Here is a 125263-nt window from a genome sequence, read left to right on the forward strand (position 1 = left end):
TGCTTCGGGCACGGTGCGTCGCTGCGCTCGGCACACTATTTTATTCTCCCACCATGCCCTAGTGGATGGTAGGGCATGAAATACCGCCTGTCGGCACATGTCGGCTCAAAAACAGTGAAAAACCCATGTCGACCTAACTATTGTCGAACTAAACCCATGTCGACCTTGTCCCATGTCAACCTAAACCCATGTCGACCTTGGCCCATGCCGACCTACAACCCTGTCGACCTTCCCCCCTGTCGACCCAACGTGGTCGACCTAATGACTGTCGACCTAAATGTGGTCTACAAAACGACCGTATACCGATAAAATAACTACCAAACAGCTCCTTATTGGTACCACTTTATCAATCTTCAAGGCTTAGATTTGCAATGTGATAATTGATTACAGTGCACTGATGAATCATTTATCGCATGCAGGCAGAGCCTGGAAGAAAGCTCTGTTTCTGAATTGGCTCTCTACAGCATTGGGGGTTATTCAGACTTGATTGCACGGCTGTTAAATTACAGAGCCCTGCGACTAGGTATATGCTGCCAGCCAGAGTGAAATTTCACCTCATGCAAGCCTGCAAATTGCTTAGCATGGCTGGCAAAAAAATAGCTGGAAGCTGACGGTAAAGCCGCTGTTACCACCACCAACAGCAAACCCTATCCCCTTTGCGGCAAACTCACATGCGCGGCAATACCCCACCACATTAATTATCATAATCACCTACCCTGGGGATTGCTGATTGGAGCTCCTGGGAGGGCTGATGCATACCTCCCAACTTTGCCTGGGCTGGAGGCGGGACGTAATAAAGTTTTACTGTCAGTGTGTATGTGTTTTTATTTAACTATTTGTACTGCTGGGGCACTACTAGTCCCAGCGGGCCCTTTATTGCCCCGCATGCTGGGACTTGTGGTTCTCCAAGTCCCTGCATGTGGTGCAGGCTTGCTGGGACTCATAGTTCCACAGCACTATACAATAGTTCTTCTTTCTTTTTACACCAATAATCAGCTCGATGCCCAGGGGCATCGAGGACAGCCCCGGGCTTCAGCATGGGCAGGTAAGGTCTGGAGGGGGGGGACCCCTTCTTTGGGGGGGTCCCCACTTCCCCAGGACCCCTGCTCATGCTGACTGGTCAGGGGGACAATGCTTTGGCCGGGAGGACTTGTATAAAAAGTCTCCCCCCGAATGTGGCATTACCCTGCTGGCTGGTTGGGCCCGGTGCTGGTTCTTGAAATACGGGGGACCCCTAGTCATTTTGTCCCCCGTATTTTGGGAACCAGGGCCGGCCCTTGAGCCTGGTGCTGGTTTGATAAAATCCAGGGAACCCCAACTTGTTTGTTCCTGTGATTTTATGAAACCAGGACCGGCTCTTTGAGCCCGGGGCTGGTTATGCTCAGGAGGGGGGACCCCACGGCGTTTTTGTTTCCACTTTTTTTTTACACAAAAATCACACATTTCAGAAAATGTGCCGATTTTCATGACTGAAAAACAAACATTTTCATGGCTAAAAATCGCACTATATCGCACTATTTTGCCGCCAATTCGCATCTCATTAAATATGCAAAAAACGGTGCGATTTTGTGCGATTTTCAAACATGCCTAAAAATCGGCCCCTATTAAATTTCGCCCTCTGTCTCTGAAACTTGGCAGCCTGCCAGAAGCTCTGTTTAACTGTGCGCGTGCCGCTCTAGCTGTAAGCTACGTATTGTCAGCTTACGTTATCAGCGTAGTGGCCGTGCAGCAGCAGCATTGCGCTGCCCAGGCGCTGACAGGTCACTGTGGTACTTGTAGTTCCACAGTGAAATAGGCAGCCCTGTGCACCGCTGACAACGGGGGCATGTAAAAGTGGACACCCCGGCACACCGCTATCAAAGGGGGAGTCCCCCATGCAGACGCTAAATTTAGACGCTTTAGCGTCAGAAAACTGGACTACCTGCTAGCCGCTAACAAGCCGGGGGTTTCTGGACTTAGACGCTAAAGCCTCTGAATTTAGCAGGGACTAGGGGTACATCGAAATTTAGACGCTAGAGCATCTAAATTTAGTTGGGTCTAGGGGTACACTATTGAAACCTGTCCACAGTGCCACTAGTCGACGCAATAGCTGTCGACCATGTAAATCCCACTATCCACGCCAACCCGAAGCGTGGCGAGCAGCGGCGGTACGCGTCCTACAACCTTTTCATACCCCCACTATCCACGTCGGTGTGGAGTTGAGAATAGAAAGTGTGGCGAGCGCAGCGAGCCACCGTGCCCGAAGCGTGGCGAGCGCAGCGAGCCCCGCGAGGGGCCGCGGATACCTTCACAGGTATCCGCGTCCCCTCGCGGGCTTCACAGGTGTCTGCATCCCCTCGCGGGGCTCGCTGCGCTCACCACGCTTCGGGCTCGGTGGCTCGCTGCGCTCGCCACACTTTCTGTTCTCAACTCCACGCCGACGTGGATAGTGGGGGTATGAAAAGGTTGTAGGACGCGTACCGCCGCCGCTCGCCACTCTTCGGGTTGGCGTGGATAGTGGGATTTACACGGTCGACAGCTGTTGCGTCGACTAGTGGCACTGTGGACAGGTTTCAATAGTGTACCCCTAGTCCCAACTAAATTCAGAGGCTTTAGCGTCTAAGTCCAGAAACCCCCGGCTTTTTAGCGGCTAGCAAGTAGTCCGATTTCAGATGCTTTAGCGCCTAAGTCCAGAAACCCCGGCTTGTTAGCGGCTAGCAGGTAGTCCGGTTTTCTGATGCTTTTGCGTCTAAATTTAGTGTCTGCATGGGGGACTCCCCCTTTGATCACGGTGTGCCGGGGTGTGCCCGGGGTGTCCACTTTTACATGCCACCGTTGTCAGCGGTGCGCAGGGCTGCCTATTTCACTGTGGAACTACAAGTACCACAGTGACCTGTCAGCGCCTGGGCAGCGAAATGCTGCTGCTGCTGCCCGGCACTACGCTGATAACGTAAGCTGACTATACGTAGCTTACAGCTAGAGCGGCACGCGCACAGTTAAACAGAGCTAGAGCGGCACGCGCACAGTTAAACAGAGCTTCTTGCAAGCTGCCAAGTTTCAGAGACAGAGTGTGCACGCGGCGGCGCCATGAAACTACACAAGTACCTTTTTTTAGTTTGTTGCAGTTTTTTTTTCTCTTCAAAATCCCTTTAATGCATTCATCGAATACTAAAATAGTAGGAAGAGGGCATAGAAGCACCCCTTTTCACATTATTTTAGTCAAAAATATTTTAATAAATCGTCCCTACATTTGGAATATTACAGATGCTGATTGGTAGTTTTTCTCCTTCCACATTTATGCCGCTTTTAGATCACAAATACAGGGTCCCACCGGGACTTTTAACCGGTTCAGTCCCTGCATGTGCGGTCTGTTCACACTGCAACAGCAAACCAGCATTATTGTCGGTTTGCTGACATCATCAGGGGGCGCGGCAGAGCATCAGCGCGTCATCGGAGGTGGGGGAGGAGGCAATGCTTAGAGCTGGCGCTGTTCCAAGCGCTGCCTGCTCCATAGTGTGAATAGAAAACGTGTCGCTCGACCCGTTTAACCCGTTCACACTGCACAGCATACTGTTAAGAACCCTTCTTTTTACCAGTTCGTATTGTCGTATTGCTACCCGTTTGCGGGACCCGGTAATCCCTTTCACATCGCACTAATTACTGGGTCGAACCGGCAAGAAATCGGCTTGTACCTGGTAATTAGGTGTGATGTGAAAGGGATGAAACCAGGGCTATTTTTGAGCCAGAACGGTCCGGAACGCCGTTCCTGAAGTTCAGATGAAAAATTACCTCATCAGGAACGGCATTCCGGAACCTGCTCCAGGCTGCCTGGTGCCCACAATATGTATCCACAGTCTCCTGCCACCACCAGCCTAGGAAACACAGGCTGGCGCTGGTGCGCGGGTGATGTTACCACGCACCGCTAGTGAGGAGCTCATCTGTATCGCCATTCGGTGACAGTGAGGCTCAGCAGTGGCGGCGGGTGGAAGGCTGAGCGCCAGTAGCAGCACTATGACAGCTGAGTAGTAGCTGCAGCAAGCCAGTGGGGATCGACACATCTTCCTGTCAGATTTAATTTGTTAAATGGCTGATATGTGGTGGGAAGGAGAGGGGGGGGGGGGGTCTCTTTACAGGAGTTAGCTCAAAAGTGTAAAGTTTAGCATTACTACTGTACCTCACAGCACTGAGGTCATGGGTTTGATTTCCCAAAATGGCCCTAACTGTGCAGAGTTTGTATATTCTCCCTGTGCTTGCGTGGGTTTCCTCCGGGTGCTCCGGTTTCCTCCCACAATCCAAAACTTTACTGGTAGGTTAATTGGCTCCCAACAAAACTAACCCTAGGATGAATGGGGCAGGGACTTTTGAATGTTCAGCCATCCACTAGTGTTATATGACCACCTTTTATGCGATTCCGATGCATTGCTGCAATGGATCGCAAAGAAAGTGGCACATCCAAGGCTATTTTTGGGCCGGAATGACGTTCCTGAAGCTTTTTTGAAAAATTACATCACAAGGAATGGCATTCTGGGACCTCTGTGGGACCCTTTGGAGTGGACGAGTGCGCATCTCACATCTCTCCTTCCCCTCACTGTGTCCCTGTGACTGGGCTGTCAGCCAATCAGAGCTCGTGGGACATCAGCCAATCAGAGCTTGCCCGCAGGAGCCGGCCCGCGAGATATAATTGGCTGTCCCAGTCACAGGGACAGAGTGAGGAGAAGGAGAGACACGTGATGCGGAGGAGGAGACAGACAGCAGGGGGACACCAGACTGGGGTGAGTGCAGGAGAGGAGCATGCTGCGCTCCCCACCCCACCCCCAACAGCAGCAGCAGATGGTGGTAGCAGCAGCAACAATGGTGAGTTGCCCTGCTGTTGCGAAATTCTGGCAATTTGGGGGCACACTGTATTTGTTTATGGCACTGTGGGGGTGTACCTGGTGGCACTGTGGGGGCATATCTGGTGGCACTGTGGTGGCATACCTGGGGGGATTGTGGGGGCATACCTGGTGGCACTGTGGGGGCATACCCGGTGGCACTGTGGGGGCATACCTGTATCTGGCACTGTGGGACCATATACTGTATGTATCTGGCACTATTGGGACATATGTGTATCTGGCACTGCACTATTTGGGGCATATGTATATAACACCCATTGTTTGGGCGCGCATCTTTATTTTAGACTTGTGCCACCTTAATAGGTGCTTACAATGTTAAATGCACCCCCACGCCACTGCCACTATCAACGCCAAACCGAAGCGTGGCGAGCGCAGTGACACTGCGAGGGGCGGCGGTACGCGTCCTCCTACCTATTCATACCCCCACTATCCACGTCGGCGTGGAGTTGATTTTATATTGATTTTACGGAGCCCGAAGCGTGGCGAGCCCCGCGCATTACTTCACATGTATTCCGCGTCCCCTCGCGTGGCGCGCTGCGCTCGCCACGCTTCGGGCTCGGTGGCTCGCTACGCTCGCCACACTATAGACAACGGTTCAATCCCATTAATCTAGATCCAATTCCAACCAATTGGATGTAGATTGTGTGGTGATTGGGCCCTTTTCTGTCCTGGTGTGGACCGATACCGATCCGATGCGCGGTCCCGCGGGTCGGTCGTTCTTCAGATCCTACGTGCTGCAGGTAGGATCTGAAGAGCAACCATACTCCCGGGTGCGGGTCGCCATCGGATTGGACCCGCTAACGGTGCACATCGTAAGCGGGTCATGCCCCCCACATCATCATGAGCGGGTCGGAAGAAACACTGATGACCCGTTCATGATGTGCTCATGATGTGCATCGTGAGCGGGTGGTCCTGGTGTGTACCCCGCATTAGGCAGTTTTTTACTATTTTCTACAGATGCAGATTTGACTAAACAAAGGGCCTTATTCTGGTTCACTCTCAGAGGCAAATTCCTTCTCAAATGGACAAAACTATGTGCACTGCAGGTGGGGCAGATGTAACGTGTAGAGAGAGTTAGATTTGGGTGGTGTTTTTTTTTTCAAAGTGAGATCTATATTGCAGTGTAGAAATAAAGCAGTCAGTATTTTCCCAGAAACAAAATAATTCACCCAAATATAATTCTCTCTGCACATGTTACAACTGCCCCCCCCCCCCCTGCAGTGCACATGGTTTTGTCCATTTGAGAAGGAATTTTCCTATGAGAGTGGACCAGTATAAGGCCCAAGTCTGAAAAAATCCAACACTGAATAACCCCATGGCCTCTTGGTTTAAAACCTAGAAATACATAAAAACCCGTAAGGGAGGTCACGTACATACATATGACCCGCTTGCAATTTCTTTTGACCAACAAGGATTTGGGCAGAAATCGGGTTATACAATGGGCATGGGTTTCAGATCTCATCACTTTGAATAAGTAGCTGGTGTCCTGCAAGGGTTAAACAGCATTGGTCAAACAGCATGAGACTTGAAACCTGCACAGGGGGATCACGTACCTATGAACCACTTGCAATTTCTTTTGACCAACAAGGATTTGGGCAGAAATAGGGCAACAAAGCATAGTTTCCAAATGTCATTTTGAATAAGTAGCTGGTGTCTGCATAGCTCTTATCATTATTGCAAGTTGAAGGAAACCTTTTTCTGAGGTTCCCAAGTGTCTTACCAGAGGAAATTGTCCTTTTTCTCTTAAGAATCGTGTAAAAGCTCAGGAAAAATTCTTAGAAGCAGAATATTTGATCTCACCTACAATATAACACTATAACCTACAATATTACACTCGTATTTCCCATAATGTTTTATATGTTTAACAATGCTTAGATTCGGCCATTCAGCGTGTATAGTAAGAACAGATAAGGCTAATGAATATTCAAGTGAGTATAACATGATACAGTACCTCAAGACTAAACAGTCCTCCTGTTCTTCATGCCAGTAAAGTACAGTATATAAAAGTTGTCACCGTAGTAATGAGCCAACAGATAGCAACCTAATAATATGGACACACTAATAACCAGAAACAGACTACAACTGTATGCGCATAAAAACAAATCCAGAGTAATACCAGAACAATATAATAACAATAACAATATGATAATGTGTAATATGCAGCAAACTAAATATTGGAGAGGCAGTTAAAATAATTGTATTACAAGGTACAAAAGAAAACAGATCCAAGGTCAAGTAAGGCAGCAAATCACTGAGTAAAAAGCTCCCATCAATCCAATTCAGACCCTTTTTATCCATAAGGCTGACGAGGCTGAAGCCTAGGGGCCCTACAGAGACTAGGGGCCCATCATTTATTTATTTTTTACACTCGTAGTCAGCTGCAGTTTGTTTTGAGACAGCGGGGGGTGGGGAGTCCTCATTGCCTTTCTATGAGAGACTTCTCACATAGGAGTGTGTAATGAAAAACAGTGTACATCCATAGGACCTGAAGCACATACAGATGAGACTTCCAATCGCTAGGCAACCAGCCCAGACTCAGCAGTGATAAATGGTGGCTCACTATTCATATTCTAACACATTCTTTTGTTCTAGTAAATGTGATACTGTAGGTGCTACTGGTAAGGGATGGGGCCCTTACTGGTATAGTTCCTGGGGCTATCGCTGGATTGGATATTGATGCTACCTCACTCACAGGCCAGTAGGAACCATCTAGCTTGTTGAGTATTGGTGGGCCAGATGTGCTGGCATCAGAGTTTAACGGCCGTGCAGGATGCCGGCCGAACTCAAACATTTTTATAAAAGGGGCAATCATTTACGTTGCATTGTTTTGCCTTGTAAATGATTGCCCCTTTAAGAAAAATTCCGCATTTACCCGACATCTCGCACTGGCGTTGAACTCGGATGATCTGGCCCGTTATGTCCAAATGACTGGATATCCAATGTACACAAACAAAAACGGGTTAATCTTTTAGTTGCGCACTTTAAGTATCAACCTCTTGCAGCCTTTTCATATGTAAAGGAGAATAAACACCAACTCCTACTCCTAAAAAGGTATCAAATAAATGGAATAATATGAAAGATAGGCGCTGAGGTGATACACGATGTTCACAATAAGTTACATTTTTACACATAAAATTTCACATAAAAATTCACAAGAAAATTCGGAATACTTTACATAACATATAACGATTCCACACTTTTGATAGCTTTTGGCGCACTCAATTCAGAATTAATTCTGGCTCATTTAAATACAAAGGGACCTCACCCAATATTGGTGCTGCGGTGGACTTATGCCGCAAGGCAAAGAATGCAGGAGCCGAGCAGTGATGCCCGGCACCACCGCAGGAAGCTTAGGTTCCAAGAAAGTGCAGGTGCAGATAAAGTGTCCGTGCTTTCAGTGCGTGTGTCTCCAATCTTCCTCCAAATAGAAAAGCGTTTCGGAGATATTTTTTCCTTCATCAGGCTAGGATGAAAGATTACTGTCCAGGTATCCATATTTATACCACTTACTATGAGTGTCAAAATGGCGCATTTCACGCCAAATCGCAGGCGGAAGTGGCATCCGTTCCATCGCTTCCGGTTTTGCGTTCCACCGGGTCCCGAGTCACTTCCGGTTTGCGGTCCACCAGGTTCCGCGGCACTTCCGGTTTTTGATTTCCAGAAGTAATCTTTTATCCTAGCCTGATGAAGAAGAAATATATCTCCAAAACGCGTTGCTATTTGGAGGAAGATTGCGGCATAAGTCCACCGCAGCACCAATATTGGGTGAGGTCCCTTTGTATTTAAATGTGCCAGAATTAATTCTGAATTGAGTGCGCCAAAAGCTTTCAAAAGTGTGGAATCGTTATATGTTATGTAAAGTATTCCGAATTTTGTTGTGAATTTTTATGTGAATTTTTATGTGTAAAAATTAAACTTATTGTGAACATCGTGTATCACCTCAGCGCCTATCTTTCATATTATTCCATTTATTCAAATGACTGTATATGAAAGAAGCAATTTACAGAAAAGATGCTGTAGAAACAAGGGAATGATAACCAGGATTTTCTTTGCAAACCGAATGCTTCACAGAATACAATAATATTTTTGGGATAAAAGAGCTTGGAACTATTGAGCACTTGACATTTTTAATAATGTCTGTTTAATCATTTCTACTAGCGAGGCCAGATAGAGACACACAGTAGGAGGTGTGTTATTTGCAAAATGTTCTTCGCTGAATAAATCAAATGTTATATTAAAAAAAATGAAAGAAAAAAAAAAAAAAAGAAATCTAATGGTACTTACAGTGTACAGCACTGTGGTCCATCCCTCCATGGTTATACATTGGAAGACGGTCAGCACCGCAAATAGGATGTTATCAAACTGAGTAATTCCATCATTGGGTCCAATCCATTCCTTGCACTCATATCCATCTGGGCACCTTGGAACTCCGCAAGGATGAGGAGGGTCCATGGCTTCCCATGCTACAGATATAAAATAGTATACAGGTATTGGAGATAGAAATATATATAATTCCATATCAGTCTTCACTCGCCAACCATGATCCATGTCATGTACTGATTAGATCGAAAAAAGGTGAAAGCGACCATACATGACTTGAATGGATGGTTCCAAACTCCATCTCCAAAACAATGAGCTCCATCTCCAAAACCAATATTCAGGAGAAGCAGCCAACTGATTTTCTTGGAATAGTGGCATTGGTCCTCCTTCAGATGTGGGGAAAGAGTTTCTATAGCTGCTGCTGACATACATTAGAAGCAACATCGTTGTAGGATCATCTCAGACACCATCGGCTGAATGCTTGACTCATGGTGTCACACAAGCTGGCCACCCTAATTGCTACACAGGGACTATAAAATCTCCTGGCCTCTTCCCTCCCAGTCAATGCCGGCAAATTACCTCCATTTTCAGAAACAGAGGGACGGGGGTCATTGCCCCCACGGGATGGAATTTTTCAAAATCACTAACAGTCTGATCCCATCTTGCATCCACCGGCAAAGACCTGTACTGCACATGCGTAGTGCCGATTTGATGCAGGCGCAAAGGACCAAACATTGGTTCTTTGCAGCAAGCATCTGAATGAGGGCTAACATGCGCACATGATTTATCAATGGAACAAAATATCTGCTCCTTATTTTAGCATCACCAACACTGTATAAGTGACAGATATACAGTATAATAAGTAACGTGAAGGAAAAAGTGCATAGTAAATAATGCTCATAATGTTGCACGCCGTCCGGGTGTCCCTGCACCCGGACGGACGGCGAGCACAGCGTCATCTGACGCTGCAGACGCAGCGTCATCTGACACGGCGGGGGACGCTGCCGAGCAGCGTCCCAAGCCTCGCTCGGAGGCTAAGCGTCGGGGCGTTGCTAGGCAACGTCCCCGAGCTTCCGCCCGGCAGCCAGCAACGCGCGCGCCTGACGTCAGTCAGGCGGCGCGAGATTTGAATAAATAGCCGGCGTCTGCTGGGCACAGACGCCGGTTATAGCTTTATGCATTTTATGCTATTTGCTGTCACTCTCCGGTCCCCTGGGTCCTTGGTCCCAGTTTTCCCGGCTGCAGATCTCCATTGCAGCCTGCCTGGTCTCCCAGACTGTCAGCTGTGTTTGCCTGTGGATCCCTTGTTTCCAGTTCTTCGCCAGACTCCTCTGCTGTATTTCATCGTCAGCCTGTGAGCCTGCAGTGGACCCACTATCTCCATCTTCCGTGGGTCACGTAAGTGCTCCAGTGGAGCTCTGGTCTTTATCTCCTTCGGTTCTCTGGCCCTCCGTGGCTAAGCCCCTCCGCGGGCCTGTCCTTGGTTATCTTCTTTTATATTCTTGTCCCCGTCTTCCTGTATGTGTTCCCTGGCCCCCGCCTGTCATTAGTGTTCTGTTTAGGCAGGAGTGTCACCGTTGTTCCTGGTCCCTGCTTTGGGAGTCACGGTCCCTTTTGAGTATTCTTGGGGACTCCCTTCTATCCGCTGGTGTCTGCGACTAGGTCGCACTCCCCGTCTTGGCCTGGTGCCGGCAGTTAGGGGCCAGTTTCCAGTAAGGTCCAGTAGTCAGCTTGTCCTCTTGAGTGTTCCCCGTGACGATCGCTTACCCCTTGTCATCACATAAGACATGGCTGCATCGGGGTCGGAGCGGGCTTAACTCGCTCCTTCGAACGCGGCGGCCACAGGTGAAGCCTAGCTCCGCAGGGGTTTGCCATCTGCCTCGGGGACTCAACAGAGAGAGTGTAGGACCCGCTGTGGCCGTCCTAACCGGCGGTTCCGGCTGTGGCTCACGCCTTATCATCTCACCGTCTGGAACCCGTATTGTCCCTGGTACCCAGGCCAGGGCAACGTAACATTATAACCGGCCATAAAATTAAAAGACAGACTATATTTGGTCTTATCAGTCCTCCTGTTGTTTTTTGGGTGATTTCGGATTATGAGTACCACTCCCCAGACTTTCTCGGATCAGCTCCAGGGGCTTACCCAGATGGTGCGGGAATTGTCGTTAAAGGTGGCTTCACAAGAGCAAAGGATGAGGCCCCCAGAAACTGGAGGTTCAGACCCCAAGATGAACTTTCCTGATCGGTTCTCTGGGGATCGCAAAACTTTCTTTAACTTCAGGGAGAGCTGCAAATTGTATTTTAAGCTCAAACCGCGCTCTTTCTCGTCCGAGGCCCAGCGTATCGGTTTAGTAATATCTTTACTGCAGGGTGACCCCCAGACCTGGGCCTTTGGACTGCCTTCTGACAGCCCAGCTTTGTCTTCGCTTGACAGTTTTTTCAGTTCCCTTGGGTTGTTATATGATGACCCCGACCGGGAAGCCTCAGCAGAGACTCATCTCAGGGCCCTTAAACAAGGGAAAGACCCAGCTGAGGCTTATTGTACTGAGTTCCGCCGATGGGCAAATGACTGCGGATGGAATGATCCCGCGTTACGCAGCCAATTTCGTTGTGGTCTGGCTGACGAAATTAAGGATTGTCTCATTCAATACCCCGCTCCTAAAACTCTGGACAAATTAATGGAATTAGCCATTAAAATTGATCGTCGCCTCCGTGAGCGGAGGTCTGAACGGGGCTCTCTCACCCGGGTGGTTCCTTTTGTATCGGTAACCCCTGAGGAAAGTGAGGAGCCAATGCAACTTGGGGCAGCTCGCATTTCCCCGGAGGAAAGAGCTCGCCGACTGAGTTCAGGACTTTGCCTATACTGTGGGTGCAAGGGTCATATTCTAAAAAATTGTCCCAATAGGCCAGTAAAAGGCCGGGCCAAGTGAACGAAGAGAGGGTTCACTTCGGCCTTCAGCTATTTTCCTCTCTAGATTCGTTACTAGTTCCTGGCTACATATCCTTTCAAGGATGCAATTGGGCTGGGTCAGTTTTCATTGATAGTGGTGCGGCTGGTAACTTTCTGGATGCTGCCACCGCCCAGAGTTTGGGGATTCCCCAACTTCGGCTTCCTGTGCCCATTACCCTACGGGGTTTAGATGGGGGGGTGCTCTCCAATGGGGCTATTTTATTCCAGACTCCTCCTCTGCAGTTGACCATTGGTATTTTTCACCAGGAGGAGATTACTTTCCTGATAACTTCTTGTCCTTCTGTGCCCATCGTGTTGGGCTTTCCCTGGTTGAGAAAACACAATCCCACCATTGATTGGCATCTGGGGGAAATTACCCATTGGAGTCCCACTTGCCAGCAACAGTGCCTTCAGATTGCACTCCCTGTAAGATCCACCTCTTTAGCAGGGGTCCCTGTCCCTTACCAAGATTTTTTAGACGTTTTTTCTAAGGGCAAGGCCGACAGTTTGCCGCCACACCGTCCATACGACTGTGCCATCCAGTTGGTTCCCAACGCTTCATTACCCAAGTGCAGGCTTTATGCCTTATCAGTCCCGGAGACTAAGGCTATGGATGAGTACATCAGAGAGAGTCTTTTAAAGGGTTTTATTCGGCCCTCTAAATCACCTCTCAGTGCCGGTTTCTTTTTTGTAGAAAAAAAAGACGGTTCCCTGCGGCCATGCATAGATTTCCGTGCTCTCAACAAGATTACGGTGAAAAACACCTATCCCCTTCCTTTGATTACAGTCCTTTTTGACCAACTTCGATCTGCTACCATCTTTTCCAAAATCGATCTTAGGGGGGCTTATAACCTCATTAGAATCAAGGAAGGGGACGAGTGGAAAACGGCGTTCAGTACTCAGACGGGGCACTATGAGTACCTGGTAATGCCGTTCGGCCTCTCCAATGCCCCAGCCGTTTTTCAGGATTTTATCAACGACGTCCTTCGGGAATTCTTGGGGAAATTTGTAGTGGTCTATTTGGACGATATTTTAATTTTTTCCCGAGACTTGGACTCACATAAGACACAAGTACGCCAGGTTTTGCAGAAGTTTGCGGGAAAATCAGCTATTCGCTAAGCTTGAAAAATGCGAATTTGAGGTGACCCAGGTTTCTTTTTTGGGGTATATAATTTCTTCTCGTGGGTTCCAAATGGACCCCAAGAAATTACAAGCCATTGTGGATTGGGTTCGGCCCACTAATTTAAAAGCTATCCAGCGGTTCCTTGGGTTCGCAAATTATTATAGGCGTTTCATTCACGCCTTTTCGTCCATTGTGGCACCCTTGGTGGCTCTGACCAAAAAAGGGGCTGATCCATCATTGTGGAGTCCTCAAGTAGAACAGGCCTTTGAGACGTTGAAGCAGGCCTTCGTTTCTGCTCCAGTTCTTAAACACCCCAACCCCGATCTACCATTTGTGGTAGAAGTTGACGCCTCTGAAGTAGGGGACGGGGCGGTCCTCTCGCAGAGAGATCCAGAAACACTACAGTTCCACCCTTGTGCATATATGTCCAGAAAATTTTCTCAAGCTGAGTCCAATTATGATGTGGGCAACAGGGAGTTACTTGCCATCAAGTGGGCCTTTGATGAATGGCGTCAGTGGCTGGAAGGAGCTGTTCATCAGATTCTGGTCTTAACCGATCATAAGAATCTACAATACATTAAATCAGCCAAAAGACTGAATGCTCGCCAAGCCCGGTGGGCACTCTTCTTTATGAGATTTAAGTTCATTATTTCTTATGTCCCTGGATCAAAAAACATTAAGGCAGATGCCCTTTCCAGATGTTTTGTTCCTCAACAAGAAGGTGGGATCAAGTCTGGGTCCATCATTCCTTCATCCTGTATCCATGCCGGAGTTAGCCAGACCTTGGAGGGTCTTCTCGGGCAAGCTCAAGGGCAAGCTCCAGCCCAAACTCCGGAGAATAAACTGTTTGTTCCTCCTTCATTGAGACGCAGAGTGTTGGCAGAATGCCATGATACTAAGATTTCGGGTCACCCAGGAGTGTATAAAACCCTTGCTTTATTATCCCGAGTGGTCTGGTGGCCAGGGATGGCCAGGGACAGCAAGGACTTTGTCTTGTCTTGTCCTGAGTGTGCCCGACATAAAGTTCCACGTTCTCGACCATTAGGAGAGTTGTTGCCTTTGTCCGTCCCAGGCAGGCCTTGGTCCCATCTGGCCATGGATTTTATTGTGGGTCTTCCAGTCTCATCACACTGTCAAGTCATTTGGGTCGTCATCGATAGATTTTCTAAGATGGCGCACTTCGTGGCTTTAAGGCAGTTGCCCTCGGCTAAAGAGTTGGCCACGCTATTCCTTCAACACATTTTTCGCCTGCACGGATTTCCCAGTGATATTGTGTCCGACCGGGGTCCACAGTTTGTGGCTCAGTTTTGGAGAATGTTCTGTGCTGCCTTAAAGGTGAAGATCAGCCAAACTTCCGCATTCCATCCACAGGCCAATGGACAAACAGAACGCCTTAATCAGTCTCTTAAACAATATCTGAGGATTTTTGCTTCCAAACTTCAAAATGACTGGGTTAGTTTTTTGCCGTTGGCCGAATTTGCGTATAATAACGCACATCATTCGGCCTCTAAGACGTTGCCCTTTTTTGCAGTCTACGGATTCCATCCACGGGCTAATTCTCTGGGACCGAATGCCTCTGGCTCTTCTTCGTCAGCTGCCTCTCGCCTCAAAGTCGTATGGAGGAAAGTCCACTTGGCCCTTAAAGAAGCTGCTTTCAGAGAGAAGGTATTCTCTGACAAATCCAGACGGCCTTGCTCTTTCAAAGTTGGTGACTGGGTGTGGCTATCCACCCGTAATATAAAGCTTCACCAACCATCAGCAAGGTTAGGGCCTCGGTTCATTGGGCCTTTTCGGATTGTCAGGAGGGTTAATCCGGTAGCATTCCGTCTTGCTTTACCTAAGTCCCTCAGGATTTCGAGTACCTTTCATGCTTCGCTTCTTAAGCCGGTGGTGTTTTCACAGAGATTTCCTCGCAGACTGAGGAATGGCTCCGCCCCAGTGATGGTGCAGGGGCAACAGGAGTTCCGCGTGGAAAAGATCCTCGATTCTAGACTTGTGAGAGGTTCCTTGCAGTTTCTGGTACACTGGAGGGGATTTGGTCCCAAAGAGAGGTCCTGGGTTTCCGATGTAGATTTGCATTCACCCAATCTTAGGAGGGCCTTTTTTCGGCAATTCCCCGATAAACCTGGTGGGAAAGGGTTGTTAACCCTTCCTCAAGGGGGGGGTACTGTTGCACGCCGTCCGGGTGTCCCTGCACCCGGACGGACGGCGAGCACAGCGTCATCTGACGCTGCAGACGCAGCGTCATCTGACACGGCGGGGGACGCTGCCGAGCAGCGTCCCAAGCCTCGCTCGGAGGCTAAGCGTCGGGGCGTTGCTAGGCAACGTCCCCGAGCTTCCGCCCGGCAGCCAGCAACGCTTTGAATAAATAGCCGGCGTCTGCTGGGCACAGACGCCGGTTATAGCTTTATGCATTTTATGCTATTTGCTGTCACTCTCCGGTCCCCTGGGTCCTTGGTCCCAGTTTTCCCGGCTGCAGATCTCCATTGCAGCCTGCCTGGTCTCCCAGCCTGTCAGCTGTGTTTGCCTGTGGATCCCTTGTTTCCAGTTCTTCGCCAGACTCCTCTGCTGTATTTCATCGTCAGCCTGTGAGCCTGCAGTGGACCCACTATCTCCATCTTCCGTGGGTCACGTAAGTGCTCCAGTGGAGCTCTGGTCTTTATCTCCTTCGGTTCTCTGGCCCTCCGTGGCTAAGCCCCTCCGCGGGCCTGTCCTTGGTTATCTTCTTTTATATTCTTGTCCCCGTCTTCCTGTATGTGTTCCCTGGCCCCCGCCTGTCATTAGTGTTCTGTTTAGGCAGGAGTGTCACCGTTGTTCCTGGTCCCTGCTTTGGGAGTCACGGTCCCTTTTGAGTATTCTTGGGGACTCCCTTCTATCCGCTGGTGTCTGCGACTAGGTCGCACTCCCCGTCTTGGCCTGGTGCCGGCAGTTAGGGGCCAGTTTCCAGTTAGGTCCAGTAGTCAGCTTGTCCTCTTGAGTGTTCCCCGTGACGATCGCTTACCCCTTGTCATCACATAAGACCTGGCTGCATCGGGGTCGGAGCGGGCTTAACTCGCTCTTTCGAACGCGGCGGCCACAGGTGAAGCCTAGCTCCGCAGGGGTTTGCCATCTGCCTCGGGGACTCAACAGAGAGAGTGTAGGACCCGCTGTGGCCGTCCTAACCGGCGGTCCCGGCTGTGGCTCACGCCTTATCATCTCACCGTCTGGAACCCGTATTGTCCCTGGTACCCAGGCCAGGGCAACGTAACACATAATTCGTCAAATGACTCATTGTGAATTGATAAACAACAATGTAATGAGCATAGGAATGTTGGGTGGTGGATTGGTAAGTGTGTATGCAAATATTGGGGGTTATTCTTGTTGATTCGCAAGGCTGCTAATTCGTAGCCTTGCGAGTCTACCGAACCCCACCTTGCGAATGGTAGTACGCCAGCCCACCATTTGCCGGGTGTTCCCATATGTTAATGGTCCGCCCTGCCGCCCCACACCCCTCTTCGCCCCCCCGCCCGCTATCTTGGGTGCGTGCACATGTTGAACATTCTGTTCCCTGTGGTCACACACACCCGGCATATGCGCATGCGCAGAACATCGGACTTGAAAGAGTCCGAGCGAACGGACCACAATAGGGGCCATTGTGTGTGCAGCACACTTACCGAGTCCTTGCATCAGTCACCCATCAGGTTGCGATGGGATTGGTCACCCATCAGATGACCAGCTGATTGGTCATTCAGATGTGTATCCAACATTACTGTCTAAAGTCAAAGGGGTAAATTTACTAAAATGGAAGTTCTATTGAAGATGGGATGTGGCCCATAGCAACCAATCAGATTCTAATTCTTATTTCTTTATAACCTTCTAGAAGATAATTGATAGAATATGAATACTTGCTATGGGCAACATCCCGTCTTTAATAGAACTCCTATCTTAGTAAATTTACTCCATAGACACACAGAAGGCACCAGCGTCATGGGACACGGAGATGTTACCTGATTGATTCCTGTAACAGGCTTTGTGCAGTTTGCCGCTGTAAAACTCAAGTCCGATAATGGCAAACATGAGAATAGCAAAAAAAAGCAGCAATCCAATCTGAAGCAGGGGCACCATCGCCTTCATTATAGATTTCAGGACAATCTGTAAACCTGCAGGATGGAAGAAATGACATTGGTGAGTTACCCGGCAGAGATGCATCTGTCATTAGAACAGTCAGTCATCATGTTCTACTATCGGTATAACCTGCACACTTACCATGGGCAAAACATTGTTTTCTATCAAATTATTCCAGAGATCAAGCTAATATAATCTGCAATGCCATTATTATTATTATTATTATTATTATTATTATTATTAATAATGTATTTATAATAATAATTACGCATATATTTTATGAGTATGGGTCATTGGGTCAACAGAATTTAGGTCGACATTCATTGGGTCTACCACTGAAGGTTGACAGGCCTTAAGTCAACACCTGAAATAGGTCGACATGGGTAAGGTTGACAAGTCGTAAGGTCGACACAAGTAGTAGGTCAACAATGGGAAGGTTGACAGTCAAAAGGTCAACATAAGTTTTTCATGTTTTTTTAGTCCCGAATGTCAACACAGTCAACATGGACACGTCTAAGTGAACTGCGCCCCCTCGCATGGCTTACTGCACTCGCCATGGTTCGGGAATGGTAATTGATAATGGGAATTGTTTTCCCACCACGCTAAAGCGGATGATAGTGCATTAAATACTGCCTGTCGGCACATGTCGGCTAATAAAAAGTGAAACACTCATGTTGACCTTTTAACTATCGACATTCCAATTGTTGACCTGATGCAGGTGCCAACCTTTTAACCCTGTCAAATTTACCCATGTCGACCTATTTCAGGTGCTGACCTAAAGCCTGTATACCTTCAGTGGTCAACCCAATGCATGTCGACCTTAAAAGGGTCAACTTAATGGCCGAACATCTATTTGGTATCATTTTTTAGACTATACTTTAGTCAAATTAATTAATTAGTTGCTAGTTTCTGTTAAGTTATAATATTTATTATACAATTATTCTTGAATACTAAATTATGTCAGAAAAAAATATAATATCGGCGTAACGTACTTGGAATTCCGGAGACCAGCTTTAGTGGTCTGAGGACACGCACTGCCCGCAAGGTCCGCAGGTCCACATGAGTATTAAAGTGGGTCCCAGCTGTAGCCAGGATGCTGCAATAAAAACAGAATCAATCATCAACCAAGTTCCCAATATTGCGCAAATAATACCTTCAAATCAGCAATGAATATCTATACCAGGTTGAACTAGATGGACGCAAGTCTTTTTTCAGCCTTACCTACTATGTAACTATGTACAGTATATTTACTTCAACATGAAGCTACATTTGCAGAATCCTAGCACTAGGATTAAAATCTTGACAAGCAACGTTGGGAGGTACGCAGCATCAATGTTGTACACAATGGAAAATCCTTTGCCACTGTACATGGTGGGTTATTCTGGTTCACTCGCAAAGGCAAATTCCTTCTCAAATGGAAGAACCATGTGCACTGCAGGTGGGGCAGATGTAACTCGTGCAGAGAGATTTCTATTTTGGGTGAGTTATATTCTTTCTGTGCAGGGCAAATACTGGCTGCTTTATTTTTACACTGCAATACGATTTCATTTTGAAGTAAAACCCCACCCAAATCTAACTCTCTCTGCACATGTTACATCTGGACCCCTTGTAGGCATGGCACCCCCAGATCTTATTCCAGGACACCCAGCTGCACTGAACCAGACCCCCAGAAGTAGAATTTGATGGTTGCTATGGGCATCATGCCCTCTTCAATACAACTCCCACAATAGAAAATTGTCCCCTATGAATCTAATTTACATAATACAGTTCCAGAAAGTGAAAACTTGTCTGGGCATGGGGGGTCAAACTTGCCAACTGTCCCAGAACATCTGGGAAAGGCTCGACTTTAGGGGGCTCTCTCTGTTGGAGTTGGCTCACACCCAAATTCAGCCCTGTGGTTCAATGACACATTGTACAATGAATCTCACCAACTTAGTTGTGCCCGGTGGCAAAATACCAGGATTCATGGGTTTGAACAGTTTGGGTGTGAGCACTATGACAAGTAGCTCCTAATCCCACTGTAAAATGCTGCAAAAGGAACAAATGAGGGTGGAGCCACATTGATATATTAGCAGCACCACGTCCTCAAGCCCATTGGACATGGATTCCCCACTTCAAGCACACACAACTACTGTACACAGTAGCACAATTGTGTAGACAGTAATGCAAATTTACGTTTAGCCTGAGAACAGGCAATTTGATTTGTGTTGCAAAAATTCAGCAAAACCACCCTTGAGTATGATCTTAGGTCGCCTTCCCATGCAGTCACCACACGAAGGGCTGTGATCATGAGCGTTCTGCCTCTGTAATTGTAAGAGGATGCAGCTCATTACAAGAGTCCAGCGAGTGTGGCTCGGAGGAGATAGTAGAACAGGGTTCCGGATTAAAGGGACAACAGTGTCTAGATAGTCAATAGGCCGAGACCAAAAGGTCAAAATACACAAGGTCCACGGTGACAAACGGTTGACATGGACAAAAGGTTGGATTGCACAAGGTTGACAGTGACAACGGGTCGACACACGCAAAAGGCGAACATGGAGTAGTCAACACATGGATAAGCCAATATGAGTTTTCACTTTTTTTGTGTCAATGTCGATAGCTGAGCACGTGGACACCATTAAGTATTGCGTCTATTGTCACATGGATTGCATTGCTCGCCATGCTACGGACCACTGCGCTTCGTACACTTTTCCGTTTCCAGTCTACAGGAATTTAAAAGTACGAAAAAGTCCAAAAACTATTCAAAAGAAGAAAAATATCTCTGCCGTATTGGGATGTGCCATGAACAATTTGGTCTTACAGTTTTTCTATAATGTATTATTGAGCATTTTTTGGAAAACAAATTAGCATTTTAAAACATACATTGGGGTTTATTTACTAAGATGGGAGTTCTATTGAAGATAGGCTGTTGCCCATAGCAACCAATCAGAATCCACTTCTTATTTATTTAGATGATAATAGAATATGATTGGTCGCCTATAGCAACACCCCTTTGTTCTTAGCACATAGACCCCATTGTTCTTAGCACATAGACCCACATAAACCCCATTGTTCTTAGCACATAGACCCACATAAACCCCATTGTTCTTAGCACATAGAGTCTATTTTTCTGTAAAGCGCAGTAAGAAACCAGTAATATTATAAATCTAAGAACAGGATGTGCTATGAAATATCTATACAAATAGAATTATAAATTGTGCATATGAGAGATATTGAGCTTCAGAAAAACAAAAATAATTGGAGTGATCCCAGCAACTCAGAAAATGCAAAATTGGGCCTTTGTTCAACTCATTTATTTAATTACAGGCCAGAGTTTCACTCCCTACTGTGATTCCAACAAACTCTGCAATTAGCAATCTAAAATTCGGTTCTCAAGTCATCCCCTTACAATCAATCCATCTCCTTAACAATGGCCATTAGTAAATGTGTGTTATACCATCTGTACCTAATAATCTAGAGTGACTTTATTTTTTACTATGGTTACATTTGTTTTGAATATCAAGAATATTATCATTTCTGGCTACATCTTTCTAACTTAAAAAATGTGATATAGGAAAGCAATTTTGAAGATGATTCATATAAGCTTATATTGTTTTTTTTACTTGTGTTTGTATATTTTAATTGGCAAATCCTCCCCTTTTTGATTAAAAAATGATATTGTACGCTATTGCTTTATAGTGCTTTTATACAGTATGTTTAATAAGAAGCTGTACATACTACTTTGCAAGTGCATTTTCATCTTATTTTTAGAAATTGTTTATCTTTGATCTGGAGTTGGAACAGGTCATCGGAGGATTAACTAATATTATTTATATTTTAGACATTTTGACTTGATATTTCAGCTAGGGCCCAAGCTTGCCAGGCAAGCTTTAGAGTGAGAGGATTGGCCCCACTTAATGGAGTTTGCTGCCACTTTACGGCAGTGTGCACAGTATTTATAGAAATTCTGAGTGGGTGTGCTCATACCAACTTGCTTCGCCACACACCTTTGTTTGGCCATGCTCCCTACTAGCACCCAGGCCTGCAATGTGTTTTAGTAATGCCGGCAATAGGATTTTTTAGCAATTGATAAATCGACACTCAAGTCACTAATACCACTTTTACAACAAAATGCTTGGCGTTTGTCCCCTTTTACACTTGTAAAAGGGGTATGAATTAAAACAATAAGGACAGAACTGATTAGTATCCTTGGCAATTTGCAAGCTTCTTTACGAACAGCACTGTTGAGGACATGAGATGTAACTGGCACTAAATATGTGCAAGACAATGATTGCTTGGCATTTAAATTCAGTGCCTGAGATTGTACACAAACTTTGTTTCATGTTGGGAAACCTTGTTTCCGTTATCCAAAATTCTTCTGGTACCAATCATTTTGGAGAAGGGATACTCAACCTGTACCAAATCAGCTGACCAAAGGACTACTTGTAAAAATGTTTGTTAAACATAAAAGAAGATATAGGGGTAAACGGTCAAATCTGTCTATCATTTCTCTATTGTCTCCTAGAAAATGAAAGGCAGATTTGGATCAGTTGCTATGTGCAACCTCACCTATTTTCATTTATTTATTATTTATTTTCATTCATTAGAAGCATTAGTAAAGTTACTCCTTAGTGTGATCTGTACTCGGACGGATGCATATTTTCGGACGGCCACCGAGAGTTCTTAACCCCGCCTACCGTATGGATCGCTCACACTGTCCGAATGCGGAAGATGCCGAGTGAACAGACCACAAGTGGATGTTTCATGTGAACAATTCCCCCATCTGTGGGAACCTCCCCCATCCTCCGATGGTCACCAACCATCGAATGATGGACCGAGCGGTCAGACAGCTCCTAGTGTTCTAGACCACTCGGACATTTGTTTGTGCGAAAGCAGGGATATGGACGGGCAGCTGGCATCCGGCTATGTCAGCTGTCCGCCCCCCACACATTCGTCTCGGCCGGATTACCATACGTACGCCCAGTGTTTTCATGGGAACGCCTATGAAACGAGGGGCGTACGCATATGGTAATGAGCCCAAACAGCCCTTCACACCCCTCTCCACCCCCTGCTTGGATTGTTCCGACCGATCATTTTCTGTATGGAATTCACGCCATATTTGGACGTGCGCAGCGTTCACACATGTGCAAAAACGCCTCTGCACATGCGCAAACACAATACATCGGCCGTCCGACCGAACACGCAGCCATCTGACTCAATCAGAATAAGGGCCACGGTCCTAATGCTATGACATCAACCATACAATGCCATTTGGCAAACCACACTCTATAGTATCTTTGCCAAAATGTGCCTACATATCTAAACCATTTTACTTTATTCACAGGAGAGATGTTACGGAAATGTGCTCATCAAGAAAGTACACAACAGTAACAAGCCAACAATAGATATTTTAATAAATGCTTCATACTACAGTGAATTGCTGGCATTTACAAATGCTTACCCAGCTGTAGCACCAGGCACTTGGCCCCAGAATAACATTGAGTCTCCATGAAACCTCTGATGTTAACTATTTCCTAGCACATTGGGAACCTCTAAAATTTGGCTTCAGTGACAGATCCTGGCACGCGCCACTGTTTTAATGAACATGTATTTGCAATGGGACGGCTTGTCATATCATTTCATTTTAGCAGCAGAGTCCAAGCTGTGAACATGCTAAATATTTTTCTGGCTCTGTCAAAGAATTTGCAACTCACTCTGTAACATTTGTCCATAAAGTTATCAACTAATTTAAGGATTTCTAGTAAATCCACCTTACGACCCAAAGATAATTACTTAGCTTACAAATCAAGCCATTATTTTACATTTAGATATATCAAAGTCTATATTGCAGAGCTGGATAGCGTTCTCTAACTTCAATATTTCTTTTTATTTAAAGATGTCCATCATGCTTTCTATATCTCTACTGTAGTAGACTCTCATTCCAGGAGGGAAGTCATTCTCTAAAACATGACATACATTAGCTGATAAATGACAGACATTTGAACTTGTTCTGCAGAAATGTTTTGATTGAGGCACGCTCTATGTCACAGCAGCTCAAATGACTGCAATGTTATTCTTTTAGCCTTTAAAATATCTCATTAGGAGATCCTAAAAATGTGTCTGTCAGTAACATTTGAGGAAGTCATTTTTTATCAGTTTATAAATAGGCCTCCACATTTTAGTGGTTATGTATGGTCGTGTTCCTTTACACTGGAACATTTTTGTCCAACTAACTACATTTCAAAACTTCCACCCAATTGTCATTGTCAATATTTTGCGGGCACACCACGGGGGATTGTGACCTGGCGGTTGGGGCAACCTATAACTGTGCAGCTTAACTTTGCAAAATTACAACTCAAGTTGAATTAGGCCCATTATACCCCTTTCACATTGCAAACACTGGTTGAACCCGGGATCGCGATCCTGGAATGGACCCGGGTCCGGCGCAATCACATTAAACCTTTCACCTTTAACCCTTCTTAAAACCCGTCTCGAAATGTCTGTGGCCCTTATTCTGATCGGTGCGGCCCGATCAGAATATGCGGCCGCAACTGTGCAGGCGAATACCCGCCTTGCATACGGATCACCACCTGCCATCCGTACGCGGATATGTGGCGATCCGCATGAAATTGGACGGGGATACGCCTCCTCCGTCTTGGGAGCAGCCCCTGCATTCGATGGTCGCCGAACATCGAATGCAGGGCCGCACGCTCCACCAGGTCCCGCAACACAAGACCACACGGACACTTGTCCGTGTGAAATCATGTATGGGGGCGGGCAGCTGACATCCGGCGATGTCAGATGCCCGCCCCGTACCCACGCGTCACGGCCTCATTACCATGCATACGCCCCGCGTTTGCATGGGAACGCCCATGAAACGCGGGGCGTATGCATAGGGTAATGAGGCTAAGTAGCCCCTCACGCCCCTCTACGCCCCCTGTGCGGCGTATAAAGAATCCGTGCGGCGAAATCGCCTGCACATGCGCAGAGTGACCTCTGCACATGCGCAGACGATCAACATCGGCGGTCCGTCCGCATGCGGGAATATCCGCACCGATCAGAATAAGGCCCAGTGTTACAAGGTTTAGTGCTTTCACACCGCACCTCGACCCAACCTGGGTTTTTTGGCTATATGAAAAGGGTATAAGTTGCATACAAATTCACTGCTGTAAATACATTCATTGTGAATTCAGGTCCCTGTGTCCAAAGATGGGTATCCTTAAAACTAGGATTGTTAAAGGAATGTAAACATAGACGGGGGAATGTAATAGGATAAAAGAGATTAAGAAAGTGAGAGATTTGGTACGAAATCTCCAGTTTCTTTAAAGCGGCAATCATTTACATTGCAATGCCAGTTTGATTTTGAAGTGTAAATGATTGCCGCTTTAAAAAACTGGAAATTTCTTACCAAATCTCTCATCCTATTAAATTTCACCCATAGTCTGGGAAATGCTAAGCATTTAAATACCCATTATCCACACAATTTTTGACATAGAGGAATTTATTGATGCGACATTCGTTAAGTACCTGCTGCACGGAGACAAATATAAACTAGGGATGATGATTCATAATTTAAAAAGAACAGAAACGGTGATATTTCCAAAGCTGCAATATTCTTAATTAAGTTATTTTAAGGCTCATTGCAGCCATTTTCCTATTTCTCTAAATTGTTTGGCCGTACAGTAATATGCTCTAATGGCTAATCATCGCTGATCTATTTTGTCTGCAATCATCTCAGATCGCCCAAGTCCATTATCTATGACTTGGTGAACAATTGCATGGAAAACAAGAAACATGGCTGCTTGTCTGCTAAGCTGTGATCTGTGCAATGAGGCTGTAGCTAGGCAGAATACAAATCAAGCTGGGGATAAAAGTCAGTCATTCTTTATCCTCTCAACAGCACCTCACCTCTCATACCATTATCCCCTTGTATTCTTTGAATGAAGGTGGCTGGATGTTGCTCATACATCCTGTACTAGTGGCATATGGCACATAAATCATTAACAAAGAATATTAATTAATTATTCATTCAAACCAAAGACCAAACACTTTGCTAATTGTCCTGGAAAGAGAAAAGGAGAAATGTATGTGTTTGTATGGGAAGGGGGGTGGTTGATTGGGAAATTAAGTGGGGGAGATGAAAAGAAACTCTTGTTTAATTACGTGTGCTTCCTATTAGCTACCGCTAGTGCTCGGCTTTCATCTGCTTCAATACTGGATATTGAATTCAGTTCTGGAGGCCGTTCAGGGCGTTCAGGCATCAGAAGATTTGAGCTCATTAGCTTAGACACGCCTTCCTACACGTTTTATTTGATGTTCTGCTAAATACTTCCAGGCGGCTTCTGTGATGCAGGTGGAAATGTTTTGCAAATGGAGAGCGAAAGTCGTCCCTGGAGATAATAATGACTTTAATCCAGATTTATAAGGAAACATACATATTTCAATTTGAGGAATGCATAATTTGATTAATACTGGCTTATTGGAGAGCTACAGTATCTAATATTCATTAACTTTCTGAAGTCTTTATGGTTCACTGAACATGTCTATCATGCTCTCCACCTGGCACCAATGGGGTGGAAGTATTTATCAATGCACAAAAAAGTGCCACACCCCCTCAAAAGTCACGGCCCAAATTTAGGTCGACATGGGCATTGCCTAATTGTACCGCGTCCTCTTGCATGGCTCACTACACTCGGCACACTATTATGTTCTGCCTTCACACCGTAGTGGATGGTAGGGTATAAAATACCGCCTGGCGGCACATGTCGGCTAAAGAATTGATAAAACCATTCATGTCAACCTTTTCAAGTCGATCTTTTCCACATCGAACTTTTGACAATTACCCATTGAACTTTTGACAATGTTGACCTTTTCGCCCCGTCGACCTTTTGACCCCATCAACCTTTTGACTATCGACCTTTGGACCCTGTCAACCAATTGACTGTAGACCTTTTGTGCCTATCGACCTTTTGACCAATAGTGGTGGGTGGACTACAGATCAGTCCCGGGCCCCTCGCATTATAATCTCACTTGTAACATTTGTAGGCGGGCATCTATAAGTACGGGGACAGGCAGACTTTAACATAGATAACAATAATACATTATGGTAAATGAAGGTAATGCCACACGCACATTTAAAAATAAAAATCAGCTTTCAAGCGCAGCGTTTAATTGGTAAAGCACCAATACGTGGTATCCTCGCTGGTGACTACAGAGGGCATAGTCAGCAGGTTCAAGTCTATTGATTTCTATATGTCAGTGTTTGAGCAATTAAGCTGTCCTCTTAAAATGTAGCGTTTTAATTGCTAGTGTGACATTATCATTAATTCTAAGTTAATATTAAGCAGCCCAAATTACTTGTGTCCTACAAGATTTCAAAACACGTTTTGATCTCTTTCAAGTACAATTAACCCTTCACAGATTCCTCCTCATTGTTATATTTTATTTACACATTGCTGCCTCTTTCTAATTCCATTTTTATTTTCGAATTTGCATCACAAGAAGGATTACCTTATAATGCGTTATGTTAATTAATCTTTAGGCAGCACAGACGGTGTAGTGGTTGGCTTTAATGCCTCACAGCACTGAGGTCATGGGTTTGATTCCCACCATGGCTCTAACTCTGTGGAGTTTGGATATTCTCCCTGTGATTGCGTGGGGTTCACCGGTTCCCTCCCTCAACAAAACGACCGCCTCGGCAAATGTGATACTCGATGAAGGCATTTGCAAAGTGGGGTCTGCACCATCGGAAACAGGGCTGAATTTGGCCCTGCCTGATCAGGCCCATAGATTGCAAGCTCCACTGGAGCAGAGACTGATATGAATGTTCAAAATATTTTCTGTAAAGTGCTGAGGAATATGCACTTTATGCACTTCATTAGAGCAGCTCCTGGTGCGCCATGCACCATTCGTCGTCCTGCACCACCCCATTTTCTGCAATGGGACGTGCAAGCGCATGAGACGGTCGCGCGTACCCATCCGCGGGCCACGCACCCGCGCCAGCACTGGAGATATGTTGCGCTGGCGGGTGCAATGAGAGCGGCTCCACGCCATCTGTATAGAAATAACTGGTAATAAATAATACAAAAATTGCTCCCTCTTTTTCCATATATTTTTCTTTACAAGGAGGACTGCACTATAATGATTAATGAATGCCAAAAATTTAAATTTTAGGTTAATGAATCTATTGTTGCCACCATTTTTAACACTGCTGTTTTGATTTTTGTAGGTGAGATCGTTATATTCATAAAGAAAGGGGAAAATATTATGTATGAGTCTAGAGTGTATACAGCTTTTATAGGGGCAAGCTTTCTACCTTATTTAATTTATGTTTGGATGATTCATGATCTGTTTTATCCATATTTGGCTCTCTTATACTTTCGTGACTAGTTTCTCACAATTTGCTTTTATACCATCTTCACTCTGTTTGTGCTACCCCTTTACTCATATAGGGGGGTTATTCTAGTTCACTCTTTCTGACAAATTCCTTCTTAGATGGACATGTGCGCTGCAGGTGGGGCAGATGTTACTTCTGCAGAGAGAATTAGATTTGGGTGGGGTTTTACTTCAAAGTGAGATCTATATAGCAGTGTAAAAATAAAGCAGTCAGTATTTTCCCTGCACAGAAATAAAATAACTCACCCAAATCTAATTTTGTCTGCACATTTTATATCTGCCCCACCTGCAGTGCACATGGTTTTGTCCATGATCTAAGAAGGATTTTGTCAGAAAGAGTGAACTAGAATAAGGCCCATTTTCTCCTCTTATTATTAGTCCTACCCTGTGCAAACTTTTACCTAATTCTGATGGATTCAGATCTAATATTTTTCCCGAACATCTCCTCTTCTGTACTGCAACCTCCTCATTTTGTACATCACTGCAAAATATTTCCAATTCACGCATGATGAAATAAGAATTGTTTTAGTTTAACTCCTTCAGTGGCGGGTTAATGTTTTTTAAACCCACCTCCCAGGGCGTTTGTAAATGAGTGCCGGGGAGAGTGCAAGGGTGGGATTACTATTCTCAAAAATGCAGAGGATCACTAATGCTTATTCCCAGCCCCTTACGACACCCACGAATCAGCATAGACCATTACACAGTTAAGCCCGCCCCTGAGCAATAGGAGTCTGGAAAAGCGATTACTGGGCTTTCTAGTTGGCCACATTATAGTGCAATATATTCTGGTACAAACAAACTAATTAAAGATACTGTAGTGATATAATACACTCAGATACTTTTTAGTTTGTTAAAAAATCAAACCTGTTTTTAATTACAATAAAGCAAAAATTGCTATAGAGAGCACTACCTCTCCACAATAAAATAAAATATAGCAGCATCCACCAAATATGTAAAGTCAAACACCAAATCTCACGCAAGAGAGTTCATCTGCATCTGAGGTGTTGACTATATGTTACAGGTTTTGCACAGAACGTAAATTACCACCTAACAACAAGGGCCAACGAAGGTCCAGTACTGATACTAAAACTCCTATATTTTGATGTGCCAGTATAGGCAATATACAAATTATTGACACCCACAAGGGGTTACATCGCATTAGTGAGTGTATCAGGGGATAGAAATCCCAAGCTCAAAAAGACAGGCTCCACACCATACAGATCCGGTCTACCTATATTTTAATACTATACACTTATTCTGATCTTTTTCACCAAATGTTTGTATTTGTTGTATGTAAGCAATTTTAACCTCTTGTATTTCGCCTAACTACTGTGGGTATATCCTGAATCCAGCTCATAATAAAGATTAAAAGGATTCCCCACATAAGATACAAAAAGTTGTAATCAATACTCATCAAGACCCAATAATTACTAAATACATGTGGTGTGCATCCGCCATGACTACTTTTTCTTTCTCTTCTTTACTAAAACGCTGAGCTGATCACACAGCTGGTGATTCCCTGGGAGCACAGGCCAGAAATCTTCCGGGGTGGTCAGTGCCTTCCCCCCGTAAGCCCCCAAGCTACAACCGGTATTTCTGTTTACACCCTTCTGGGGGCCGATCAGATAGCCATGCATGGTAAATAGGGATTCCTGCCCTAACTGCAGCCCCAATGAGCTTGCTTAAGTCACAGCTCTAGGGCACTTGATCCAAAATCTATAGGTTAATAACACTGTGAACCATGGGCTTACAATTTAATTGCTCTTTGTGTTAAAGTCCGTGGCTACAAGAAAACGATAAGCATCATGGTTAATTGAATCCGGCCCTATATAAGACGTGGCACTTTAGGACATGTACAAAAACCATCTTAAACATGAATTAGATCTGCACATAACTGTACATTCCATTTGCCCTTTCGAAATGACTTTAAGTAAAAATTCACCACTGTCAAATTGAAACCAGTAAGGGCCAGATGTACTAAGCTTTAAACGTGATAAAATGAAGAGTGATAAACCACCAGCCAATCAGCTGCAAACTGCTATATCACAGGCTGTGTTTGAAAAATGACGGGTAGGAGCTGATTGGTTGGTGGCTTATCACTCTCCTTTTTATCACTTTTCAAGGCTTAGTACATCTGGCCTTAACTCTTTCTACTTGTTGTGCACATGACTCGTAGCGTACAGTACATCTACAGAGAAAGGCTTCTGGTTCATCTAGCACAGTGGTGGCCAACCTGTGGCTCTTGAGCCTCATGCGGCTCTCCCCCTTGTAAAGTGCGGCTCCTGCTCCCACTGCTGCCCGCCGCCCACCGTCTGTCCCAGTCCCCCCTGCTGCCGGTTCCCTGAATCCCTTCTCCTTCTGAGGGGAGGAGAGCGCGCATCGCGCATCTCTCCTACCCCTTACTGTAGGAGGACTGCAGGGGGACACCAGACTGTCCTCTCCCCACCTGGCAGCAGCAGCAACAATGGTGAGTGCTGCTGCTGGGAAATTTGCACTGTGGGGGCATTGCAGTTTGTAGCACTGTGGGGGCATAGCAGTTTGTGGCACTGTGGGGGCATACCAGCTTTTTGGGACTGTGGGGGCATACCCGGCACCATGTGGTGCATACCTGGCACCGTGGGGGCATATGTGTATCTGGCACTATTGGGGGCATATGTATATATGGCACTGCACTATTGGAAGCATATTTGTATCACACCCACCCAAGGGGTCAAAATAGACTACGGCCCTTTTTTTGGCGCATGCGCCTTCGGCGCGCGCATGATGTCGGCTCTTTAGCTTGACTACCGATATTTTTCGGCTCTTTACCTCTAACCGGTTGGCCACCCCTGATCTAGCACATGTCATGTCTACTGCAATATCATCCAGCAATGCTTCACTGTTGGAGAGAGGATCATCCCTTGCTCAGCCGGTAATGGATAAAACACTGCATTTATTGCTTCACTGCAACAGCCCGGGTCTAATGTATGACAGCGCTGTTACTATTCACTGAAGCGGCCACATTGTCTTCCAGCTTGCTTAAAGCAAATATACTTAAATATGTTTTATAGCCATCTATTTCTAAACGTGTGTTTCCTTCTAGCTGGCTTGTTCTAGATTTACATTTGACTTCCCAGTATTTATGCTCTTTTCTAATGCTGTCATTAGGATCTGCCTTCCATTCAGTGAATGACATTCCTGCACCACTAATTGCTTCCTTTTACATCTCTGTTCTGTAGAATGACATCTTCCTCTGCTCTCTGCCAGCTTTCCCTGAATTGAGATGAGCACCTTACATTAAGACAAGTGTATTTAAACAGTCTCTTTGCAAGCCATTTATCAATAGGTCCCAATTGCAGCACCAGCGGACATCTGATGCATGAACAGTCAGCGAGAGCAACTAAAACAGCCCTAATTGCAGATATTTCCAATATAAACACATGCGTTTGGTGACATTTAAAGCAATTACAAAGATGCTGCAATCGTTAGTTTGATCTATGCTTTATTAGTCCTGTTGTATGAAAAACCACATACACACACAGACACACAAACACACACAAGAGCCTTGAAAAAGATATCAGCACGCTATCGAAATGCGTTGGTGGAGAGGAATATGGCCATGGTCCGTTTTTTCAAGTGAATTCTTTTTGATAATATTCCAGTCCATGTGTTATGTACTACCCTATCCAAAGCAAAGCAGAGCTAGAATTATACCCCATGGGACCATAAAAGATACCTTTATATGAGGAGTCCAGCGTATGGCAGTGTGAGTGCGGTACGCATCTATTGGGTTCAGCTTTGATCTAGACCAGTGGTTCCCAACCTTTTTTCTCTCCCGTACCCCTTGATTAGGCTTTTCATTGATAAGTACCCCCTCCTCTCATTTTGAAATATGGACAGTACTTAGCGGTATGCGGATCCTTATGCATGTCCTTATATTAAGGAGGAGCGGAGGAGTAGTATAGAGCAAGGAATCATGCCCTTCTGTGTCTAGACACTGGTTGTGTATTATCTCCAGGATTCCCGCTAACACCGGTAGGATTAATGCCGCTGCTTCCTCCACCTTTGTCAGTGCTGGGCAGATGACTGCTGATGTCTGAGGGCAGCATGGGAAGCTCCCAGTGGATTGCTGGTCAGGCATATGACACAACATGGTTTGTCTCCATGGCAATGGGTCTTCTTCAGCCATCAAAAGACCTTTTCATCGTCCGCCATTACCAATATTATTTTCAAGTACCCCCAACTGGTCTGCAGATTACCCCCAGGGGTACTAGTACCCCAGGTTGGGAACCACTGATCTAGAGGTTCTAAGATGCAGGTCATCCTTATTTTTTTCACACGTGATGTTCCTGATTCAGCTAAAGAGACCTTTATGTGCATTTTGGCTCCTTACTGATTTAGGTGGTGTTCCTGATTCACCTAAAGATACCTTTATGTGCACATCAGCTCCTTATTGTTTTTGGTGGTGTTCCTGATTCACCTAAAGATACCTTTATGTGCACATCAGCTCCTTACTGCCAGCAGCTCCTTACTGCCAATCAGCTCCTTACTGCCATGTTACGGGCTGTGTTTGAAAAATGACAGGTAGGAACTGATTGGTTGGTGGTTTATTCACTCTCCATTTTATCACATTTTCACTTTTCAAGCTTAGTACATCTGGTCCAAGGTGTGTAAGGTGTGACAAAGGGAGCACAGATTTAGTAGATTCTGGATTAGTTACATACTGTATGTGACATGCCCAAGAAATCCTTTACAAAACAAAGTCACTTCTTCAAGGGGAAAATTTAATTGGATGAGAGATTCAGAAAGTGAGAGATTGAGCTTGAGCACTGTGTATTGGAAATTTAACAAGTCGGATACTTCTGCAAACAAACAGATGTGCTTTGTTGGACTGTTCCTTGCAATCTTAGACATTCATTTGTTAGTGGCACAAGATTTCAGAAAGAAGGGGTGAAATTTAAAAGGTTGAGAGATTCATAAAGTGAGAGATTTGGTAAGAAATTTCGGTGCTTGTGTAGTTTCACAGCGGCAGTTACGTAGTTAGCGTAGCGTCCCTTTCAGAATCAGTGTAGTGTTCCCACGGCCAGCGTAGTCAGCGTCTCTGTCAGAATCAGCGTAGTGTTCCCACGGCTCTCTTAAGTAGTTAGCATAGTCAATAAAGTGTGTTCCCGCAGCCACTTAAGTAGTTAGCGTAGTCAGTCAGGCGTCCCTGTCAGTATCAGCGTCGTCTTCCTGCCCGTTCGTGGCTAGAAGGAGCTTTCGTAGTTAGCGTACTCAGTTAGCGTTACGAAGTTAGCGTAGTCAGTCAACGCTTACTACATTGTGTGGGAACCATTGGCCATTTTAACCTGCCTGACATGACAGGTGTGAATGTGTTCCTGAAACACCCCCACTATTCACGCCAGCCCGAATTGTTGCGAATGTAGCAAGCCCCGCACAGGGACGCAGTACGCGTCCTCCTGACTTGTTCATACACCCACTATCCAAGTCAGCGTGGAGTTGATTTTATAAAGTGTGGCAAGCGCAGTGAGCTACTGAGCCCGAAGTTCGGTGAGGGGACGCGGAATACACGTCAAGTAATCCGCGTCCGCTCGCCACGCTTTGGACTCGGTTGCTCGCTGCGCTCGCCACACTTTAAAAAAATCAACTCCACGCCGATGTGGATAGTGGGGTAAGGGCAAGTCGGGAGGATGCGTACCCCGTCCCCTCGCTACGCTCGCCACGCTTCAGGCATAGTGGGGGTTTGAAAGGGATGCATTTGCCAGTATGTAACATGGAGCACTGGCAAAAGCGTCCTTTATTGTGCACGAGACGCACTTGCGCACTGCGCCCCCTGCTACCGAACCCCTAACCCTGTCTGCAGGGTTGCCGTACCCTGCCGCAATCGTTACTGAGACGCTCCTGCGCCTCAGACAGATGGAGCACTTCTCCGCCGGTGCTCGCATGATCCCCTCTCTGCCGGCGTCAGGGGATCTAGCAGATTTCGTACAGTATGGGACGTCACAGAAGTAGGAATCCCCAATGACAGGCAGCCCTACAGGAGCTCTGTTCAGCGATCCCTATGGAAGGTGAGTATGGTCAGTGGTGTTGGAGGATTGCGACATTACTGGCTGATATTTCAGCCATTAAATTGAACTTTCAATATACAATATTGTGGGCGTATTGGTTGGTGTGGTATCAACAATATGTGATTCACATTGGTCACAGATATATAGTATTGGCCTTACAGCACAGTCAATGACCAATATATCTGAGCAACGTGATTTGTGTACAGGCAGTCTGTCTACCTCACGTACACTTGCTGCAGGTGTTGCCATTGACTGACATAACATTGGGCTGATGATTGGTAAGTGTGTATACACTTACCAATCGTCAGATAGGTCACAGAGCAGTCAGACAGCCATTTCGCCATCCTGGTGTGTACCCAGAATTGGTATCCAGACTTTAGATCTACAGTACAGTAGGAGCAAGTTTCATCTTTGCTCCTTTGGTCATGGCTAGCCATGGCTAGCCATGGCTATTCTATTGTTCTCAGCTGCAATACAATACGTATTGCAGCTGAGAACAATAGAATAGCCATGGCTAGCCATCCAAAGGAGCAAAGATGAAACTTTCTCCTACTGTATCTAGGTCATCAATAAAAGGCCTAACCCACTGAATGGCACTGCTATTGCAGCTGGGCCGCCAGCTCAACCATGACCCACTGTCCCCCGGGTCACAGCGGTCTGGAAACCGGATGCAGATCGAGAGCCATGGATGGCGCTGCAAGCCTGACGGGAGATGATAAAGTAGAAATGGTGCTCTTTCCCAGTAACTTAATGACTCCGCCGCCAACTCCACTGGCTGAAAAATCTCTCAAAAGCCTAATAAAGCACATCCCAAACAGGCGCACTAAGGGCCCAGGTAAAACTGGCGGTGGGCATCACTACACATTTCCCGGGAAGATCCCCTGGGCTGTGAGGATACCACAAATGAATTATGCTTTTGGTGGTAAGCCCATGGTGGCCTTTACGCAGGGGGGCCTCACAGCCAGAGCCTCACTGCTGCCGGCCAGAACCATGCCACCGACCAGAGTCACTGCCACCAACCAGACCCTGCTCCGGACCATCACTACCACCAACCAGACCCTCCTCCAGGCAGTCACTGCCACCATCCAGGCTCTCTTACATACCACCACTGCAGCCCAACAGAGAATCCTCTGCACCACTGCTGTTGCCAACCAGTACCTCCTCCTTAGGTAATCTTCTGCCTGTCCCTGCTGTCACTCTCCCTGTCACTCTGTCCCTGCTTTCATTCTCTGTCTGCTGTCACTATCCCTGTCCCTTTGTCCCCACTGTCATTGTTATACCTGCTGTCACTATCCCTTTCCCTTTATCCCCACTGTCAAAGTTATACCTGCTGTCACTCTTTCTGTCCCTGCTGTCATTCTCCCTGTTGCTCTGTCCCTGCTGTCACTCTCCCTGTCCCTTTGTCCCGGCTGTTGCTCTCATTGTCCCTGCTGTCATTCTCCCTATGTCCCTGCTGTAGCTCTCTGTCCCTGCTGTCACTCTTTCTGTCCCTGAATTTTGACTCACACTGTGTGGCAAAATGTGATTTTTGGCTCATACTGTGTAGCATAACGTGATTTTTGGCTCATAATGTGTGGCATAATGCAAATTTTTGGCTCATTCTGTGTGGCATAACATGATTTTTAGCTCATTCCATAAGAATGTTTTGTGTCATTCTGTGTGGCATAATGTGATTTTTGGCTCACTCTGTGTGGCATGTGAATTTCGGCTCATTCCGTGTGGCATAATGTGACTTTTGGCTCAATCCGTGTGGAATAATGTGTAAGGTGCACTAGTACTAGATAGAATAAGGGATCCTACTATGGTGCATAATTTGTATAAGGTGTATATGGTGTGGTACACTACACTTAAGAACACCCCCCCCCCCCCTTTTGAGTGGCGACACCGCTTCTTCTGGAGCGCACATAATGTATTAATGGTATTTTTATGAAAAAAATTACAAATAATGTAAGGGGCATGAATCAGAATTCTTTTTTCCTGTGGTGGCCAATGTCTAGGAATGCAGAACAAAACTGGGGTGTAAAGTAGTCTTAATGTAGCATTTTTAATTGTTCGCACTGGGAGCCAAATAGTCTAGAAACAGCCCTGAGATGTAGTATAGGATGTACTGCTTCTCCTCATCATAGGTTATAGCATAAGAAGCAATACTGTATGTCTCATTCTTTATTAGAATGTGACCACTTACAATATCCATTCAAATGTTTCCATGGACGTAATATAATAAAACAAATGCAATTTCCCTCCATTATGTCTGTGGGATATAATGGGAAACATTCATTACATTTTTGTGTGGTAGAAAACATTTTACTGATATAACCTTTCCTAGAATGGAATAGATATGATTACATAAGTGATATATCTTACTAAAATTCCAACATCATACATTTCACTTTGGAGATCTGTGATGCCAACTTTTAATGATCTCCACTGATTATTTCAAATTAGAAATTATAAGTAATTACAAATAACAGAAAACACTCCTCCATTCTTTCATTTGTGCTTTCTTATGTATGGGGGAAATGTGTCAAAAAGACATAAGCCACGCCTAGTGCATTACACCATTCCACGGTTTCCCCAGCAGTCCTCTATGTGATTGGACATTAGACATGACACGCCTAGTGCATTACACAGTTCCATGGTTTCCCCAGCAGTCCTCTATGTGATTGGATATTAGACATAAGACACGCCTAGTGCATAACACAGTTCCATGGTTTCCGCAGCAGTCCTCTATGTGATTGGACATTAGACATGACACGCTTAGTGCATAACACAGTTCCATGGTTTCAGCAGCAGTCCTCTATGTGATTGGATATTAGACATAAGACACGCCTAGTGCATAACACAGTTCCATGGTTTCCGCAGCAGTCCTCTATTTGATTGGACTTTAAACATAAGACCCGCCTAGTGCATTACACCATTCTATGGTTTCCCCAGCAGTCCTCTATGTGATTGGATGTTAGACATAAGACCCGCCTAGTACATTACACCGTTCTGTGGTTTCCCCAGCAGTGCTCTATGGGATTGGATGTTAGACATAAGACCCGCCTAGTGCATTACACCGTTCCATGGTTTCCCCAGCAGTCCTCTCACTGCAGATTTACCTTTACAGTGATTTCTTGCTGTTTCTGTTTGTTGCCACTGACAATATTCAGTCTCCTAATCCACCTGGATCAACAAGTTTCATGGGATGAAAATAAATTCTACTTCAAAGTTCAAATCAACTTCAATGCTGGCCACAGGACATGCACATTCCAATTATGACATGGCCCCATCCAATAAGCTATGCCATTCAGTGGTCAGGGACTCTTATCAAATGCAAAAGGCAGGCAGGTATGCAGAAGGAGCAGACTAAGTGCCTTTTTTGTGCCAGTATTTAGCGGCAGTGAGTACCAGCATTTTTACTTAGCATGAAGGAAATGTGGTACATATACTTTGTAACTTACTGTAATTTTAAGTACAGTATATACTTATGTATAGCTGCCAATTCTCTTTCTCATTAAATACAGGTATGCTGATCTGCTGCTCTGTTTTATGCTGAGCTTCTCCAATGAGAACTCCAGACACCTATCAGAGGGTTCAGAATGATTTACCGAAAATTGAAATACCGACATAATCTTGGCTGACACTGTTATACCAACAGGGTGTAAATACAGATGGTCAATATCCCAAACATTACATAATACCAACACTCAGTATGCCAACATGGTCAATATACCGACATGATCATAATGCCGAACATGGTACAATGCCGACACGGTTCTTATTTCGGCATGGACCCTGTATTACCACTTCCCTCGCCATGTGAAAAAATCATGAATAACTGTATTCATTATTATTTGTGTCGGCTGTTGGCATTGTGGTTCGTGGGTATTTTGTACCTGCCGGTGTTTTAATTGATGGTATCTTGTTTGTCAGTGTTCTGTACCTGTTGGTATTTTGTCCATCGGCAATTGGCTGCGGGGGTTCTGCGAATCAGTATTTTGTAGGTAAATTAACTACATACTCCATCAGAAACACACAAATGTGTGGGATGCAAGAAGCTTAAATATACAGCCAAGCCTCTGAAAATGCAATAGGGCAGATGTACAGTATTAAGCCTTAACAAGAGATAAATGCAAGTGTTATAAGGAGAGATAATCGTCCAGCCAATCACCTGCTAACTGCCATGTTATAGGCTGTGTTTGAAAAAGTCAAAAAAGGAGCTGATTGGCTGGACGTTTATCTCTCCTTATCACCCTTGAATTTATCTCTTGTTAAGGCTTAATACATGTGCCCAGTATTTAAAAGGGTTTAGCTGCATATCACATATGCACCAAGATCCACAATGCTATTGGTGTTACCAAGTAGAGGAGTAGGGATAATATCACTACAGTAAAGAAATCACCACAGCCTACTGTACATACTGAGGCCCTGAATCAGGCCCAATGACAAATGGAAAAAATGATGCAATGCATTGCTGGCTGGTACATTGTGCTTATGCCAGACCCGAGCATTGGTGAACAAGGGCGTGGTCTCACATCCCTACCCCTGTTTTCACCACTCAGGAGGTCCCAGAGATGCTGGTCTATCTGCAGTACTGGCTCCTACAACGTTATAGGAGCCAAGTGCTGCTCGAAATGTTACAGTGCAGCACCCAGCTCCTGTCACTGAGCAGGAGCCGGCATTTTGGTGTCTTCCCTCAAAGGTTGACACCCAGGTTTGGCCCATAAACCCATCACTGAGTCATGTGTCGCCAGATGTGGAAAGGCTGCAGATGTCAGTTGATTGATAGTGTCCTGGCGCCAGGGTCTTGGTCTTCTGATGAAGATTTCCTTGCCTCAGCAACAGAGCTCTGCAACTACATGGTGTTGTGGGTGATCCAGTGCATTTAGAAATCACTTTGGGCCAAGATGTTATGCATGTCTTGTACCACTTCTTTCTGTACATCTGCTTTTTGTCTAAATAATGAATGTTATATACAACACATCTTTAGGGCACTTGTGTGTGTGGGTACGGAATATTTCAGAGATGTATTTCCCCTATTAAATTAATAGTTTATAGATTAGCAAAGCTAAAGAATATTTTCCAACACAGAAATAGAGCATGTATCAGGCCCACATTGAAGATGTTACTATATATTTATAGGGAATTGTTTATGCAGGTTTTGTCCTATTTGAGTGAGCTATAAATAGGAGCAGGGGATAAGGAAAGAGTCAGATCATGCAGAATTTACCTCGTGATCATTACTCACATATCATACTGCCTGACATTGTCAGCCACAGATACCAGAAAAAGGGCCTGATTCAGACACCTACATCCAGGGCTTAAAGTGGTCCTGGAGAGGAACTCATTTCCCTCTGCCACATAACTGCCAGTAGTAAGGTTATTTCACACAATCCGGCTCCTGCCGGACGGCGAAATCCCGCACGGCCAGGAAGCCACACCGCACTAAGAAGTTTAGAATGGAGGGGATGGCCACAGCCCGGCAGCCGTCCCTTCCAGTGGTGGAATACGGCTGCAACCGGATGGCCGGGCCGTGACCGTCCTGTGTGAATGGACACAATAGTGTCCATTGACAACTACTTTGCACGGCTTTTGGCCGTGCGGGATTTCAGCAGAAGCCTGAGTGTGTGAAATAGCCCTAAGAGGATGGTTAGCTTCCATCAGGGGTTCAAGTGGTGGGATGGGACAGGGAGGAACGGAGTTCCACTACCTGCAAAGGTAAAGTAGAATTAGTTCAACCTCCACCTCTGACCCTTACAGTTTGCAAGCGGTACCAAAATCCTTATCACTGAACCTGGCTTGGCCTAATGGATGAGGGAAAGTAATTAGTTTGCAGAGGGAAATGAACTCCCTCCCCTGTCCAGGACCACTTTAAACCCTGGCTACATCCATGTTTCTGATTCAAACTGCAATTATTCAATGTTGCCAGCCACAGTATGACACTTTCTGATGCCCATCTGATGGCAGACAGGTTCTATGCACCTGCTGAAACCTAGAAGTGGTGTCCACGGCTCAGCTAAGTAATGCATGTGTGTAGCACTGAATGCTTCTGCGCATGCCCACACCATAACTATCAGATACAATGGCTAGTAGCCACTGCATAGTTGGATTATATATTGGAAGCATGGCAACTCTTTGATGCCAGGCTTACGATGTCCACCCATAAGCCACATAAGCTTGTCTATAGGGAAGCAACATAACAAGGTTGCAAGACTCCACTTTTGCTCTTAGTTCATTTACAATACTATTTAAAAGCACATCAAAATTACAGCTTCTGCAATGTACATTCACTTTGAGCTGTGACAGTTTTTACATTCACTTTGAGCTATGACAATTTTTAGCCCACAAACTGTCCACCCCATCCCCAGTTCCTATCTGAAACTACCTCCAGTCTCGTTCTTCACCGCTCCCTCTCCCCGTATCCAGCAAGTTTGAAAAGATCAGTGTCCCTGCAAAAATCGCTTTTACTTTGGTCAGTCGAATGGACTATAGTGGTCAGTGGCAGTACTTTAACTCATAGAGGAGAGGAGAAGTTAGCCTTTTATATATAGATATTATCTAAATATTAATTAGATATGTGCTGTTTCGGATTAAGGGGTGTATTCAATCCGGGCCACTATTTACGACGGGGGAAATAGCGGTGAACGTCTATTCAATGCTGTCTTTCCCAAAAGCATTGAATAGGCAGATCGACAGAATGGGCCCGATTTTAAAAGCAGTCGGGCCCGTTTAGTCGATTTCGGCCGTGAATTGTTGCGTTCGCAGGCGAATATTGACAACCCAGGGCCATTTACGCAGACACGCCCCCTTTTCGCCGATCACAAATTGGGGCATTGAATCGCGCCTGGCGATCTGCGGTCGAACAAAATGAAAACTGGCCAGGGTCACGACTGTCGGGCCAGATCGACAGTCATGACCCGGAATTGAATACCCCCCTTACATGGTTATGATCTCAAAACTGCATCTTATTGGCTAGTCACCTCATTTGTTTTGGAGAACCAATAAGATAAATCTGAACTTGTGCTAATTTGGGTGAAATACATAGTAAATCTGAGATGCTCATCTAAAAGGTCTTATAATTGACATGTATTTATTGTAGGGCTCTGCATAATATTGCATATGTTTAAGCACCAAGATGCAATTTATGTGTACATAGGCAATGACACACTTCAACATGCACAGTTCTATCCTGGTTTAAGGTGTAGATGTATGAAGCAGTGATAAGGGAGGAGAAGTGATCCAGTGCCTGGTACTTTATCACCGGCCAATCAGCTCCTGAGTGTTAAGTTACAGGCTGGGTTTAAAAAGGGACAATTAGGAGCTGATTGGCCGGTAATAAAGTACCAGGCATTTTATCACCTCTCCTCCCTTATCACTGCTTCATAAAGTACATCTACCCCTAAATGCTCTGCTCCTGACAGTACCACTTCTAGGGCGGGATGTTACCACATTTTTTAGTTTAGAGCATCTCCTGCATTAAGAGCTATCCTTTGCGATGAGTCAGTGGGTCCCTGCGGGTCCTGGCGGCTCCCCCCTCCCTTCCTTACCCGGCGCTGGTGCTGCTGCTGCGACGTGGGGCTGGCTCTTCTCCTCCTCCCTGCACCCGGAAGAGGATTACAGTGCAGGGAGGAGGAGGTCACAGGTCTGGGCGGACACAGGTGAGGGGGGGTCAGTGCGGGGCGGCGGGAGTCAGCTTCTATGGGGCATCGCCAGCTTTTGCTGCGATTTCCCCCATCACGGTAACCAGGCGGGGGATGTTTAGAGCATCCCAAAATGCGTTAAAAACCCAGATAATGGGGTTTTTACCACATTTTTTAGTTTAGAGCATCTCCCCCCAATCCTATTGTGGTCACCGATGCTGAACTGCTCAGAATGGTGTTTATTACAATACAAGGAAGTGCTACCTGACATGTATTGCATGTACCTTTATCATTATTATTATTAATATTACCATCAGTTATTTATATAGCGCACACATATTCCGCAATGCTTTACAGAGAATATTTGAACAGCTGTGTTTGAAAAAGACAGTTGGGAGTTGATTGGCTGCTGCTTTATCTGCTTTTACTGTACCTTTTCTCCGCTTTATCTCCAGTTTATCTCTTCTCCAAGCTTAATAAATCTGCCCCATAGTATTCTTTACCACATGTAGCTTCACACAAAGACATTCTAGGGTGAATTTTGTTGGGAGCCAGTTAACCTACTGTATCAGTATATTTTTGGAAATGTGGCAGGAAACCAGAGTACCCAGAGGAAATCCACACAAGCACAGGGAGAATATCCAAAACTCTGCACAGTTAAGGTCCATACACACTGGGCGATTTTGCCAAGCATGTACTGTATGCTGACCGATGATGGGGAAAATCACTGGGCTGAAATATGCTTAGTGCATACACACTCAGCGTTTTAGCGATTTTCCCAGATGTGGATGACAGGATGATTCATAGCAGGATGCTCTGGAAAACCGGCCACAACGTCGCTCTTCTGCTGGTAATACCAGCAGATGAGCGGCCAGGCCAGCGATGAGGGAGAGCGCATCAGCACTCACTGAACCAATATTTTCACTGAACCAAGGCCCTTATTCTGGTTCACTCGCAAAGGCAAATTCTTTCTAAAATGGACAAAACCATGTGCAGCACTGCAGTTGGGGCAGATGTAACTTGTGCAGAGATAGTTCCATTACGGTGAGTTATTTTGTTACTGTGCAGGGTAAATACTGACTGCTTTATTTTTACACAGCAATATAGATCTCACACAGAAGTAAAACCCCACCCAAATCTAATTCTCTCTGCACAAGTTACATCTGCCCCACCTGCAGTGCACATGGTTTTGTCCATTTGAGAAGGAATTTGCCTTTGCGAGTGAACCATAATAAGGGTCCAAGACTCTACTACTGTATGCAACACACATATGGATCCTTACATAATATATCTGCGCTGTGTTCCCCGTGTTAGTTATTTCTGCATGGTTTTCTCTTATAAAATACATTATAGATGGATGAGTATAATTCATTGTGACTTAGCTATTTCATACTATTCTCAAAATAATAATCGTATCTATCAGCTGATTATGCCTGACATATTGTGGGACTCATTATTTTCAATAAACCCAAAATCCACTTCTGTAAAGTTTAACTCCGTCTGTCAGATATCGGTATTATTCCAACCTCCGACTTAGCAATACTCTAGCTTTTACTCATCCATTAATTTGGTATATTTATCAATTAGAGGCTGTTCATATAGATGCTAATTCTATTCTGTTATCTGAGTAAGGTTAAATGGATGATCCCACATAGAGTCCAGACGTCAGTAAGCAGAGCACACTGCCGTGTGTAAGGCTGATGGTGGACCAGGGATGGAGAATACTTTCTTGTCCCCCATCTATTATTATCTGCCTTGTGAAGGGAGCTGCACACACTGCTCTGTTTTCTCTGAAGCATTCTACTGTAGCTTCTGCCTTTCCTCCATTAACTTGTTAGAAGCAGGATGAAGAAGAGAAGGAAACTCATGTAAACATATTTATTAACATCTTACAAATACCAAATACAATGTTACCCCACCCACAAAAAAATCCCTAATAAGTGGCGTCTCTCGATGGTTCTTCTGTGATAATTAACCACAAGAAAAAAATGTGGCTAATTTGATATCGCCCTGAGTCGTTTAACTAGAGACTTATGGGGTATTGACAAAGATGAAATGTGATTCTTTAACATTAATACATTTGTATGACATCACATATTAGTTGCTCCTTATGTTTTGCTTAAAGCTGCTATTAATAATTTTCAATTTTGCTAAGGGTCATACAGTTGTTATGGCAACCACAGTCCCATGACTTTTGATGTATTTAGAATAGAGAATTGGAAAAAAGTGGCATAAAGTAATATACTGGGTTGGAGTGTATGCAGTGCACACAAGCTCATGGGTCAAAGAGGTCCATGCAACACACATTGCACTTATTATAGACTTTTTTGTGCTGTGCATTGGGCTCTTACTTATACTAACACCATTTCTCTGGAGATACTTCATAAAGATGACTTTGGCAGAGGATATAGCAAAGACTATGGCAATGTGCCAAAATCTTTACATACTTCTGAGAGACATCACTGGGACAACATTGAGCGGTATGAGGTGTGTATTTCTTACAATCCTGGTTTTGGAACATTCAAAAAATCCCCCTTCGCTCCCATACATACTCATGTCTCTAACATTATGCAACCACCAATAAACAGAAACACTTAGGCTAAGAGATCAGTTTTACTCTTCCAGGAACAAGTAGAAAACAAATGTTTCCCCTGGTTTATAGGTGTAGCCTTATAACCAGGTCACGTGCAAGGTTTTGTGGAACCCAAGGCAAAACTTCAGCTACTGCCACCAACTGCACCCACCAATACACACTTTACAGCCCCTTAGGTGAAAGTGTAGAAGTGGTGTCTTAGATGTTCCACAACTGTCACATGTTCAACAAGGAGGCCTCTCAGAAACCTCCTTCATTTTGTGAGTTACCAGCACCCTAGGCATCTGCCTAATTGTAGAGCTGGCCTTACATATAAATTTCCACTGGTTGCCGGTACCACCACTAGACAGCTTTAGGCATTGGGGGCGCCAGCCACTGGAGGGCAGAATTTGGGTGCAGGTTCCCCCCTGGATCCAGGTAAGCACCTGCAACTCTCCCCCCTCCCCCATGCAGTAACTTCCCCCACCCCACTGTGGAGTGACTCGGCCTGCCCTGCGGAGCTTGGGAGCAGGTTCCCTCCCTGGTTCCAGGAGAGCAGCGCCCGCAACTCCACCCCCTCCCCGTGTAGTAACCGGGCATCACCCCCTGTGGAGCGGGTGAGCGGCGGGGGACACCCCCTCCCCGCCTGGGGCGCTCCGAAGCCTTGCACCAGCCCTGTCTCCACCACCTAATGATTTAGCAAAAGTAACACAGAGGAAAAGGAGAACCTCTTGGAAAATGACCAAAATTCTAATGGAGATTGCAGATCTCATGTTGTAATTAAAATAAGTATCATTATCATTAGTTATACCTTTCACACCACACCTCGGGCCCTGGTTATTGCCAGGTTGGTGACAGGTTAACCCGGGTCGAGGTGCGCTGTGAATTGCACCGCAGCTTTAAACCCAGATCGACCAACCTGGCAATTATAAGTAGGGTAATCCCGGGTCGCTCTTTGTATAATGGGCAACCCAGTTTAATGTGAAAGCGCCAGACCCGGGTTAGACCCTGGATGTGAAAGGTGTACAATGTATTTATCAAATTGGTTTCAAAGATATAGTCACAATTAAAGAGGCTTAATAGAAGCCTGTGTAAGTACAGTAATTAATCCAATCTTCTTAGGTTGATTATTTTTAAAATACCCTAAAAATTTGAATTAATTTGTGGATAGATTCAGTACTTGTGTAGTTTCACAGCGCCCGATATATCGGATGTGATATCGGCCGATATATCAGATCCGATATCAGCCGATATATTGATGAGGTCTGAATCGATTTTTGACCTGTTCATAACCCTACTATCCACTACGCATGGAGTTGATTTTATATAGTGTGGCGAGCGCAGTAATCCGCGAACGCTCGCCACGCTTCGGGCTCGGTGGCTCCCTGCGCTCACCACACTATATAACATCAACTCCATGCGTAGTGGATAGTGGGGTTATGAACAGGTCAAAAATCGCTTTGGATCGCATCGATATATCGGCCGATATCGCATCCGATATATAGGGCACCGTGAAACGACACAAGTAACATAGATTCTTATTTTTTTTTAAATGTACTACTTACTGCAGCATCAAGCTGAATATTTAGCACACAGTATTGTAGTGTATAAATTATCCTGCAATCTTCTTTTGGTGCCTGGGGCTGGAAAAGACAATATGACTCGTTCAGGGTCACAAGGAGTTTTAGACTGTAACAAGTGAAACAAAACCTACTGCCATGCGTTACAGCACCTCCCATCATTGGGAGAATTGAAATTGGGATGGGGGTCCGGGGTGCTTTTTAAGGATATTTATACTTGGGTACAGATGGGATAAATCAAATTGACCGAGGTACTAATTAAGTCACCGGTGCTCAAGCATGAATATCCTTAAATCTTGGACTGTAATGGCAATGTTTGAGAAACTGCACTAGGATATACAATTCCCGTTCTATACAATAGATGGCACCAGTGGTGGATCTTATTTCTAGAGACAGCAGGACCCCCCCCCAGGTAAAAAACTGCCAATGAGGTTGCAACCCCAGGGAGCCCCGGTACAGATCCCAGCACTTGGCTCTATCCGCCAAAGTACAGCAGAGCGCCCGGGCCAGCAGCGGGGCATGCTGGGAGGGATCCCTCGCACAGCACTGCAGTAAGAAGCCCATAGGCTTCTGCAGTGCTGACACATTGCAGAGGGTGGTTAGAGCATACAGAAATGCAGTAAAAAACCCAGATAATGGGGTTTTTACCAAATTTCTGTTTTAGAGCATCCCACCCGATGTCACACATCTGCATATATACAGTATAAATATATAAACAGCCGAGGAAATCGCCCAAACTTCAAATAGAAATCTTCAATCGTGGTACCAGAATATTTTCAGCAGCGTTTGTATATGTAGCAACAGCAGCAGTGTATATATATATATATATATATATATATATATATACCTAGGTTGACCTGATGAAGAGGCATTTAATCCTCCAAATGTTGTTGCTAACCTGTGCCATGTAGCCGTTTATTTGGAGTGCCACCCGAACGTCTGTTTATTGGGGACCAGAATATGCTGGATCCAGGCTGCTCTAACCATTGGATAATTTTATATATATATATATATATATATATATATATATACACACTAAACCACCTGATACCTCACAAAGGTATGTATTTCAATATACTGTACATGGGGTATGGCTCCCTAAAGTAAGAAGAATAGCCCTAGTTGTATAAATATAGCAGCAACCGGTTTACAGGTAGGTATGGAAATTTATGAAGATTGAGAGGTCTCATTTACTAATTTCTCATCTAAATGAAAGACTATAAGTGACACTGTAAATAATAACCACATATACCGGTAAATCCATATGTCAATCTATATCAATAATATAAGTTTGCTAATTCCACTTATAACAGGCACATAAGGAGATCATTTCCCACCCAGTCGGTCCTTCCAACCAATTAATAGGAGAAAGAATTATAAAAACTCTCCCCGACACGACTCCGTGCAAACAAAGCATAGGATTGTTTGTAAAATATCCTATGTATTACTCTCCATTAGGCACATCAATTATATAAGGACCCAATAACCACCTTTTACGAATACCTTCTTATGAAAAGTTGTCTGAAATAAACCTTGTTATTCGGTATGTAATGTAATGTACAAATGAATGCTCCAATAAGTGACCACCTTTTCTTTTTTCGCCCTGTTTCTGTTCACCTGTTCCCACCTCCACTCCCTTAGTCTTTCTTTCATCATGTTAATAAATCATGACAATTAAGCCAAGCCAGTCACTGTTTCAACATGTAAATATGAAGTCTTTTGAGAATATGGGGGAAATTTACTAAAGGAAATTTGTAAAAAAATAGGTGTATTTGTATCCAGAAATACAGTTATTCTTGACATTTACTATCCCGAAAATACGGCAATTCATATTCGTATTGATAGCACAGTATTTTCGGGATAGTAAATGTCAAAAAGAAGTGTATTTCTGGATACAAATACACCTATTTTTTTAAGTAAATTTCCCCCATGTCTCAATATTGTCATAAAATGTACAATTCTTGTAAAGTAAATAATTTTTAATATATATGTTTTTATATGTTGTTAACCTTTAGCAAACCCCTGATGAAGTCCCAGTAAGGGACAAAATGCATTGGGTTTTCTCGTTTTGCAATTGTCCAAGTTTCTGAAATTTTTCAATGAACCTCATTATAATCTGGAGTAACTGCTACCATTGTTTGAAATAAGAGACTTTTTAATAAACTTTTGAAATGTATGGACTTTATTTTATATGCTTTGAAAAAACATGTTAAGGCTTCATTGGCCTAATTGTAGAGATCAACATAGGAGCTCCATCTTACATCTTCACTCTATATCTATATACACTATCTATATACACTGCTGCTGCAGTCTCTCCTTTTTTTTTTAAATGGAATGGCTGAGAAGGGGACTGTTTACCAGGGGCCTGGGGCACAGTCTTGAGGTCTCAGGATGTCAAGTGGAGCAGGATCATACCTCCCAACATGAGGGACACATTGCTCTGCTCTTGCACTTCCCTGTTAATGTATGATTTCCATCACCTGTGTTGAAGAACCTTTCTTAACAATTAACCTGTTCAACACAGATGAAGGTAATCATACATTAAGAAGAAAGTCCAGGAGCAGAGCATTGTGTCCCTCCTGGAGAGGGTCATGTTGGGAGGTATGTAGGACGGAGCCGGAGGCATTGACCTGCAGCAGGCTACAAATGGCAGCGACAGCGCATGCGCCGGCCACCGGGTCATTCCCTTATGCTTCGGCGACCACGTCCCGGCGGAGCAGCGACTGGGGAGGAGATCAGGGGGGGGGGGATACCTCTGAGCCACAGTTAAAGAACAGAAGAGCAACATGTGGCTCTAGAGCAGCGGGTTGGCCAACCCTGTACTAAGCTCTTGTAGGGCTTGATTCTGAGTCGCACGCAATGCCAATATTCATGTAAATGGTTGTCAATATATATTAGATTATCTGTACGTAGTGTACCGTGTGCTGCAGCAATAGCTAGGCAATTGCGTCCCCCTTAGGTTTATAGGTTGGAGCCGGCACAAGATTATATGGGTATTTTTTTTTCCAATCAACACAGACATTTGCAAGTACAGTACTGTAACTATTTCTATATAATCTACAACTTCATAACAAAAAAAGTAACAACATTCAATCATAATATGAGCAATAGAAGCCAATTCTCTTCTCTTACAACACAAAGCTGCTAATGGTGATTGCTCCAAATGTCCTAAAACGCCAGTCGAGGATTCTATCTATGCATTTAGGTCGCCTGGATTGTATCCAGATAACAGTGTTTTTTATGGCCAATTGAATCCCTGGCATCAAGCCCAGAACTTGAGACTGTGCGGGGAAAAAGGAATATGCTAGCTTGTGAGTTACAATTTAATTGGTGCCAGAATGACACAACACTTTACTTACACTATTTGTCCCCACTCCGGGGAAAACGAACACCTTTACATATTGTGGCATGTGACACTAAGGCTATACAGTAGCAGCTGATTCAGCGGTGGATGCTGTAGCATAGCTGCTGCTTTTTTGTATGTTATGGTGTGTACACACGGTACTTTTTGCCTTCCGATGTTGACGATATAGTCATCATCGGATCGGAATCGGATGCAGATCGCAAGGGTTTTAACCCTTGCGATCCCGATCCGATTCCGATGCACGTTCACGTATCGCAAAGCAGAAAGTCTTGTCTGCCATGACTATATAGTGCAGATCTGCACTATATAGTCAGACTTGTATGCAAATCGGATGTGCCTTAAGATACTATCCACGATCCGATCTGATCGGATCGTGGATAGTATCTTAAGGCACATCTGACCTTGTGTACACACCATAAAACAGCTACGCAAACTTAAGCTAAAGCCACAGTAGGTGTCTCAAATAAACAGACATCCATTGCACCCGCTTGAGTTTCTCAGGATGTCCAGTTACATTACGCTGCTGGGCCAGCTGTGTCTAGGTTCCAGGTGCCCTAGGCTAATACACATGTAGCTAATTAACATGTACCCTTGTAATGTATGGGCGCTCATGGACTCGCCATTCATAATGCCCATGTGCATGTAAGGAAGGTTATACAAACTGTCTAATGCTTGTGGCATGTGAAGGAGACTTTGGGGTATATTCATTGGCAAAGGGCGGGCTATGATGGAGAGCAGTGCCAATAGCTCGCCGTCATACTGTAGCTCGCAGGTTAGTATTCAGCTGAACCCTGTTCACTCGCCGTTCCCACCTCACAGGTTCTTTTCAGCTAGGTGGAAACGTTGAGTACAGCCGTCAAACCGGCGAGGCTCGCCGCTATATGCAGTGTGCTTGCTGCATTTGCATTGAACCTCGCCGTTTTGGGGAATCCTTGCTGTCCTCTGACGGCGAGGATTTCCCCGGAACATAGAATACGGCGAGCGGGTTTAGACGGCGACGATGGCTTGTATTCGGCGATATTCGCTGAAAATAAGCCATCCACGCTGTGCAAACCCCTCGCCGGCCGCAATGAATATACCCCTTTGTCTTTAGGCTGACCAGCTGACACTGTAGCACAATGTACATAAAGTAATGGGTTCATCTGTAAGTTACATTGGCACAGCTATCTGTTAGTGCCCTTAAGAACTTTACCCCCCACAGTACATCATGACGTGTGATAAATTAGAACTTCAATTCATTTCTTGGCTGTCACCTGCAAGGTGTGTCCCCCCCCCCCCAACAAACTCCCCCTCCCCCACACTAGCCTGCAGTCTAATCAGCCTATTAGTTAATCAGGCATTGGCTTTATCCAAGGATGCAGCCTCTGGCTTCAGTAAGGCAAGGAAGTTTGGCTGACACACACACACACAGGAAGGCCAATCCCAGGGCATTTTTTCAATCCTGGGGTTTGGTATTGAAAAATGTTCAATTCAAGGATTCCCGGGATTGGCTTCACTAAAATGCCCCGACCGTCCCTCATATTGACTGACATGGGCGGGTGCAGCTGGGCAACAGTGCATCTGGGTGGGGAGAATGACTGTGAGAAGGCGGGTGGTGCAGCTGGGGGGCAGAGGGCCCTGCGCAGCTTGACCTCTGACATGTCACGCTGCCCAGAGCCGCACAGTCATGGATGGGAGAACCCGGGCAGCATCTGAGTGGGTGAACAGAAGCTGCCCTGCATTAGACTGCGAGTGTGCAGTATATTCCCAAAATCCCGGGATTGGAAAATCCAAGCCCGGGATTAAAATCCAAGAAATTTTGGAGCCAAATGCTAGGATCCCGCCGATCCTGGATTTGACCACCCTACACACTACTAAGCAGGGTCCGACCAAGGATTTTGATCCCGGCTCTGTCCCAGGTGCGACAATTTCATTTCATTCCATTCCCGAGGTTGAATTGCCGGGTTTGGTGCTTTCACACTGCACCTCGACCCAGGTTGACCCAGCAACAATTTAGCAATATCCTGGGTTATAAATTTGATGTGAAAGGTATACCCCTTTCACATCGCAAATACCGGCTCGCACCCTGGATTTGCACATGGGTCCCTCCCGGTAGCAACCTGGAATATGCGCAGTGCAGTTTCCCACAGCAACCCAACTGAAGGTATCGGCAACGTGTCATCAGGGGTGGGCGAGGAGGCAGGGCCGAACGCAATCCAAGCGTTCGGCCCTGGTTTACCATTCACACTGTACAGTAACTTGGGTCCTTAATCCTTCTTTAAATCCGTGTCGGAATGCAAGGTGGCTGGACCCGGAAATCTGAAATTCGACCCTGGTTATTTTTGTGATGAAAAGGGTAATACTGAACAAATTGCTTCTGCATCAGGTTATAAGATTATGCCCATGGCTGGCTGAGTTAACGATATGAACATATTTAATCAGAGCAATCTGATGGGTCACACAGATTTTATATGCAATTCTCTCCAATATTCTGCATCCTGGAGAGAGGGTGTATATATATATATATATATATATATATATATGTGTGTGTGTGTGTGTGTGTGTGTGTGTATATATATATACCTGTATACATACATACACATACAGCATATTATTACTGTATATATGCAAGCACATACACTCTATGGGGGTGATTCAGTAACGACCGTCCAACGTTCTGATGGTGGGGGGTCTGCACAGCATCATAGCTCCAATCCAGGTGTGCAGCAACCCTGCACCCGCCACTCCCACAGCCCCGGTACTAATGCACCTACCCACAGCACCCCCACAACCCACAGTACCCCCACAACCAGCTGGACCAACCCCGCACCCGCCCATCACCCACCTGCAGTACCCCACCACACCACCATCGGTCCCACACCCACAGCACCCCCACAACTGCACCTCAATTAACCGATGCACCCCGCAACACACCAACCCACACGGGGCACCCCCACACCTGCAACTCCACCACCTGCAGTATCCTTGCACCCACCACTCCACCACCACCAATCGACCTCACCCACCAACAGCAGCCAAACCACACCCACCCAACACACCACCACACCCTCCACTCCTGCAACATCTGCACATCTATCTGTGAACACACCATACCCGCCCATCCCGCAATATTTCCCAACCTCCCGCACAAACCATATTTCACGCAATAAAGGCCTTCACAGATTAAAGGTCCAGAGCCTCTTATGACGGTGTGAAGAGCGCCCGTAGGACGCGATGAATCACCGAGTATATATATATTATACCTGAAAACCCCCTTTTACAAATCCTGTGTTTGCCCCTGCATACAATATATCTTAGAAATAATGATCTCATTTCAGCTGTATCTTTGTTTGCTTATTCCAGGGATGGGGAACCTTCGGCCATCCAGCTGTTGTGGAACTACGCATCCCAGCATGCCTTGTTACAGTTTTGCTATGTGGCCATGCTACAACAGTTGCAGGGCATGTTGGGATCAGGGCTGCCGAAAGGGGGGGAACGGGTACTAATTACCCGGGTCCGGGCTTGCTGGAGGGGCCCTGCGGGGGCCCTGGTCCAACTCCACTCCTTCCCCTCCATCCCTCCCAGGCAGCAGGAGCACACACCTCTACAGCATGTTCTGTGCTGACAGCAGGCTCAACATGAGCGTCTCGCTGACAGCGTGAGAGAGCTCATGTTGAGCCTCCTGTCAGCACAGCACATGCTGCAGGTGTGTGCTGCTGAGGGGGGAGGGGGGGGGCAATAACCTTTAGAGTATTTTTTTCACCCCCCCCTCTAAACATGTTGGGGGCGTGGCCTAAGCATGGGAAGTAACCACGCCTCCTGTGATTAGGCCACACCCCCAATGTTTTACCGGGCCCGGCATACCTCTCGGCAGCCCTGGTTGGGATGTGTAGTTCAACAACAGCTGGAGGGCCAAAGGTTCCCCAACCTAGATATGACACTGATGGGTCCAATCCAATGGATTTTATGTGCATGACATTCAATCTCTAGGGTCTGACCCGATGCGGACAGGAAAGCGCATCAGGTTAGATGGGACGTCAAACACATCCAATTTGGGCCAATTTCTCGTCCCGATCCGGGTGTATGGGCACCTTAACAGTTTATGGGGTGTTTCTGGGTACCACTGGGTGAGGGATGGGGAGATTTGTTATATTTGGTGGATTATGGTAATGAGTTGTTTATCTACTTAATGGAGTTTTTGGGGTCTGTGTTCAGTCTCAGTGGGGGAGATGGTGTATTATGTGAAATGTGGAGGTTTGTGGTTTGTCACAGCAACTTAAAGGTCTGTGGGACACTAGACTGACAGGTATATTGAAATGGGAGGACCAGGCAAGCACAGAAAAGACATTTGTCAGGAAGGAGACAAAAAGTATCTACAACTGCAGGAAGGGGACATACCATGTTGTGTTGCATGGAGTAAAATGATATAATAACTGCACAGGGTATGGCATGACTGAGCACCAATTATCATTCAGATGACCATGAGATATCCTTTACATGCCTGATACGGATTTAGCCAAACTTATCGTTGCTATGCAAAATGGCATGAGCAGTATTACAACAACAACATGTGTAGCTATTCCTGTACATGCGATAACTGGTGCTCAGATCTGACATCAGACAGTGGGGCAGAAGTATTAAGCCTTAAAAAGAGATAAACATGAGAGTGATAAACATCCAGCCAATCAGCTTCTAACTGTCATGTTATAGGCTGTGTTAGAAATATGGCAGTTACTGTAAGAGCTGATTGGCCATTTATCACTCTTTATCACCCTCCCATTTATCTCTTTTTAAATCTTAATACATCTGCCCCAGTGAGATCAATTATCTGATAGTGTATGACCATGGGCCTTATTCTAGTTCACTCTTTCTGACAAAATCCTTCTTAGATGGACAAAACCATGTGCACTGCAGGGGGGTAGATGTAAAATGTGCAGAGATAATTGGATTTGGGTAAGTTATTTTGTTTCTGTGCAGGGAATATACGGACTGCTTTATTTTTACACTGCAATATAGATCTCACTTTGAAGTAAAACCCCACCCAAATCTAATTCTCTCTGCACATGTTACATCTGCCCCACCTGCAGTGCACATGGTTTTGTCCATCTAAGAAGGATTTTGTCAGAAAGAGTGAACTAGAATAAGGCCCTATGTCAAATAATTGGTGTCTGTCACAGATTATAGTGGGAGGTACATGGAAATTGTTTCCAAAATAAGTAAAAATCTAAATTTGTTGTATCAAAGCCTTTTTTGATTTTGGTGGCACTCAAACAACGGCCACCTTTAAAATCTAAATTTTTCTTTTGAGTATAATTTCACGTGATTAAACATTTTTTATTATTTTCATTTTGAATTTTTTTTTACTTTAACAGAACATAGAACAAGTGAATAGCCGCTGTACTAATCTTCTATCTACCTAATTGCACATGAGCAAATAAGGCTAATGGTATGTTTTCACTTTCTGAGCACAAAGAAAAGTCTGAGAACACATCTGTGGTGTCGCTTTACTGGTTCTTCATATAAATTACTAATGCAAATTATTCACAGCGCTGTGTTGACAATTCACGTGTGATAGCTATTTTAATCTGTTTTAAAATTCACATAAGCACACAGCTTGTAAGACACATATGGTAAAACAATATACTGTCTTTCTTATTAAAGGGGACATAAATTACCATAAATCAAAATGCACAAGAGCTAACTACGGTACATACACATCTGAAGACAAATTCATAAGGGTTCTAACTATCATTTTTGACATCAGTTGTAATTACAAACAAATGCAAAAAATTATTTTACAAATAGATTTTTTTATTATTATTATTATTATTATTATTATTAGTAATAATATATTGGAAAGTGTAAGTGAAATATTGAGATTTCCCATGAACCATTTTAATTGTCGGTAACTACCCAGTTTGTGTTATCACTGTGTCCATTCTTAAAGCGCAATAGAATTTGCTGCGCTTTATAAAAACTTGTTAAAAAGTAATAAAACGGAGTGCTACAAGGTTACGATAATGCAGGCAACTCATTTTAATACAGCACATCAGGAATTCATATATCACTTGTTAGGTGTAGAGGTTTAATACAGTAAATGTATAAATAGCCATTTCAATGCCAGAGAAGACCTTAGGAAAAGAGGCCGGTCATACAAAAGAATAAAACATCTTCTATCACAAAAAACTGACAATTACATATTTCATATATGCAAAATACACATATAATATGCATATACCTGTAACCAGCAAGAATCCATACACACTGCATATTGCTTTATCACTAGTTATTGTATTCTGCAGTTCCGGAGCCTCTCCGAACATCCCAAACCCTATTTACATTTTAGAGAGGGCATTAACTTTATTTCATCATGAATTTTAGTATCTGTTGGGTTTTACACTCTATATGAATGAATAAATATGCATATATTATGTAGATCAAATGAATAATCCTTTAAATTAGTCTTACTATTAGGGCCAGAGATTTGTAATAATATCCTTATTCTACAAAGCTTAAGAACATTGATTCCCACAAAGGATTAATTACAATATTTAATTTAGCTTTGTTGTCTCATGAAAACAAGAAAACAGACAGAGGATGAACAAGACTCCTGGGCCCCAGGCAAGATACTAGTTTGGGTCCTCCTACCCCCTTCCTTTGTCAAAAACCACATACAGTAGAAACTGTCAGAAAACACAGTAGAGTCCAAACCTCCTTGCGGGGGTCCCGGGTGAAAACCGTCGGTGGTGTTAGACTCCGCCCCTATGATCAGAGTCATGTCAATTCCCCACCTGGCTGCGTCCGCAGTACCCGTGTCGTATGAACTCTCCATACCTCAAACCACCTGTATTCCAGTACCCAGCATCCTCCACTGACATAATTACCTAATTGGTGATCATGTATGTGATTCATACCAATACATTTGGAAACTTTTGTGTAATGATAAGAACATGGATGACCATTCCTTGCTAGTAAAGATTTTATTGGTGTGTGTATGTGTGTGCATGTGGTGAAGAGTGGTGGGGGGGGGAGGGGGTTCCATTATAAACATATATAGTCTCAACTGCTGGGGTGATCCTGAAGACATCAAAGAGGAATCCCATCCATTCAATGGCTTTTATCAAGGGCATTCACCAGTCTTTAAGCATGGTAGCAGCAATATAATTCTTAAAGTGACACCATGCATCAAAAAACTGCCAATGTTTCGGCCCTTCCCTGGACCTTAATCATGGCACATCAAATGTCAATCCATGCCATGTCACTTTATGGGAAAATCAACATAAGCTGGCTTGGCTCAGACGTATTATAATCAATCACATTCCCAAACTGACAAGGGTTGGATTTACGCGGCTAATGCTTCAGGTTGTATATAGGAGCGAGACCAGGCACTTGCCATAAGGCAACTTGTGGGTCTGTCTGGAGGTGGCATGGGTAAAATAACACACAGTAATTCTAATGGAATCCGACCATATTGGCTCTGTCCCTCACCAGAGACCCGCAAAAGGGGGCATATTGTTGAGAGGTGGCATACTTGCTTACTTCCAGGAAAGTTACGGGAGACAATTTTTTTGGGCAGTCTCCCTCATCCTCAGAAGAACAGGCTGATCCCCTCTGCATCCTGTCTGTCAAATACCGTCAATCACAGTCTCCAGGAGGTGGAGGAGCTAAAATGATGCAAATCGGGTAATTTAACACTATTTTGGAAAAGCCCCTTCTCCACAGACCAACAAATCCCAGCATTTTGCCAGAATGTTGCGGGGTTTGATGATGCAGAGTCTGCCCCAGCCCCAGAGTGCACACCAGCATCTGCTCTCAGCTTCTTCTGGAGAGGAATTAAGAAAAATAATTAAGTACAGTATGTGGTGGGGCCCATGATGGTGCCCAGTCTAGCAGCCGTTATCGAAATTAAAGTATTTTGGTGCGTTACTGCCCTGATCATTTACTAACAACTGGAGAGTATCTGTAAAGATATGCCACACAATTCTAGACACTTTGTTAGAGCCTGACCCACCAGCCTGAGCCTTGTTCTTTATTAACATAGTTAGAAACGAAACACTGAGCACTGAATACTCGGAGAAGGGAAAGTTCATTCTAATGGACTTGTCCTTCATTGTTATGTATTCATTTCTCTGTGCATTGTAACCAAGGTCATTTCGGTTGCAGCCCCAGATAATGGTCATATATTGCATTACAGGCACTTCCTAAATGCTAGTCTCTACTGACAGTGTGCGGCTACATTAAAAATAGTAATTACTTCTTTTTTTTAGCCAGAGACTACCATATATAGTATTTCTCTTTTAAATAAAAGTGTACATTAAAACTTAATCTTCTTCAGCTAAACTATAAAGACCTATTTAATAAACAAATCCACTTTTTCCATGTTTGCCTGGTTTAGTATTTCAAGAGCTTTCAGTTATTATATACAGTGAGGCAAAAAAAAGTATTTGGACAGCCACCGAATCTGTGTCTCCTCCACAGATTTTTGATTGGGTTGAGGTCTGGAGACTGGCTAGGCCACTCCAGGACCTTGAAATGCTTCTTACGGAGCCACTCCTTAGTAGCCCGGGTGGTGTGTTTGGGGTCATTGTCATGCTGGGAAGGAGGTTTGGTAATTATTTCCTAGCACGGCGCCCGAGATTTTGATTGTATTGATCGGGTCGGAAAAATCGCCAACCAAATCGCATGCGATGCGATCGACGCGATTTTTACATTGGAATCAATGTAAAATGGTCCCTGAGACCCAATTTTACATTGATTTCAATGTAAACAGCCCCCAAACCCCCCATTTTAATAGCAAACCCCCCCATATGGGTGAAATGGCCCTCCATTGTTAACGCCACCCCACTATTGACGCCAACCCGAAGCGTGGCGAGCGCAGTGAGCCCGCGAGGGGCGGCGGTACGCGTCCTCCGACCTTTTCATACCCCACAATCCACGTCGGCATGGAGTTGATTTTATAAAGTGTGGCGAGCCACCGAGTTCGAAGCGTGGCGAGCACAGCGAGCCCCGCGAGGGGACGCGCATAACTTCACAGGTATACGCGTCCCACAGGTATACGCGTTTCCAATTGTTCCCTATGTAAAATCGCGTTGATCGCATCGCGGGCCATTATTATGGGCCGCGGCCGACGCAATCAATGCGATTTTAACTGTAAAAATCATTTAACATTATTCTCTATGGGAAAATCGCGTTGATCGCATCGGTCGCATCGCGGCCCATTATAATGGGCCGCGATGGACATGATTAACGCGATTTTCTCTTTTACCGGCAAATAAACTGGTGATTGACAGAAAATCAGGTCCATCGCGTCGATTGCATGCCTTAAGTACCTTAAACTTAAGGCATGCGATCAACCCAACGGGCGCCGTGCTAGGAAATAAGTACTGGAGGTTTTTGGGCAAAATCTCACTACATGGCCCTATTCATCCTCTCCTTATTACGGATCAGTCGTCCTGTCCCCTATGCAGAAAAGCAGCCCCAAAGCATGATGTTTCCACCCCCATGCTTCACAGTGGGTATGGTGTTTTTGGGATGCCACTAATTATTCTTCTCCCTCCCAACACGGCGAGTGGAGTTTATACAAAAAAGTTAGATTTTGATCTCATCTGACCACATGACATTCTCCCAATCCTCCTCTGGATCATCTAGATGGTCACTGGCAAATTTACTGTGAGCATAGACATGTGCTGGCTTAAGCAGGGGGGCCTTTCGGGTGCTTCAGGATTGAATCCATAACAGCTTAGTGGGTTACTAATGGCAACCTTTGTGACTGTGGTCCCAGCTCTCTTGAGGGCATTGACCAGGTCCCCCTGTGTAGTTCTGGGCTGATTCCTCGCCGTTCTCAAGATCATTAATACCCCATGAGGTGAGATCTTGCATGGAGGAGCCCCAGGTCGAGGGAGTTTTTCAGTGATCTTGTATTTCTTCCATTTTTTTTTATTGCACCAACAGTTGATCTCATCTCACCAAATTGCCTGCATATTGGCGAGTACAGTAGCTCATCCCAGCCTTGTGCAGCTCTACAATTTTGTCCTGGTGTCCTTAGACAGATCTGTGGTCTTGGCCATGGTTTAGAGGTTGCAGTCTAACTGTGACAGTTGTCTTTTATACAGATAACTTCAAACAGGTGCCATTAATACAGGTAATGAGTGGGGGATAGAAGAGCTTATTAAAGAAGAAGTAACAGGTCTGTTAGAGCCAGAATCTTGCTGGTTGGTAGGTATCCAATATTGATTTTCAACAAGAATATACAAATAAATTATTTAAAGATCATATAATCTGATTTCCATTTTTTCTTCAACATTCTGTCTCTCACAGTTGAAGTGTACCTGTGATGGAAATGACAGACCTCTCATCTTTTTAAGTGGGTTAACTTGCACAATCCGTGGCTGTCCTAATACTTTTTTGCCCCACTATTCCTCTCTTGTACACAGCAAAGTAGCGTGGGTGGTTCCAATGGAGCTTGAGCTCCATGTGCTTTGCCAGGACTCCTATTTACAGATGCAGAAGAGCGTTTTGGTCTCCATAAAAACCTCTTGAACTTAAGGGATCCAAGTCCCAGATCGGGTCTCCCTGCTGGGCTCGGATCTGAAAATGAGGCAAAACACTGAGAGCCAGGCCACACACACACAGTTGCCTAGCAGGTTCCATTTAATGGACCTGCTTGGCCACAAGGAGGCTGGGTGTGGCCACACACAGCACTCCAGAACAGGATTCGGCCACTGCTGACCAGATTTCAAGTGAATCATAGTGCGGCACCACCACACTGTGTGGACACATACATTGAAGTGCCGCTAATGAGTGGATGGCTGCAGCACAGTGGGTCCTGGTGAACCAGACCCACTGTGCCGCTATGTGTGGACCAGCCCTATTAGATCTGGAAAGCTGTCTGCTGTCTGATCCATTCAGCAGCCACTACCATGGCAACAGGATGATGGTTGGGTGAGAATGGTTGTCTCTCAGGAAAGGACTTCTGAAGACTGCACTGCTGCTGCTGTGCCTAGTGCACTAATGGTGGCTGCGAGGCTGCAAACTTCAGGAGGTGGTGGATGAAAGATGGGGAAGCAAGTAGTGAGGAGTGCCGTCCAGCTGAATGTGAGCCCCCTTTCCTTTGTATATGTTGAAATGTGGGGCTATGTTCTGGTATGTCCTCTTTCAATATGGTGAGTTAAAGAGGGTGAAGGTTCTGTCATTGGTGCTGCAGAATTTGGGGGTGTAATTTGGTACAATGGGCTTTACTGTGTGGGGTGTAATGTGGTGCATTGGACATTACTGTGTGTGGTGTAATGTAAATAAGGAACACTACTATGTGAGTAACATGAGTACCGTGCATTTGTACTGGGTGTACTATATTGTATAAATAAAGTTGGGGGCATGGATGAAGCATTGTCAAGAGTGAAAAATTGGATATGTGGAGAAGTTGTCCACAGCAAGCGGTGTACCTAACATATATGGCACCTTGGAATGTACTTTTATTTGGCAACCCACCCCCCTGTGCTCCCCAGCACCTATACCCAACGATGCCTATTTTGTCAGTCTCTGGCCCTACAATTTATTATTGAAGCCCGGATTATACAGACTCAACGACACAGTCCCGAAGATGTGGTCCCTTCCGGTCCCTCTAATAGTGTGCTGCCTATCCCTGGGGGCCCCCCACAGAGTGCTTTTTAGGAGACTGCTCCGATTTATAAAGCAGTCTGTGGGGGCCCCTAATGTGTGGGGGCCCCAGGACGATCGCCCCTGTCGCTCCTTGGCTAATCAGACCCTGGGTAGTAACCAACATCAGAAAATAACTAACATATCATTAGCTTGAAAAACATGTGGTTTGTTACAATTTACTGTAAATATTAATTATATAGTTATAAAACATAACACATTCAGATTAAAACTTGCAAATATTGAAGAACATGTCACATTTCCATAAGGTGCCACAGAGATAACATCACATCATTTAGCACAGTCACATTTTGAAACTCTAGCACATAATAGGTGGTTAAATGACACATTTTCAACATTAGATCATATTCTAAATACTGTACAGTGGTAGAACACTGTTCAGAAGTCAACGGTTTTCAATTTGAATATACATCAATGACCAATTTCCAAGTGAAATTATGGAGAATTCGAGAAAGATTTCATTACAGGCTAATTTTGTGCTTGCAAAAGTGGTTTTAGGATTTAATTTCATTCTCAGCCTACCATTCCTCTGGACCAATAGGAATCAGTATGGAGGTCACAATAGAGCACAATGGCAATGCTTTTACCCGCCATGTCATTCTACCTTATAAACATGTGGACCTATTTGCATTTCATGGCTCCAGGCAGCTATTATCATTGGGTCTTTGAAATGGACTACGATCTGCTGGGCTAAAGTGGTGAGACTCTAGTCCTACTGTACATTAGCCTCAGTACAATACAATTTATTTATTGTGGCTATTCCAGTAAATTCTAATACAATTGATTAAAAGACTATAAATATAATTTTTCACTAGCCATTACAGATGGCGGGAAGCTATGTCACAACTTTCCGGAACAGCACCTAAGACACCTTTAATATTTCTTAGACTGAAATAAGAAAAAAAGGAGTGATAATGCTCACTCGGATCAGTGAGTGAGCCGTATAAATAATAAGCTCCTTCCTAGGAAAAATGTTTTCCATATAGAAATTTGTAGGGAGGTATCTCAGTAAACAGCTGCCACATTCTTCTTACGAAAAAGAGGTGTTGCTGATCCCTCATTACTAATACTCACATGTGAGAACACCTCAACAAAACTCCTAAAACCTTACATCCAATGATGTCTTCCTAGATCATCTAAAACATGGGTCCTCAAACTGTGGCCCTCCAGATGTTGTGAAACTACAAATCCCAGCATGCCTTGCCACAGTTTTAACACTCCCTTATAGCAAAACTGTGGCAAGGCATGCTGGGATTTGTAGTTTCACAACATCTAGAGGGCCGCAGTTTGAGGACCCATGATCTAAAATCTATCACTAACTCCTTCGTATTCCATTTAAAAGCAAACCACCATAATCTACAGTAGTGCGCAAAGTAGGTTCTTCTGAGGCTCAATATCATCATGGCTTCCCTGGAATAAAGCACCAATCAGGTAAGAGGAGTGGGGAATTGCTTTAAAAAATAGCCTTTAAGTCATCTCTGCTTAATTAAACTGATAGTTTAATTTAGAACATACTTCTTACCCCTCCGGAAACCTCTAGACTTTTGAGGTAGTCCCCCGCAGCCCCAGGAGACTAGGTACCTGAATTTTAGTGAAGTGGGCAGGATTGTATGTTACTCACCGGCAATCGCAGGATTCGTAGGTCTAAATTGTTTAATTTAGCTACAGCCCTCACCACCGTCCAGCAAATCAAAGGTGTTTCCGTATGTTTGGGGGCAGGGTATTATGGCGAGACCATTCAGTTTGGCCCCTGAAGTGCTCATTTATAATGAGTGCATTGTGTGCAGTGCACACGGGCCCCTGCAGTGTCTACTCTTTGGGTTCTCCCGAAGAGGAGACTTACAAAGAAGGTAAGTATTATTTAAAAGTCTAGCACATATAAACTTTAGCATAGAGATAGCGAAAGAGACATTACAATGTGTCAATCATTTTACAATCAATAATGCACAAATTAAGTGTGGTATTTACATTTCAAACATATTATTCCCAGTGCATATCCCCTGCCGATTGAGTTCAGAACTTATTTGTGTTTTGTATACAGTAGTGATATTTTATCTAGATGACATTTCCTCTTCATCCTGTCCCATTTGCCATCCCCACAATATCGGAATTGTATTTATATCTGGCATTTTAACAGATAATGAAACAAAAATTTTCAATTACTTTGATGACATTTGCAAATTTATAAATATCTAGTTTGCTCAAATACATAAAATAATGACAATATAACATTTCCATTGCTATTAAACATCATGTTATATAAGGAACACAAGACTGCCATGTATCTGCTTCTGGCTAAAGAGAAGAAGTTAGACTGTTGGTAGAAGACACTCACCCACTCAGTACGACAATAAAGTCCATGATATTCCAGCCATTTCGAAGGTAAGAATTTTTGTGAAACACCAATCCCAACGCAACAATCTTAATTCCAGCTTCAAAACAAAATATTCCTATAAAATAGGGTTCCGTTTTTTCCTGCATGGACAAAGGGATAAAAACAGAGGTAACTAGCAATTTAGATATCCATATATAATGGTGAAATACATCATAAAGACATAAAAACTGCTCAAGGGAATCGCTGGTGGCTGCAAAATTCACTCAGGGAAGCAACAGAACTGCCATTTAGCCCTGGCTGGAGATGTTTGGCAGCATTTGTGGTAGACTGGCACCCCACCTCTGGAGCAGCCACTGGTCAAAATGTTGACACCCATAATTTAGCATAACCCTAATTGGTGCCTAACTCCTAGCCTCATTTCATGTGTTGACATTCTAATTGATACTTTTAATAATGTTGACATTTTTGTCAATGTCAAATTAAAGTCATTGTGGACATACAGAATGTTGACATGTTACAAATCTACATTCTGTCTGACTTTTTGTAAGTGCACATGACACCCGTTCACTGCAAAATGATGCCTTAAGCAGGGTTATGGGAAAGAGTCCTCAAATCCAGTCTTTCATGCCTAAAATGTGACACCCCAGTGGAATAATCTACAGCAGGGGTAGCCAACTCCAGTCCTCAAGAGCTACCAACAGTTAATGTTTTGCAGGTCTCCTCATAGAATCACAAGTGAAGTAATTAGCTCCACCTGTGGATCTTTTAAAATGATTTGTATTCTTGTGGGGAAGGGGAATTGGGATGGTGAGAGTGGAACCGCACTGATAGGTGGTGAGTGACCACTGTTGAAATTATGAGATGGAAGGATGATAAATTGGTCTTATAAAATGTGTCAGTGAGTAATGAGTACAAATTTGCAGCAGATAGGATGTCTGGAAAATGTGAACTGTTGGTAGCTCTCGAGAACTGGAGTTGGCTACCACTGATCTACAGTATGTACAAATAAGAGAATGGAACATTTATCTTGTTTTATGTATATTTATCTCAACTCAGCAACTTTGTGGGCTCATCTGTCAAGGAGTGCTCCAGAAGTAGGAGTCAGGTGAGAGCTACTATGGGCGTCTCTCTTTGCTATCTCAGTGGTGGCAAAGACCAATTTACGGATTATCATTGGAAGGGCAGTATTGAATGGAGATATTGTTATTACCATTGTTACATGCCTGGTGAAGACATGTGACCATTGTTGCTAAACCATTCGATGACTTGGTACAGTTTTACAAATGCACAGAAGAGAGAACTGGCATCACCACACATTGGAAGATCACACATTAGAAAAGAGCAAGTGATGGAGGTAACTTCGATAACTTGTCAACTTTTTTCCCCAATCTTCTCTCAGTGAAAGCCCTTAGGGGAGATGCTTCTCACAGCTTTGGTGGCAAGGCTCGGTCTCTAAGTCATCAAACCTAACCCCATTGCATCAAAAAATTGCAATTTGCAGGTACATGGGCCTAAAATGACACTGTTTGCATCATATTAGCTTTTCTACCTCCATACGACCCAGGATTCCCAATATTAGATCCCCGTGCTGCCCACCTCACTAGAAAGTGGGTGGGATATCGGAGATCTGCCTAATCTTCTGGGGGTGCAGGTGACTATTTGAAAATTTGTGAGCCTCCTTCAACTTCAGGGAAAGAATAAATTGATTATACTGTATATAACATAGGGGTGAATACATCAAGCTAAACCAGTGGTTTCCAACCCATCACTCACGAGCTACTGGATCCGGGTGGCTCAACCACTGCAGCTGCCCGCCCGTCCCTCCCTCCCTCCATTGCCCACCGCTGCTGCCGCTTCCAGTTCTGAGGGGAGGAGAGCACATTGCACGCCTCTCCTTCCACTCATTGTGTATCCCTGTGACTGACTGGTCTGTCAGCTAATCAGAGCTCACAGGCTGGCAGCCAATCAGGTTTGAGCTTTCATTTGCTGATGGCCCAGGCAGTCACAGGGAGGGAAGTGAGGGGAAGGAAAGACACGTGATATGCAGGGCTCTCCTGCCCTCAAGGTAAGCTGCGGTGGAGGAGACAAAGGAGCCAGTCAGCAGGGGAGCACCAGACACTCATCCCACCGGCAGCAGCAGGAGCAACAACAACAATGAGTTCTGCTGCTGCTGGCACAGAGGGGGCATACCTGGCACAGTGGGGGCATATTTATATCTGGCACTATTGGGGACATATGTGTATCTGGCACTATTGGGGGAATATGTGTATCTGGCACTATTTGGGCATACTGTATGTATATCTGGCACTGCACTATTGGGGGCATATGTGTATCACACCCCCATTTTCATTGGCCGCATCCCATGTGGCATGTAACTACACCCATTTTTTGGTGCGCGCACACAGTACTGCCAGAGTATTCATTTAGAATGGCACCACAATCGGGCAGGCATTGTATATCTGGCACTGCTGGGGGAATTGTGTTTATGGCATAACTGCGGGTATTGGGGGCATTGTGTAACTGGCATTGCTGGTGGCAGGTGTGTATATGGCACAGTGTCTATTCAGAGAGGCTGAGGGCATGGCCAGTAGCTCTCAGAGTGCTGGCCATGCCCCCATAGCAGAAAAAATTGGTATGTTTAAATTGCTCTACTGTATTTGCCTTTACCACCTCTGATGGGAGGCTATTCCACTTATCTACTACCCTTTCTGTGAAGTAATTCTTCCTCACATTTCCCCTGAATCTTCCTCCCTCTAGTTTCAGTGCATGTCGTCGTATTCTGCTGCTCCTCTTCCTGTGAAGAATGTCTCCCACCTGTACCTTGTTAAAACCCTTGATATATTTGAAAGTTTCTATCATGTCCCCCCTTTCCCTTCTCTGCTCTAAACTATACATATTAAGATATTTTAGTCTTTCCTGGTACGTTTTGTGATGTAGGCCATGTACCATTTTAGTTGCCCTTCTTTGTACAGTCTCTAATGTATTTATAACCTTCTGGAGATATGGCCTCCAGAACTGAACACAATACTCTAGGTGAGGTCGTACCAATGACCTATACAGTGGCATTATTACTTCTTTTTTCTATAGCTGATACCTCTCCCTATGCAACCAAGCATCTGACTTGCCTTCTTCATTGCTTTGTTACATTGCCTACCTGCCTTTAAGTCCCCTGAAATAGTGACACCTAGATCCCTCTCTTCCTCAGTAGTTTCCATTATAGTGCCATTTATACTATATTTAGTCTTTGGGTTTTTGAGACCCAAGTGTACGATTTTGCATTTTTTGGCATTAAACTGTAGTTGCCATGCTCTTGACCATTCCTCTAATCTACCTAGATCATCAATCATTTGTTTTACCTCTCCTGGTGTGTCTATCCTGTGTCATCTGCAAAAAGGCACATTTTACCCTCAATTCCATTTGCAATATCACCAATAAAGATGTTAAAAAGCACCGGTCCAAGTACAGATCCCTGGGGTCCCTCTTCTCCGGCAGCGCAGTAAACCCTGGATTTGTGCCAGATTCTACTGCTCATGTGCAGTTCCCGCCTTATGATCCCAGTGACTTCTCTATTTTGCATATATATATATATATATATATATATATATATATATATATATATAAATAAATAACCAATGGTTCAAAGCTGCACATGCATATGCCCTTGCCGTACTTAGCCTATGTTAAAATGCCTCCATTCTACCAAAACAGGTGCAAGCAGACATGAGATGGCAGAATCACAGCTTCTGTTCTGGGCATGTGCAAGGCACATTCTTGCAAGCCCATCTACTAATGCAATTCTCACTCTGCATCAATACCCCAAACTTCATATTGTACATCTGGTGAAGAGATTGATTAACATCACTTAAGGCCAACACACACTAGAAATGTATCTTTCCAATCCGACTATTTGTAATGGAAATCTGGAAATTTCTGGGAACAAATTACAATCAACCGTTTGCTCCCAAACACTGGAAAATGGACAAAAGCAGTCATCTGCATAAATTGATTTAACCAATTTGTCTGTAGGACTAATTTGTTTCTGTTTTCCATGTTTAGGATCAAATGGTCAATTGTCATTTTGCTCCTAAAAATGTCCAGATTTTCATTCCAACCAGCCAGATTGGAAAGATAATTTTCTAGGGTGTATGGACCCTTAGGATCATTTTTGAATAAATTGCAGATATATAGAATAAGACACATTTTTTGCATTACCGTTGACTCTTTCTGGCCCAGTTTCAATACGCTGGGAGATTTTGATTGCATTTATATTTTGTCTATATTAACCTCTGCCTTGCATGCAGCTGTGATAAGTCTATAAATTGAATGAAGCAACAACTATTTTAAATATCACTGAAGGGATGGGTAGAAAATCCCAGCATGCTATGGTCAGGGTGCTGACAGCGGCATCCAGACAGTCAAAATCTCGACAGAACTTGATGAGTATTTAAACTCTAACCTTCATGGACCCCTCCTGCAGCTTAACCCTAACTGCCCCACCCAGTATCCTATACCAAACTCTCCCCCTAGTGCTTAATCCAAATCCTCCCCCTAGTGCCTGACCCTCCCCTAGTGCCTAACCCTAATTGTTCCTACCCACAGCAAAACCATAACCCTCTCCTCCTGCCCCCCCCCCACCTCCTCAACTCTGTAGCCTCACCCTAACGCTCCCCTAATGACTAACCATAACCTCCTATAATTACCCTCTGAATTCGGACCATCAGGATACCGTCGTTGGTATTGTGATTGTCAGTATCCCAACTGTATTCCTCACTGAACCGTGTGTTAAAACTTTTCCAGGCCTGACTAGTTGCTTCATTAAAAAATCTAAACTAAAATACAGCTTCCTACAGCAGTAGCCAAGTCACGCGGGAAGACAGATGGAATGACTCACACAAATCTAATATTGGCTAACATGGCTTCTTTAGGTGTAACTTTGGAAAAGTAAATAGAAATTGTGTAAACCGTCCATTGAGTTGATTAAGTGCCCCATCTGTATTCACCATGCTGTGTGTCTGGAAAGGTAATGTACTATATTTAATCAGATGAAATGTGCGGTTACATTTGATGTTCTAAATCAACTGTTTGAAAATCCTCTTTCGAAAATATACAGCCGCTTAATTATTACGGCTTATATAGAATGTGGACAAATAAGATGCATGAAAAATAAATGTCACGGCATGAGATTGCTATCTGAATGTGAAAGCTATCTGAACATACCAGAATGCATTATGGGGCCTATTATTAAGCATTTTTTTCATACAATTAGGTAGATACTGCAGTCTCTGCATCATTTTAGGAGTTGTTGCTATTGTGTGTACTAATATCCTAATCTCCAGAAGGCTGATTACTCCTGCAGATCAAAGTCCACATTATTATCAATAGGGACAATGATCTGACCCCTTGACCATATTAGTTTTTACAATCCTCAGATGGTGTAAACTGATTTAAGCCTATGGAGCCCTAATAGCAGGAGAGACATCTTTCAATTCCTCTCCTGCAGTCTCCATCCGCCTCTGGTTCCAGAAACTGACACTCTGGGCAGGCCCAATGTCAGATTCCATAAGGAGTCCATCAAATCTTATCTCCTCCAAAATGCTAGGGAAGTAACCTGCAGGAACAAAGGTTACCAGCAAGTTACAATTAGCAAACAGTGGGGACATTTTCATTACGAAATAACCCTTTCCCGCAGCCTAACCATTACCTTGCCCCCTCCCCCGCAACCTAAACCTAATCCGCCCTCCCCTCAGCCTAAACATAGCCCAACCCTCAACCTCCCCACTGCAGCCTAAGCGTAACCTACCTCTAACTTAAGTTTAAGAATTTGGGTGTCAGAATTCAGGCTAGGTCTTTGGTCTGTCGGCATCCTAAGCACCGGGATGCCCACTCACACCTGGCTGTTTTATGAATTACTGCTGGAACCACTCAAATAGAGTTTGTATGTCTGAGGCTCTCTATGCTGATATAGAGTCTGGTTTCTAACTAATATCCAGTCTGGATATGCTTTTAGCTAATATCCAGTCTGGTTTTTGTAGGCTTGAGATGCAGTTATCTAGCTCCTTTCTTCCAACATGTACTTGTTGCACTGCATTATGTGATTTTATATTGTTCTTCATCCTCTTCTTCTCATCATATGTGATGGATTTTTACATCGTCATCTGAATTTAACATATCTGCCAAGTCTCCAACATATTCCGTGTCTTTGTAAATTCAAAATAAATATATAGGGTAGGGTGAAAGTGATAATATGCTAAGATGTCATTAAATAAAAATATTTAAGGGGTAAAGGGGATAAAAGATGCAAACTGAACGTCGCCATTTATTTGTGGCACATTTGGATGATGCTGTCATAACAGTGTTCAAAGTGCATTTAGAAATGAGTTTTTCTACAAACATTTATAACATTAACAGTATAGAGCTGAGAATGGTGATGCGCACCCTCAGTGTTTCTTTTGTGGGCTGGTAACAGCTGGGCACTGCTCCTTACCACCTCATTTCAGTAATCACAATGTTCCCTCTGCCCTTAACAAGAGTTTGTGCACTCCCACATCTATCATTTTAACCGTGTGAAAATCTGTGTGTTTTCCTATTAAAAAGAAGAGTGTATCTGCGCAAGTAAGTGTGATGTAAGGAAACAGCGGTTGCTTTGTGCTTTTGGAATTTTGTAAGTGGCCGTAAGACCCAAACAAATTCAAACTGAAAAAATCCATGTTATTTGCACCCTATGCTGCCTGTAATCCCTACGCAGAAGTTTAATCCTACTCTGTTTGCAGATGCTGGCTGAGAGCTACTGAATTCTATTGCATCAAGTTTCTTATAATCACCTCTGAGCTCTATATACTGTAGCCTACAGTGCAGCAAGATGGGGGAGGATATTTCTGATTTATGTTGTGCCAATAATCCTGGATCAGAGAAGTACTGTAAATGGAAGTAAAATAAGCAGGAAGCTGAAATGAAGAGAAGAAAACTATGGACACTCCACCAGCCAATTATAAAGATGCCCAGATCGAAAAGTGATTGAATAGGAGACAGAGAAATCAATTATTATTTTTTAAGTGAAGTCTTGATTAGGATACGCACACCCTGGGCCAAATCATTTATACTCAATGATTCACTTTCAATAAGATTAAATTACTAGAACATATTGATCCGCTGTACAGTGCATTCTAGGCTGTCCTTTTAAAATTATAAGACGCTCCTGCTTTAAATCTTGGAGCAAAATCACCTGCAAATCAGCACTTTTACTAGAGATGTGTGATTTGGTTCTCCATAAAATCCGAATATACCCAAATTTTGTTGATCCGAGCTGAACTTAAAAACCCTGTGTGGTTTTCCCACAGAGATCCAATCTGAACTGAGTTACAGCTTAAACCTCCTCAGAATTTGGACTTTAAACCGAATTTTGGGTTTCGGATTGCAAAAAAAAACATGATTTTTGCTGTTTTCATCAATATTTAATCAATGATTATTGATTTTTTTTTTTTTTATCAAATTTAAGCCGAACCAAAACACTTGAGGGTGATTTTGCCAAAATCATAACCAAAACATGATGGTGCATTAAAATTAAAAACAAAACACTTGCACCTCTAGCTTTGACAACTCGTAGACCCTAGGCCTAATTTAGAGATGTACTGTATGTAAGTCTGATTTTATCACAGTTGAGAGATTATCTGTGGTCTATGTATGCATCTACGTCAGACTGTGCGTTGTCCGCGATGGGCTTGTTACAGAGATAGCAGGGAAGACTTATTCACAAAGTGACTGACAATCAGGGATTGTTTAAGGTAGGTAACGTGGGAGTGCCCATTTGCATGTACAAACTTGGCATGCAGGCTCTAATGCTTGTGGTGTGTGAAGGGGACTTTGGCTTTAGGCTGCCCAGCTGGCGCTGTAGCACAATGTACATAAAGTAATGGTTCCATCAGTAAGTTACATTGGCACAGCAACCTCTTAAATTTAAGAACATTACCCCCCACAGTACATTGGGGCGGGTGATAGCTATGAAGCATAGAATAAATTAGGCCTTATATTTATTCCTCTGCTGTCACCTGCAAGGTGCCCCTTTCCCAGTGCTGGCACCCTAGGCTGCAGCCTAATAAGCCTATTGGTTAATCAGACACTGGTCTTTGGTACGCAATAGGTGGTATATCGCCACCGATTATGGGCGTCTCAATACAAATCCTGGCCAGCAGCTGCTACAGATGTCTATTTTTGCACAGCCACTGTGAACAACGCACAGCTGTGACAGCAACAGCGTACAACCCTGAGTAAGGCCCCCCTATTACTTTATCTCTATTTACAGATATTTTGATTAACTTTGATTTAATCCTTTCACTTCCGAGGACATGTCACATGTCACAAACAGTGATACCATTAACCCAGGTTGCCTACACCCCCGGGAAAATCCAGAAATCAACCGGAATTCAGGAACTCCCCGGAGAGTTGGCCAGCCCCCCAGGTTTGTAAGGACAGCGTTGTGCAACAGGGGGTGGGGTCTTGAACACAGGTGGTAAAATCAAAATACTGCAACTGAGGTTCTAATTAAGTCACTTGTGCTCAAGTATTGCAATCCTTGAAACATGCACTGTTAGCGTGCCTAGAGAACCACTGCTCTAAATGCTCTGGTTTCCTCTCAAAAACATACAGGTAGGTTTATTTTAAGTCACTGACAAGCAAAGACTTCCCATTGGTGTTACAGTACCTGCCAGTCACATGCAGGACAGGCGATTCCAATGGGAGGTATTTTCTCCATCTGGGACTGCGATTGGAAGTCACTGTCTGCCTTTCGGTCATCTCTACCCAGCTGTTGCACCATTTATGCTCATGTGCCAGTTCCGATGCCTGCCACATCCATTGCTTAAGTGCTAGGACGTAGCTAGCCACCCCCCACCCCCCTACTACGTGCAGCAGAAGCCCTCCTTCTCTAATTAGGTAGGAGTGACAGGGGAAAATTTAATAAAATGGGAGGTTTATTTAAACCAATCAGAATGTACTTATTTATTTAGCACTTTCTAGAAGATAATAGATTCACATCCCATTTGAAATAGAACTCCCATAGGAGGGGTCAATCCTATTAGGTGTGTATGATTCGCGAGAGTGAACCATTACAGCACCGGGCGCACTTTACAGCAGACAGAATTTGTCTAAAAGCGCTCGCATTTCCATAGTGTTGCAATTTTAAGCAAATTCAGACTATCGAAGGATGCGAGATTGGCTTAATTTGGCTGTCGTTGCGAGCTTTGGGAGCTAATAGGAGCTTCGGAGGAACCTTCGGAGCTAACAGCGGTTTTCAAACTGTGGGTCCCGACCTTCTCCGCATGTTACTGACCATCAGGCTGATGACTTTTCTAATCTCATTCAGTCTAATCTCAGAGTCTGAAAAATCTGTTGAATTGTCTGTTATTTAGACTCCGCCCATCATGTTCTGCCTTCACAATGCTGCCATGTATGTGCTGCCTGCTGACTACACATGTGATGTGATGACCTTCTGCAGTAACTTGCTGGGGTCGTGTAATTATTTTTATTGTCTGGTGGGGTCCCAGAGCAAAATAGTTTGAGGACCCCTGCTCTAGTATATTTCCCCCATAGTGTGTACTGTATGTGTGTTCATGTCTGTGATAGAGAATATGCTGCAGATTGTAAACTGTGCTGATAAGAAATATTCTCTGTAAACAGCATCAGAATATGTGTGTGCTATATACAAACTTTTAATAAATACACTATTAATACGCCTATTTTTATTATTTCTCTTTAATGTGCCCCCAGTAAGTAAATGAGTTGCTAACCAGTCACAGTTTCAACACGAGTCCTTGTTCAATGTTTGATCTTCACTTAAAAGGGAAAGAAGAGTGGACAGTTATGGTAAAAAAAGAAATCTTTTAAAGTCGACTATTGTCACACTGCCTGGAATCCCATTCTCGCTGAGATATTTGAACTGATGCTGCTGCACTCGCCAAAGATTATCATCTAAATCAATCCTGTGGGATGCCTGATTCTATCATGGTTGACAGAATGAGATGAAATGATGGCTGACTTAATGAATGTCTGGGATAACGTGGTACTATGCTAGTAATAACCATTCTATGAAACTCCTCCAATTTAACTTCTCGGAAAATCAATAAATCTCAAAAAGAAGACAATGCAGTACAATACAATACAAGTATTTGACTTACAATAGAGCATGCATTATTCTTGAAAGTACTTTGGTGCATTTTGAGGTGAGAGATTCAATTGTTATTTTGATTTTCACAGCCTCAGCTCCCATCTAAAGTGATTGAAGCTATTCAATTGTTTGTGCTGCTGCCACTAGTGACGTGGGTGTGCATTATTTATTGTGCATTTCTGCTCACAGTCTCCTGAAGTTGGAGCAGAAATCCATCCTGATTGAGGCCTAACCACTAATTAGATTAGATTATCAAACGACGTACTATATTTGTGAATAGCCTAGACATGCCCAGGCATTTTTAAAGGAGGGTCTCTAATGGGTTGTGGATTGATAAATCTACAGTGTCTAGCCGACAGTCATAAGGGCCGAGAGCCTACGGTTGACATGCAATAGGTCAACAGGGTCAAAGGATCAAGATGTCGACAATCAAAACTTCAACAGGATCAAACGGTTGACAATCAAAAAGTCAACAATCAAAAAGTTGACATCAGTTTTTCGCATCTTATGGTGTCAATGTCTCGACATGGACCATCTTTAAGGCTTACCCTCATGTGACTTGCTTCCCTCGCCATGCTTTAAGAACGGTGGCTTTCTATGCTTTGCACACTGTTATATTCTCCCTCTATGCCGACATGGATGGAAGTATGAAGAATTCCAAGAAATGTAAAACAAATGACGAAAAATAATGTCGACCTTTTGAATGTCGACCTTTTAACCCTGTTAACCTTTTGGATGGTAAACTTTTGATTGTGGACATTTTGACCCTGTCGACCTCTTGACTCTGTTGACCTATTGCATATGGACCTTTTGTCAACCTACTGACTGTCTATCTAGACACTGTAGATCTATCAACCGGATACCCGCTGACGTCATCGATGACCACTTCCTGTCTGTCTCAGTTCCAGATTAGTGGAAATCTCAGACCTGCTCACAATTACACAAACTGCTAAATCCTTTAGATCAGGGGTGGCCAACCGGTCAGAGGTAAAGAGCCAAAAAATATCGGTAGTCAAGCTAAAGAGCCGACATCATGCGCGCGTCAAAGGTGCATGCGCCAAAAAAAAGTCTATTTTGACCCCTTGGGTGGGTGTGATACAAATATGCCTCCAATAGTGCAGTGCCATATATACATATGCCCCCAATAGTGCCAGATACACATATGCCCCCCACGGTGCCAGGTATACACCACACGGTGCCGGGTATGCCCCTACGGTGCCAGAAAGCTGGTATGCCCCTACGGTGCCAGAAAGCTGGTATGCCCCCACAGTGCCACAAACTGCTATGCCCCCACAGTGCCACAAACTGCGATGCGCACTCTCCTCCCCTCAGAAGGAGAAGGGATTCAGGGAACCGGCAGCAGGGGGGACTAGGACGGACGGTGGGCGGCAGGCAGCAGTGGGAGCAGGAGCCGCACTTTACAAGGGGGAGAGCCACATGAGGCTCAAGAGCCACGGGTTGGCCACCACTGCTTTAGATGGTTTGAGAATTGCTTATGGATTTGTGCGTGGATATCGATGAGCAATCCATTTGTAATTGTGACGCAATTTAGCTAGGGATGCTTTTTCGTTCTGACTGGGCAGTGGCTTTCTTCTCGGGGGCCAATTAAGTCTCACATTAGCAGTCAGGTCTGAATCGAGCACAAAGACTGGCTTTTTGGTGCCTTAGCTGTCGTTTTAGGTACCTAGTAGATTGCATGGGTTTGGCCACTTTACACAGCTAATCCTGGTGAATGGTAAGTTACAAATTGATACAAAACATTAAATCATGATTGGAAGGATAGAATAAAGAGACTTACCAATCTACGAGCCATGGGCGTCTTGTCATCCCCGGGAAGGTGCTGCTCCAGTGCCAGGACAATGCAGTTTGCGATAATCGTGGCAAGGATCATGTATTCAAATGGAGTAGATCAATAATTAAGGAAAAGAAGGATATCAACAAAGACACTTAAATAGAATACATATTAGATGATGCTAATTGCAGAATCATATCGTTATTGGGGAGAGCTATAAAGTGGATACAGTTAATCTACCGGCCAATCAGCTCCTAACTGCCATGTTACAGGCTGGGTTTGAAAGATGATAGTTAAGAGTTGGTTTGTTGGGACTTTATTTCCATCTACTATATCTCACCAAGGATCAGTACATAAACTACAATGTACAGTTGTACCAGCCAGTCAGTTACTATCTGCCATGTTACAGTCTGCATTAAAAATGACAGTTTGGAGCCAACTGGTCAGTACTTTTTCACTCTCCAAGTGTTAGTATATCTGCCCATAAATCTAAGCAAGGCTATATTTACTGCACACAGATAAGAAATGGCTCACCAATAGCAAAATTGCACATCCTATAAATGTTTAATTTGATTTAATCACATTTTTGCAGCTTCCTAGAAATGTTAAATGTTAAAGTTGAGTGTGCAAGGCCTTCATGTGTTTTCATGAGTAAACAGTAATAACATTGGCACAGTTATCTTATTGATATCTTATTGATGGACCGGTGTTTAATTCATTTTGCCCAACAGTACAAAGTCAGATCAGGTGATTGCAATTGAGAACACGCAGGGGCGCTTTAAGAGAGGAGGAGGCCTTTATGGGGAGGAGGGGTGAGTATTAAAACATGGGTGCAGCATGTGCCCTCCTGGGACTCAGGGCCCGTGTGTACCGTGCACACTGCAATTATTATTAATACGCCACTGAGAACATGTCAGAAGTCACGTTGTCTTTATAAAATGCTTGAGGCCTGATTAAGAGTTGCACTCAAGTCTAAATGCAATGTAATCTCACAATGTATCGCTGATATATGCCACACATCGAGAACATTGACTACACATCAGTCCTCAGACTAACCCTATGCTCTCTCAGACTGAGCAGCTCTCCTGAAAGGCCAGGGCCGCTCCAGCTTTGAACAACGGTATTTATGTTTGACCAATAGCGCAACCCCCTTAAAAAGATGCAGAATGCACAAAAAATTTTTTTTTAATTTATTGTGACATAACAAATGATGACAACATGGTCATGAATAAAATACATACATAAAAGCAGATGAATAGTAATTTTAACCAGGCAATTTCACTGGACCGATGGTTTGGGCACAAAATATGAGTGATAATTTTATCTCACCATAGAAGGAAGTTGCGGTGGGCTTTTACTTCCGATTGAAGTTCTGCGGCTCCACCGCAGATGGCTTTCTATGGATGAAATCCCAATAAAGTGCTCGTGCGTCCTTAAAGTGTCCTGGTGCTTCAAAAGTGCAAAGTGGAAAGTGCACTTAGTCCAGCAGTCTGTATCCAAATCGGTAGCCGCTCCAGCTTTGAAGCAATCGGCAGTGGCTGACTGATGGTTTTTCATGTTTTGTTGTCAATGTTAAGCCCCATACACACTAGATGGCCCTTCTGAATGATATATATAAAAAAAAAAAACAGCTAGCGGGAATTTTACTAAGATGGACGTCGTATTTCACATGGGATCTTGCTATGGGCAACCAATCAGATTCTATCTATTATCTTCTAGAATGTGTGAAATAAATAAGTAGATTGATTGAAATAGCAACATCCGATGTGAAATAGAACTCCCAGCTTAGTATATTTTCCCCCTAGTGTGTGCACTCAATATCGTTAATGATGCGCGCTCCTGTGCAATGTTAGCAACCCCAATCTTCTGAAAACGCAGGACGATTTTGGCTATACATCCAACAACACCAATGTTCTGCCAGTCCCAATGATGTCACTGAACAATATCGTTTACCACTATCAATCAGTGTTTACACTCAATATCGCACACGTCCCAACATTACCCTTTCCAGGAAGGAGAAAATGCTCTGTTCCCGGGCCTCCTTTCCAGTGGCAGTGGCAGATATAGGGATGCAGCACAGTCCAAAATTAAACCAGGGGAACTACACCCACTGCCACCCCAATCACTGCCAAACATCACTGTCTAAAGCTCCCTGGCAGTAGGTGTGGCTCCCCTATTTGAATTTTGGGTACTCTTTACCTAGAAGGGCGCCCATCGCGGGCATCGCGGGCATCGCATGCACTAAAAAATCGCATGCGATGCGACCGACGCGATGCCCGCGATTTCTCATAGGGAACAATGTTAAATGTCCCAATTGACCCGATTTTCCTGTTCAATGTCTCAATTGACCCGATTTTTCCATAGAAAACAATGTTAAATGGCCCACAGAAGCCAAATAGGCACCCTGAAGTGTGAAATGGCCCCCACAATTGTTAACGCCACCCCACGATCAACGTCAACCCGAAGCGTGGCGAGCGCAGCGAGCCCGCGCGGGGCGGCGGTACGCGTCCTGGGACCTTTTCATACCCCCATTATCCACATCGGCGTGGAGTTGAGAATATAAAGTGTGGCGAGCGCAGCATGGCGAGCAGACGCGGATACCTTCACAGGTATCCGCGTCCCCTCGCGGGCTTCACAGCTGTCCGCGTCCCCGCTGCGCTCGCCACAATTTCTATTCTCAACTCCACGCCGACGTGGATAGTGTGGGTATGAAAAGGTTGTAGGACGCGTACCGCCGCCCCTCGCGGGCTCGCTGCACTCACCACGCTTCGGGTTCATGTTGATCGTGGGGTGGCGTTAACAATTGTGGGGGCCATTTCACACTTCAGGGTGCTTATTTGGCCTCTGTGGGCCATTTAACATTGTTTCCTATGGAAAATCGGGTCAATTGAGACATTGAACAGGAAAATCGGGTCAATTGGGACATTTAACATTGTTCCCTATGGGAAATCGCGGGCATCGCGTCGGTCGCATCGCATGCGATTTTTTGGTCGCATGCGATGCGACCGACGCAATATTTTTTTACTAACGATGCCCACGATCAAAATCGTGGGCGCCCTTCTAGGTAAAGAGTACCGAATTTTGGACTGTGCTGCAACTCCACCTCTGCCACTGGCAAAGACGTCAATGAACTGAGGGGCAGATTTATTAAGCTTAGTGAAGTGATGTGTGGGGTGAGATTTAATGGGATGAGAGATTCAGAAAGTGAGAGATTTGGTGAGAAATCTCCAGTTTTTTTAAAGCGGCAATCCTATACACTGCAAAACCAGTTTGATTTTGAAGTGTAAATGATTGCCGCTTTAAAAAAAACTGGAGATTTCTTACCAAAACTCTCACTTTCTGAATATCTCATCCCATTAAATCTCACCCAAGGTGTCTGGTTTTTATCACCGGCTAATCAGTAGGAGCTGATTGGCCGGTGATAAAGTACCAGACACTTTATCACTTCACCGAGCTTAATAAATCTGCCCCAGAGTATTTTGTCCCTCCTAGAATGTGTCATGTTAGAAGGTATGGTATTGTTTGCCCGGAAGTTCAGAAGGAAACACTGCCAATATTACTCATAGAGAATATTGACTAATGTGTATGGGGCTTTATATTTCATCACATGGACTCCAAATTAGTGTACCCGGCAAGAGGAAAAAAAACTCATGTCAACCCTTTCATGTGTCAGACATCTCCATGTCAAACTTTTGCTTGAGTCAGCATTTTGTCCATGTCTACACTGTTAACATCGACCAGGGCCGCCGACAGGGGGGTGCCAGGGGTACAACTGTTCCGGCCCCAGCCTCTGGAGGGGCCCAGGCAGCTGCCCACAGTGGCACGGCACCACCCCCTGCACAAATGCACCCACCCTGCGCCGGCGGGCAGGCTCGCACAATACACAGTGCATCACACAATACACAGTGCAGCCTGCAGAGCGCCGAGCCTAGGATACAGCATGCAGTGAGTGCTCCGAGCCCCGAGTCCCGGGAGAAGATCCTGCTGCGCCGCAGACACCACCGCTGGTAAGTAATTGTGTGTGTGTGGGGGGGGAGGCGGGGTGCCGGCGAGCGAGGGGGGGTGCCAGCGTGTGCGAGGGGGGGGGTGCCACTGGGGGCATTACACAACATTACTAGTGGCAACCCTGACATCAACCATATGTTATCGTCGGGATACACTTACATAGTTCCAGTGTAATCACAATGTCATTGGTTTCAGGCCAGTTAGATAATACTGTAGATTGTGAAGAGGACTGATTTATATCTGGAGCAAGACAGGTTACAGAGCCATTATCTTACCTTAGGTTCACCAATATTTATTTACGTTGTCACGATCTATCTTGTAAAACATGTGAGAAGCTATAAAATATTTGCAGCGCAGTCCAATAAATGCCGCATACAACATTTTTCCTGTATATGTGTGTCAAGTGATCAGTCATTTTTTAAAGCCTTACCACTTTGCCTTTACACATTTATAGCATTGTAAATAAGTGATGAAACGTTTTTTCATGACCAGACAGTAACTAAAGCATGTTTAATAGCAAACAAAAGTACCACACTTATATCATGCCAGGTAAGAATTGCAGCTACCATCCTTGCAGCATTAATGCAATATACTGTAGATTTTACTTTGAAGAAAAACCCCACCCAACTGCTTAAAGAATTCATGGAAGCACCCACTTTTAGACAACGGCCTTTTAATACGGGATGTATTCTGCCGCACGGTGGGCGGATAGGTTTAGGTGGTGAGACTAGCAGGAGGGATAGGATTAGGGTTAGGCTGCGAGGAAGGAGATGTAAGGACACAAATATACCCCATTCTGGATTTCCTCCTTTGGGATGCTGGTGTCTGTATCCAAAATGCTGGCATCCTCACTGCTGGTCATCCATATTTATCCGCTTTAATATAACCTGCTGCTCCCACTCTGGCCAAAATGACACAAATCTGTAATAATCATTGCATTCCCACTAAGCCCATTTCACTGGGACCCCACAGAGATTAAGGGAGAGTAAGTAAATGCACCTATTTCATAACTTAGTTGCCTCCCCTCCTGCATTCTGCAAGAGACGCCCTAAAATAGCAGCAATCTCCCTCATTAGTCTAGCAATCTCCCTCATGTCACCTAGCCCACATTACACTGTTAGATTTTTTGGGAAAAAAGGAATGAGAGACAGATGCATTTACAGTGAAACATCAGCACCATTTCCCATCACTATACCAAGTATAATAGCTCTTACTAACGGCTTTGGGGCTCATCTACATTTGGATATAAGACTTTTTATTTCTCAATGGGGCACTGTGCAAGATTCTACTAATGAATGGTTTTATTTGGTGGCTTAACTACCGTGTGTGACACTGTCTCTCTTTTTCCCTCCCTCTACCTGACACTGACTCTCCTTCTCTCTGACACTGGGCCTTATTCTAGTTCACTCTTAGAGGCAAATTCCTTCTCAAATGGACAAAACCATGTGCACTGCAGGTGGGGCAGATGTTAGTTGTGCAGAGAGAATTAGATTTGGGTGGGGTTTTTCTTCAAAGTGAGACGTATATTGCAGTGTAAAAATAAAGCAGTCAATATTTACCCTGCATAGAAACAAAATAACTCACCCAAATTTAATTCTCTCTGCACATTTTACATCTGCCCCCCTGCAGTGCACATGGTTTTGTCCTTCTAAGAAGGAATTTGTCAGAAGGAGTGAACCAAAATAACCCCCTCTGTCTCCCTGTGTGGCAGAAGAATTGCAGTGATACGAGTACCACATCAGTCCTTGTTGTTAAATAATCTTCCGCTGGCTGCACATGTGGAATCCTTTCTCCAGTTCTGGATGCTGGTTTGCTTACCAGAGATAGTGTTATCCTCCATTGGTAACTAGACCAATCAGAGAGGTGACTGAGGCTATGCCTATAACATCTTCCCATTTGATGCTGCACAAAAAATACATTATACATATGTCTAGACCTTCAATTAAAGCCTGGCATAACAACGCAGATATTAACTATACAACAAATGTTACAACTATTGAATGTTCTTTAATAATAAATTAAAATCAATTTTAAACACATAAAATGAAAAAAAAAAAAAAACAATCCGGAATAATCGCTGTTACTCTGCATCTAACAGACTTCAAGGAAAATGTTCTCCTATAATTATGTATCTCAAACAAATCCTCTGCACATGAGAGCCCGACCTGAGTGCTTAGCAACAGTTCTTCATTTTGTAAGGCTAACACTTCAAACACATGGCATGGCAATTTGTAATCCTTATACCCCCGTAATACAACAGCCTATACCCATCTAACAACCATCATTTATATCAACCTCACTCTATCATGTAATACAAGCAGGTGGAGTAATGTTGGGTAGATGCTCAGCACCTTGCTAATACGCAATGATGATTAGCCCCCCCCCACACACACACATCAGCCTGTAAGATTGAATACCCCCCTCCACAAAATTCACCGGGGGGGGGGGGGGGGGGTTTCTGGTTGCCCAGAAACCCCCTTCTTCTTGGCTAATGACAACAATAGCACTGGTATATAATATGATCAATAGAGCTGCCACCACATCATGCAATGTAAGGGACAGAGCAGAACAGCTGCACATGCCCAGTGTACCAGCTTCTTCTACCACATTTACTGTATGTGTGGATCTGAGCCCTCAAACATTGCAAAGAACCAGAGAGCAGCTGCCAGGAGGAAGAGACAGGAGCCTTACCATGAAGTGGGCTTAGAACGTGCAATACTGATTCTATTATGTTTGTAGATTTAATTTATTTATTCTGATAGGTTTAACCTTTTCCTGACCACTTATCTTATTTAAATGCACAAAGCAGCCTATACTATAGACCATCTGTACTGTTAAATATTAATACTGGAATCCATACAGTATCCATTGTATAATACACCAATTTTCAGGCTGTTACCACTCCCCCAGACTCCCGTACTTACTCCAATGCACTGCAAAGAGGGAGATTTTGGATTATATTTGAAAATATAAATATCCTGCCTTTGCCACTGAAACCCAGTCATACATTTTGGACCAGGAGAAGACACTGTTCAGAAGCAGATCTCAGAAGCAGGGTTGCAGATAGCATCTAGGAATCCTGCTTTGTAAGATGACAATTGGAAAAAGAACCAAGGTGCATTATTTCCCACTATATTCAGTGGCGTAGTTATAATTGGTGCAATGTGTGCGGTGCACACAGGGCCTTGAGTCCCATGGGGGCACACACTGCACCCATTTTTTAATACTTACCCCTCTGGAGTCCCGCGATGAAGGCAGGAATCGCGGGACTCCAGAATCGTCGAAAATTGGCCACAGCGCCATTTATTCTGAGTTTTGCACATGTAGTAGAGTCCGAGCCCTCTAGTGCTAAGACTCTACTGCGATGTGCAGTGAGAGAGTGACTATATTATAGTGAAATGAAATACTGGGAAATTGTCAGGGAGGAAGAAAGAAGACGGGAGCAAGAAAGTGAGAGTGTCCGTTCCATACCCTATTTAATTCCCCAGAGGGTTATTGCTCAAGTACACTCTATAATTCTCAAATATATTTGGAAAAGGGAAGGTCCCTAGAGTGGCATATTCACGACTGACTAGATGTAGGAGAATGGGTGGTCTGGCAGTGCCAGATTTGAGAAGATATCAGTTAGCAAGTTTGATAGCCCAGACGTGTGATTGGTCCTTACCTCCAGGCACAAAACCTTGGGTGGACCTGGAGAGCCAAATGTACCCTAGGCTCCCTTTACTTGATTTATTGTGGATCCCAGCCCAACAGAGACCGCTAGCCCATAACATTCCATGTGCGATCAAGAATTCGCTAAAAGCGTGGGATGAGGGCTTAATCCTCTCGAAGAGAATATCCCTACCCTCTAGATCCCTATCACTACGAGCCCTATCTGCTATGATACCAGACTTGACACTGTCCGGTTGGACATCCCGGGGTATTGTCAACCTTGCAGATCTTGTAGAGGGTAACATAATCACGCCTTTCTCAACACTACAAATTCAACATAATTTGCCCCAGACGGAACTATTTTCCTATACCCGCGTTACCCACTGGATAACAAGCTCACTTCACTCCTCGGGGCCTCTTCTCCTCCCCCCACCTGCCATAATAGCCAAGATCACATCTGGTAACTCTAGAGGTTCCATTAAATTTTGGTACGAACTAGCAAATAGCGGTGAGTCAGTTGCTAAATCAACATCGCAATTGAAATGGGACTCAGACTTGAACCTATCGCTTACTCAAAAACAGTGGGAATTGATTTATAGGACATCTCATTCCATGTCTAAATGCAGCAACCATCTTGAGATGCACTTTAAGTTGATTCATGGGCTCTACTTCACACCGGCCAAGCTACATAAGATATGGCCTTCGATCTCCAGATATTGCTGGCGAGACTGTGCGGAGATAGGAGATGCATTTCACATATTCTGGTCGTGTCCCAAAATCCACCAGCTATGGAAAGAAGTATTTGCCCTAGCTGCCAAAGTCTTGAAAATTTCTATCCCGCTTTCACCCTCACTAGCCCTACTCCACATTTACCCAGACGAGATCCCTGTCACAGCTAGATATGTCCTCGGACATATATTAATTGCTACCAGAGCAGCGATAGCACAAGACTGGAAAAATCCTAATCCCCCACCAATTGCGAAGATTATCCGCAAAATACAACATGCATACCAAATGGAAACCTTTGGCTTCCCACATTCTGCTCAGACTAACCCCCCCGCGGCGAAGTGGCTCGACTGGCACGCATACTCGATGTCTGGGGATGGTCTTGAAGCTATAATAGGCCCAGCCTAACCCAGCTATTGGAAGAAATTAGCCAGACTCTACCCATGTATGTTAAAGCCTTTGTTGATGGTAAAATAAGGCCTTTATCTGTTATGTGTTTGAATGCTTATATATATATATATATATATATATATATATATATATATATATATATATATATATATATAAAGTGAATTGATTGTATTGTATTCGGACTTTACCCCCCCCCCCCCCCCTCCTATTTTATTTTCTGTATCCCTTCCCCTTCCGTGGCTAACGGAACAAAATTTTCTCAATAAAAATACATTGATGTTAAAAAAAAAAAGAAAGTGAGAGTGTCATGGAGATAAAGGAGAGGTGGGGAGAGAGAAAGAGGGTGCCATGGAGAGAAAGGTGGAGAGACAGGAACAGAGGGGGTTTCTGGGAGAGAGAGCGAGAGAGAGGGTGTCATATGCAAATTAATGTCTGTCCATATTATTGTTTTCATTCAGTGATCACTGATAATTTAAAGAGCCCTAATATGAAGTGCTAGCAAAATTCAAAATGGGGTGTGGCCACGCACTCACATACTTACGCCATGCCCCCTAGTATTGGGGCCCAAGAAATGTCCTTCTGACCAGAGGCAGAACTACCATTAGTGCAGCAGGTGCAATGCATTGGGGCCCCTGCGGACTAAAGGGCCCATTGCTGCCCAGACCAGCAATGACTTCTTGAGTCGGGGTAGAGGAGGGGACCCACATTATATTACTGCACCTGGGCCCAGCACTCACAAGTTCCACCACTGCTTCCAGCCCTACATCTGACTTGTAGACCGATACATTCATTAGTTACATTTCAATCACATGTAATTGTATGGCTATTTGGCATACACATTTCTTATACAGCATATAAGAATCCTAATCAATAGGCAAAATACATCAATCTCATACACACGAACCGTTACCTTACTTGATTTCCAGGTACTGTAAATGAACACGCAGACCCTTCTCTAACAATTTGCTCGGTATTTAGTTTCCACTAATTAACTACTTGATGATTATTTTTCAAATGATTTCTTGTTAAACAAAGATCCGCCAGCATATCATTTCTACCCAGTGTTTGTTGTGCTGGGGGAGTGTGTACAATGGGAGGTTAGTGAGGTTCCCCTGTGGTTCTATTTTTAGTTAAATAGCACTACACACTGTTGGGGGGCATAGAGAAGTCCTAATGAATGCTGGCAGGTTACATTATTCATTGAAGCTGAGGAAACGTCACTTAGGGTGCATACACACTGGGAGATATATAGTCCGGCGATATATTGCCGGGCGATATATCAGCGAGTGATATATTGCTCAATGCCCCCTTTTCATCGTCGACCAGAGATGGTCGCTGATGAAAAGAAACCTCTGCCGGCGGTACCGCAGAGGTAATCAGCTGGTCGCAGGAGCAAGCTCCTGCGACCAGCAATTAGAACGGGGCTGAAAACGCGAGCGCGCACCCGGACGGCGATTTATCGCCGGGGCACACTCCCATCATTGGCAATATGGTCGCCAGCGACCATATTCCCAGCGATATCAGCCCCTATCACAGCCGTGTGTACTCGGCTTTAGAGAAAAACAGGAAGTGAACAGAAGATACACTCCTAGGGGTAAATGTACTAAGTTGTAAGTTTATTGAAGATGGGAGGTTGCCCATAGCAACTAATTAGATTCTACTTTTTATTTAAATAGCACCTTCTAGAAGATAATAGAAAGAATCTCATTGGTTGCTATGGGCAATAATCCCATCTTCAATAAAACTCCCATTTTAGTAAATGTACCCCCTACTGCTAGCAGATGACCCCATACAAATGTCTATTACAGTATGTGACAAAGACAGCGGTATCAATTCTCATTAGCCAGCTGGTTTTACCCATTGCATCCATCCCAATGTACACAGCAAATATACAGTGCAGTGGAAGATGATCAAACCTTCTTCAGAAACTACAGTATAAACAGAATGTTATCCATTGCTCTTATCTTCGGGTTGTCTAGTCTTTGGTACAGGTGGAGGAGTGACAGAACCATGGCTGCCAGTGCACTTAGCTGTAGTTATGCAGGTGGGAAGGGGGTGTCACTGGGCTGGCTAAAGTCATCAGGACATGCTGGAGCTGCACAACCTCAAGCGTTGCTTCTCCATGTTAACTGCAATAGCCACCTGGGGTGGGGGGCTGGGGGCACCAGGACACAGTGATCAGGACACACTAAGGGAGGAGCTGTGGGTACAGAGGGGCCAGGAGATCCATATGATACCCCTTTTACATAGCTAAGCCTGGTCTCACCTGGGATCTCGATCTTGGGTCTGACTCGGCTGCACCCCATTATATTGGGGGCGACCTGGGTTTAACCCTTCTTATAACCTGGGCCAACCAACCCGGATATTTGACCCCCATTATAAGAAGGGTTAAACCCAGGTCACCCTCTGTATAATGGTTTAATGTAAAAACGCCAGACCCGGGATGCAGTCAGGTCGAACCCTGGCATAGCGATGTGAAAGCTTTGGTGCTTTCACACCACACCTTGACCCGGGTTGACACAACTCAGCATTAACCAGGTCTGAAGTGCAGTGCAAAAGGGGTATGAGACTGGTGGCTTTAGGAAGATAATCTATCACCTGCACCCACTGGGTGTTTCTGACTGGTCGCATCAGCCAATCCTGGTGTGGCTGCATCTGATGAGACCATGCCAGGCAAGTGCTTTAGCTTCTAGGAACAAGCTAAATCACTGGCAGAGATTATAATCACTTATTCAGGAGCTGGTTGCCACCCTAACATGGACGCTGTAGGCTTTATTGTTGTATATTAATAAATGTATTAAGCTTTTGCTCTATTTTTTCACATTTAATTGTAGTACAGATTGAGTCTCCCATACCTGCAATACTTGTGACCAGAAGTAGTTAGGATTTCAGCTATTTCCATATTTTTCTGCATACCATAATAACATATCTTGGTGGATGGGACACCAGTCTAAACACAGGTTACACTTATGTTTCTAATGCAGCTTATACCCACAGCCTGAATGTACAGTACTGTATGTTTCATATGCAGCTTATACACGCAGCCTGAATGTACAGTACTGCATGTTTCATATGCAGCTTATACACACAGGGTGGGATGTTCACACATCTGCAGCCCAGCTCCGCCCCCCTTCGCCGCCCCTTGGCATACATAATTATTGCATATGCTGTAACATATGCGATAATTATGGCAAAGGACAGCTCTTGCCTTAAGAGCTGTCCTTTGCGGTGAGAGTCGCCGGGTCCCATCGGGTCCTGGCGGCTCCCCCCTCCCTCCCTTACCCGGAAGAGGATCATAGTGCACGGAGGAGGAGGTCAAAGGTCCGGGCAGCACAGCTCTGTGCTGCCCAGACACAGGTGAGGGGGGGTCGTGCGGGATGGCGGGGGTCGTGCGGGGCGGCGGTGGGTCGCGGTAGAAGCCCATAGGCTTCTATGGGGCATTGTCAGATTTTTCTGGCGATGCCCCTCCCGTCGCGGTAACCCTGATAACGGGGTATTTACCACATTTTTAGTTTAGAGAATCTCCCCCACAGACTGAATGTACAGTACTGTATGTTTCATATGCATCTTATACACACAGCCGGAATGTACAGTACTGCATGTTTCATATGCAGCTTATACACACAGACTGAATGTACAGTACTGTATGTTTCATATGCAGCTTATACACACACAGACTGAATGTACAGTACTGCATGTTTCATATGCAGCTTATACACACAGACTGAATGTACAGTACTGCATGTTTCATATGCAGCTTATACACACAGACTGAATGTACAGTACTGTATGTTTCATATGCAGCTTATACACACAGACTGAATGTAGAGTACGGTATGTTTCATATGCAGCTTATACACACAGACTGAATGTAGAGTACGGTATGTTTCATATGCAGCTTATACACACAGACTGAATGTACAGTACTGTATGTTTCATATGCATCTTATACACACACACAGACTGAATGTACAGCACTGCATGTTTCATATGCAGCTTATACACACAGACTGAAAGTACAGTACTGTATGTTTCATATGCAGCTTATACACACAGCCTGAATGTAGAATACGGTATGTTTCATATGCAGCTTATACACGCAGCCTGAATGTACAGTACTGTATGTTTCACATGCAGCTTATACACACAGCTGGAATGTACAGTACTGCATGTTTCATATGCAGCTTATACACACAGACTGAATGTACAGCACTGCATGTTTCATATGCAGCTTATACACACAGACTGAATGTACAGTACTGTATGTTTCATATGCAGCTTATACACACAGCTTGAATGTACAGTACTGTATGTTTCATATGCAGCTTATACACACAGCTGGAATGTACAGTACTGTATGTTTCATACAACATTTTAAATTATTTTGTGCATAAAACAAAGGGCCTGATTAAGACCTGTTCGCTAGGCTGCGTATGTTTGCAGCCTAGGGAACAGGTAAATTCCATCCACCAAACGTCCACGCCAAGCAAATTTCCAAGCAAATGTGAGGGGATGTCTACACTAACACATCCCCTCGCATGCGGCCGCACGGGTGAAAATACATACGATGGTCGCTCACCATCGAACAATTTTTCACCTGTTCATTAATAAAAGTTAGTCTAGACTGACTTTTATTATGGCCGCAGATCGCCGAAAAGGCCCATAGTTTCCCTGACACTGGTTGGTCACTGAAAAAAATTTGCAGATACAAAGATCTCAAATGGCAGCAGGGACGGTGTAATGGTTACCATTACTGCATTGACTTCATGGGTTCGATTCCCACCATGGCCTTAACTGTGCAGAGTTTGTATATTCTCCCCATGCTTGCGTGGGTTACCACCGGGTACTCCGGATTCCTCCCACAATCCAAAAATATACTGGTAGGCTAATTGTCTTCCAACAAAAATTAACCCTAGAATGTCTGTGTGCATGTGCAGGTAGTAGGGCATATAGATTGTAAGCTCCACTGGGGCAGGGACTGATGTGATTTTTCTCTGTAAAGAGCTGCGGTATATGTGAGCGCTATATATACTGTAAATAACTGTTAATAAATAAATACATCATTTATGAATAGGAGTTAAAGTGAGAAGTCAACGGTGTCTAATATTGACCATGTTTTACAATGCCATCCTCATATGTTGTTCATGTGTTTAATTAAGGCTTTTCTAATTAACTGTCTTTATTTGAGAAATCTCAGGTTTTTTCCAACACTTCCATATGCCAGTTTGGATATAGAGAAATGACATGTTTTGTACTGCCCTGCTGTCTGTAAAATATGTCTTCTGCTACATGCAAGAGAAGCCGGTAGCAAGAACAGTATGAATGAGACAGAATTTTCCTCCAGTACGGATTTTCTATCCTACAAAATCACATTTCTTGCTTGGCACTATCAAGATATTACAAAAATAACGGTACTTGTGTATTTTGGCGGCGCCCATCGCATCGCATACCATAAGGCATACGATGGTATGCGATGCGACACGATATCGCGCGATGCTGTACAATGTCATACAATTTTAAAATTGTATGACATTGTACATGGCATACAATGCCATACAATGCGATGCGACATGATTAAACATTGTATAACCACCCTAATGGGTGCTTACAATGTGAAATGCACCCCCACGCCACCCCCCCCCCCCCCCCCACTATAAACGTGAACCCGAAGCGTGGCGAGCGCAGCGAGCCCCGCGAGGGGACGCGGATACCTGTCAAGCCCGCGAGGGGACACCGATACCTGTGAAGGTATCCGCGTCCCCTCGTGGGGCTCGCCACGCTTCGGGCTCGGTGGCTCGCTGCGCTCGCCACACTTTCTATTCTCAACTCCACGCCGACGTGGATAGTGGGGGTATGAAAAGGTCGGAGGACGCGTACTGCCGCCCCTCGCGGCCTCGCTGCGCTCGCCACACTTCGGGTTCACGTTTATAGTGGGGGGGGGGGGGGGTGGCGTGGGGGTGCATTTCACATTGTAAGCACCCATTAGGGTGCTTAAAAGCACCCTTGATGGTGCTTATACAATCTTTCATCGCATAGGGGGCAAAAATCGCGTTGCATCGCATCGCATGGTACGCGATGCATGCCATGCGATGCGACGCAATATAAACATCGCGCGATGCACATCGGGGGCGCCGCTATAATACACAAGTACAAAAATAACAATAAAAACCTAATACATTTAAGACCAGTGATTATGAGGATGAATAAAGCAATGTAAGCATTTCATATACCGTATTAATGTTTTTAATTTATTATACCTCATTTATTATGGTTGTGCCTTTGACACTTAAGGTGCATACACATTGGGTGATATTTTGAAAGCTATCATTCAATTTGGGTGCTGTTGTCTGTGCATGCAGCTCAGTTATAGATGTTTTTCACAAAAATATAAAGACTCTGGGGATTATTCTGGTTCACTACTCCTAGCAAATTCCTTCTCAAATGGACAAAACCATGTGCACTGCAGGTGGGGTAGATGTAACTTATGCATAGAGAATTAGATTTGGGTGGGGTTTTACTTCAAAGTAAGATCTGTACTGCAGTGTAAAAATAAAGCAGTCACAAAATAACTCACCCAAATCTAATTCTCTCTGCATATTTTACATCTGTCCCCCCGCAGTGCACATGGTTTGTCCATTTAAGAAGGAATTTGCCAAAAGGAGTGAACCAGAATAATCCCCTCTATCAGATGTTTATGCAAAACATCCATTCACAGCTGTGTGGGAGAATTCACCAAGCAAGGGGCGTTTCATCCACACGCAATGCTGCGTATTTCTTAGCATTGCGTGTGGACCAGAAAAAGGTCCAATGGAAACTTTCAGCTGCCATAAGGGGGGCGGGGACGCATCCCTACATCAATGTGCGGGTGTATGTTGGGGGGGCTAAAATAAAGCAAATTGTGTCATTTTATCCCCTCCACGTACACCTGCGAATCGTGGGAATTTTCCAGGGGGGTAGATGTGAGGAAGGCCGGGGGCATGCAGGAGATTTGGCCACCCTTCTGGTAGGCAACCATAGCAACCAATCGGGTCAAAGAATTTGCAGCATGAACTATCGAAAAACTGCGCATTCACAGCATTCACGTTGCACATATGCAGGGTCAATTAATGAAGAACTTATGTAGGTATATATATATATATATATATATATATATATATACACATAAATACATTATTCATATATAATATATATGCATATCCAATTGTAAATATGTACTCACATCTTCAAGGAAACATTGGGGTTACATAGTAACATAGTAATTAAGGCTGAAAAAAGATGTCAGTCCATCGAGTTCGACCTATCTGACTTGTAACTACTGACTTGAGCAAGTCATATCTATAGGATTCCCTTAGTGGCCAGAAATGTATCCAGTTTTGATTTAAATTCATTAACTGTACAGTAGTTGCTGTAACCGCCCCACCGGCAATGAGGGGCAGATTTATTAAGCTTGGAGAAGAGATAAACTGGAGATAAAGCAGAGAAAAGGTAAAAGGAGATAAAGCACCAGCCAATCAACTCCCAACTGTCTTTTTCAAACACAGCTGATTGGCTGTGCTTTATCTCCTTTTACCTTTTCTCCGCTTTATCTCCAGTTTATCTCTTCTCCAAGCTTAATAAATCTGCCCCTCAGTTCCTGCTCTAATGGTGAAGAATCCTCTTAATTCAGTACGGAATTTCTTTTCCTCGAGCCTCAGTACATGCCCGCATGTCCTAAGTATAGGCCTGTTAGGCTACCCAGCCAGAATTCCAGTGAAGAAAAGATTAATATAATGTAAGCAAAATGTAAGAAAATAACCATTTATTGCTCACATAACTAGCAAATGTTAAGGTTTTGGTCCAAAACAGACCTTTCTGAAGCCCAACATCACAACATTTATTACTAGTGCTACTCACAAAACTAACTGATACACTAACAGTGACTATGCTAAAAGTTATGACTCTCTAGTCTTCCTCACATACAGTATATACATAAAAATACATTACATATTACATCTGCACCGCCTCCCTCACCTCTGCTGCTGAGTTCCTGCTGCTGCTGAAGTTTCACAGCTGCTGGCTGCCCCACTTCTGCACCGCTGGCAATTACCAGCCAGATGCCTGACACTACTGAAGAGCTCCTACGCTGATGCCAATTATCAGCCGCTGCTGAAGACCCGCAGCTCCCAGCTGCTCCCCTCCCCCATCGATGCCAATTGCCAACCTCTGCCGAGGTTCAGCAACTCCTGAAGCTGCCAACCACACTCCGCTGCAGTGGACCCACTGCTACCACCACTGCAAGGTCCAGCTGCAGCGCAGGAAAAAAGGGGGGGGGGGAAGCTGGGTACTCAAAACCCCCAAACATCCCACCCACCACCAAGATCTTTCACTGGCCCAGATTCTAGCAGTTTTTTTGGTTTCAGTGCAAAGAAATGTATAAGGCATACAAAACACATATGAAATACACACACTACACTATATACTCTAATACAATATACACAACATACATGGGTGAAACTAGAAAGTAATGGGTGGACCCAGTTCCAGATTTCATAATTAAAAAAGGGGCATGGCATCACTGCGAGGGAGGGAATGGCGACCAGGAGCCAGAGTGGCATTTGTTGGCTGAGAAGGGCAGGCAATGCAGTGTCCAGCAAGGGCAGGCGGGAAGTCTGGCTTTTATGGACGCCCACGTGACACTAGGCGCACACTAAAAAGGGTGTGTAATGTCTGTGGTAGCAGTGCCCAGTAGCAGCAGTGCAGTAACTAGACATTTTGTTGCCCCCACCCCGAGACACACACAGTTATAATACATTTGGTGCACACCAAAGGCACATGCCAAAAAAGTAAGGAGAGGCTTCATGGGGAAGGGGGTAGCCACACAATAGTACCAATTCACATTACACCCAACAGTAGTGTTCTATATTCACATTACACCACACAGTAGTGTTCTATATTCACATTACATGACACAGTAGTGCCACTTATACACAATGCGCCAGCTAGAGTCCGGGCCCGTGAGAGGGGGGGGGGCAGGTATTAGCTACATGGGATTAGTGGAGGGGCCCGGTGAGGGCCCTGGTTCTACCCCCTCCCCCCATACCTTCCCCCCTCGTCCCTCCCAGACAGCGTCAAAAGCACACACCTACAGCATGTGCTCTGCTGACAGAAGGCTCAGCATGAGCGTGTCACTGATAGCGTGAGAGCTTATGCTGAGCCTGCTGTCAGCACAGCACATGCTGTAGGTGTGTGCTGCTGCTGAGGTGGGCAATAAACATCCCCCACCTTTTTTCACCCACCGTAAGCATTTTAGGGGAGTGGCCTAATCGTGGGAAGTGGCAAAACCTCCCGTGATTAGGCCCCACCCCAAAAATTATCCGGGGCCCGGCATACCTCTTGGCGGACCTGGCTAGAGTTCCTTAGACACACTGTGCCAAGTAGAGCCACTTGGACACACAGCGCAAGGATTACAAACACCGTAATGCCCATTACACATTACACCACATTACGTAATGCCTACTACGCATTATACCATGCAACATCATGCCTATTACACATTATGCCACACTGTAATGCCCGTTACATTTTATGCCACACACCTTAATGCCAGTGGCGTAACGAAAACTTGTGCTCCCACCCGCCGGGACAATTTCGCCGCCCCCCCCCCCCGGGACAATTTTGCCGCTGCCCCCCGTTAAAAGACCCCCCCGGGGAGCTGGCAGGGGGGTCCGTGCGGCGCGGAGGTACCTGTATTCAGGGAGAGCCTGGAGGTCCCTGTGCCTGCGGCACTGAGTGTGATGTTGCCGGGGTCCCTGCAGTGAAGTGGAAGACGGAGATAACGCGGAGTAACGCGGAGATGGCGCGTTATTTCTACTTCACTGCAGGGACCCCGGCAACATCATACTCAGCGCCGCAGGCGCAGGGACCTCCAGTCTCTCCCTGAATACAGGTACCTCCGCGCCGTACGGACCCCCCTGCCAGCTCCCGGCTGCACCCACAAGCAGTGGGGAGCTGGCGGAGAAAAAATAGCGCCCGCAGACCCCCGGCGCCTCCCCGCCACCGCGGGGGCTGTGGCCTTATAGTTACGCCACTGCTTAATGCCCTTTACATATTATGCCACACCGTAGTGCCTATTACATATTATGTCACATAAGTGCTGCTTACCTACAGGCTGGTTGCCAGGAGTTACATGCTTATTGCCAGGGGATTATTGTTCGTGCCATGGGTTATATGCTCATTGCCAGGGGGTTACATGCTCATTGCAAGGGGTTTTATACTTGTTGCCATGGGGGGTGTTATATGCGTGTTTCCCATTCTGACAGAGACTCTGTGCCCCTGAGGTTACGCTTTCCTCATCCCCCTTCCAGCAGCTCCAAAAGGTGAATGGAGTGGTCCACCACCAAACCACCCCACTGTTTCGCCTATGACAGCAGACCGTATATACTCAAGTATAAGTCGACCCGAATATAAGCCGAGGCACCTAATTTCACAACAAAAAAATGGGAAAAGTTATTGACTCAAGTGGGACCCTCACTCGAGTATAAGCCGAGAGGGGGCTTTTTCAGCATAAAAAATGTTCTGAAAAAGTAGGCTTATACTCGAGTATATATGGTATACTATACAAACTCCCAGAAGCATACAGTAGCCATGTAGAAATGTATAAAATGAATCTGAAGTAAATGTCCACAATATAATATTATACAGTAATATAATTAGAACGCATCATGCATTTGAGGGAATCAGTTCCCAAATCCGCATTGTCCTTTATATTTTATTTTTTTTATCTTTGCAATATTGTTATAATTGATAATAGAAAAAATATGTTCAAGGATGATATCTGTGACTGCATACAAATGTGTTTATAGATGCATTCAACTGGAATGCTGCCAAAGAGATCTGGCAAACAAGTACAAATGCATACATTCCAGATCAGATCCGGCATGTTCCATTTCATAAACATCCATTAATATGTGTGTCTAAAATAAATTATAAAAATAGTGTGGGTTTGGTACAGAAAAACACACAAAAGCAGTTCAGTGCCACAAATATATATATATTTAGGGAAAGAGAGAGTTTCAGAGTGTGCTAGCAACAAATACACAATATTTGATAAAATAATGGTATTTAATAAAAATTCAATACATTTGATGAATAATTTGCAGTAATGTAGACTTCCAGAAAGTATAGCGACCCAACGCATTTCGTTGCTGAAATGACTTCATCAGGGGTGAGAGAAGTCGTTTGTAACAGTACAATTATGCGTAAATCATCAAATAGAAACAGGCTTATTTTGTGCTGTAATCATGCATAAAAGGTCCCAAGAGGTAGAATCAGTAAATATTGAAGGCAATCGCCATATAGTTGATTAAAAATCAGGCTGGATAAAGCAAATGAGATCAGGGAGTCACGACCGGTTTACAAATATTGGCCCCCAATAGCATAGGCAATCAATAATGGGGATCTAGCCAATATAGAGTCAATAAGACCGGATGTGCACTCTAGGGATCCAAACAAAGCATACAGTAGCCATGTAAAAATGTATAAAATGAATCTGAAGTAAATGTCCACAATATAATATTATACAGTAATATATTTATAACGCATTATACCTTTGAGGGAATCAGTTCCCAAATTATCATTGCCCTTTTTATTTTTTTCCTGACTTGCTCAAGTAGATATGTGGTCTACATAATCCGTTGTCCGTGTGGGCTCATCTATGTAGGCAAGACCAGCAGGACTTTTAAAGAACACATGGCCATGCACCATTCACCAAGTAAACATGCCCATGGAGGGTGATCCCTCATAACAACCAGATTCTAGACATTTCTGGGACCACAGGCATTCATTGCCAACACTGAAGTGGAAGATAATTGACCAGGTAGCCGCCAATGTAAGGGGTGGTGACCGTGAAAAGAAATTATTGCAACTGGAGGCGAGATGGATCTTTTAATTGAACGCTGTAGCCCCTGCTGGACTTAATGAATACTCATCATTGAACTGCTTTCTATAACTATTCCACTGACTCTGCTGGAGTTGCCACTTTAGATGCTGAAGCCTGCAATGTCACCTTTGGCATTGCTTCAACCATTGCGTATGAAGGGTTAATATAGCTCTACGCATTGCATCTAGCTTCATGCTGTCACTGATCTTTTTTGCAAGCCTTTCCTGAATTACTGCCCAACAAGCGATCTGCATAGTTAAATGGTTGCCACTTTGCAATAGTATTACTAACCAGTGGATATTGTGATTACTTGACATATGCTGCATGTATCATGTTTAACTGTTTTTTATTTGCACATTTGTTTATTGTAGGCGTCCGGTGGTATGCATAGCAATGCCCCTGGCAGAGCGGCATGCTGTACTGAGGAAGTCTTCTGATGACGTCAGCCATATGCACCAGCAGGGGAGGCGGGCATGGAGGTGCTGGCGCCGACCAAGGGTGTCACCTTCTATAATGTAAGTTATATTTCATGTATGCTTTGTCTTTGAAAAAGGCAATAAATGCCGAAACGTCAGATCACATAAGCAGTTGTCGGTCTGCCAGTTTATTACTGAGGATTAACCCGTTGAGTGCCGCCGCATTGTATCTCTTGATACTTACCAGTATATATATATATATATATATATATATATAAAACAGAAGAGGGGATACCCTTTCAATGCGCTGTAATATAGTGAGTGGGCAGCAACTAAGTTAGTCCCCCCTGTTAGTGGGGAGATGGGGAAGGAATAGATAGCAAGAAACAAAGTGCGCCCCTAATCGGAATTGTCCACCACCAAAATCATAGATAGTAACAATCAAATCACTATAAATTCGGTGTCATGACTTGTGATCGGAGATCTAGGCAAGCTATAGAGCTATTGATTAAATCTAGACTGTACATGCGCAATCGAGATAGCCATAAAAACAAGGCATTAAGTATTTGGAGACGGGACCACATACTGTATTTAAGTCGAGTAACTTGACTGAATAGATAAAAATTATCAATATACAGTATAGTGCATTACAACCTCACACGGCCTGAAAAGAAGGCACTTACAAAATTGAAAATAAATCATCATTTAATTATAAGACCCACCGACAAGGAAAGCCAATCCTGGGGCATTTTTTTCACTCTCGGGATTCGGGTTTGAAAAATGCTCAATAGTAGAATCACTGGATTGGCTTCCCTAATAAAAAAATTGCCCTAGTTGGCCCGCATATTTTCCTACATATGCCGGTGCAGCCGGGAGCCGGGCGGGTGTGGCCGTCGGCCTGGAACCGGGCGGGTGACAGACGGTCAGTGTGGCTTGTGCATCATGACCTCTGAAGGTCATGCTGCGCATTGCTGTTCAGCTGGGGATGGAGGACCCCAGGCAGCATCTGAGCAGGTGCTCATGCGCTGCCCAGCATTAGACTGTGCCAGGGGCGGATTGGTACCTAAATCTGGCCCGGGAGAAATCTGGAAGCAGCCCGGGGGGGTGGTGTTAACGCTAATGACCTGGCTTTGGGTGGGGGGGGGGCTGCAAACATTAATGACCAGGGGGGTGGTGGTAATGCTGGTGGCCCTTTCCCAGCTTCGGTGCCATGCTGCCCGTGGCTGCTTCCACCCACCCCCACGTTGAACTTGCTGCTCAGTCCTGGGTCACGTGGTGATGTCACACAAGAGCGACCCATGGCCATCTTCACACTGGTCCCGGCCGCAGCCATATTTACTGTGGGCACTGGGCAGCCAGGAGTTGGTGGCTGCAGCCATGGCTGCTAACCGCTGTAGTAGAATGGTCTGGGGGGAAAGCGGACAACTCTGAACCGGCCCACCGGAAATAGGCCCGGTTTCCCAGCGGGCGAATCCACCCATCCACAGTCTAATCCTGAAATCCCAGGATTGGAAACTCCAATTCTGGGATTGAAATCCTGGTGATTTTGGGGCCAAATCCCAGGATCCCGCCAATCCCGATCCTAGGTTCAGCCACCCTACAGCTGACAAAGGGAGTGCAGTTGTCATTCAGGACTGGATAGATTACCATACTGAAATTCTGCGCCAACTAGCAGATACCAACACTTACCACTGTGTACCCTCTAATCCGATACAACATTCAAAATGAAAGTTGATAATATTTTACAAGCAGGTGTAACTCTGGAGTCCATAGACATGGACACCTTTAATTTTCTTACAGTTGAACATCCTGTGTGTCCTATCTTATACACAACACCAAAGATCCACATATCTGACATTCAACCACCAGACAGGCCAATGATCTCAGCCCACAATTTGTTATTACAGTTACTGGCTATTTTTGTCGATAAAGTCATCAGCATATCAAATTTAATAAATGCTTCATTGATGGCATTTTCTTGCTATGGAAGGGATCTAAGGAGGAATTTGAAGATATGAAACAAAGTGGTGGCACAGCGCTAGTTTGAGAAGGAATAATAACCATGGGATTAAGAATTAGTTTTAATTAAAACACACATAAAAATTCATTACATAGAAAATGACATATAAATCAAATAAAATAAAAGGCAGATAAAGTCAGTTGAACTGGTGAAACGCGTCAGGTTTACTCCTCTACTCTCATGACTGGAATCAGCCACCTTGCATCACCCCCCACTGCCACCAGTGCCACTGGGAATACTCCTCTTTGGACCAGTTTATCAGCACTTGGGACTTATCTTAGAGAACATCTCTCTAGGTGAGCCTTACCACACTGGCCACCTACTGAGACTTTCCATTAACAGGAACTACGGATAGAGGAATTCCTCCGGGTGCAGCTTGTCCATCATAGCCACCTGTTCCAGTCCAGTCCAGTCCAATCCCCCTGGGCCCCCAGCCAACCCTACTGCACCCACTCTCTGACATTTTTGGTGGATACCAGACAAGTAAAACAAAAGCAGGTCAGCGGATTGAAGCACAGTGCGGTCCAATCCCCAGTGACCACGGAGTGACCACAGGACATTGAGACCCCCTTGGATCCAGTCACTACCCACCACATTGATTCCCTCAGACACCCAAAAGGGGTCATTTCCTGAACGGAGTTGATACAACTTCCTCTCCATCATCTCCATCATTGGATTATTATTATGGTTATTATTCCTCCTCAAATTAGCGCTGTGCCACCACTTTGTTTCCTTTCTTGTTTGTGGGATTAACTACCCCACTTTTGCACAGCAGCTGAGATTTGAACCACCACCAGCGCCTATTTGTCCCTTAGGGGACCATCTTTCTGCGGAATGTGAAGATATGATTGACATCCTCAATAGCAGCACTCATCCTATCCAGTTTACATACACTACTAAGTTGATGACTGTTCAATTAATTTTCTTGATATCAATATCACCATTCAAGCTGGTGAATTCCAAACTTGCCTCTACAGAATAAGTACAGACAGGAACACACTTTTATCCTCTAACAACTGGCACATGTATCACAGTTCATGTGTGTAATTAAAAACAACACTGATCCAGTTATAAGGGACATTCAGTTGTCAGAGATGTTGGACAAATTCAAATAGACTAAAGCTAAGAGAAATGTCGGTAAGCAAAGTGCCAGTCCTGATAGGGATCCAAAGCATACTAACCGCAAGTGCATGATGTTCACTAATTTGATAATAATGTATCTCATGTAATTCAACAAAGTCTTCACCAACACCGGCCTATATTAGCCACAGATAGTAGTCTGAAGATTAACCATCACAAACCACCTATGACGCTTACCAGCATGGACCTAATCTCAAACAAATCTTAATAAATCCTATGGCCAGCCCACAGGGACCTCTCGAAACCACATGGTGACATAGCCTTAAACCAGGCTGTTACCACTGCACTGGCTGCAGAAAACTTGGGCTCTTGGGCATAAGGAAGTTCTGGCCCCGCTCCCTCCCAAAAAAACAGGGAATACCGGTATTTCACCGGTGTAGGAAGGGCTTGCAGAGGAGGAGCCAGCTGAATGTGGGCGGGGTGGGAAGGGGACCCAATTTTCGGGAGCCTCGTGTTTATTCCAGGAGAGTAGGCACCTGTGTGGCCAGTGATTGTTTTTTAAAAGATGTAGTCCTGCCCAGAGTTGTGTCCCATCCCCCCTGTCTCCCACACAAACAACCTTTGCTCGGTCACAGAGCAGAGTGCCAAATGCTGCAAAACATCTATATCTATTGTGACTTTTGTTAAAGGGATAGGAGTCCGTGCTATCTGGGGATGTAACAATTCCTGGTGTGTTTCTGGGCTCCGCTGGGGGAGGGGGTGGAGATATTTGTGATATTCAGGGATTATGGTAATGAATTGTTTGGCAGCTTGATGGATGTTTTGGGGTCTAGAGACAGTCTCAATGAGGGGAGGTTTGGTATTATTTAAAATGTGGAGATTTTTGGTTTAGCACAGCAGTTTATACGTCTTGGGGCCACTGGACTGCCAATCATATTGAAATCAACAGATTCCAAACAGGTGTAGTGATGCATTTATCCTGCCTATTTTGCTGTTGATCCTGCCTACAATTCATTTGGTGCCACCCACATGAGGCCACTTATAGAAATTTTTACCGGGTCAATTTTTGTTCCCAATCCTCCCCTGCATGTATTTAGCACTTTTAGGCATTTTCAACAATGGCATCCTAATCAGGGCAAAGCTGGCTAGTTTCTACACCCCCTACCAATCCACCACTTGAACACCTTCCCAACCATCCACTGCAGCAACCCCCCATGCCCCTTGACCATCCGCCACAGCTAACCCCCTTCCTGACCATAAAATAAGGTGGTATACTGTACATGTTAAGCCATCAGGGGACAGACATCATGGTACTTGGTAAATTTTTATAGACTTAAGCTTGTACTTGGCAGACAAGTTATTAAGTGGTGATAGGTAAATGAAGGCAGCAATAAGCTGCTTATGCTTTGAGCACATGTAGTACCCAATGTACTATGAATTATATATGTGCAACCATTAATCTCACTTATGTAATGTATTGTGGATTTTTATGTTAGGCCATGCTACCTCTTAGTCATAGTACCATCACCCGACTGCCCCCGCTAGAACCCGCTCGGTTGTTTGCCACCGTATGAAACCCCTCGGAAGTCAGCCACCACTACCATTAAAGGACAACCTTGACACTTCATGCCTGATATTTAAAAGTCCAATGCTTTTACTTGCCAAGTCTTGTTAGTAAAACGACTGCTATTTTAAATGTTGGACATGAACACAATCAGAAATGCAAAGTTTTTCAACCCAACATTACATAAATAATTGCTTTGGCGTCTTAGGCTATTTGCAATTTTGGTATTGTATATGTATTTTCTTTTTTCCCTCTGTCCCATTTAAAACAGTTCTGGCATTTTTGAATTTAATGTTCAGCTGCAGAATGGTACTTTTTATGCAGCTTTGGACACCTATTTGTTAAATTAAATAGATAAAATATCAAAGGCCACACCAGCTAAATGCTGATTTTCATGAAGCATAACACTTTCTCTTGGTAAGAAACACTGACTTTACCAGGTGGTGTCAGGGGCTGGCATTTCCCATGCTAATGAGCAGCTGAGCAGATTTATTTTCTAATTAAGCGATACCCTGTGACAGAACTCGTGAGATAGCACAATGGTAAAATAGGTGTCAAAGATAAAGAACCAGGGGGCTATGACTTGAATGTTAGGGAACAGCCGCAGCTTTCAAATACTACTAGGTTAATTTAAACATAATCAGTCAATTTAATATAACATATGCAAATTCTATACTGGTGCAATATACTTTACAAACATCAAATACAAATATGAAGCTCATTAATCAAAATATTGCTGCTCAATATTGCATAGATCAGGGGTAGCCTACTCCAGTTCTAGAGAGCTACCAAGAGTTCACGTTTTCCAGTTCACCATGAAGGTACACATGCACTCATAACTGAGTGACACATTTTAAAAGATCCACAGTAAATACTTCACTTGTGATTCTGTGAGGAGACATGGAAAACGTTAACTGTTGGTAGCTCTCGAGGACTGGAGTTGGCTACCCCTGGCATAAATGCTCTGCTGTCACACATGTGTGCCATAGGTTTGAGCAAGGACCTTTTTTAGAGATGTGCAGCCTTCTCTCTGGCCGAGCCCCCTCCTCTCTGCTGGGAGTTGAGGAACGCACTAGAGTCAGCAGTGCAGCATTGTGGAGTTTGAGCACTACAGCCCTCAGACTCCACTACGCATGCGCAGATCTCTGTAGTGCTCCTGCTCCGCTTACTGTACAGTGATGTGGTGTGGGCCCCCCTGGGATTCAGAGGCCTGCGTGCAACGTGCATAATATATATATATATATATATATATATATATATACAGATCCAATAACTGCCGGCACTCAATGGTTAACCCCTTCATGACAGAGCCAGTTTGTGCCTTCATGACAGAGCCCTTTTTTTCAAATCTGACATGTCTCACTTAAGTGGGGATAACTTTTTTTTGCTTTTACTTATCCCAGTGATTTTGAGATTGTTTTCTCGTGACACATTGTACTTCAAGTTAGTGGTAAATTTTCGTCGATACAGTCTGTGTTTTTTTGTGAAAAATACCAAAATATCGTGAAAAAATGGAAAATTTAGCAATTTGCAAAATGTTAAATTTTCTGCTTGTGAGACAAATAATCATACCACTCAAAATAGTTAATAACTAACATAGACCATATGTCTACTTTATGTTTCCATCATTATTTCAACTTCCTTTTAATTTTTTTGGACACTAGGAGGCTTACAATATGAATAGCAAATTCTCAAATTTTCATGAAAATTTCAAACACTGATTTTTTTAGGGACCAGTTCAGTTCTGATGTGACTTTGAGGGACTTGTATGTGAGACACCCCCATAAATGATGCCATTTCAAAAACTGCACCCCTCACAGTATTCAAAACAGCATTTTGGAAGTTTGTTAACCCTTTAGGTGTTTCACAGGAATTAAAACAAAGTGTAGGTGAAATTTCAAAATTTCTTTTTTTTTGCAGAGTTTCAATTTTAATACATTTTTCTAACGAATACAGTAGATTTTACTAGAGACATGTGACTAAAAATTGATTCCCCCAATTCTTTTGTTTTCAAAAATATCCTATATGTGGCCCTAGTGTGCACGTTGACCAAACCACAGGCTTCATAATAGAAGGAGCACCTACTTGATTTTGGAGCCTCCTTTTTATGAGATTTTTTTTTAGGCACCATGTAGGTTTCTAGGCACCATAAGTGCTAAAAGTTAGGAACCTCCCCCACAAGTCACCCCATTTTGCAATCTACACCCCTCAGGGAATTCATCTAGGGGTATAGTGTACATTTCAAACCCCCAGGGGTTTCACCAATTTTGGTACAACTGGGATGTGAAAATGGAAAATTACATTTTTTTACACAAACATGCAGTTCTGGCTCAAAATTTTTCATTTTCACAAGGAATGAAGGAGACAAAGCACCCCAAAATCTGTGCCCCAATTTCTCCCGAGTACGGCAATGCCTCACATGTGACCAAAAAATACCAGTTGGGTGCATGGCAGGACTTAGAAGGGAAGGAGTGATTTTTGGATTTTGCAGCAAAGATTTTGGTGGAATGAATGGTGGGTGCTATGTTGCATTAGCAAGACTCCCAAAGCACCAATACAGTGGAACCCCCCACAAGTCACCCCATTTTGCAAAGTACACCCCTCAGGGAATTCATCTAGGGGTATAGTGTACATTTCAAACCCCCAGGGGTTTCACCAATTTTGGTACAACTGGGATGTGAAAATGGAAAATTACATTTTTTTACACAAACATGCAGTTCTGGCTCAAAATTTTTCATTTTCACAAGGAATGAAGGAGACAAAGCACCCCAAAATCTGTGCCCCAATTTCTCCCGAGTACGGCAATGCCTCACATGTGACCAAAAAATACCAGTTGGGTGCATGGCAGGACTCAGAAGGGAAGGAGTGATTTTTGGATTTTGCAGCAAAGATTTTGGTGGAATGAATGGTGGGTGCTATGTTGCATTAGCAAGACTCCCAAAGCACCAATACAGTGGAACCCCCCCACAAGTCACCCCATTTTGCAAAGTACACCCCTCAGGGAATTCATCTAGGGGTATAGTGTACATTTCAAACCCCCAGGGGTTTCACCAATTTTGGTACAACTGGGATGTGAAAATGGAAAATTACATTTTTTTACACAAACATGCAGTTCTGGCTCAAAATTTTTCATTTTCACAAGGAATGAAGGAGACAAAGCACCCCAAAATCTGTGCCCCAATTTCTCCCGAGTACGGCAATGCCTCACATGTGACCAAGAAATACCAGTTGGGTGCATGGCAGGACTTAGAAGGGAAGGAGTGATTTTTGGATTTTGCAGCAAAGATTTTGGTGGAATGAATGGTGGGTGCTATGTTGCATTAGCAAGACTCCCAAAGCACCAATACAGTGGAACCCCCCCACAAGTCACCCCATTTTGCAAAGTACACCCCTCAGGGAATTCATCTAGGGGTATAGTGTACATTTCAAACCCCCAGGGGTTTCACCAATTTTGGTACAACTGGGATGTGAAAATGGAAAATTACATTTTTTTTTACACAAACATGCAGTTCTGGCTCAAAATTTTTCATTTTCACAAGGAATGAAGGAGACAAAGCACCCCAAAATCTGTGCCCCAATTTCTCCCGAGTACGGCAATGCCTCACATGTGACCAAAAAATACCAGTTGGGTGCATGGCAGGACTCAGAAGGGAAGGAGTGATTTTTGGATTTTGCAGCAAAGATTTTGGTGGAATGAATGGTGGGTGCTATGTTGCATTAGCAAGACTCCCAAAGCACCAATACAGTGGAACCCCCCCACAAGTCACCCCATTTTGCAAAGTACACCCCTCAGGGAATTCATCTAGGGGTATAGTGTACATTTCAAACCCCCAGGGGTTTCACCAATTTTGGTACAACTGGGATGTGAAAATGGAAAATTACATTTTTTTACACAAACATGCAGTTCTGGCTCAAAATTTTTCATTTTCACAAGGAATGAAGGAGACAAAGCACCCCAAAATCTGTGCCCCAATTTCTCCCGAGTACGGCAATGCCTCACATGTGACCAAAAAATACCAGTTGGGTGCATGGCAGGACTTAGAAGGGAAGGAGTGATTTTTGGATTTTGCAGCAAAGATTTTGGTGGAATGAATGGTGGGTGCTATGTTGCATTACCAATACAGTGGAACCCCCCCACAAGTTACCCCATTTTGCAAACTACACCCCTCAGGGAATTCATCTAGGGGTATAGTGTACATTTCAAACCCCCAGGGGTTTCATCAATTTTGGTACAACTGGGCAGTGAAAATGAAAAAAATACATTTTTTTACACAAAAATGTACTTCTGGCTCAAAATTTTTCATTTTCACAAGGAATGAAGGAGACAAAGCACCCCAAAATCTGTGCCCCCATTTCTCCAGAGTACGGCAATGCCTCACATGTGACCAAAAAATACCAGTTGGGTGCATGGCAGGACTCAGAAGGGAAGGAGTGATTTTTGGATTTTGCAGCACAGATTTTGGTGGAATGAATGGTGGGTGCTATGTTGCATTACCAATACAGTGGAACCCCCCCACAAGTGACCCCATTTTGCAAACTACACCCCTCAGGGAATTCATCTAGGGGTATAGTGTACATTTCAAACCCCCAGGGGTTTCATCAATTTTGGTACAACTGGGCAGTGAAAATGAAAAAAATACATTTTTTTACACAAAAATGTACTTCTGGCTCAAAATTTTTCATTTTCACAAGGAATGAAGGAGACAAAGCACCCCAAAATCTGTGCCCCCATTTCTCCAGAGTACGGCAATGCCTCACATGTGACCAAAAAATACCAGTTGGGTGCATGGCAGGACTCAGAAGGGAAGGAGTGATTTTTGGTTTTTGCAGCTCAGATTCTGGTGGAATGAATGGTGGGTGCTATGTGGCATTAGCAAGACCCCCGAAGCACGGTGAAATGATGAACCTAATAATCCATAGATGTGTGGTATATTTTGAAACACTCCTTTATACATAGGCCGGGTTTGTCGGGGCAAGTTTCACAGTGGAAAATAGTTTCCTTTCTTATTCCCTTTTTATAGCAAACTTTGCACCTTTTTTGTGTCCTGCCCTTTCTTGCAGTGGAGGGGATTTCGTTGGGAAAATGCTGCCCTGGTACAATACGGGGGCCAGTACTAGAAGTACTGGGGCCCTCTGCCTGCTGATTCCCAAATGTTAGGCTCTTTATGACTTCCTCTTGAAAGTGCATAAATGTCCCCCTCTGGCCGGTAGAACGGAATAGCACGTAAGCGTTATACAGTGCCATCTGGATGATATACACGGCCAGCTTCTTGTACCAGATATTTGTTTTCCGCAGGGCACTGTACGGCTTCAGTACCTGATCTGAAAGATCCACTCCACCCATGTACTTATTGTAATCTAGGATACAATTTGGTTTTGAGGTGTGGGTACTGGTACCTCGTACAGGGATGGAGGTGGTACTGTCTCCATGAATTGTTGTCAGTATAAGGACATCCCTCTTGTCCTTATATTTGACCAACAACATATTTTCGGTGCATATTCCCCTGCTTTCACCCCTTCTCATTACTTGGGCAATGTGCGTTTTGGGGAGGCCTCTTTGGTTCTTGCGCACAGTACCGCAAGCTGCTGTACCTCTTGAACCAAGGGCCTTAAACAGGGGGATGCTGGTGTAAAAGTTATCCACATAGAGGTGATAACCCTTATCCAGGAAGGGGTGCATTAAATCCCAGACAATTTTTCCACTAACACCTACGAGGGAGGGGGGGCATTCTGGTGGTTCAATTCTTGAATCCTTCCCTTCATATACCCTAAACTTGTGGGTGTACCCTGTGGTGCTTTCACACAGCTTATACATTTTTATCCCATACCTTGCCCTCTTACTGGGAAGGTACTGGCGGAATTTAACCCTTCCTTTAAAATGTATAAGGGACTCGTCGATACTAATACATTTATCAGGGATGTATAGCTCTGCAAATTTGGCACTGAAATGATCAATGACCGGCCTGACTTTGAATAGCCTGTCAAAGGTGGGATCATCTCTGGGTGGGCACTGTGCATTATCGGTGTAATGTATAAATTTATGGATTGCCTCAAAACGAGCCCGGGGCATGGCCATACGGTGAAATGGGGTGCTGTACAGAACATCTGTACTCCAATATTGCCTAATTTGTGGCTTTTTTACTATGCCCATATGTAACACCAGACCCCAAAACGTCATCATCTCTACTGCATCTACAGGGGTCCACCTAGCAAATGATGACGTGGGGTTTTGAGCAATAAACTGCTGGGCATATAAATTAGTTTGGTCCACCATTAAATTTATAAAATCATCAGAGAAAAATAATTTAAAAATGTCAATTTCTCTGAGACCTGTTGAATCAAATTGGATTCCTGGGATGGCCAAAAACTCAGGAACCTGGGGCTCAAAATTGTCTGGTGGTGGGGTCCATACGAGATCAATTATTGGGGGGGGGGGTCTCAGCTGCTCTACGGGGGCGTCTTTGAGGGGGTCCCTCATCATCAGAGGAGGAAGAGGAGCTTAAGACAAATCCTTCAAATTCCCCGCTTGCCTCACTGGCTGTGTCAGAGTCAGAGGCAAGCATGGCATATGCCTCCTCCACCGAATACATTCTCCTGGATGACTGGGACGACATTTGGGATGACATTTGTGATGCCATTTATATTTTTGTGTTACTGGTAGTGAAATGTTTCAACACGTGTATAGTGTAGGGGGGGGTACAAACTTTATTTCAACCCGGGGGGTATGTAGTGTGTATGTATGTAGTGCAGAAAAAAAAAAATACAAAAATAAAAAAATTGAAGGGTTCAAAAAAAAAAAAAATGGAAGGGGTTAAAAAAAAAAATGGAAGGGGTTAAAAAAAAAATGGAAGGGGTTAAAAAAAAAAAATGTAAGGGGTTAAAAAAAAAAAAGGTCCTGCGCCAAAAATTGAGCACAGATGTTGGTCAGTAACGTCCGTCACTGAACAGCGCTCAAAGGCAACAGGAATTTGATCAAAAAAAAAATAAAATAGATCAACCCTGTGCCGAAAAAGCTGATCAGTGATGTACGTCACTGATCAGCGCACAGTGGCCACAGGACACACACAAAATCACAGTGTGTGTAAAAAAAAAAATGTAAAAAAGACCCCACAGCACTCACAAAAAATAAAAAAAGGTGATCAGTGATGCGACACTGATTACCAGTGAGGGGCAGCAGGTGCACAACCTTTGGTGGTACTGACAGGTATATATAAAAAAAAAAACCTCTGCACCCCTAAAAAGTTGCTGATCACCTCAGATATAGTGATCAGCACAAAAGGCGGGGGCAGCAGACACAAAATTTAGCACTCTCTATCACTCTCTGTCACTATCTCTCTCTATCTCTCTATCTCTCACTATCTATCACTCTATGACACTGCAGCAGCAGCACTGACAGGTATATCTATATATAAAAAAAAACCTGCGCCCCCAAAAAGTTGCTGATCAGTTAATTTATACTGATCAGCACAAAAGGGGGGGCAGCAGTCAGTTATAAAAAAAATATATAGCACAATCTGTCACTATCTCTCTATCTCTCTCTCTCTATCTCTCTCTATCTCTCTCTATCTATCTATAGCTCTATCACACTGCAGCAGCACAAAATATAGCACTAGGCCTCTCTATCTCTCTCTATCTCTCTCTATCTCTTTCAGTTATATAAAAAATATATAGCACAATCTGTCACTATCTCTCTCTATCTCTCTCTATCTCTCTCTATCTCTCTATCTATAGCTCTATCACACTGCAGCAGCACAAAATATAGCACTAGGCCTCTCTATCTCTCTCTATCTCTCTCTATCTCTCTCTCTCTAACTCTCTCTCTATCTAATAAATCGCAGCAGCACAAGATGTCACAGGATGTCACAAGATGTCACAAGCATAAGCAATATCAATGATCAGGTAAGTATTTTGGATGGGTTCTGGTCAGTATAGGCGGCAGCTGGGCACGGTGACCGCACTGCACGCTATTCCAGACCGGAATGGCGTCTGCAGTGCAGTCACCGTTAGTTTAAACCCCCCTCCATGGCTGTGATTGGTCCGTCGGTCCGACGAACCAATCACGGCCTTTGGGGGTGGGAGGGGTGAGGTGGGGTGACACCAGTGTCACCCTTACACCCCGCGGTGATTGGTGCTGTACTTTACAGCACCAATCACCTCCGATCCCGTGTCACCGGCGAACGTTATTCGCCGGTGACACAGAAAACGCTGTGAATGGCTGTTCACAATGAACAGCCAATCACAGCGATCGCCGACGGGGGGGCGGCATCGCCGCCCCCCCTGGGCATGCACGGACATGTCTGCTGTCAGGGACAGCAGACATCGTCCCTCTGTCACTGCGTCTCTAGACGCAGTGACAGTTTTAAGCCATGACGTATATATACGTCAACGGTCGGGAAGTACTTCCCGGCCATGACGTATATATACGTCAAATGTCGTGAAGGGGTTAACAGGAACAACTTGCTCTCGGTGCCAGAGCGAAATAATATGTAGCTGAATATATATATATATGCCGCTGGGTTTGAAATACAAGATACTGCATGGCTTTATGGGAAACATTGCTTGATTATAACTTTGCACCTGGACAAGTCATGTTGCATTGCAAGGGGTGCAATACAATTATTATATTGCATTCAGGGTACATACTGGCTACTTTTGCAGGTAGCCCACAAATGCTAGACAGCTTTATTTTTACACTGCAATTCAGATTTAAGCAGAGAAATAAATATACATTTTGTTGCTAGAAAGAACATTGATGCCCCCCACCCCTCATATTTTTACTACAGACTTGGGGTATTACAGGGAAGGTGCTTGGATACAATATACAGTAGTCAAAATATTCAAAATTGAATTGAGGGTACTATTGATTTAGGGGACTAGTGCAAACTTATCTTATCCACATTACACCATGCGGTTTGACCCCTTATTCATGGTTTGCCACACAGCGTTGTCCCTTATTTAATTTATGCCACACAGTAATGTCCATTATTCATGTTATACCATACAGTAGTCTCCGTTATTCCTGTTACACCACACATTAGTATTGATTATTCATATTACACTACACAGTAGTGCCCTTTAATCATGTTAAGAGACACAGTAGTGTCACTTATTCAAGTTAATACACACAGTAATAGTGTCCCTTATACACATTACATCACACAGTAGTGTCTTATTTACATTAGTCCGACAGTAGTGTCCCTTATTCATGTTATGTGACAATGTAGTGCCTCTTATTCACATTATGCCACACAGCAGTGTCCTTTATTTATGTAACACCACACAATAATTATTTTTTTACACATTATGTCATATAGCAGTGTCATTTATTCACTTTATGCCACAAAGTAGTTGTATCCCTTATAACACATTATGCCACACAGTAGTACCATTTATTCACATTACATCACATAGTACTACCATGCCACACAGTAATAGTGCAATCCATATCCATGCTGCTGCCTTACCTCCGATGTATTGTAAGTCAGGCCAGGAGCACTTCTAGCAACATGCATGCACCTAGCAAATAAAGATCGCAGGTGTGGCGTGTGGTATCACCCATTAGGGCATCTTGCATTCTGTATGGCAGCACTCAGTGCACTGTCCTACTTACAGCTAAGAATTTCAGTTTGGACACACCATTCTCAGATCTAAATCTACCTCAGTTATACATATAGTACATATAGTTCTATGCTAAATCTACCTCACCTGTGGTGCAAATAGTATTTTACAGTTACTCACACTGCAGGAATGGGCCCTTAATAAGATGCGTTTAGAATCCTCTTCCAATTCCATTTTTATGGATACAAGAATTTCTGGTTGCATTTTTAGCAACACACAAAAAAAGTAAACATATTGTTCACTAGAGTTGGTGTGATGTGTGGGTGGTTATAATGGAGTGAAGCAAAACAAGACCACCTGGTTTGTCTAAAAATGACTGAATGCCCCAAAAAACGATATATCACACTTAATATAATTCTTCTAGCATATAAAAAGGCAAAAATATGTCTTCACTTGTTCTCTGACATCTGAAAATAAATACACAACTTAATCAGTATTGTTGTAACCTAAGCAGTTATTTGCTTTATTTGTTGTAATTATTTAAAAATAATTTAAGAACCCTAAACATTATTAGCTGGAGTATACCATGATAAAGAACATTACAGAAAGAAACATTACTGAGAGGGGTGCGGGGGTCCTCCAGAAACCGGGAGGGTTGCCCACCTTTCCGAGAGGACCGATTGTCAGGAGCGGCCAATCCAGGAGGGTACACAATACTTTGTGTAAGTCAGAATTCTCCTGACAGTTGGGGATTCCGATGTCAGAGAAACGACTGTCGATCAGTAATCCGGTACCCTGCAAATCCTGCGTTTGCCACTGTGTCTTTTAGATGAAGTTTGTACTGATGTCCATGCTTGTGCTGGCACTTTTCTATAGATCTGTGTACATATACTATACCATACATACAGTATATGTACACATACAGTACACCAATCCTTACTTACAGTATGTGACTGCTGCAGTGTGTATGTCCTGCTTGTGTACAGGGAGCCTGTGATTATTCCTTGTCTCGCTGTCGCTAAGGTGCCAGGATGCAGAGAAGACCAGGGCTCATAATCCAATGCCACTCGGTAGCACTGAAATACATAACTTCATTACCTCCCAGAAGCAAGGACAATATCCCCTGACAGATGTGGAAATGTCGGCAGACATGAGCATAATGCTGAGGAACAAATTACAGGCTTTCAGAAATGTATAAGAGAGCAATCCGGAATGAAAGGAGACCCGGAGCAGAGGTAAAATACCACATATGGGGCTACATTTATGTACATTAATGGTATTTTTGGAATTTTTATTTTTGTATTATGATCCTTTGGTCTTGCAGCTTTTTCATAGTATGAAAAAACTACTCTGGCTCCCATCACCACGCCATCTGTAGCTAAGAACGTGCAAAGTAAGATACAAACCTGTACAACCAGGGCAGTCTGGAATACAATAATATCCAGTGGGTCATGTAATGCTACTGGGATGAGGTCAGGAGGTCGACAGTAATTACGTCAACAGCCAATAGGTCTACCACTATTGGTAGACAGTCAAAATGTCGACACGAACAGGGTCGACACGCATAAGGTCAACATGGTCAAAAGGTCAACACAAGCAATATTTTGACATGGAAAAGGTCAACATGAGAAAGGTCAACATGAGTTTTTCACATTTTTTTTAAAAAGGTGTTTTTTCATTCTTAGCTATCCATGTGGATGTAGGGAGTTATCCCGGTTGATTTGCAGCTTTGTGAGTCCACCAAACCCCGCACGGCGAATGTATCTTACTTTTTCCCCTCCCTCGCAGGGTGTGTTCACACACAGGGCCTGCAAATGGATGTTTAACATAAACATCTATTCGCAGCCATCGGATAATGTGGAACGTGCACACATGACTCTATGGTCACTAAGATTTACGTGCACCCTCAGGAGGAAGTGGGCGGACAGCTGACATCTGGTGATGTCAGCTGTCCGCCCCCGGCACCGTTGTCACGACTCGATTACCATGGGAACGCCCAGCATATACATGGGAACGCCCAGCATTTACATGGGAACGCCCAGCATATACAGGGGAACGCCCAGCATTTACAGGGGAACGCCCCGCATATACATGGGAACGCCCAGCATATACATGGGAACGCCCAGCATATACATGGGAACGCCCAGTATATAAATGGGAACGCCCAGCATATACATGGGAACGCCCAGCACATACATGGGAACGCCCAGCACATACATGGGAACGCCCAGCACATACATGGGAACGCCCAGCACATACATGGGAACGCCCAGCACATACATGGGAACGCCCAGCACTTACATGGGAACGCCAAGCATATACAAGTGAACGCCCAGCATGTACATGGGAACGCCCAGCATATACATGGGAACGCCCAGCATATACATGGGAACGCCCAGCATATACATGGGAACGCCCAGCATATACATGGGAACGCCCAGCATATACAGGGGAACGCCCAGCATATACATGGGAACGCCCAGCATATACATGGGAACGCCCAGCATATACATGGGAACGCCCAGCATATACATGGGAACGCCCAGCATATACATGGGAACGCCCAGCATATACATGGGAACGCCCAACATATACATGGGAACGCCCAACATATACATGGGAACGCCCAGCATATACATGGGAACGCCCAACATATACATGGGAACGCCCAGCATATACATGGGAACGCCCAGCATATACATGGGAACGCCCAGCATATACATGGGAACGCCCAGCATTTACATGGGAACGCCCAGCATATACAGGGGAACGCCCAGCATATACATGGGAACGCCCAGCATATACATGGGAACGCCCAACATATACATGGGAACGCCCAGCATATACATGGGAACGCCCAGCATATACATGGGAACGCCCAGCATATACATGGGAACGCCCAGCATATACATGGGAACGCCCAGCATATACATGGGAACGCCCAGCATATACATGGGAACGCCCAGCATTTACAGGGGAACGCCCAGCATATACATGGGAACGCCCAGAATATACATGGGAACGCCCAGCATATACATGGGAACGCCCAGCATATACATGGGAACGCCCAGCATATACATGGGAACGCCCAGCATATACATGGGAACGCCCAGCATATACATGGGAACGCCCAGCATATACATGGGAACGCCCAGCATATACATGGGAACGCCCAGCATTTACATGGGAACGCCCAGCATATACATGGGAACGCCCAGCATATACATGGGAACGCCCAGCATATACATGGGAACGCCCAGCATATACATGGGAACGCCCAGCATATACATGGGAACGCCCAGCATATACATGGGAACGCCCAGCATATACATGGGAACGCCCAGCATATACATGGGAACGCCCAGCATATACATGGGAACGCCCAGCATATACATGGGAACGCCCAGCATATACATGGGAACGCCCAGCATATACATGGGAACGCCCAGCATTTACATGGGAACGCCCAGCATATACATGGGAACGCCCAGCATATACATGGGAACGCCCAGCATATACATGGGAACGCCCAGCATATACATGGGAACGCCCAGCATTTACATGGGAACGCCCAGCATTTACATGGGAACGCCCAGCATATACATGGGAACGCCCAGCATATACATGGGAACGCCCAGCATTTACATGGGAACGCCCAGCATATACATGGGAACGCCCAGCATAAACATGGGAACGCCCAGCATATACATGGGAACGCCCAGCATATACATGGGAACGCCCAGCATATACATGGGAACGCCCAGCATTTACATGGGAACGCCCAGCATATACATGGGAACGCCCAGCATATACATGGGAACGCCCAGCATATACATGGGAACGCCCAGCATATACATGGGAACGCCCAGCATATACATGGGAACGCCCAGCATATACATGGGAACGCCCAGCATATACATGGGAACGCCCAGCATATACATGGGAACGCCCAGCATTTACATGGGAACGCCCAGCATATACATGGGAACGCCCAGCATATACATGGGAACGCCCAGCATATACATGGGAACGCCCAGCATATACATGGGAACGCCCAGCATATACATGGGAACGCCCAGCATATACATGGGAACGCCCAGCATATACATGGGAACGCCCAGCATATACATGGGAACGCCCAGCATATACATGGGAACGCCCAGCATATACATGGGAACGCCCAGCATATACATGGGAACGCCCAGCATATACATGGGAACGCCCAGCATATACATGGGAACGCCCAGCATATACATGGGAACGCCCAGCATATACATGGGAACGCCCAGCATATACATGGGAACGCCCAGCATATACATGGGAACGCCCAGCATATACATGGGAACGCCCAGCATATACATGGGAACGCCCAGCATATACATGGGAACGCCCAGCATTTACATGGGAACGCCCAGCATATACATGGGAACGCCCAGCATATACATGGGAACGCCCAGCATTTACATGGAACGCCCAGCATATACATGGGAACGCCCAGCATATACATGGGAACGCCCAGCATAAACATGGGAACGCCCAGCATATACATGGGAACGCCCAGCATATACATGGGAACGCCCAGCATATACATGGGAACGCCCAGCATATACATGGGAACGCCCAGCATATACATGGGAACGCCCAGCATTTACATGGGAACGCCCAGCATATACATGGGAACGCCCAGCATATACATGGGAACGCCCAGCATATACATGGGAACGCCCAGCATATACATGGGAACGCCCAGCATTTACATGGGAACGCCCAGCATATACATGGGAACGCCCAGCATATACATGGGAACACCCAGCATATACATGGGAACGCCCATGAAATGCTGGGTTTTCCCATGGGCGCAACTATCCCCCACGGCCCCCAGCCACAGGCTTGGGTGCGTGCATTCGGGGAACAGTCTGTTCGCCATGGCTGCACATGCGCAGAAATGACCCTGCACATGCGCATACGCGCACCATCGTCCCCCGTGGAAATGTTCCGGTCCAGACCAGAATAACTCCCATAGAGTGACAATATAATACCTGTGTGCCTGAAGCATGGTTAGACCATTTCATGACAACCTATTGCTTATGTCCACCTTTAACCACGTCGACTTTTTGCAACTGTTGACCTTCTAACTGTCGGCCAATAGTGGTCAACCTATTGACTGTTGACCCTATGACCCATACCTATAGTAGACAATTATGTGACATGCACAGGGAGCTGGTATTGCACCAGATGAAGTGGGACTACAAATCCCAGCTGTGCTGCTGGCTTTAGATGAAAAGTTTCACGTTTTCAAACTCTGTTGCAGATGTTATGGAATAGTCAATGACTTTTCTCTAATATCCTATGGAAACAGTACCTACATTAATACTGCATACAGTAGGTCTCCGTAGTACCCATGAATCCCGGTAGTACAGTAAGTGGTGCTTGAGGAACAAGATCTATTTAATTCCCTGCTGCAGTTGGTAACAATCACATGAAGTCTCTTTGAAGAAGTACAAAGGATATTGCTACCAACTGCATTTCTATATACAGTAACAGGACTTTTATTCCCAGAGACGGGGACCGCTGGGATTTCTTTTTTGAACTTTGAATTTAAAACAAAAATGCATGAGCGCTATGTTTTACAGACCTACAGAGGGGGGAACGTATTTCTGTCCTATTTGTAACACTATACTGTATATAAACATAGCTGCCTACCCTCAAGCATTCTGCAGGAGACTCCCTGAAATACTGTAGCAGCAATCTCCCTCTCTCCCTCATTAGTCTAGCAATTTCCCTCATGTCACCTAGCCCACATTACACTGTTACATTTTTGGGGAAAAAGGAATGAGAGACAGATACATTTACATTGAATCATCAGCACCATTTCCCAGCACTTTACCAAGTATAGTATCTCTTACTAACTGCTTTGGGGTTCTGCTACATTTGGATCTAAAAGATTCTTCTCAGATGTAGCAGTACACACCCACGCTTCTAGGTGCCACGGTCGCAAGCTATTTTCACAATCTCTCCATGGCCCTTATTCTAATCGGCTCGGTACGGCCCGCGTGCGGCCGTACCGCCGATGTTTTCTCTCTGCACATGCGCAGAGGTCACTCTGCGCATGTGCAGGGGAATTCTTCGTGTTAAAAATTTAGACGCCGCAAAGGGGGCGTATAGGGGCGTGAGGGGCTTCATCCCCTCATTTCCCTATGTGTACGCCCCGCGTTTCATGGGCGTTCCCATGCAAACGCGGGGCGTACGCATGGTAATGAGGGCATGACGCCACTCATGGGGGCGGAAAGCTGACGTCGCCGGATGTCAGCTTTCAGCCCCCATACAAGCTACCACACGGACGATTGTCCGTGTGGTCTCAGCTTGCGGGAGCTGCCGCGGCGTGCGGTCCTGCCTTCGATGGTCGTCGACCATCGAATGCAGGGGGCAGCTCCCAGCATGGTGGAGGCGTACGCCTCCACCATTTTCGTGCGGTTCGCCAGCCGTCCGTGTACGGACGGCCGTGGCGAACCGTATGGTGGGCGGGGATTCGTCTGGTGCGGTCGGAGCCGCATATGCGGCTCGACCGCACCAACCAGAATAAGGGCCCATATATGGAACTAGACGCGCCCTTTGGATAGAGCATGGCACGCCCCTCAATGGGGCACTGGGGGGGGGGGGGGGGGCTTGAGCATGACTTCATTAAGCCCTGCCCCCAGGATGGAAAATAACCAGCTTTGCTTATCTCTGTGGATGGGGCGGGCTGAAATAACAAGGTTATTACACTTTAGCCCCGCCCCCTCCTCAAAGATCGGCAATTAGGGTTATTTAAATGCCGTGGTCGGGGGGCAGATCGGGGGTCCACCAGAATCCGGAAGGGTTGCCCACCTTTCGGGGGTCGGGAGGGGGACCCAATTTTTGGGACCCTCCTGGCCATTCCGGGAGGATAGGCAACCCTGTGATAACATCCCACTATCGAAGTCAAGTATGTGACACAAATGAGTGTGGACTTTTTCAACTATGTATACAAATGATAGATGCGGGCAATACATAGACGCCGCGATTCCCCCTCTATGCCCACTTGGATCATGACATAAGAACAAGGTGGTTTAAAAAAACAAAAACTCAAGTCAAACTTTTCCTTTGTCAACCATTGACATTTTAACCTTTTGACAATGTCGACCTAGTACATATCGTCCGGATCCCCATCCGATGGTGGTGGGTATAGCACAGGGGCATTGTTATGTTATGATACTGGATGAAATGACTGCAGCTGTTGTCAGAAAGCAGTATACAGTACATTCTTATTATTATCTATATCCTGACTGTAAATACATCGCACCCTGAGCATGATGTTTCTCTAATAGAATGTTGTATTTTGCACTAATTTTTCACACCTACAAATCTGTCGCGCAGGTCACAAGGTAATCTCTGTGGTGCCATTGTCTCATGAGATCACAATTTGTTAAACTGCAGTGTTAAATTGATGTAATTCCAAGTGTGACATCCCACTGAGGGATATGATGAAGAGGAACTTTCATTGAAGCTGAATGCCCATACTGCACATGCTAACCGGGTTATTTACAAAAACGCCTGTGGTAGGTACACCTGATGGGATAGCACTCCCTAGCAACACACACATATAGCACGTGCTGTGCTGACAGCATGCTGTAGAAGTGTGTTCTGCTGCCCCGGAGGGACAGAGGAGGAAGGTGGGGGAGTCAGACCAGGGCCCCCACTGGGCCCCTTCAGCAAGGTTGGAACTGGGTAATTAGTACCCGCTCCCGCCCCTCTCAGTGGCCCTGCTGACACCGCACACCTGCTACTAAAATGGCAGCGTTTTTCTTGGCACTCCCACTAAACGTCCGGTTTATACCCCCAGGCACCTACTTCCTGTCAATCACCTTGCAAACGGCGTGCATATAGAATTGGTTGCAGTATTTCATTGCAGGGTGGCCTTGCACATTGTATACTGTAAACCGTATGCATATGCAGTGTATTGATAATTGGCCACTGTGCACCTGCGAATTCACATCCATGCGACTGGGGCTAAAACGAGGACATTGTGGTTAGAGTCCCCCTTCTACACATCAATTCATTGTTTGTTTCTCATATCTGACATACAGTAAAGGAGACCTGCACATTGATGTGTATTCTCCACTCTGTCAGGCCTAGATACTGTACTGCATATGTAGTCAATCGCAGATTGCCATAGCAACACAAGTTAGTATGCAGAACTTCCACACTGGCAGCACCTGCATTTTCTGTGCTTTCTTTCATGTTCAATTGGTTAGTGTTGAAAGATGAGGCCCTAGTGATCCCTGTTATCAGGACCTCTAATAACCTGTATACAACAGGCAGTCAGCTGTGTGGAAATAATCTCCTTCTGTGCCGGTTTGTTTAGCCAGTGACGAAAGCTCCAGAATACAGTGCGCACACTGGTTGTCCATGAAGGTTGGGCAACAGCTGATTTAGGCAGGAATATGAGAGTATTAGTTCTGCAGCCTCAAAATTATTTATCTGTAAGAGGGACTATTTATGAAAGGATAACCAATCATATCACTGGCTCTTAGAGGCATCTCGCTGCACATTAAAGTCTCTTTAAAAAAAAAAAAAAGTTTATCAATATCTAAAATATTTATGGTTTATTTTTAAAATGGAAAAGTGTAAACATCGGAGTCATGCTCGTCACGAGTCAGTCCACAACACTGGACGCCCCAAATTATACTCCAAATTACCCTGCATTCAATTTTGGCAGTACACAGGCCCTCTGAACCATTAATTCCAATAGGTATAAATATAGCATATGCACATTACTTAATGTGAAACATATTAGTTGTTATCATAATTTAAAATGTAAAGGATCATTTTCACTGCTTATTAAAAGTTTAATAAAAAATACTAAATATAAATATGATAGACATTAATGATTCCGGTCAGAACAGTCTTTTTTAAATGTCAATACAAGGTTACAGTGTTTTAATGAAATGGATTTCCATGCATCTGATTGCTGCGCTGTAACCGTGTTAACAGACAAGAATAGAAAAAAAGTGTTCGCTAAAGGCAGCATCGTATAGCTATATCATGTGTCATTCCAGAAATACCATCCTAACATACTGTACTGTACTACCATTGCTACATGTGTCATTCCAGGAATGTCATCCTAACATACTGTTCTGTACTGTACTACCATTGTTACATGTGTCATTCCAGGAATGCCATCCTAACATACTGTACTGTACTACCATTGCTACATGTGTCATTCCAGGAATGCCATCCTAACATACTGTTCTGTACTGTACTACCATTGTTACATGTGTCATTCCAGGATTGCCATCCTAACATACTGTACTTTACTACCATTTTTACATGTGTTATTCCAGGAATGCAATCCTAACATACTGTACTGTACTACCATTGTTACATGTGTTATTCCAGGAATGCCATCCTAACATCCTGTACTGTACTACCATTGTTACATGTGTCATTCCAGGAATGTCATCCCAACATATCATCATTACATGTGTCATTGCAGGAATGCTACAGGATATTGTGAAAATATCACTAAAGGGTCTTCTGAGCGATAACTTTCACAATATCGTCTAATGTGTACACTCAATATCGTTAATGATGCCCTGCGCGTCATTAGTGAGCCTCGCTGTCTGCTCAACATGCAGGTCAATTGGCTATACTGAAAGATATCTTTTACAGGTATTGTTCAGTGTGTATGCTCAATATTGGCAACCCGTGAGCGATATTGTGTAGTGTGTATGGGGCTTTAGCCATCTTATAAACTAGTATTGATAGTGCATTATATGTATGCACTTCTATTTGCCATTAAACAGTTTGAATTGTGAATTGTAGGGGCTATTCTGGCATAATGTGAATTGTGGGGACTACTCTTTGTCATAATGTGAATTGTGAGGACTACTCTTTGTCATAATGTGAATTGTGAGGACTAATCTTTGGCATAATGTGAATTGTGGGGACTACTCTGGCATAATGTGAATTGTTGGGACTACTCTTTGGCATAATGTGAATTGTGGGGACTACTTTTTGGCATAATGTGAATTGTGAGGACTACTCTTTGGCATAATGTGAATTGTGGGGACTACTCTGGCATAATGTGAATTGTTGGGACTACTCTTTGGCATAATGTGAATTGTGGGGACTACTCTTTGTCATAATGTGAATTGTGAGGACTACTCTTTGGCATAATGTAAATTGTGAGGACTACTCTTTGGCATAATGTGAATTGTGGGGACTACTCTGGCATAATGTGAATTGTGGGGACTACTTTTTGGCATAATGTGAATTGTGGGGACTATTCTTTGGCATAATTAGTAAGTAAGTAAGTTTAATTTATATAGCGCACTTTTTAAACAGGATAATGTGAATTGTGGGGACTACTTTTTGGCATAATGTGAATTGTGGGGAATACTATTTGGCATAATGTGAAATGTTGGGAATACGCTTTGGCATAATGTGAATTGTGGGATGGCCATAAAGGTTACAACTGGGGCCACTATTTTTGGATGTGGATGGGATTGGCATGAGAATGCATCATTGTGGACTCACCCCATCACCTGTGATGCCGCAATGTGCTGTGTGACACCCCCTACAGGACACCTTTAGCACCTCCTCCTTGGAGGGGAGAAAAATATACAGTAGCAGGTAAGTATGAGAGTAACATATTCTGTAAAGAAAAGTAAGTAATGCAAGTCATTGTCACTTAGGCACCAGAAGATCACATCTATAGTGTAGAGCAGAGGTAGCGAACATGCTGTACAACTACAAATCCCAGCATGCCCTGTCACAGTTAAAGCATTTCCTAATAGCAGAATTGTAGCAGGGCATGCTGGTATGTGTAGTTCCAGAGTAGCTGGATGGGCCGCATGTAGAGTGTGCAGGAAATATTTATTAGTATAATATTAGTATATTGTAAATGGATATTATTAATATCCATCTACAAAAGTCACTATTGTGACATTAAAACTACTTTTATTAAGGTACTTAGAAAGCCAGGTCAGACCTGTTATAAAGTAAATGCAGGATAGGAGACAGGGGAGATTTATAAAATACTATTACTATCATTGCAATTTTACATTTACTGTCTGCCCAGTCATTTTCTGCTGCAGTATTTTTCCAATTTGTCTGTGCAATAGTTTTTATACATGTCTCCCAGATTGCAGTGAAATGTGTTCTGATTTGTGGTTTAATCCCAGGTATGATTTATTAGCTGTGATATATATTTATTATGGCAGAATGACAGCGTTAAAGGGAAATAGTACAATAGTCTCTTGTGACCGCACCATCTGCGCTCCTAACTGGTGAGGAAAGAATCAGCATTTGAGCCTTTTTTATATTTTCATGGTATTACGTTTGTCTTATTTCTTAGTATTTGTAAATGTGCTCATGCTCAGCGTGTATATTATATCCTGGAGAAAAGAGTCAAAGTGTGGTATTCAATGCGGCCGGGGAGGGGGTTAAACGGCGGTCGTGGCTTGTTTTCTGCAAGGATCGCCGAACCCTTTAACCCCCGCTCAGCCGTTCACCCTATTTAGCTTCCGGGGAATTCCCCCGAACGGCGCGGTTTACGGCTAATGCAGGGAGCCCGCTGCATTTAGCCGTGAGCCTCGCCATTTTGGTGGCTGCACATGCTGTTTCCACCTCTCTATAAAAACCCAGCGGGGTGGAAACTGCGGGTGCAGGGGGTCAATTGAATACTAACCCGGGAGCTGTGACGGCGATCAATTAGCACTGCTCACCATCACAGCTCACCAGGTGGCATTGAATACAACCCAAAGACTGCAATGAAACATACTTCATAGGCAATAATCTTTATTTCTCATAGCCTTCTGAGATAACATTCAGGTTTTCTGCATTTGTCACCTGGCAGATCAGCATATAATAAAAATAGTACATGGGAAATAATCAGTACTTGCCAATATTCTGGCTGCCGGCTTTGAAAGGAGGCAGCCAGCTCAGCATTGCTAGGGGCATGGTGCATCATGCTGGGGGTGTGGCTGAGGAGAAGTGACCCCGCTTAGGGGTGTGCGCATCAATGCAGACCCACCCCTGCTCCACAATGCTGAGATTACAGGCATTGTAGGACAGGGGATGACCAAAATCGCAATGAATTGCATCATCACTTGCCCTAAGGATTGTTTGCAGCTGCTCGAGGGATGCACACATTCCTGTAGAGTATGCAAGTATGGGGTGCAGTGACACATGCAGAGGTGAGGAGTACCTAGGAACCACCCCTGAAGAACCAATTTCCAGGACCCTCCAGGCCTTTCTGGGAGGGTAGGCAGCCTACATGGTAGTTATTTGTCCATATACTGTAGTTTCGTGGCCCGGTTTTCAGATCCCTTCAACAAAGTGGATAATGCAGCTTAGTGCACCAGAACACGGTTGCATGTTCATATATCAATAAAATCCCTAATAATAAATGACTACAGTATATGCTGCTTCCAATTACAAATAGAACAACGGGGCGTCACAGCCCTTGATTTATAGTCACGAGTCTTGATTTGTTTTTATCTAAACAGACTTTTAAATTTACATGAATAATTTCAAAGCAGTTCCATGTACATCTACAGGAGCAAAGATATGGTGCATCTGTTTCGTTTAACGGCAACAGGTGTGTATTCACTCCATAAAATCCACAGATTACAGACCAGATACGATAACAGTATTCTCTCGGTGACTTAAAGAAAAACCATTATCACTAATTAAACACAGCTCCTTTAGGATGGCAAATCTACACAGCGATTATGCCATCATAAGAAGCCTCCTCACCTACAGTCATTGCCAAATATTCCTCTTGAAGGTCAACAGGGCTTAGGTCAAAACCTGAAATAGGTCGACATGGCGAAGGTGGACAGGGTTGGAAGGTTGAAACAAACATTGGTCAACAATGGGAAAGTTGACAGTCAAAAGGTCGACGTGAGGTTTTCTAGGGTTTTTTCTTTTATCCGACTTGTGCCGACAGGCGGTATTTCATACCCTGCCATATACTATGTCATTGTAGGAGAATATGCGCTGAGTGCAGCAAGGAACCATGCCCAAAGCATGGCGAGCGCAATGAGCCATGCGAAGGGATGCAGTACACGTAGATGGTGTCCATGTCGATATGTCAACATTCGGGACAAAAATACGTGGAAAACATGTCGTCCGTTTGACTGTCGACCTTGCCATTGCTGACCTAATGCTTGTGATGACCTTCCGACCCTTTCAACCTAAGACCTTCAGTGAGTCGACCCTATGACACATACCCTTTAGGAAGTAACAGTAATAGTCCTAACAGGAGAGTAACAGACCTCATATGAGAGTAACAGGAGACTAACAGACCTCATATGAGAGTAACAGGAGAGTAACAGACCTCATATGAGAGTAACAGGAGACTAACAGACCTCAAATAAGAGTAACAGGAGACTAACAGACCGCATATGAGAGAATTACAGGAGAGTAACAGACCTCATATGAGAGTAACAGGAGACTAACAGACCTCATATGAGAATAACAGGAGAGTAACAGACCTCATATAAGAGTAACAGGAGACTAACAGACATCATATGAGAGTAACAGGTAAGAGAGTCCATTTATTTATATATGCAAAGTCTATCTAATTTATTCATTTTGCACGCAACCAATAATCGAATGTCCAGATTTATAATCAATGAATATTATTTATAAGTGTAACCAGATGAAACTGTATCATGGATAATAAATATAACAATACAGGTATTATACATAATAACGATTATTGCTCCAGCATCCTTAAATAAAGCTAACCTCAGTGATGTATAATGTGTATGTGAATTACAGTGCTGGGGGCGTGGCTATGAAGAAGCAGCCATTTTGTTATACCAAGTCTTTGTGTCCGCCATTTTGTGTACCGCCGCATGGCACACAAAGGAACCTTAACAATCATGGCAATCAAACATAAACTGACTGTACGTTCATAATTTCTATTCACAACATTTACTCCAAATTAACCTCTAACTTGCATCATGCGATACTCACAATCCTGACTATACTTGCACATCCATCAAACACATTAAACCTGTTGCATACACAATTAATATATCATTAATCTACCATGTACTTCTGTACAGAACACTTAAATAGCACTATACAATCTAAGGACTAATCATATCATAATCACATCACAAGCCATTACACACACACCATCCGAGCATCATGCTATCAACATTTGTTTCATATAAGTTGGTTTTATCCGATAGTTTATCTAGATATTCTCACTGGATATTACACAAAGCATTCACACTCTTCAATAGAAACAACTCAGGGCTAATCCATTCTGGGACGCAGACACACACACTTCAATACAAAGAATCCAGACAATATATTACAGAACTCCTTTACAACCACACCAAGACACAATAAACCTCCACACGGTACAGGGCCAACACACCATTGATCCTGCTGATCCACCTATACTCCACTCATGATTCATAACTACAGGCTAATAACACAGCACGTTTCAACCATTAGATCTATGTATGATATATTATTACAATGCCTTATCCTAGCTGAACATCATTCACACAGGTCAAAGCTTTCTTTGTGTAACCATACGTAAACATATTCTGGGCCTATGCACATGTTAATATCTGAAGACACCCAAGAATGGAAGTTAACTACTCTTAAACTCTCTAACATAATCCATCTTCCATAACCGGGGTCCTAGTACACAATATATCGGTCCTACAAGTTTATACATTACTCAAAGCCATGTGCTCATCTTGTCCAGGAGTGCTGCATTCCATCTTCTCTGGTCCACTTTCCAAATTCAACTACCTGTGTGTTTCATTCACTATCCAAGAGAACTTTCTAGGGGGAGGGGTTGATCCTATTGTTCACCTGGTATCACTAGCCTATGGACACGCCCCTTTGTTTACAGTATCCTGTGACTGGCTCGCTGGTGCTTTCCAGAGAACCATTCATCACATTCTATCCATTAGCCTATAGACACGCCCCTCTGTTAGCTGTATCTTAATCTAGTGTGAGCTTATAATTTGTAATAACATTTGAGTGCAATA

General features: G+C 44.3%; 1 protein-coding gene across 1 annotated transcript; it reads right to left on the bottom strand.

The window, feature by feature from the left end:
• Positions 1-9155: 9155 nt before the first annotated feature.
• Positions 9156-74975, bottom strand: LOC146055093 (voltage-dependent R-type calcium channel subunit alpha-1E-like; the record flags this gene model as incomplete). The annotated part of the gene is made up of 5 exons (XM_083168197.1): positions 74875-74975; positions 62918-63057; positions 18361-18464; positions 17251-17403; positions 9156-9334 (listed from the first exon to the last, which is right to left on the bottom strand). Coding segments are annotated over exons 1-5 (669 nt in total), but the record flags the coding sequence as incomplete, so codon positions are not given.
• Positions 74976-125263: the final 50288 nt, after the last annotated feature.

This window comes from Crinia signifera, unplaced genomic scaffold (assembly GCF_055691185.1).
Source record: "Crinia signifera unplaced genomic scaffold, ASM5569118v1 HAP2_SCAFFOLD_324, whole genome shotgun sequence".
Taxonomy (NCBI): Eukaryota; Metazoa; Chordata; class Amphibia; order Anura; family Myobatrachidae; genus Crinia; species Crinia signifera.